The sequence below is a fragment of the Mytilus californianus genome, unplaced genomic scaffold (assembly GCF_021869535.1).
Source record: "Mytilus californianus isolate M0D057914Y unplaced genomic scaffold, xbMytCali1.0.p SCAF_3, whole genome shotgun sequence".
Lineage (NCBI taxonomy): Eukaryota > Metazoa > Mollusca > Bivalvia > Mytilida > Mytilidae > Mytilus > Mytilus californianus.
The window spans coordinates 108,528,540-108,672,718 of NW_026262679.1; the positions used below are offsets into that span (position 1 = coordinate 108,528,540).

At 32.4% G+C, this 144,179-nt stretch overlaps 7 protein-coding genes across 7 annotated transcripts in view; 4 read left to right on the top strand and 3 right to left on the bottom strand.

The window, feature by feature from the left end:
- The window catches only part of LOC127735749 (uncharacterized), a 4,254-nt gene extending 1,880 nt beyond the window's left edge, over positions 1–2,374 (bottom strand). The window contains exons 1-3 of the mRNA XM_052246035.1: positions 2,231–2,374; positions 1,687–1,800; positions 703–778 (exon numbers count right to left, since the gene is read on the bottom strand). Of these exons, the coding sequence (XP_052101995.1) occupies positions 703–778; positions 1,687–1,800; positions 2,231–2,362 (322 nt within the window). The 5' untranslated portion in view covers positions 2,363–2,374. The remainder of the gene's footprint in view (positions 1–702; positions 779–1,686; positions 1,801–2,230) is intronic.
- A 13,131-nt stretch (positions 2,375–15,505) lies between these two features.
- On the top strand, positions 15,506–22,537 carry LOC127735747 (ependymin-related protein 1-like). Its single transcript, XM_052246033.1, has 6 exons — positions 15,506–15,706; positions 18,156–18,266; positions 18,749–18,839; positions 20,517–20,681; positions 21,797–21,879; positions 22,431–22,537. The coding sequence occupies exons 1-6, from the start codon at positions 15,575–15,577 to the stop codon at positions 22,467–22,469; spliced, it is 621 nt and encodes a 206-aa protein (XP_052101993.1). The 5' UTR covers positions 15,506–15,574; the 3' UTR covers positions 22,470–22,537.
- A 16,349-nt stretch (positions 22,538–38,886) lies between these two features.
- Positions 38,887–47,001, top strand: LOC127735742 (uncharacterized). Its single transcript, XM_052246027.1, has 3 exons — positions 38,887–39,034; positions 43,967–44,151; positions 44,484–47,001. The coding sequence occupies exons 2-3, from the start codon at positions 43,974–43,976 to the stop codon at positions 45,443–45,445; spliced, it is 1,140 nt and encodes a 379-aa protein (XP_052101987.1). The 5' UTR covers positions 38,887–39,034; positions 43,967–43,973; the 3' UTR covers positions 45,446–47,001.
- A 5,726-nt stretch (positions 47,002–52,727) lies between these two features.
- On the top strand, positions 52,728–56,503 carry LOC127735740 (uncharacterized). The gene is made up of 3 exons (XM_052246025.1): positions 52,728–52,842; positions 54,659–54,865; positions 55,291–56,503. The coding sequence occupies exons 2-3, from the start codon at positions 54,685–54,687 to the stop codon at positions 56,469–56,471; spliced, it is 1,362 nt and encodes a 453-aa protein (XP_052101985.1). The 5' UTR covers positions 52,728–52,842; positions 54,659–54,684; the 3' UTR covers positions 56,472–56,503.
- A 14,298-nt stretch (positions 56,504–70,801) lies between these two features.
- On the bottom strand, positions 70,802–77,761 carry LOC127735746 (pituitary homeobox 2-like). The gene is made up of 3 exons (XM_052246032.1): positions 77,369–77,761; positions 71,890–72,025; positions 70,802–71,323 (listed from the first exon to the last, which is right to left on the bottom strand). The coding sequence occupies exons 1-3, from the start codon at positions 77,727–77,729 to the stop codon at positions 71,095–71,097; spliced, it is 726 nt and encodes a 241-aa protein (XP_052101992.1). The 5' UTR covers positions 77,730–77,761; the 3' UTR covers positions 70,802–71,094.
- A 10,197-nt stretch (positions 77,762–87,958) lies between these two features.
- On the top strand, positions 87,959–111,283 carry LOC127735745 (uncharacterized). Its single transcript, XM_052246031.1, has 12 exons — positions 87,959–88,020; positions 88,143–88,233; positions 89,378–89,471; positions 90,478–90,537; positions 91,995–92,072; positions 92,564–92,644; positions 96,913–96,952; positions 98,428–98,495; positions 99,713–99,772; positions 103,436–103,490; positions 107,040–107,125; positions 108,073–111,283. Exons 1-11 carry the CDS (start codon positions 87,981–87,983, stop codon positions 107,117–107,119), a joined length of 747 nt encoding a protein of 248 aa, XP_052101991.1. The 5' UTR covers positions 87,959–87,980; the 3' UTR covers positions 107,120–107,125; positions 108,073–111,283.
- A 19,154-nt stretch (positions 111,284–130,437) lies between these two features.
- On the bottom strand, positions 130,438–131,589 carry LOC127733715 (polypeptide N-acetylgalactosaminyltransferase 13-like). The gene has a single exon (XM_052243029.1). The coding sequence runs from the start codon at positions 131,587–131,589 to the stop codon at positions 130,438–130,440; it is 1,152 nt and encodes a 383-aa protein (XP_052098989.1).
- Positions 131,590–144,179: the final 12,590 nt, after the last annotated feature.

The following is a 144,179-nucleotide window of genomic DNA, read 5'->3' on the forward strand; positions in this document are numbered from 1 at the left end:
TGGGCACAAATGAAAAAAGCGTTGATAAAGAATATTATTCTACTATCTCATACAATTCATCTGTAAATGTCTTTCACTTTCAATAAAATTATCACTTTACAAATTTTCTGCCTCCGATGCGCTTTTCTGGATTCATCCTCATCAGGAACGCTCAACCCAAAATTTGAAAGCCAGGAATGCGTAAATGCGCTGCAACTTCATGAGATATAAGATACATAAAAAAGACCTAAACAGAATAGCCAAATTCATCTGAGGTCAACTCGGCCTTAGGAAGTTGAAAGCTTATGCTTTTTTTTTTATTTTGTGATGCAATTTACGGATTAACAGGAAGATACAGTAGGTATGAAGTCTGTTTATTTACATTTTATAAATTCATTAGATTTAAGCATATGATCTAAAGATTATATGCTAATCCAGCGCATCTGAAGAGTCTTATGTAAAGCATTAAGCAACCTAAATTATAAGCCTAGATTCGTTGACGTGTCATTAACCAAGAGAAGGGCGTTGAATCAAAGTACTGCACAGTCGAAACTTCATGTATAGTGTATTTACATAATTTTGATTCATTTTTTGTATTTATTAATTTTTGAATATCGTAGACTGAGTGAATACAAGTATATTGAGATATCACTGATTTGTTATCATTTTGTGTTTGATTGGATAGTGTGAGAGCTGCTAAAATTATCATCCTTGGCAACTTACTTGGTATACACCCTGGTTCCATGGTTGTAATATTCATTGTCGTACACTTGTTATCCCGGACTATGTACTCCATGCCCTGTACATTTAAAAAAAATCTATTTCATAAAGAAAACACAAAAAACACACAAATTTTTCGACACTATTGCCATGCTACACCAATGGAGAAAGGCTAATGATCAGAATTTCGCCATTACAAGTATATCAACTGGAATAATACAAAAGCTACTAGGTCTATGATTTTAAAACATTAAAGAAGATATAATATAAATGTATATATAGACATGCCAGACATTGTTTTCATAATAGTAGAAGAACTTAGTTACAATATCCTCCACGGATGCACATATCTTATCTGTCAATGTGCAATAATTACATTTATTAGATTGTTAAGGGTTCTTTAAGACCCTTTTGATCCCAACTGATTTACATTTCCAAAGGGCATAACTTCCAAAAAAATATTTGACTGTTGTCATCGGATTTTGAGGTGGAAAAACAAAGTGTCGAGGTTAATGTTAAAATGTCCATCTGAATAAAGTGATGTCTGGTTCTCTTTCCACCTTTAAATCTATTGAAAGAAGAGTTAAGGTGGGGACGCTTTATCAGAGGCATTTATTTCTAATGAACATATGACATTATAAACGAGCAAAGCGGAGGGTTTCTGTCCACGTAGAACAGGTTTAATCCTCCCCCATTTCGTATCTGTTCCCAGTCAAGATGTCTGATTCATGTGTTATTTCGTTTTTAATTGTATGTCTTGTTCAAATTTAGTAGATTGTGTGGTATGTTACAATGTCTTATATTGTGTATTATGTATTGTTATGACTTTTTTGAGTAAGATTAAATGATGCATTTGACATAAACAAAATGAAGAAATGATAGTAGGAAATAGCACTTTTTAATTTGCAGTCAAGGGAAAATAGCTACGCATTTAGATTGTTTTCATGTATTAACATTTTATTAATTAGAATTCATTTCAATACTTACCGTATTGTAGTCTAGTAAAGCTACCTGGTAAAATTCAGGTCCCCCGTCTACACTTAATGTTTGATTTGTAACCAACTTCCTTGCTGTTTGATCGTAAATCAGACCTTCCGACATCTTCAATATAAGACTTTAAATTATTGGCAGAATATATATTTGGACATGTATTGCAAAATGTAATATACACATGACATAAACAGTGTTCCGATATGTAATATACACATGACATAAACAGTGTTCCGATATGAAATTGGGATGCATCCATTTTACCTAATATGTAGTTTTTAAATTTTACCATTTTCGCTTAAAAGTAACATTCATGAAAAAGTGGAAAGTTAGTTGAAGTAAATAAAAATAATATACGAATTGTATGACTTGGATTTATGTACATTTCTAAAGTGATCAATTCATGATGTAAACTTCATCCCTGTTTATGCATTGAGATAATTACAAATGTAGATTATTAATTTCAAACGTTATTATAACTAGGCTTACTTCAGTATTTTCATAAATTTTAATATTTGTAAGTGCGGAAACCATTATTTACCTCAGTCCGGTGACCCATTCCATCAGCACCCCGCATTGAGTAATCTACAAACACCATACCTCTCCATTGTTTTGGAGGGCAGCAACCCAATACAAATGCTGGTAATAAAACAAGCGCAATAAATCGATTCATTTTCTGATTTTTGATTTTTACAACTGAGAACAATGATATAGATACACAGGTACTTATGCGGAAATAACACCTGATAATTATGAAGAAATTCCCATTGATATATAACTTTACATCTGGTTCATGTATGATAAGGCATACGTTCCAGTGAATGACCTCTAAAATGTCATTTACACTTCTGTCTCTAAAGTAAGAAAACCGAGTTGTCTTCGGCACATCATTTCTATAAATTGCAATAAAAAAAGAGGCAGGAGAGATCATATAACCAAAACAATGCAAATGCAAAACTAATTAATGTAATTAATTGGACAATTGATAATGCGTTAATTGTTCTTTTTTGACAACCGTCGTGTCTCATTTTTCCCCTTTTTTTTGGAATACCATTAACGATACCAGTTTCTGCCAGAAAAAAAATCTGTGCTATCGAAAACTATATGTATCTGTTGGGCATAATTTATGAAATACGTTTACAACCATCTTTTTTACTATCCATGTTAGACAAAAGGACAAAGACATGAACAGTTAATGGACACCATGGGGACTGCAACAATTGGCAAAACCCATGCCTTTATGTAAGTTTTAACCCCAGCCAACGATGAAAAATGTGAAACAATTCAAAAGAATAAATCAACAGCCTGGTTTATACTAAAACAGTAAACGAAAAACATTTATGGCAAACCGTACATAACGTAAACCAATTGATAATAGGTTCAAGGCTTCTGACAGGCACGTTTAAAAAGTGTAAGTAACTTAGAGGCAACAGTTGTTTATTGGTAAGAGAGTCACTGGTGAGTCTTTTTGTAGACGAACCGTACACAATCGTTGATGAGGTATTTTTTTTCTTGTCGATATTACAATCTCAAAAATTCATTATGAAGATACAAATCAAGCTAAAAACAAAACAGAAAAAAAGAACGATATATAGCCGGATCGTCAAGATGTTTGACTAAAAATATTTCTTAGGTTCCTACCCAAATTCTTTCTCTAGTAAAAGATGGCCTTCGGAAATATTGTGATGAGGTTTATCCAACCAGCAGTGTCAATCAGATGTGCATTCTTAGTGAATCTTAAGATCTACTCCAAAATCTTCAATCACAATCATTACAAATGTATAGTAATATCAAAGCATTTGATATTGCTACGTGTTTCACTACTTTTCCTCATGATACAATTGAAAGATATACTATATCGTCTAATCAAACCAGGGCTCTTATACAAAAATTAGAAATGTAGACACACATTTCTTGTTTAAGGTCATGAGATTTCTTACTCAGTGAAGAACACCTGATTCCAAAAACAAATGCATCGTAGATGATTTCATCAAAATGCTGGACTTTTTTTTTTATCCACAACGTATTTGTTAACTTTGGTGGATTGATACTTTAGCAGTCGGTATTCCAATGGGGTACTAATTTTGCACCACTACTGACCAACTTGTGTTACCGTTTTCACACGAAGCCGAATCAATACAGAGCATTCTCAAAGACAAAAAGAAAAAGTATCTTACAAAGTTCTTTAACTCACTTTATGATCTGTCACTCAATCTCCCAAATTTCAATGCTAACATCTCATATATCCTAGCAAACTTGAGAATAACATTACTACTGAAAGTAAATGGTCTGCTTCATATCTTGATCTTTTCCTTAATATTAACACAGATGGACAACTTCAAAGTAAAATCTAAGTCAAACTTGGTGATTTTAACTTTCCAATTTTCATCTTCCCATTATTTCTCAGCAGCAACAAATCCTCCGCTTTATCGTATGACGTCTACAGATTTATACGTTACGCACTTGCATGTCCACACTATACGGGTCTCAATAACAGGGGTGTGATCCTTACAAAAGAACTGCTCCAACAGAGCTACATGTTTAAGGAAGAACAACTGAAATCGACACTACATAAGTTTTACGGTCAGCACCACGAATTGATTGACCGATACGATGTGTCGGTGTCATAGATTTTCAGTCTGATCTGTAACTTTAACGATTGTGTCCTATTCCCGATTATTCCATTTTGACTGATTGTGCATTCGCATGGCGGGTGATGCACGTAAAGCAGGAGACGCTTACTTTGTGGACTCACACGGACTTGCTCCCTTTGAAAGGCATGCGATTCCCTCAGTTTTTTTTGTAACCTTGATTTGTCTTTTTAACCGATTTAATCGATTTGAAAATAACTAAACTACTTGTGCCTACATTTGAACTAGTTTTCTGTCAAAACGAGTACTCGTAAATCGGAACTGTGGGTGTTTTGCCTGTATGTTATTAGTTTGTTTGTGCTATGTGACGATCTGATTAGTCGAGCGATTTTCAACTGATTATTAGTTTGTTCTTATGTTGTGCTGTTACACCACTGTCCCTTCACCTGTGTTCCCTTAGTGATTTTTGGCAAAACTGTTACTTTTATCGATGGAAGTCTTTTGTTTTTATGTATGACAGTACTGTTGTTATCATCAGCGATAAACTCATATTTTCAGTTCGATCATTTATGGTGTTATTTTTAATACGCGATCTGCGATAACTACAGTGAAAGATCGATTTTATACAATATGTATAAATTTTGATTAATAATATTTAAGGCAATTCCCAAATACTGCCGATTTGTTGTTTTGTTTCAACAAGGATCTGGGATAAACGCTGATAACACGATCAAGACAAAACTATTACGTTATAAGTTTAAGACAAATGGATACTAGTGTTCGACAAGAGATCAACTGTCTTTGTGATACTTATAATGCCGAAGTTTTAATCTTCAGAAATGAAATTCGAAAATAACTGTATGCCCGTTTAGCCTAGTTAGTCAAGTAGTCAGTGCTCCGCCACTGACATGATTTGTAATAAACATTTCTAAAAAGAAATAAGAAATTAAGAAATTATCAGAGACTAAGGTTACAACTGCATCAGACAAAGTTGAAATTATATGGTTCCTGGGTATTCTTTCAGGTGCCAAGTCCAATTTTGTCATATAGCTCGTCAAATATTTAAACATCCCTATCTTTCACTTTTTCTTAATTGGACGTCCCTATTGTAGGTAAACCGGGAAAAGTGCTTCGAACGCAGTTTGTTTTTTTCTTCGTTTTTTTTAATCACAGGTAAAAGAGAGGCGAAAGATACCAAAGCGACATTGAAGCTCATAAGTCAAAAATAAACTGACAACGCCATGGCAAAAAAAATAAAATTACCAAAAGACAAACAGCAGTATACAAAGAACAACATAGAAAATCAACAAGAACCCCACCAAAAACCGGAGCTGATCTCAGGTGCCCCGGAAGGGTAAACAGATCCTGCTCCACATGTGACTTCCGTCGTGTTACTCCTATAAATACATGGATAAGTGATATCAAGTGATTAGAATTCACACAAAAGCAAATTGTTAATTGACTCTCATCTAAATTATTCATTTAGGGATCTTTAATAAATTAACGACAAACAAAATGTATCTTTAATAACTGATTGAATACATATTTTGAAAATGCGATGCGTTAGTTTGAGATCGATCAGGTAGAAACAAGACATATTTGTTTGATTAATTTTTTTTCAACTTTGTCACATAAGGGGAGATAACTCAGATATAATGGGAGATAACTTAGATAATGTTACTTTTATAATAGAATGTGTTGTGAATTTACCTATTTTGTAGCAAGAAAACGAGTGACCCCATGTTTTCTTTTTATTATCCGAAAGCATATTATAAGAGCTATCTACTCATATTTTATCTTAAAATTCTATGGTGCAGTTTTCTTTTTATCACACAAAATTGGGTTTTCCATGCATAATCTATACAAAATCTGACAATCTTGCACAACCTGTAGCGTGAAAAAAGCCCGGTGACCCATAACTTTTATTATATTTTTGAAAAAAGCATGGTATAAACTACATTTTGACAAATTATTAAAAAATTCTATTGATTTTATTTTAGACACCCTATCTACCTTAAGAGGAATCGGTTGTTGGTGGTTGATGTGGTCTGTTGTACTGTCTGATATTTTTGGTAATTCCTGTTATTCTTTTTATCTATTATTGACATGAAAACCAAATAATATTGCATAAACAAAACTAAATTAATATTTTAAATATTCCATTTTATAATTATCGACTTTGCTTCCAATTGTATATTTGTTTACAAAGTGAAACCATTCCTATGCAGGATCCTATGCAGGAATACGTTTATCCCTGCCTAAACAAAGCAAGTGGATAAGCAAAGTGTATTTCGAGGCATCTGACATTGATTTCATACATTGGTGTTAAAAAGGGGATTTTAAAATAGATGATTACACAAAGAAAATTTATAACAGATTATGTACAAAATACACCCTTTCAATAAGCTTTGTATATACTTTTTATCTTGCAGAACGCTTAATATAACCTTGAGCTTTATGAGATTTCGTTTTGGGTAAGTTTTGTTTCTATGTTGTTTGTTGGTTATGTGATCGCAGTCATCTGTGAATAATTTGGTTGTGCTGATATTGTGTTTGTTTTATTGAAAATGTTTACATAATTTCGTTTTCTTTTGTCTTGTCAATCAAATAATGGTTTCTGTTTAAACAAACTTATTTTTAAAACTGCTTTCCTACGATTTCTTTTGACTTTTGGGCAGGTGTAGAAGCAGAAAATTGTTCTGCGAGGCCGACTATCCTGATTCAAGTGATTTTAAAGTCATATGATACTTCAAATTGAAAACAAATGTTTGCTGTGTTTTATATACTTGAATGGCTAATTTTTACCATAAAACAAGTATACGTGGACTTTCTTGTAACAGAAAATCTTAACGAGAACTTTCGTGCGATCTTCGACCACCGCACAGCGCAAATGCGGGGTGAAAGAATGTAAACAAACGTGCACTGGAAGGTAAACAGTAATTATTGATTCTAAAAGAACAAATTAAATACACCAAATCATTAAACAACTGTAATGGAAAAGGTTTAAGAAACAAATTGGAACGCATGGAAAATATAATTTGTTTTAACCTCGCTCTTTCAGTTCACTTATTTTCTATGTGATCCACGTACTTCTGTGTTAATTGTTTATCAATGTCACGATCCGTTAAACTTTGGAACACACTCGAAAGTTAATTACTTTGCGATCAACCATCAGGCGATAACACGTTCTAGATTCATAATAAACGTGAAACATAAGCATAGAGAACTTGGTTTTGTATAAACGCATGCGATGGTTCAATAATTTCCTTGACACTATAATTTAAAAAAAAAAGTTTCATATGACTCAAACCTTTAGTCACTACTTGCAGTGGCAAAACAGATGACGCAAGAACGTTAGAAAAGTAACTTTTATTATTAAAAAGTCGACATAATTAATAGTAAAACAATGTCGGTGACGATACTAACTAAAAAATAATTCTAAACAACAATGTGTATTTTAAAGAAAGTATTTTTTAAACTGTGTAATCAGATATAAACATGCAAAAACATGATGTTTTATTTTCATTATTTATCGAGATAATTGCATTAGAAGCTTATGAATATGAAATTTTAAACATGGTAATATTTGGTGCATATTCATGAATACAAAATCTAAAGCTCTTTCAAGTCGCCAATTTTCGGAATGTTCCACATAGTCCTTAACATGGTACAATTTCTCAAAATATACCTTTTCCACAATTTAAATTTTCAAGTACATTCGGTCTGATATTGTCACGTGAACTTTCAATATAGAAATATTTTCTTTTTGTGAATACAACAATTTAAAATTTGTGTCTGTGCAGGTTAAAAAAGATAAAGATAAATATTTTTACAAAGTAGGTTATCATTTAAAAGGTTATAACTATTGTTTTACGATAAGGTTGTCTCGATTTTTGTTTAAGTATTTGCGATATTATCTATGTTTTCGCATTCAATGCTTACATCGTTTCAAAAGTGTTAATCTCTGCTGCTAATCAGTGGATTCTTTTTGTTATTTTTTTCCTGAACTTCTCTGATCTAGCTGCATACATTTACGGATAATTGGTCTGTTACAGAGAGATAGAGCAGTAGAAAACATAAATTAAAGTTGTTACTCCAGGAATTAATCAGGAAAACAATATTTATAACCAATTTTAAACAAAGTACCTGAAGCCTGCTGTTCTTGTCGTTTGCTATTTTAGGAGGGAAATTTATTCGAAGTGCTTCGAACAGTGTGTTAAGTTCATATACTTTTAAAAGAAAATGTTAAATATCGAATGCTTAATAAACTGTCATACGTTACAGTGCAAAGTTGAAGTGTCCTTACAAACACCGGTATATTGATGGGTCTTCCAAGTGCTCCACCAAACTTTTTTCTGAATTATTAATATCAATTTTATCAGCAATCAAAGCCGGGCTTCAAAATTATTGTGAAACTACATATTCTAGAGGTGGCGTGAATCAGATGTGGATACTAAAAAATCCAAAGATCTTTTAGAGTACACACAATCTAAGAATCTTTCATCTTGCAATAGTATTAAAACATTTGACTTTTCTCCACTTTAAACAAATATTCCCCATTCCAAAATAAAAGACAAATTGAAAGAGTTGGTCCTGCTTTGTTTCATTAAAAAGAATGGCCAACGTAGATACAAGTATCTTGTCTTAGGGCGGGATAAATTCTACTAAGTTAAAAATCACTCTGATTTAAACAAAAAATTCTCTGAAACTGACATTATCAAGATGCTTGATTGCTTGATTGACAACATGTCTGTTACGTTTGGAGGACGTGTTTTTCAACAAACAATCGGCATTCACACGGGAACCAACTGTGCCTCTTCTTTCCGACTTGTTCCTTTATTCATATGAGGCTGACTTCATACAGGAACTTCTTAGGAAGAAAGATAAGAAGTTAGCAGTATCCTTTAACTTTACTTTCCGCTAAAAAGATGATGTTCTCTCACTACATAATTCAAAATTTGGTGACTATGTTGAACGCATATGTCCCATCGAACTTGAGATAAAGGATACAACAGATACAGTTAAGTATGCCTCATATCTTGTCTTACATCTAGAAATTGACAATGAGGGTCGGTTGAAAACAAAACTTTACGACAAAAGAGATGATTTCAGCTTCCCAATTGTGAACTTTTCATTTCTATGTAGTAACATTCCAGCAGCGCCTGCATACGGAGTATATATCTCCCAGTTGATCTTTTATTCCAGGTCTTGAAGTTCCTATCATGATTTCCTTGATAGAGGGTTGCTGCTCTCAAGAAAGCTATTAAACCAAGAGTTCCAAGTGGTGAAGTTGAAATCATCCCTTCGTTAATTTCACGGACGCCATCACGAGTTGGTTGACCGTTATGGAATATCCGTTTCACAAATTATAGCGGATATTTTCCTAATGTCGTAACTACAATCCCGTCCCCTTTTTCCCGAATGTGACTTATTACCGGGTTTGTACTAACATGAGCAACATAACGAGTGTAACATGTGGAGTAGGATCTGCTTACCCTTCCGGAGAACATGAGATCACCCCCAGTTTTTGATGGGGTTCGTGTTGCTCAGTCTTTGGTTTTCTATGTTGTGTTTTGTGTACTATTGATTGACTGTTGGTCTTTTTCTTTTTAGCCATGGCGTTGTCAGTTTATTTTCGACTTATGAGTTTGAATGTTCCTCTGGTATCTTTCGCCTCTCTCCTTAACAATGATGTATTATGCAAAGGCTTACCTGTTAATTATACAACACACAATTAAAAAAAAAAAAATAGTACAAGCATAAATAGTATTTTTTTGAATGAATAAAGGTGAGAAATTCACCCGTTTTTTTCTCTCTTACCAAAACCCAATTCTCCTTTAGCTGTTGTTGTATCAAAGGTAAGGATAACACTGAACATTCTTTAGCACATTGATTAATAAGATAACATAAATCTAACAATAACAGGTATTTGACTCTTTAACAATATCATCTGAATACCTTCTTCTTTGTTCATTCCTGCAATCTCGGGTATGACAGTAACACAACCATCGTCCGTAACACTGAAGTAATGAAGTACCTGATCCACTTTAAACCTGTTCATTGCTGCTCCAGAATCCATGTATGATTTTTAGTTGCATCATCTACAGTTCAGATAAATAAGTAATTCGAAGTTCAAACCAAAATGCAAAATTTTCAGAATATGATTTTGGTGACACTTCATGGGGGTTGAAATTAAAAATAACAAAATCAGAAGTCATATGTGCGATTTGCCTATACAGCATTCGATTTCAAATCACTATTGACTTTTTGTTTTGTTTATACGTACATTATTTAGGATGAATGTTAATCAGAAAGGGCTTTGTACTTCAAAAATTACATTAATTTGTTTTCATTTACTCATTTTATTTATTAGATATCGATGTCTTAATTTCTTCTTTTGTTCGATTGATACCAACTTAATGTTCAATCTTTTGCAACTTACTGGGTAAACACCCTTGTTCTTTTAAAAGTAGTAATATTCGTTTTCATAAACTTGCTTTTCTTGACTATGTATTGTATGCCCTGCAATGGAAACATACATGTAACGAAAGAAAAAAAAATATATACAATACGACACAGCACAAATGCCATCGAACACTTTTAACAATTGCAGTTGAACACATCCGGTACCAAAATGAAAAATGTGTGTATGGCAGATTCGACATAATTTCGCTTTAAGTCAGGATTACTCTTCCCAATTTAGTTTCTAGATAAATTCTGATTATTTTCTTAATCTACCAAAAATACTGATGATGTGACATCAAATGCGTTTAAAATTTTAAATTATCTTCAGAATATTTCAACTAGGGGAAAAACAGCTACGCATTTCGACCATATTGTATTGTTTTAACTTTATATCATAATGTATTACAGTACTTACTGTATTCCAGTCCAAATAAACTAGCTGTTGATATTCAGGCCGCCGTCGTAACTTATTGTTTTGATAGTAAAATTGAGAAAGTAAACGTGGAATGTGTCAAAGAGACAACAACTCGACCAAAGAGCAGAAAACAGCAGAAGGCCAACAATGGGTCATCAACACAGCGAAAAAATCCCGCATTCAGAGGCGGGCTTCGGCTGGCTCCATAAACAAAAATGTGTACTAGTTCAGGGAAAATGGACGTCACATTAAACTCCGAAACATATAAATGAACCAAAAAACCATACAAGACTAACAAGGCGCAAAAATGCGGCGAGGTTAAACATGTTTTGTGAAATCTCAACCCTCCCCTATACCTCAAGCCAATGTAATATAAACAAACACACAGCAATACGCACAGTAAAACTCAGTTTGAAAGAAGTAAGCCTTGCTGTTTGATCAATAACAACACCTATCGACATCTTTAATATAAAAAAACTTTGAATAATAGAGTATATATCACGACGATAATTGCAAAATCATTTCAAATGTAATATATACATTCAGTAAATAGTGTTCGACAAAGGTGTATACACATATGCCTATACTATAGATACAGATTTTTATATTATCATTCTTTCTATTTTGATATATATAAAATGGAGCCTTTCAACACAAGTTAAACTTTCTGTATTGCACTTACAATGGTTGCAATTATGTTGCTGTTTCGACGTTCTTTGTGTTGTTAATACTTTAAAAGATAGGGTTCATTCTTTTTTTCTTCTGTAGATTGGTTACCTATCTCATGTGAATTTGCATTGTATATGATCTGTACATTTGTTGAGATGCATATAACTGTACATTCATTGAGATACATATAAACTGAATGTACACCTATTAAGATGTCTATAATCGTGTACACCTGTAAAGATGCATAATGTACATTTGAAAATATTTATATCAACGGTTTATATACATCTTTATAGATCTACAGTTAACATACATTTTCACAAATTACAGTTTATATATAGCTTTCAGGAACCAGATGTTCAGTGTTTGTCGTTTGTTGATGTGGTTCATAATTGTTTCTCGTTTCTCGTTTTTTATATAGATTATACTGTTGGTTTTCCTGTTTGAATGGTTTTACACTAGTCATTTTTGGGGGCCTTTATAGCTTGCTGTTCGGTGTGAGCCAAGGCTCCGTGTTGAAGGCCGTACTTTTGACCTATAATGGTTTACTTTTACAAATTGTTACTTGGATGGAGAGTTATCTCTTTGGCACTCATACCACATCTTCTTATATCTATTTACAGATGTACAGTTGATATACACCTAAACCGGTATGCATTTTATATACATCTGAAGGGATACCCAACACATTAAATTAGATTTGGCCCGTTTAATTTTCATTACATTTTGACAAAATATTAACTTTGACCTGTTGACAAAAATATAAAAATTGCAAGAAATTAGAAACACACTATAAACAGGAATAATTTCATTGGATATATAGCATTTTAACAAACACTCTAATTTTGATAATTGGGAAGCTTGATTTCTCTTTATTAATATCATGTGATTAAAAAGTTCAGCTGAATTTCAAAGAGTTAGCTCCCTTTAGTGTTCTGTGCCCCCTTAATAAAAATCATTATTCTGTTCATTTATGTGATATACCAAATGCATTCAATTTGACGTCTGTAAAGAATCATGAAATTAACAGGACAGCATTTTTTACATCTTTATCTTTTTTAAGTAAACTTGTGATAGTAAAGACAATTAGACAAAATGATACATAATCTATTTTCTTCAGTTTTTATCGTTTTACAATTATTTTTTATGTCAAAGGGTGAACTTAGAAAAAAATTTTAATTCATTCTTTAGTCATGATAAAAAGTTTTGAATATAGGACACAGCCCTTTACCAACTTATCGTGAAAATTTCAATGAACAACAAATATGAGGACTTAGCTTCCAATATAGTAGAAATGCCTGTACCAAGTCAGGAATATGACAGGTGTTTTCCATTCGTTTGATGTGTTTGAGCTTTTGATTTTGTTATTTTATAAAGCACTTTCCGTTTTGAATTTCCCTTGGAGTTCGGTATTTTTGTTTTTGACTTTTTGCTTGTATTGGATACCTAAACTTCACAATGCTACGTACAAATAACAGTAAATTACTGGGTCATCTTCATGTTCTACAAAGGAATAGTCCGTTAGATTAACTTTTGCCCGCAGTGAAAGAGGGATTACAGAAATACTGTTACACTGTTTACTCGCGTAGTGGCATTAACCATATGTGGATTCTTAAGAATTCAAAAGAACTTCTGCAATGAATTCTAACAAAACCTTCGATTTTTCCTCCTTTCACACCAGCATACCACATGAAAAATAAAAAAAAAAAACAGTCTTAAAGAAATTATCCGCAATGCTTTCCTCCATAAAAATGGTGCCATATCCTACAAATTTATTGTTTTGGGATATAATTCTACATATTTGGTTAAAAATGAGCCCGAAAATAAAAGCATTCTATACCGAAGAATAAGTGGCCAGTATACTGGGGCCTTTATTATACGGTATGGGTTTTTTCTCATTGGTGAAGGCCGTACGGTGGTGGTTAGTTATCTAATTGGCACTCATATCACATCTCCTTATTTTTATATTTCTCATTGACAACATATTTGTTGAATTTGGAGGTAGAATTTTTCAGTAGGTTGTCGACATTCCTATGGGAACCAACTGTGCACCTCTCCTGGTCGATCTTTTCTTATTTTCATATGCGTCAGTGTTCTTTCAGACACTTTAAAAAAAAACAAGATGCTAGATTATTCAATTTCACAAACTGGTATATTGATAATGTTCTTTCCATTAACAATCCAAACTTTTCTGATGGGGTCCCATTAATATATCCTCCTGAACTAGAGATTCACGATACCACAGATACAGCTTCCTTCGCATCATTTCTAGACATTTATCTCGAATTTGGCAACATCAGTCATCTCAGTACCTGAATCTATAACACGAGATGATTTTAATTTTGAATTTATAATTTTCCTCTCATTAGCAGCAATATGCCAACTTCACCCGCATATGGAGTATACATTTCTCCATTCATACGAAGAAATTGCAGTTGCTACTCAGACTTTATAAAACGCCGTCGGCGTCTGATCAAAAAATCAATGAGCCAGGCTTTTGTCAAAAAACGTCTCATCCGTTTTCTCAAAAAGTTCATCGGAAAGTACCAAGATCTAATAGATACTTCACAAATAATACAAGATGGCCTTGAGTTGTAATCTATGTGCTGTATATTTTTATTTACTTTTGTTTCCCCGTTATTTGTCTTCGTGCTATTATGTTTCTTTTGGTAGTAATACTTTTGACGTGACTCGGTATTTATGCATCCCGCTATCGGAGTTTTGACATTTGACGTGACTCGGTATTTATGCATCCCGCCATCAGGTTTTTTTACTTTTTGACTTTGGGCAATCCAGGTGATGGTGGGTCCTGGTGTGCGATTCGGACACAAAGGGGTTTTCAGTGTTATTTCGTTTAACCTTGTATTTATGTTTACTTAATTTTATCGAGAAAGTGTATACCAAATATGGTATATATACAATCAACGACAAAAACTTTTTTGTTGACGTCATTGTCAAATTTACTCTCTTCACCTTTTTTGTTGAGGTCTTTGTCAGATTAATTTGTATATTTCTTTAAATTTTTAGTCAGTTGTGTTGTATGTCTGTGATGGATGTTTACACAGCTTTGGCTGCTGGGTTTCAATTATGGTCACATTAACCTATTATGTTTGTTTGGGTTGCTCATCCAATTTTGTCAATATAACGGAACTATAAACAACTGTCATACAAATGGGAGGTTTAACTAGCTATAAAACTATGTTTTACCCACCATTTTCTTCGGAAAATGCCTGTACCAAATCAGGAATATGTCAGTTGTTTTTCACTTGTTCTGTGTATTAATAGCGTTTGATCAAATCAGTTTTTATTGATTTCCCCTTTTTGAATTTGCCTTGGAGTTCGGTATTTTTGTTATACTTTTTTAGATATATAAATTCATTTTCATTCTAATAAGTTCTGAAAAAATTCATGTTCATGTAGATTCGAAGTTTGTCACTCCGTCGTACATATTACTTTATAAGAGTACAGAAATGCGAGGAAATGTTGATCGACTGGTCAAAAACTCACGATAAAGTTCACATTGTAAATGTGTCTTTTTTTAGGTTAGTTCTGAATATTTCAACATACTAACAATAAATAAATTCTGGTTATTGAACTGATACTGATCTGCTTTATCTTATCGGTTTACTTCCATTACGAAGGCTATGTTCTTACTTTACAAATGGCAAATAAGTGATAAGAACCAGCCGTCTGTTCGTGTATATATAACACTGACAAGTGGAGGAATTTAATTATATCGGACAATATGTTTCGTTACACAGCTTTGATTGTGCTCCCAGCCTTAGTCTGGTCTTGCTGTCCACCAAGTAAATGGGAAGGAACAGAATATATTGCTCTGGGTTCAACAGATGGCAAGGGGCAGGGACATTACACTGAGGTAACTAAACATATGGAAAAACTTTTAAATAAGTGCATGTATTGAAAATTTACTTTTTATTCTTATCTATTACATGTTTGTTTAATTTTATTTCTATTTGTAACCTGTTCATTAACACTTTATTGTTGACCATGAACAGTATCGGTGTAACTAAAACAAAAACTCTCATATAAGATTGAGATTTCTTGCCTGTAAACGTGGAGTATACGACCAATCTTTGAAACAGTTTCAGTACGACATTATCTTTTCGGATCATGTTTGAATGAATGATTATGGTACTTGGAAGCTCAATAATGAATGTATATTTAGCGAAACAATATTAATAACTTGATGATTTATTGTTTTTTGCCATTATTGCCCCGTAGCAATTATTTCATACATATTCAGGGCGAGAACATGTCAACAATTACTCCAATAGGTAGGATCTCCAAAGTGGTTCGACCGGGACGAAGTGTGAGAATTAAGACTGCCCACGCAAAGATTCTTTAGAGCCTTGAAACAGGTCACATACGGACATCCGGAACAGTAGTTTCAAGGATTTTTCAACTTGCGGACCCTTCCTTCATAAGGCATCGTATTGCATCCCCATTCCTAACGGACGTGGCTGTTTATTTATAAATCAGAACAGCCACACGGATGTCTTTTGTTGGAATAAGGTACTAATTGCAAATCGGAGAAGTCCCGGCGACCACATTTCTAAACTCAAATTCTTCCATCATTAACGGAAGAGTTCGCATCTTTCAGTAAAGCCAAGACGGCCCATATTACATTACGCGGTACTGTTTGGAATCATTTGATATTTCATAGGTACACATGTGTTTAAATGTATAATAAAGAAGCTAACTTTGAAAGTCTTTTTACAAATTCTTAAATGGAATAGTTTTAATATAATGAATATACTATATAATATAAATCAGAAAATGTGGTTTGAGTGCCAATGAAACAACTATCCATCAAAGTCACAATATGTAAAAAGTAAACAATGGTAGGTCAAAGTACGGCCTTCAACACAGAGCCTTGGCTCACACCAAACAACAAGCTATAAAGGGCCCCAAAATAACTGGTGTAAAACAATTCAAACAGGAAAACCAACGATCTAATCTATATAAAAACGAAACAGGAAAAACACTTATGAACCACACCAACAAACGACAACCACTGAACAACAGGCTTCTGACTTAGGACAGGTGCATAAAAATGCAGCGGGTTTAAACGTTTTAACGCTGCTATACATTTAATATTTGTGTACCATTCAGTAGAGGAATACGTTTTCATCTGATGTCAAATTCGGTAATAGCAGAAAAAACATAACGAGTCACTACATTTGATACAAGGTTACAATTCACAAACGACCTCGTCAAATATAGATTTGATATTATTTGGTCATTTACTATGAAAATTTCAACCCCAAACAATTTAAGTATATCGTAGCACTGTTTCAAACTTCAAAGGTATCAGAAAAAATAGCTCTGAAATATTAGCTTGCCCTATTAATCATATCTTATGAGACATTATATTGGAAATCAAATATGAGGTATTTACAATTATTATTGAGAGTGAAATCAAAGTTAAAATTCAAATTGTATTAATGACTTTAAGTAAAGGTTTAATAGTTTGGAATATTTCAATGAAATAAGCATAATACACCACTGCCCCAGGTTAAGGGGAGGGTTGGCGCCTTCAAACTAGTTTAACCCCGCCACATTCTGTATGTGCCTGTCCCAAGTCAGGAGCTTGCAGTTCAGTGGTTGTCGTTTGTTGCTGTATATTATATTTGTTTTTCGTCCATTGTTTTGTACATAAATCAGGCCGTTAGTTTTCTCGTTTAAATTGTTTTACATTTGTCATTTCGGGGCCTTTTATAGCTGGCTATGCGGTATGGGTTTTGCTCATTGTTGAAGGCTGTACGGTGACCTAAAGTTGTTAATTTCTATGTCATTTGGTGTCTTGTGGAGAGTTGTATCATTGGCAATCATACCACATCTTCTTAATTTTATATACTAGCATGTATAAAGTTGTGCTCTCTGAATGTTTAAATGCAGCCAAAAACAAGTTCGTACGTGCAGGTAACTCTGATGAGGTTTATTTTTTTCTAAGACAGGATACTTCTTTATTCCATGCAGGTTAAAACTTGGAATTTGAATTTAAGTGGTTGGCAATAATTCAAAACCCTTTTTTTCTTCTAATTTTTTTTGAAATGTTCTATTTCCCGAATTTTTAAGACATATATGAAAATAAGAAAATGTGGTATGATTGCTAATGAGACAATTATTCACCACAGACATAATGACCTAGAAGTTAAGAACTATTTATCTATATATGAGAAATTATCTCAAATGGTATAGAAAAGTGGTATTTCTCCCCCTGACATACAAATATGATTTTAGAGACAACTCTTAATTAACAATCAAATAGATCTAAGAATTATAGCTGATTATTTGATCTGCAGATTGAACAGAATGTTACTGTAGATACAGACATGAGGAGGGTATTTATAACACAACAACTTGCGATGGACGGTCAGGGTATGGAACAGAAAATTTTACAAGATTATGGTTCTGTAAGTGAATAAATATATCGTCATACTATTTCATAAACATTAACTATGCAAACAATCTTTCTATTGCAGTGCATTTTCTTATTAAATCTGTCTTTTGCATTCCTTTCAAAACGTTAGCATATAACTCCAAAGAACAATTTAAAGCATTCACATCTGTTTTGGCAATTACACTGGGTTCTCGCTTGATTGTACAACTACATGTATATTTAATAAAGCAGGGCGCAGATATTCTTGTCCATACACGACTTTTCACTTATAAACATAATGTTGTGAACATTTAAAAATAAGATTATAAATCGTAAAAATAAGTTTGTCATATAGGTGACTATGCAAAAGTCATGTCTTTACTGAAATATGATCAATTTTATCATCTATTCGAACTCCAATAGTCTAAGAGTAAAAAGCGGAGTTGAATAAGCCGTTATTTTCACTAATAAGAGTAAAAATGATTCAATTAAACATTTGATGTTTTTCTTGAACAGGGAGAACAATATGTTACCACAACAAAAGATGGAATGGAAGTTAGTTGTACGAGAATGCCAATTAACTCAATAGAGCCCGGATGTGTTCCAAGTAAGTAAAGTGTTGTGTTTTGTGGACTTTTATTGACTTTTTGACATTTGATATAGTCATTGTGTTGTCTGACGAATTAGTTTTTTTATTGTCCCCTTGGTATTTTCTGCTTTTTTATGTCAGTGTTAAACTTTTGGATACGTTCTTCACGGAATGTATTGCGGTGTAATACAACAAATTTTTTTTTAAATAGACCGCATGTTAGTGTATCAACTCTAGTGTAAATTCGCTGTTTAACGTATTAGCTACAGATATCCGAACAAATTCTATATCAAACCAACAAAGAAACTGTCTGTGCAATACACTTTATCAAATAATCCGAATCGCATCGTATGAAATAAAAATTAGAACTGTACTAGCACAAAAAAAGTCTCCTGTTACTCCGCTTCCATATTGAGCAAACGGTAATGCGAATGTTGTTTTGGGTGACAGTTTATTTTTGGGTCCTCTATCTTCGCGATCCGTCGATTTCTTTGAAAAATCAGAGACAGCTATTTGGATTTAAACAACTACTAGAACACACCCGCGAAATCGCGGTCATTTAGAGCTTGGTTGAAAGTATGTAAACTGTTGTAGGATGAATTTTTGTGAAAGATTACACGCAGAGGCGGATTTAGAGGGTTTTTCAGGGGGTTCGGACCCCTCACCACCCCCCCCCCCCCCTTTGTGGGAAAAATTTGTTGATTATATAGGGAATCAATGATGCATGACTAGAGCGGGACCCCTCTTAAGCAGTCAGTGCCCCCTCTCCCCCTCCCCCGCCAACCCTTATGAAAATTTCTGGATCCACCACTGTTATGTCTGGACAATTTCAGAAAAGGTATCAAAAATCATAGGTACTTGGAGACAGGACAATATTTTTAAACCCTCTCTCTTTTTTCCAAAGTCCGTTATTTTTTTTTTTTTTTTTTCTGTTGAGTTCCATTATTTTTCGCGTTTCTGTATACTATGAACATACGTATATTGTAAATAAAGTGTATGTACTATCAACTATCAATTTCAAGTTTCTTCTCCACGGCGATCACTGCTATTATCTATAGAGATTCTCTATATATATTATAGTAGTATAATCATAGTATACATGCAGATAAACGCGAAAATGATTGTCCTGACAGGCTGTCCCCAAGGACTTATGAAAATTATTTGTAAGTTTAAAACCGGAAGTCTTGTCTATGACTTAAAAGTCGGTCTGATGACGGAAACAATATTCGGACGTCTTTATTTTCATTTTTCTCCCCAAATAACCCAAACTGAATAATCATAAGAATGAATGACAAATGCGACTATGCAAGGTACATATAGGACACAGAGGCATGATGATGCATTTATTGTGGAAGGAAGAGAAGCGACACACAAAATGAAGTCTTCTCGTTTAATAGTATAGAAACCGTAAATTGTCGGGTGTAAATCACAGGATAAAACAATAAATGTGTATTGTCGGAATTTTTTCATTGATTTGTATTCGCTACGAAACATATATATTTTCCCTCAATGTACATGTATGTATATGATTTTTCTTGTTTAATAAATTTTATTTGAAATTTTGCTGTATTTACAAGATCATATGTAATGTAAATATGAGTATATAATGTAATATACTTAATCTAAACATCTTCAAAACAAAATGTTCTTAAATGATAGGATATTCACTATTTTATATTATACCTTTTTTTCTAGAGAATCATACTAAAATAGTCCAATCTTACTTTGGAGCTGGAAGTTCAAAGGTTATGGCTACAATGTACAAATTCTCTATGGGTCAGAATGTTATCTATGCCACTATGTCCGATGATGGATGCATACCTTTGGCATATGAAGCCACAGGTGCAACTGAAGATGGAGGTAATAGTTATGAGCTACTTTGAGTATTTTGATCAAAGTGACAATTTAATTCATGTAAATAATTAACTTGACAAAAACCCTAGGATTCGCCACTAATATTATTTAAAGCGCCATTATAGGACATTATAATAATGTTTAGTTGGGAAAAAGTTTATATTCTAGTTTTTTTTATGTTATACTCAATTTGTGTACACATGTCTTGAGCGGATTTGCTTTGATATGTAAACAGCTGTCGAGATCATTTTTTTTATGTTGATGCCTAGTTCATCGTTATCAAACTACAAGACAAACCCAGCAGATATATGGCATTATCACCATAGACAACCTTACTTTACCTTATAGGTAATCAAACCGAAAAGCATTGTAAACCAACATCCGTCAGTCTTGTATTATTTTTAATTTCAGTTTCTTGTGTACAATTTGGAGTTTAGTATGGCGTTCATTATCACTGAACTAGTATATATATATTTGTTAAGGGGCCAGCTAAAGGACGCCTCCGGGTGCGGGAATTTCTCGCTGCATTGAAGACCTCTTGGTGACCTTCTGCTGTTGTCTGTTCTATGGTCGGGTTGTTGTCTCTTTGACACATTCCCCATTTCCATTCTCAATTTTATCCGTGTACTTGTCTTTCAAAAGTATAAAAAAAATATTTTTTAAATATTATTATTATCATCAAGGAAAGGCACCATTTACTAATGTCCGTTTTATACAAAAACTTAAAATCATATCAACCAAAAAGTAATCTTTTATATTTCAAATTATAATTTATTAAACTAATTGATCGCACATGTGTATACAACTTTATTTGTTTTGATAATTTGACCTTATTTCGAAGACTGTAAAGCATACTTACCCTTTTAGAGCACTTGATTCAACTCCTGGTGTTGTTGGGATTCGTGTACCAAGTCAGGAATATGACAGTTGTTTTACATTCGTTTAATGTGTTTGAGCTTTTAATTTTGCCATTTGTTAAGGGACTTTCCGTTTTGAATTTTCCTTGGAGTTCGGTATTTTTGTTATTTTACTGTTTTCATTGCCCACAGATTAAGTTTTACAGGGAAGTGCTTTTTCGTCGGCATATGTTGTTAATTTACACATATATTTATTTCTTGTAGGTGGATATCAAATGACTGTTGAGTTTTTCGGAATTACCCCAGGTGTTGCATCCACATCTGTATTCGAAACACCAAAAAATTGCGTGAGTTATTTTCATATATGTAGCATTTCACATCATAATTATAAATTTATTCACAAAGGAATAAAGGAAATGGTACATTTTGGTTCTTTGGGGCTTATCAATCAGAAGAAAATAAAAAAATTATAGGGTTCAATTCAAATACATATTTTTCAAAAATCTGAAAAAGGGATTTCAGAAAAACATAAACAGTAACTGCATGACTATAAAAAAATAAGTTGACTGTAACTTCATTAAAATAACGAAATATGGGGATATGTACATGTACCAGATTTTCATCAAAAGTAGGCAATTTTTAGGAACTTTTAGGTTATATTAAAATAGAGAAGAAATTATTTCGTTGTCAACATGTAGATAATTACAAAATACTTTCAGTATAACTATCTGTTTGTGTCAGGGTTGTGTCAAACGTAAATATGTTCAACAATTTTGCCATTTCACAGAAATAATTGTCATTTCGTAAATGCATAACCTGTAAACGGAAATGTTTCATACAAAAATATTCGTCTTGAACTTCATTAGTCAAGTATACTAGTATATTCATTCATTTTTAGCCGATGCCTCGACCAGTCGTATCAGGACTTGGAAAGTAAGAACATTTCTCAATGATACTCACGACTTCAACCTCAGGATTGGATATATTAAAATTATGTACTTTTTACCTAGTTGTCTTGTTCTCACAAATAGTGTGGAAAGGAGGGGTATGAGGTAAATATACACGAGTTAAAAAGCCTTAATTATACCGGGAATTTACCATATAGCTAAGCAAAATTATTGTTGTTTCTCATCGTTATAGTACAGACAGGTTTGCAGCAATGATCGTGTTTAAAGCTCACTGCCTCATAATTACTGATAGTTAAAATACATTGATTACTAGTGGGATGTTATTATTCTAAACTTCCGGACTCATGGTATTTTTTTAACGTACTAACGCTTATCCATTGTATCTCAAACACAAATATGTATTACGCTTTCAGAGCTTCAGTTTTCGTTCTTGGTTTTCGGTGTTGGTCAGTCTTTAGATTTTTGTCTGGTAGTTTCTGTTTGACTTTTTGGCATGGTGTTGTTTGTTTTTATTTTTTTTCCTTTTTACGAAAATGTTAAATGTTTGATTTTCAATGTGGTTTTGATGAAACAATTATCTAAAGAACAAACAATTCGGACAACACATGTATTTGAAGAAAGACTTAACAATAGAAAATATGGTTGATGTGTAAAGCCAATGTACTTTCTTAATAAATAGTCTGTCTGTTGATATATATTTACATTGGTGGTAATTTTTTTCTTTTCTTTTATTAATGTTTCAGTCATTGGGAAAATTGCCGCTACTAGAAAAAACAATTTTACAATTTTTGACCGCTAAACAATCGCATCGTTTATTTAAATACAGTAGGAAACTTGTGAGAACAAAATTATCCCAATTACAAATGGAACTCTTCAATGTTTGGGGTGTTTTCCGTAAAGGACTCCTTTGATTATAAATTTGCAACAAATTATGTTAAAACTGATAAAAGATTCAATGAAAACAAATTACAGAGTTATGGTATAAAACTTTTCTTCTAAATATGGCAAACAATGAGAACAGCAGTTTTTTTTAAATGTTGTTGGGCGAACAAATTCCAAACTATCTGTATTCGCCACATATACTCCAGTTATCTGTATATCTTTGAGACTAAGCAAGATACCTTAATCCTTGAAGATAGGTAGTCCTTTTCATGCTTAGAACTATAAGGAACACTGAAAAATTGGTGTTTGGAATGAGCTTTAAGTTCTGTATGTTTATATGTTTAACTTTTTAACCAATATGCATCAAAGAAATATCTAAAATATCAGTGAAACATGCGTGAAATGCAACTATATCGACAAAGAATGAAAGTAAGACAATTAAATTTCCTTCAATATTCCAGATATTTTAAACAACGATATGCTGTGTCCATTAAACATATCGCTAAATTCTGGTCAAAACCCTCATTTTGCATATATACTGCAAAGGTCAACATCATAATGGACATGTTTAACTATGTTTCAAGTTGATGTGACAACAACTTCATGATAAACTACATTTCTGCTATCTTCCTACAACTGTAACAAACCATCTGATATGATGTAAGTGTCAAAATTCGACGAAAAGTTCTTTTTGATATCGTATGGGCAATGTATAAATGAATGAAGAAACTAGAAAGTAAATTGCAAAATTTTTACTTATTCGTAAAAAATTCTTTCATATCAAAATACACAATATATATACCTCTGTACAACACGATAATAATGAATGAAAATACATAAAAACACTAATAACATATTATATAACATATTACATAATACAATAGCTTGGCCTAGAAAAGGGATCAACTAAGCCAAGCCAAAAATGTGATAGTTAGACAAAACAACAAATTTCTAAGTTAAGAAAAGGAGTTGAAAAAAGGGGATGGAGGGAGGGAAAATTGATAAAATCCCTAATAAAATCTTGTTTACATAAATATCGATCGTGTTGATTATCAAGAATGTGTAAAACTGTGACGTGAAGTGTAAATACTGCAACACAAGATCTAGTGCAGGGGCTCCCCAAAGGGAAAGGCAAAAGTTAAATTAGAATAAAACTAAAGATTTCCGTCATCTGCATAAAATAAGTTATTAAAATAACTTGGCTTTATGCTATCTTCCTACAACCGTAACAAACCATCTGATATGATGTAAGTGTCAGAATTTGACGAAAAGTTCTTTTTGATATCGTATGGGCAATGTATAAATGAATGGAGAAACTAGAAAGTAAATTGCAAAATTTTTACTTATTCGTAAAAAATTCTTTCATATCAAAATACACAATATATATACATCTGTACAACACGATAATAATGAATGAAAATACATAAAAACACTAATAACATATTACATAACATATTACATAATACAATAGCTTGGCCTAGAAAAGGGGTCAACTAAGCCACAAGGAAAGATGCAATAAAATAAGTCCTACCTACCCCACAAAGGCCAAGCACTTGGCAGAAAAAAAAGCTTTGAGCTTAATGCCTGATCATAATTAGTTCCAATTGAACCATACAAGTATAAATACAATACCGCCCCAAGCAAGTACTGTTATGTTAACAGACAAAGTCCTTGTAAGCAAATAATGGCAATAAAAACTTCCACAACAATCTATTGTGCATAACTAAATAGATATTAGAGCAACAAACAAACATCTATATATTAATGTTAATGTATGCATTATAGTTAAATATAGCATGCAATTGGCATTGAAAACTTAACGGCCCAAGCAGTTAAGTATTGTTAAAATAACATAGCTTCATGCGTTGAAACCTTTTATCTTTTATAATTGCTATTGCATAACATGATATGTTTATTATATGATGACACACTAACTGGAGATTTACCAAAAATAAAATTCGTATTGAGTGCCAATTACCAGCCCAAGCAAGTAACGCAGAGGTGCTGAAAAATTTGTATATATTCCTATAAAAATAATTGTACCGGCCCAAGCAGGTACCAAAAATGCCTATCAATTTAAATGGGATCTTATGTATTTTTGAAATGTGTTAGACTTCCAACGTCCCATAGAGCGTATTTGTGAATCGGATAAGCCTCTCTCGGCTACATCAGTTGCTGCTCCTATGCGGAAACTGTGTCCTTTGTATCTCGAACTATCCAGACCACAAGATGCTAGGTATTTATGTAAAATTCTGGCAAAGTCTGGACGATGTAATGGAGTGGCATCAATGGTTCTGTGGGTACGGAATAGGGTCTCACTTTAAGGTACTCAACCATAGCTACGACTGCTGATTCCATGCGGTACCATGTGAAAACGAAATGGTCTTTGGCATTCCACTTACGTTATGCTTAAATTTTCGGAAGCAAACCTGAATTTCTGCAGCTTTGCCCTGTACATAAGACAATGAAACATCGTACAATAGCAGAACATTATCATTTGTTGCATTTTTTTATGTCACCAACTCTCCAACTCTAGAGAAAGTTGAAAAAGCAAATAAGAAAATTGCCTTGAACAAAACTTGATCATATGTACACTTGATAACTAATGTTATACTATGTAACAACTTGTTTAAAATAGGAATTGTAATTTGGAGACGGCTATCAAATGTTTTTGATAATCTATATGTGCCTGTAACTAATTTTTCAACTAAAAACGACCGAGTGTTGTCAGGCATTGACATCATTTTGTGCACATAGGCTATGGCGGATAGCTATGTTGAAATTGTACTAGGAGCATATGATTTTTTAAACATGTAGCAATGAACAATGAAATTGTAGCTACAGATAGTGGTTGCTTAAGACTTTGGTTCATTATTTCTGTACAGAAAGAGTCAAAAATTTTCCATGCGCGGCTGTAAGTAGCTTGAGTTGATGGAGCTAGAGCTGCATTTGCTAAGATTGTTACGTACTCCAAAAGTTATGTGGCTGGAATTGATGTGGAACTAAGCACGGTTTGGGTTGAGCAGCTGGGGCTATTTTCAAAAACTTTTCTACCTGTAAACGAGAAAGGCAATCTGCAAAAATATTCTTCTTTCCGGGTATATGCTTTGCTTTAAATAATATGTTAAATTGCAAACATCTTAAAACCATGTATCTAACCATTTTCATTGCTTGACCATCAGATGTTGACTGTTTATCAATCACAGAAACCAGTGTTTCATTGTCAGTGAATAATAGTATAGAGTGATTTCTCCACAATGGCCCTCATAACTCAATTGCTAAGATGATAGGGTAAAACTCCAAGGTCATTATATTGATGTTTTTCCAGTTTTCTGGGAATGGACCATAAAACCATTTTGACCTGTATATGCCTGCATAGCCTTTGTGCAGCATCAGTGTGAAGTTCCAATGTATTACTTGACATGAAACTTTCATTTAAAAACATTGATTTACCATTAAAAGAATCTAAAAACTGAAGCCATATTCTCATGTCATCTTTTGTCTCCAGATTCAGATAAACGTGAGTTTGAGAATCAGATACAATCATTGTTAAATTAATCATCCTTCTCAAAAATGCACGTCCTGGTTGAATAACAGAACAAGCAAAATTCAAGACTCCAATAAGTGATTGCAGTTCTTTTAATGTACAACATTTCATATGTAAGAACTTTTCCAGAAGATATCGACATTTTGTTATCTTATCCAGTGGCAAACGAGCTTCTTGTTTAATTACGTCCAATGTTATGCCCACAAAATCCATAGTTTGAGAGGGGAGTTCAGTCTTTTCTGCTGATAAGGGTACCACCAAGTCTTCACATAAATTGATGAACGCCTTGAGTTTGGAAATTGCATCCTCTTTCGATTTCTCAATGATCAGAAAATCATCCAAAATATGCACCATTGAAGTGATACCTAATTTCGTCAATGTATCCATTCTAAAGCAGTACTGATCTCTTCAAATATTTTACAACTGGTCCGACATCCCATTGGGAGGCAACAATCATAGTAGAACTTATTATTCCATTTAAAACCTAATAATTCATAATCTGTCGGATTAACTGGAAGGATTCTCAAGGACGATCTAACATCGTTTTTGGATAGGAAAACTTGATATTTGCGGCTACGCAGTTGTTTAATTTCATTAATGGCTTCATTAATGCCTGCATAATGTACTGCAGCAGATTCGTCGGAAATACCAGCATTAACTGAATTAGACTTTTTGTCTGGGTACGACAAGATGTGAATTAATCGCCAAGCTGATTTAGACTTTTTAGGTACAAGACCTAATGGTGAAACCCTCAAATTTAAAGAAAGGTTTTTCTAAAAAGGGGCCCATAACTCTTTGACAATTAACCTCTTTGTTAATTTTTTCTTATACTATTAAAGGATTGCTTTTAGCTGATTTAAGGTTAGAGCAATTATACTGTGATCTAGGCCCATTATGTTCCAATCGAAAACCATATTTAAAACCGTTTAAAAGATAAAGTGATTTTTCTGAGTCATAACCTTGTAAATGAAATTTCAATCTATCTGTCATAATAGGAGTAGGTCATTTACATTTGTTTAGGTTTGGTGGCAGCAGCTGCAGGTCGTTGTATACGAGATGTGGTTTCAAAATTTTTTCTGGATGGCCCATTGTCATTTGACCTGTTTGTTGTTTTATTCCTGTAGCATTGGGACATAGAATGACCTTTGAAACAGATACTGCAGATATGGGAGTATCCACAAGTTCCTTCACAAATTCGCCCCTCATTATATCTGTGGCATGTTTTACGCGGGGCGCTGTTTGGAAAGGGCTTTGCATTGTTGTATGCGCGAGTCCTTTTCATCGGGTTTGGATTATTAACTTTGGGAATAAATCTATTAAGGGACCTCGTATGTAAAATTTGATCAATATAACTCCAAGAAAGTGTGTCATCATTTTGCATCGATTGTCTAAAATTAACATCGTAAAAATACCAATCGCCACCATCCTTTTGAATTTGTCGAATTAAATCCACATATATGGATAAATCCTCTGCTAAAGTAGGGTGAGTGGGGTTAAATTTCCTGAGTACGGAAGAGAAAATGCTAAATGCATCTGTCCAACTTTCAATGCTAACAAATCTCTTTTTTTTCAGATGTCAGGCCCACCCTCTTATTCTGAACTGCTTAATGAAAATCTAGTTCAGCAGGATGGTGGTCAAATAGGATGTCTGACATATCAATAAACTTCTTATTTTTAATTTTTTCTTGAAGTTTAGAATTTATTTTATTATACAAAGGTCTACCTATTGGTTTATAGGTTGCTGTACCATGGTGAACCTGATTAAAACCTGCAACCATGCTTTGTGCAGGAATTTGAACCATGTTTTGAGTATTGTGAGTGCCAAAACTAGACACGTTTTCTCTAGAATAGCTAGAAGTTTGTGTGTGGTGTGACAAACTATGTGTGGGTTCACCTGTACTTAAACTGTTAGGTAATGATGCATCACATTCATGTACGAGGACATCCATCTCAAGAGGTTGGGGTCTCGTCTGACAAGGTTGCGGCAATATGCCATTCTCCTTCAAATTCTCCAGCACTTTGGCAGTCACAGCTGCCGAGATTGCCTCTGTCATTGCATTCTCTGGGGTTTGGGTTTGGTCTTTTTTCTGCCTTTTAGATTGCCTCTCACTAGGCTTCCTTTTAGGAGGCATCCTGTTAATATACAAGATACTATCAATATAAATGAGCTCAATAATTATATAATTTTAATGAAAAATAAAGTGTTTGTCTATATAAAGATTTATTGAAACACATAGTCTTTGATAAATCACATGGTTTTACATTACCATGCAAATACCATACTGACCAAACACCTGGTCTGTAATTAATTTTCAATGACCAAAACTTGTACCATAAATTACATCTTTTGACCAAATCCATGTTTTAATAAACTCATTTGGCCAAAATAGGCAAATACATAATCTATCATTAATTTCACTTGACCAAATTTACATGGTCTTTTGCTATTGACCAAATTTATGGCCTATAATTAAAATCATTTGGCCATATCCATGATCTATATAATCAAGTTGTACTGACCAAATACATGGTTTATAAATTACAGCTATTGACCAAAACCCTGGTCTCGACCAAATATATGGTCTATAATTATTTACATGATCTATAGTCAATTTCTATTGACCAAATACATGGTCTAAAAATAACAGTTATTGACCAAAACCATGGTCACGACCAAATACATGGTCTATAATAATATACATGATCTATAATCAATTTCTATTGACCAAATACATGGTCTAAAAATAACAGTTATTGACCAAAACTATGGCCACGACCAAATACATGGTCTATAATATATATATGATTTATAATCAATTTCTATTGACCAAATACATGGTCTATGAAACACAGTTATTGACCAAAACCATGGTTACGACCAAATACATAGTCTATAAATAATATTTATTGATTGAGTTATGGTCTATAATCAACATCCATACAATAATGACCAAGTATATGGTCCAGGTACAAATTAATATATGATTTTATACATGTATGTCATATTCTGATGACTAAAATACACGCTTAATTGGTGGTCTTAATATAAGTATGTATAAATCAAAGATATACTTATTATACAAGTATTTAAAACGAGTTCATCCAATAAGCATGATTAGTGTTACTTATTAAATGTTCGAGTTCATTCAAGCTTATTATTAAAATGTAATGTTTACCTGATGTGACAAAATTAAAGGTGAGACAGCTTCTTCACAATATTTACAAACAATATACAAACTTGTACTGTAGTATAAAAAAACTCTCAAAAACTGAAAATATAGAAACTAGATAAATATTTATTAACATATTAATATCATGAAACAATACATGTAATAATTATCCATTCTTTAAAAACAGATCTTCTTAATAAACATTTACTAAAAAAAAAATATGCATCTGTTATTAGATTCAACACGTTATATACATGCACAATTTTACGTGGATGTAAAATATTTTAGAAAGTACATTTAAAGTACAATGTATACAGTTTGTATGACAACATTCACAACTTAACATCTTTGTCATTATTCTCTGTTCATGCATATGATTAGTAAACTAACCTCAACAAGCATATTAGATGAAAAGAAACAACTACTCTACACTATGACTCTATAGCATGCAAAATGGCCAGACGTAAACTTCTATAATATTTTTGCATTCCCAATGCAGACAAATGTACTCCGTCGGAAGCAAAGATTTGCAATGGGCTATTCATCAGCCTTAAATGTTCCCAAAACAGCGTCTTGTCATCTACCAGGATGGGTAACATCTGATTAACTATCCTTCTCTTGTTCTCATACTGTTCTGCTGTAATGTACCAAGGTTGAGTCCTCGTAAAAAGTTCACATACAACAATCTTATTTACAAAGCTGTAATGTAGTTGAAAAATCAGACATCAAATCCATAATTTTACGTGCTAATGTCTCTAAAATTATCTAAAATTTATCTTTTATCTAAAATTGATAAAATCCCAAATAAAATCTTGTTTACATAAATATCGATCGTGTTGATTATCAAGAATGTGTAAAACTGTGACGTGAAGTGTAAATACTGCAACACAAGATCTAGTGCAGGGGCTCCCCAAAGGGAAAGGCAAAAGTTAAATTAGAATAAAACTAAAGATTTCCGTCATCTGCATAAAATAAGTTATTAAAATAACTTGGCTTTTATCCATAATGAACCATAACTTTAACCTGATATATACGGGATGCACAAACCGAGAAATAATATGCTCACCCTAACTATCGTAGACGGGGCATAAACATGTACAATTGCGGTTTCAAAATAATTTATAATCAGTTGCATTACCAAAGTAAGCAAACTGGAAATGTCTACCGCTGCTTCTAGAGTTATATTATTCTACTGTTTTCAACTCAACAGTTATATCACTGAATAGGCAAAAAATAACAACATTTTTGAAACACGTCAAAAAAATATATAGATTTTCCATTTATAGTTTTATTTTAATGAAACAACACGTTGACATAAAATTTTAGAAATTATATTGAAATGTAAAAAAAGCCTTATTGACTCAACGTAAGGCTTATGTTAAAATTTAGCAAATTCACGTGTATAAAGATGATAATTAAAGGATGATACTCTGTGAGTGTCCTATGGTTGACATAAAAAAAAATATTCGACGAAAGACAAACTATTCGATTTGTAAACAAACACCACCAAAAAATTGGGGTGAGCTCAGGTGCTTCGGAAGGGTAAGCAGCTCCTGTTCCACTAGAGGAACCCGTTAAGTTGCCCATGGTAAGTACACATCGTTGATGTCACAATCGAAGAAAAAGAGGACGGGTTTGTGGTTATACAATTGGAACATACCCGTTGTCATTTGTGACAAAGATATTCCATAATGGTCAACCAATTCGTGATGGCATCAGTAAAACTTTCGAAGGGTTGATTTCAACTTAAACGCATGGAACCTTTGGTTCGAAAGCTTCCTTGGAAGCAGCAACCCTAGTCCTCTATCAAGGAAATCAGTATAGGAAACGCTACAACGTTGCTACATAGAAATGGAACGTTAACAATTTGGAATCTGAAATCATTCCTTTAGTCGTTACGATTTGTTCTCAACCGACCCGTATTGTCAATTTCTAGATATAAGATATGAGACATACTTAACTATCTTTGGTATCCTTTATTTCAAGTTCGATGGGATAGATGCATTTAACTTAGTCAACGAACTTAATTAGAATGAATTTCATAACAGTGTGGACATGGACACCTGATATTTAAATGATATCGTGTCAGTCACTGGCTGTCGACAACAAAGACTTCGCGCAATTACAGTATGTCAGGGTCCTCTCAATGGGGATATACATAATTACTATTTTACACATGTCCATTCATAAAATTTATTTTTTTGCATGAAAGTTTATAGGAATTTGTTTTGAATATATTTATATACTCACAGCAAAAAGTTTCTTTTGAAAGAATGAGTATATTCAGAGGTGATATCACCAAGTAATCGAGAGAGAAAAAGGAAGAAAAATTCTGACCATTGAAGGTAGCAGTAACAGAAATCAGATCTTGTAAATGAAAAACAAGAAAGCATGTCTCTAATAAATATTCAACGTCAAAAGACTATAAACATTCATGTCTATGCTCGAAAAATCAAAAGGAAGAAAATTCCAAGGTGATCTCTAACCATTGAAGGTAGCAGTAAAAGAAATTCGAACTTGTAAATGAAAAACAAGAAAGCATGTCTCTAATAAATATTCAACGTCAAAAGACTATAAACTTTCATTTCTATGCTCGAAAAATCAAAAGGAAGAAAATTCCAAGGTGATCTCATACCATTGAAGGTAGCAGTAAAAGAAATTCGAACTTGTAAATGAAAAACGAGAAAACATGTCTCCAAATAAATACTCAATTTCAAACGGCTTATAACAAAAATTGCAGAATGATGTGTCTTCAAAACAAAACAGATAAATTGGCAGTTATGAAAGTGTTTTTAAAATTAGTATGATTTTTTAAATTATTAATGTTAGAAACAAATAATTTTAAACTTGATTTCGGACAAGGTTTGTGGAAAAACCTTGATCTTTCTAATCAATCTTGAATTAAAGTTTAAAATAAGCGTGTTCAGTCTGGCTTTAGTAATACATTATTACTTATTATCCATACACAAATAGAAATACATCATGACCATTAGAAATAAGTTATTTCAATTGAAAATGGAGTGTTACTGGTACAATAATAGAAAAAATAGATATTCCAATTCAAATTTAGAAGTATTTTTTTTTATAAAGTATAACGTTCAAAGTCAATGTATAGTTTAAATATTAAAACCAAAATACATTAGAACAATCAAAAGGAACTTGCATCTGTGCAGGATACTGAATCAAACAATAATGAACACCATCTTCGTTGGCTTGTAATAATCTTAACAGTATTTTTTCCACAATCCAAAGTTTCATGAAAAGTCTAATTCTAATTAAAAGAAAATGTTGTCACAAAGACTAGCAATTAAGACATCTAAAAATAATGATGTGACTGAAGGTGTTATTCGCTGCCTAATCTTCCAATCGTAGGAGAGTTGATTTTTGTTCTCAACCTCTGAAATGTTAGAACATATCCGTCGTCATATGTTAAACAGATATCCCAAAACGGTCATCCAATTCATGAAGGCGTCTGTAAAATTTTCGAAGGGATGATTTCGACTTCACCACTAGCAAAAGCTTCCTTGTAAGCAGCAACCCTCTATCAAGGAAATAGTGTTAGGAAATGTAAGGTCTGGAATGTCGTATCAACGGGGAGATATATACACTATATGCAGGCGCTTCTGGAATGTTGCTACATAGAAATGGAAAGTTCACACAACTAATGCTAAAATCATCTCTTTTGTCGTAAAGTTTTGTTCCCAACCGACCGTCATTGTCAATTTCTAGATGCAAATCAAGATATGAGGCAGACTATTGTATTCTTTATTTCAAATTTCGAAGGGATAGACATGTTCAACATAGTCACCAAACTATGAATTATTTAGTGAGAGGACTTCATCTATATAGCGGAACGTGACGTTAAAGGGTAATGCTAGATTCTGTTCATTCTTCCTAATAAGATCCTGTACGAAGTCAACCTCGTATAAATAAAGGAAAAAAATCGACAAGAAGAGCACAGTTAATTCTCATTCGAGTGCCGATTGTTTGTAGAAAACATGTCCTCCAAATGTTGTCAATCAAGAAATCAAGCATCTTGATAATGTAAGTTTCAGAGAATTTTTTGTTTGATTCAGAGTGATTTTTTTTTAAAGTACGATTTATCCCTCCCTATGGCTAGATACTTGCATCTACGTTGGCCATTCTTTTTTATGAAAGAAATTAAAGCAGGACCAATTCTTTCAATTTGTCTTTTAGTTTGGAATAGGGAATACTTGTGTAAAGGGTAGACAAGTCAAATGTTTTAATACTTTTGCAAGGGATACTTAGATTGTATGTACTCTAACAGATCTTTGGAATTTTTAAGTATCCACATTTGATTAACGCCGCCCCTAGAGTAGGTAGTTTCACAATAACATTTAAGCCCGGCTTAAATTGCTGGTAAAATTGATGTTAATAATATAGAAAGAAGTTTCGTGGAGCACTTGGAAGACCCCGAAATATAATGTTGTTTGTAATTACACCTATGAAATTTAGTTATCCAATGAAAATGAGGAACCAGGCGTTAGAAAATATGAAATAATTATAATTTGTTTTCATTCCCGTTGAACTGTCCTTATGTGTAAGTTTAAATGGACAACAAATTAGAAAATGAATTAATTGATTTACACAAAAACTCTCAAGGGATGAAGCAAATGGTTTGAATTTCGCTTTATTTTTATCAGTTTATTGCAAAATTGTATGACATTATGCAGTGACAATTTTTGAGAAACAAATAAACATGTATATATTCTATTTGTCGTAGCAATGATATAGTCCGCCTTTCCTCGAACCCCTAGTTTTGACTTTGGTATGTAACTATGGTCACTATACTTGACCCAACCGCAGGCAGTTAATCCAATATTTGCAAAACCTACCTATTGAAATAGTATTCATTTGTTTTCGTCCTAAATATGAATGAAATATTTGCCATTGGACTTTAAAAAACAACAATCAATCAATCACTTCCTCGTTATATGATTATAAGACCAAAAAACGCTACACAACGAAAATGTATCTAAAACCTTCACGTTTAGACCAACTTTTTTATGTTTATCACTGTAAAATGTACAAATGTGAAGATGATTAAACGAAACCAACTCCTGAACCGTAAGGGTTGAATTGGAAGTACAGATATGGTCCTGACTTCACGCTTCCGTCACTAAACCAATTTGAATGCAGAGGGATTGTCCGTTTTATGTACGGGATGAATAAATACAAGGCTACGTCTGGTGGTATGTGGAAACTATATCCGATGATTAGACACTGCAATGCTTATTGCACGTTGTAAAACACTGGGAGGGGCCATTACAAGGCAAATTATCTACTCCCATCTTTTAACATGGCAGTTTGCTATCCTTCATCCGGACCACCAACTTTGCAAAACCAACCTATTGGACACGTTGTCCATCTAATCTCGTACCGACTATGCATGAAATATTTATCACTGGGCATTAACCAAACAACAGTCGACCAACACTATATTAAGGTCTTTCCCCTACGTTGGGAAAGACCTTATTGTTTTGTAATGTTTTTTTCTTTTTATTCTTCCACATTTTTGACACGGCCTCCCCTCGATTCCATCCCCCCCTTTTCCCCCCATTTTAAAAAGACTAAGTCCATGTGATGTTACGGGAAAGCCCACAAATGGATCCGATGAAGAAGTTAAATAGGAGACGCACAATTCATTTTATCAATACTGTTAAATTATACAAGTTACGTTTCTAGGTACTTTCCGCCATTGTGTTATTGTGCTATGGTCATTTTTTTATTTTTGTCTTTCATTTTTGCTTTTGTGCTTTGCCTACAGAGTGTCTACATGGCATTTTGTTTTTCTTTGTGGACATAGTTGTTTGTTTTTATAGTGATTAAGATTATAACACAATGCTGACTGCTTTACCCCAATTTTTTACATTTTTACCTAGTATGTCTAGATATAGGAAGATGTGGTATGAGTGCCAATGAGACAACTCTCCATCCAAGTAACAATTTATAAAAGTAAACCATTATAGGTCAAGGTACGGCCTTCAACACGGAGCATTGGCTCACATCGAACAGCAAGCTATAAAGGGCCCCAAAAATTACTAGTGTAAAACCATTCAAACGGGAAAACCAACGGTCTAATCTATATAAAAACGAGAAACGAGAAACACATATGAACTACATAAACAGACGACAACTACTGTACATCAGATTCCTGACTTAGGACAGGTGCAGACATTTGCAGCAGGATTAAACGTTTTAATGGTACCAAACCTTCTCCCTTTTTCTGAAACAACAGTATAACATCACAACATAGAAAGACACACTATAAAATATCAATTGGAAGGCTTAACTCAATCAAAAAACGTAAATTAACACACAATGAACGAATAACTTTGATCTGTGATACCTGACTGCAAATACATAGTTAATCAAAATTATAAGGGATAAATGACATGAATAACTAAGGTCAAAAGTAAATAAACAGGTTGAAATAAAGTTAAAGTATAATACCACTGTGAAATGTTAAACAATATTTAGAAAATCATCACTTTTGAAAAAACCTGCGTCATATTATACACAGGTAAATGAAAATAATTTTGTTGTTAAGTATACTTCTTCTTCTGTGTGTATAAAATCTTCCGTTTAGGAATACCAAGAAATTTCTTTAATATCAATGAAACTAATCTAACACTTGGTACATATGGGGTGAATATCAACAATAAAACTATACAATTAGTGCTAGATAAAATTTCCTAAACAGGTGCAAGAACATTATTTAAGGAGAAATGAAATAATTTTGATGTTCATAGTACGAAGTAGTGAAAATTTGTAGTAATTCCAAATAATCAAAGCTGGTATATAGACAAGATCCATGTCAACATTAAATAACAAAAAAGCATTACAACTAGTATCAACAGGTCAAGTTAACAAGAAAGTACGATTTGAGAGTACTCGCAGTAACTGACAGCTAGTTAAAAGCCAAAACAATTAATAATAAAAAATCATGCATCAGAGACTGAAATCAACTAAAATACATCCCAGGGATTTAGTATTTTAACGTCATGAACAGTCAAAGAAGACATGACTTGTGCAATGCCAAAAATAAATGTATCGACAGGTAGTAGGATAGTTAGGAGTGACTTCTTTATAGATAAAAATGAACGTGTGTGTGTCTCTATACATCCCGTTTGAAAAGAAAATACAAATTTAGTTATGTTTTAATTTGCTAATGACAAAATCGATATTAGTGCCAATGTAAACTATATTTCCAAGCTTTAAGTACAATATTACCGTAAAATTTAGGATTTGAAATACCATTTTAATAAGTTTTCTACAGGTACAGCCAAATTTACGAATTAAATTTTTGTATCTATGAAAGAATTTAGTAAAAGTTTTAAGTAATTTATGGTAACGATATCCCTGACTTAATAATTTACCAATGATGCATTGATTACGTTCATTAAAATCTATGACATCACTACACACACGGGCATACCGAATGAGTTGGGATATATAAACACCGTATGATGGAGCCAAAGGCACATCGCCGTCTAAAAAAGGAAAATTAACAATAGGGAATGAAAAATCGTCTCTTTTGTCTTAAATTTTAGTATGGAGTTTCCCTTTAGAAATTGAAATGTCTAAATCTAGAAAAGGACAACTGCTGCTGTTTATGTTAGATTTAGTTAAAGTAAGTTCTTTTGGGTAAATTTCGGTAGTATATTTAGAGAACTCTGGATTATTTAACGAAAAAATATCATCCAGATAACGGTAGGTATTGTTGAATGTATCAACCAAATGTAAAAATGATGTGTCTTTACTGAGTTTGGTCAAAAACTGAGATTCATAGCAACACAGGAATAAATCTGCTATTAAAGGGGCGCAGTTAGTGCCCATAGGAATACCTACTACCTGACGATACACTTTATCGCCGAAACGTACATATATGTTATCTAGGAGAAAATTTAAAGCTTCAATCATATCCTCACATTTCCAGTAAGTGTATCTAGCATATTTTCCTTTTTCGTTACAGAAAAAGGCTTTAAACGAGTTACAGCAAATAAATTTACAATGAGATTTTTCAAAAGACCATTTTATTAAATATGAAAACTTTTTTCTTTATTAGATTATCTGTTTGTTTTGCTCACACATTGTTGTCAATATAATGGAATTTAAAGCGACTGTCATACAAGAGAGGCGAAAGATACCAAAGGGACATTCAAACTCATAAGTCATACAAGTGAGAAGTCTGACTAGCTATAAAACCAGTTTTAATCCACAATTTTGTACATAAGGAAATGCATGTACCAAGGCAGGAATATGACAGTTGTTTTCCATTCGTTTGCTGTGTTTGAGCGTTTGATTTTGACATTTGTTAAGGGACTTTCCGTTTTGAATTTTTCTTGATGTTTGGTATATTTGTTATTTTACTTTTCATTCAATTGTGAAATTAATGATATTTTGTATTGACAAACTTAGGTGTTGACAGGACAAAACATTTTGGATCCGAGTATTGTGCTAGGAGCAGGTTCTTGTTTAAAATCATTCATAGTAGTTGGGGAAACTCTTAAAAATTATCCCTATGATCCAGAAAATAATATCGTTTCACCTCTTAGCACATCCGAGTACAGATAAAATGTCGGCAGTCACGTACACATCGAGATAAACATATTCAATGACTTCCCAATGTCACAGCAACTCTTAGTTATTTGGTTTTTTTTTGTTTGTTTATTAAATCGTGAATGGAAAACGTATCCGATATTGGTTGTTCATATTGTTCATTGTTGGTGCTTATAAACATGATTAAGTCATATTAAGTTTCGAGTTGTATACTAAGTAGAATTGAATAGAAGTGTGTACCATGTGTACGTATTATAAACTTCTACGTAATATCCTTGTTACTTAAATGAATCGATATATATGCATAACGTCGTTGACCTACTTACACGATTTGCTGTTTTGATATGCTAATAATATCTTGTTATTAACAGTACGTGGATAATACAATATGTAAACAATTTCTTACAAGCAGGTAACAATAACTTTTATTGTTTTGAAATCAAATAATTGTAGATTTCTAATATTCTGTTACAGTAAATACCTTATTTTATAAAATGTTGGACTAAAAATAATGTGTTTTACTTTTGGGACAAGTTAAATGTGTTGAGACATATCCGTGTGCATATTTTATGTTTAGATAATAAGCCTATTTTTCATTTTTTAAATGTATTTGTTTATATTTCAGTCATATTATTCCTTTTATTCCTATTCCGTTGCCATTCTGTAAACGCTGGTGAAAACTAACTAGTTCATGAGGGTCTTGATGGGGTTTACAGAATAGAGACTAATGGGCAAAAAGTGCAGAATAACTAGGCCCAACAAATAAAAAAAAGAGAAAAATAGGCAAAATACAGAATAGAGAATAATGGGGTGCTTAAATATAAAGTATAGAGAACAATGGGTAAGAAATATAACTGAAGGATAGAGAAAAATGACATATAAAAAATTGATGAATACAGAAATGAAGGACCCACATCCAACCCCGTACAGGTGTCTGCTCCGACGTCAGGGTATTCTGATTACCGTCTCTACTTTCTGTTTGTTTTCCCCAAACAATTACAATTGAAGTCTTTTTGAAATTTGGTTGAAGCTTAATTAATTCATCTAATTTAGTCAAGCATGATCGTGTGATTCCTCTTTGACGATGACATGATCGTGTGATTCCTTCTTAACGATATGGCATGATCGTGTGATTCCTCTTTGACGATGACATGATCGTGTGATTCCTCTTTGACGATGACATGATCGTGTGATTCCTCTTTGACGATGGCATGATCGTGTGATTCCTCTTTGACGATGACATGATCGTGTGATTCCTTCTGAACGATATGGCATGATCGTGTAATTCCTCTTTGACGATGGCATGATCGTGTGATTCCTCTTTGACGATGACATGATCGTGTGATTCCTTCTTAACGATATGGCATGATCGTGTAATTCCTCTTTTACGATGGCATGATCGTGTAATTCCTCTTTTACGATGGCATGATCGTGTGATTCCTTCTTAACGATATGGCATGATCGTGTAATTCCTCTTTTACGATGGCATGATCGTGTAATTCCTCTTTTACGATGGCATGATCGTGTGATTCCTTCTTAACGATATGGCATGATCGTGTAATTCCTCTTTTACGATGGCATGATCGTGTGATTCCTCTTTTACGATGGCATGATCGTGTGATTCCTTCTGAACGATATGGCATGATCGTGTGATTCCTCTTTTACGATGGCATGATCGTGTGATTCCTTCTGAACGATATGGCATGATCGTGTGATTCCTCTTTTACGATGGCATGATCGTGTGATTCCTTCTGAACGATATGGCATGATCGTGTAATTCCTCTTTTACGATGGCATGATCGTGTAATTCCTCTTTTACGATGGCATGATCGTGTGATTCCTTCTGAACGATATGGCATGATCGTGTGATTCCTCTTTTACGATGGCATGATCGTGTGATTCCTTCTGAACGATATGGCATGATCGTGTAATTCCTCTTTTACGATGGCATGATCGTGTGATTCCTTCTGAACGATATGGCATGATCGTGTAATTCCTCTTTTACGATGGCATGATCGTGTGATTCCTTCTGAACGATATGGCATGATCGTGTAATTCCTCTTTTACGATGGCATGATCGTGTAATTCCTCTTTTACGATGGCATGATCGTGTGATTCCTTCTGAACGATATGGCATGATCGTGTGATTCCTCTTTGACGATTGGATGATCGTGTGATTCCTCTTTGACGATGGCATGATCGTGTGATTCCTCTTTGACGACTAATGTATTTTTACTGCATGTTACATGTATAAATGAACAGGTACACATTAATCTACGAGTGAGAGTCACTGCTTCTTGTTATTTAGTACCAACCTATTTTGTCTACAAATTAGTATGCATTTTCGGATCAGTCTGAAGACATTATTGCTAATTTTTAAACAACATAATTATTGTGCGCAGTACTTCGCATCACTCGGAAACGAAATGTATTAGTTTGTATCTGAAAGGTATAAGTACATAACTTAACTTTCTATGTGTGTTTTGCTTGCTACATCATTCTTGTTCACTTTTATATAAATATTCAAACATTGTATAATTCTATATAACAATTGCAATGTTGAATCATCTTTTAGCAGTTGGTTTTATGTTCAGCAATGCGACATCATGTTGTTTGAATCTGAAAGTAACCTCTCACACTCAAACTATGGATTTAGTTTAAGATTGAAAATACTTTGTTTTCCTCGGTCAAAGTTGGTCCCTTTTGCCTATACAGGTCGCAATTTATTTATCCACCTTTGAGCGTTGCAATTTTTTTACACAAACATGATTGATTGTTCGTTTGGATATTTGTGTGGCATATAATACGCAAATATTCCTTGACGCCTTTCCTTGTTCAGGACATGTGACCGTATACAACATTTCTCCGGATTTCTATATTTTACCCATGTACTTTTATATAAAAAAATAAGATGTTATGATTACAAATTAGAACACTATCTAGCATATAATAAAGAATAACGATGTGAATAACTACGGGCCTTCAGTATTGAGCAACCCCATACCGTACGATCAGCTGCAAAAGGCCCCTGAATATCAAGACATTACTTTAAGCGAAAGTCAACTATGGCAGACGAAAACCCACTGAACTACAGGTTCTTGACTTGAGACAGACACATAAAGAATGTGGAAGGTAAAACATGTTTGCGAATCACGAAAGGTATTGGACAAATCTTCACTTCGACCAGATATTTGAATTGTGCAGCATTTTTAAAGGTTTGGTATATCTATTTGGAAAGTCTTTCGATGGAATCATTCAGATTTAGGAGCTATTTTCATAACCTACGTTACAACTTTTTCAATGTTCAACCCACCATTTTTTCTTTAAAATGTCCTGTACCAAATCAGGAATATGGCAGTTCGTTTCTATGTGTGTTGGCGTTTGTTTTTGTTGCACTTCGGTGTTCCTGTTGTTCCTTTGTTTTCCTCTTATAGTTGATGTGTTTCCCTCGGTTTTGGTTTGTAACCCGGATTTGTTTTCTCTCAATCGACTTATGACTTTTGAACACCGGTATACTAGTACTACTGATGCCTTTATTTATAATACATGCTCGTTCTGATCATATACCATGAATATCCTGTGTATGCATCTTGTCTCGCTCAATGGTTCGATTCCCACCATTTTCAACTCCGAGTTAGTGTATCGACACCTTTATTTTTAAAAGAGATGGAAGGGATTTCCATGTTCAATTACTACACTTGAAGGTTCAAAATGCATATTTCACTTTTATATCCGTTAAATAGTATTTTACACTAATGTGTCTAACTTTCCAAACAATAAATTATTGATAACCTCGAAATAGAGAAAGGTTTCAAACTAATATAAATGAAAATGAAATATCGTATGATAAGAATACATTAATTATAAGATATGAGAGTTAATAAACTATATATTATCATTTAGACAATCTGACTGATTTATTCAAAGGGGGACGCACTGAATTATTAACTAGAATGGTTCAAGGTCTTTAAAATAAATAAAGCACCAAGGGAGGCCATTGCTTGAATTTTAAAATGTTTCAGAAGAAGAGACACGGAGAAACGCTTTTGCTGTACATGCGTTTCGACAACCATTCTGCTAAATGCTAATCGCTTCTTCTCATTTTTATACGACCGCAAAAAATTTTGCGATCGTATATTGGGATCACGTCGTCGTCGTGGTCGTCGTCGTCAGCGTCGTCCGAAGATATTTGGTTTCCGGACAATAACTTTAGTAAATCTGTAAATGTAAATAGAAATCTATGAAATTTAAACACAAGGTTTATAACCACAAAATGAAGGTTGGGATTGATTTTGTGTGTTATAGTCCTAACAGTTTAAGAATTAGGGGCCAAAAAGGGGCCCAAATAAGCATTTTTCTAGTTTCCAGACAATAACTTGTGGAACGGTGTATGGATCTCTCTGAAATTATACCACAAGTTTCCATACCACAAAAGGATGGTTAGGATTGGCTTTGGGGGGTTATGGCTCAAACCGTTTAGGAATTAGGGGCAAAAAAGGGGGAAAACAAGGGTTTCCTGGTTAATGGACAATTAAAAAAGTACAATGTTATGTTTGGATTACCTCCCTTACACTGCTTTTAAATTATGTATAAAGAAATGTTGGATTGTTTGAGGTGATTAGCTGTCAATTTATTTTTAGAAGTTACTATTTAAAAATGCTGATTAAGGAATATTAATTTTAGCCATGATTATGTATGTCATTTCTATTTTAAGACTTTTATAATGTATTTAAATGGGTAATTATGGTTGCAAACTCCATTAGAAATTTGAATTGAGATTATGACCCATATCTTGAGGGAAAGAATTTTTTTGGGGGAAAAAGGGAGGGGGAGAAGTGAAAAAAAAGGGGGGGTAAAAAAAGAAATTGTGAGGGGGGACCATTTTTTTTCTCATTTCAGATTTCAGAAAATAAAAAGAAAATTTCTTCAAATATTTTTTTTTTGCCAAAAAATGGGGGGGGGGGGGGGGGGGGTAATTTTTTTTTGTAGGGGGGGGGGGGTAAATTCGCAACAGAATAGTGTATTGCACAAAAGCAAAAAATTCATAATTAAATTCAAATCAAATAACCAATTCTAAGTTCTTTGACTACAGTTATTCTGTGTCAGAAACCTATTATGGGTCAAATATTTAATTACAATCCAAATTCACACCTGTATCAAGAGCGAATATTGTGTCCATTTTTGACCCAACTGTTCAAGGTTGGACCTCTGCGGTCGTATCCAGCTGCGCTCGCGAAGCAATTTATTAACTATAACTTTAACTGCATGGTTCATGAAGCAAACTGACCAAATTTATATCAAAACACGCTGTTGTTATTTTTAACGAATGTTCTTCTTTTTTCAGCCTTAAGATGGAAAGAAAGTCGGATGAAGCTTTGAATTGCTGTAAAATTCCTATATTCAATGGACAATGTACATCTTGGGAAGACGGACCAAATTATCTGCCATTTTCAAAAAAATATCTTAGATCTTTGGATCTGTTTTCCTCAAATGGAAAGACAGCAGATATAACTCCCAAAGAAAACGAAGGTAGGCACATTATATATATATATATATACTACTTATCTGATATAAAACTAAAGATATGTTGTCTGGTTGCTTATGAAGCATTTTTTCCGACAAAAACCAAATGAAATAAAGTGAATCAATTTAAATGTTTGGTTGACCGCGCGGCCTTCAACAATAGACACAGGCATCTGTTATTTTCGGCATAAACCCTTCTGATACTCTGCTATCATATTTTGTTTTGAAAAAAGTCTTTGCTATAACAAGGAAATTTTCATGGAAAATACAATTTGTTGAAAGTAAGGTCGTGTGCACACGTATAGTAATTTCGTCTTCAAAGTTCTCCTCTATTGTAGATACTACCAATTTAACCTTCAGGTCAAGGACAAATTCGTTTCCGCAGACTGCCAAAACAAGAAATAATAAACAACATGCAATTTCTGAAGAAATTGATAGGCTAGGATTAACTGCTGAATCGGTATATGGTGATAAAAAATCTGAAATTGACGAAAATGAAAGTAATTTGAACGAAAATAACGACAGTCGTTTTTCGACAGGATATACAGGAAGTAAATTGTTAAAAGATGTCCAAAATGTAACAAAGTATTCAAGTTCGAGGGAAGACAATTCTTCCAAAGAGAAAAATGCAGGGGAAATTAGAAGCGTCAATATAGAAAAAAAGCTTAGCGAATATGGACATTTCGATATATTAGATATTAATAACATTGCCGCTATTCCACGCAAATCATCTACTAGCACAGCTTTGCAGAAAGCGAAAGGTTGTAATAGATATCAAGATACCTTGGGATTATTCTGGATGAATGAAGATACTTTACCATTAAGCTCACCAATGATGGATAGAAAGGTTAATGCATGTAGTGCAGACTCAGGATGGTCAAGTGACCCAGGTGATCCACAGAAAATAAGACATAACAAAAGGCTATCAAAGAAAAGTGCGCAAAATCAGATCGCAGGTGAACGTTCAAACGTTGAAGATACCAAATCTATTCAAGTTCAACCTGAAAATGAACAGAGTACAATTGACATTAAAAAAGGACACATAACGAAAATAAAACATTCTTCAAACACAATTGAGACTAACAATTCCTCTAAAGACCAGAACTTATCAAATATTAAAACTTTTAAAAATAAAACAAATATAGGATCGAAACACGTGACAGCCGAACATCACGATAGTGGGGAGGAGGATATTCATGAACACACTTCTTTCCAGAAACAAACTTTACAATGGGTCTCGACTAGCAAGGTTCGACAAAGTAGACGTGAACACAACATGCTTTCTCCTCCAACCTTTTGATGTATTAACCATAATGTTCCGTGTATGTTTATCCTCTGATATGAATTTTCAATGTTAAGAGTGATTTATTCTTACTTCCATAACTTGGAGAAGTAAAGAAGTTGTGTTTGGTACAGTTTCGTGGGGAGAACACTTTCAATATGTCATGGCTTTACTGTATTTGCTGTTATGTATTGGTAATCATGAATAGCAATTTTAACTTTTTTATGTACCAATATGAAATTTTTGTATCATCCTGATTGTCCTAATAAGTTAAAGAATTGCAATTTTTCCCATAGAGTGTTGTGAATGTTCCACATTATTGTTGAGTTTTTATTAATTATTAAATATCACATAATCAGGTTATTTGATCATACACAAACCCAAATTAACCTTCAACAAGCGCAACATTTATCATTCTGGAGTTCTATTCCACGATTATTTGAAGTCCGCCAAAACTGCTGGTGGTAAATTAAAGTTCCTATAGCAAATAACTTTCTTATTTTGAAATATTTCTGTAATTTCAAAGCATTGAGTCAAGCAGTTCGTCTAATCACAAATAAAATGAAATAATTATATAAGTACCAATAAAATAAATTGTCATGTATGTAGATCATTTGACACTCGGGAGCTTCCCATAAGTAAGTCAACGTTTTACTTGTATAAAAATGTTAATTAGAGGCGGACAAGTTATATACATAATATATGTTTTCATGATATTGTTTTTGTTTATTGTTTATCATTGAAGGTCTTTGATCTGGTACTATCTGTACCCTTCAATATAAAAAAATAGATAAGCATTGTTAATCAGTCCATGAGTTGATGTAGCCGGGTAATCTATAATACTAAGAGAACGAATTTTCAGGATTTTAATGAAAACTTAGCTCTAACTGAACAATTATATACAGTTTAGATTGTGCATTTTGTGTTCGCATAAGCATACATACTCTTCAAGGCAAAAGCTTTCATCGAGTTTATTTGCAAATGCTTTTTGTAGGCACTTTTGCAAATTAAATTCTCCCATCTAGAAATTTCTAGTATTCACAAATATTCGCACTCGAATGAAACATAATTAATATAGATTGTGCTATCTTAATATTTTCATTGGTTTCATAAAGTCATTTACAATGTTTGTGTGAGTATGTTCGTTATAAAACAGATCCTCAAACAGTATATGCAAGACATATCCTGGACTAAGAATCCAATTAAGATCGCTAATTAAGCGTTGATTGAGAATTGAGTAGATTAATTGGTCTATTACGCTACGACAGAGGCTAATGATGTCTATTTCGTATCCCAGTAGTATCGTTGCCGCATGAAACTAGCATGAAATGAGTATAGGAACTATTCAAGCGACCATACGTTATTTGAACAATAAACTATCTTCAGTCTATTGAGGGAGACATCCTTATCACGTCTCTTTTCCAAATGATTCGGATGAAGTAATGAAGCTTAGTGTATTTTATTAGGCATAATATGTTATAATCAAACAATTTATACGAATACTCTAAAGCATTTCTTTATTAAAATTAACCGGGATTTACTGAAATGGGGAATAAAAGTATTTTATTTTTCTACGTCGGATTATTTTACGCCTTGTATTATGGCAAAAGATATATGCTGTTATGGATCTCGGCCCACACCTCCACACCTATCTCATAGGACAAGCCTGGATGAGCTATCCCTTGGGTTGTCGTCGTCCGTCAGTTAACTGCAGATTTAAAATTCCGAATCACCTCTAAAACTACTCTTAGATTGGCAGGAACATTGCAAAAATAGGTACAATAAAATTTCCTCATTTTGTTCTAATCGGAAGAAAAACATGGCCACAAAATGCAATCATTATTGATTCTGTTTGGTCTATTTTGAAAGTTCTCCCCTGATAAACAGAACTAAATCTATTGAATCTTTAGTCGAATGATGTTTGGGAGACCTTTTACAAAGATGTCATAATTATTCCGATATGACGTATGATATGGCAATTACCTTTCGGCCGGCAGAAGTTCTCCACATACAACAACAAGGCATTGTATGTAGGTACTTTGACCCTTCAGAAAGAATCATCCTTTCGAGATGCCCATGATTGTGTGCAACTGACCCAATGGGAAGTAAAATTCTCATCTTTCCTAATATAAATAATAGATGATATGTACCAAACTTGCCAAAAAATCTAATTTAAAATTTCTTATATTTCGGAATGTTTGGCCCTTAAAAGAGGGGCGAAAGATACCAGAGAGACATTCAAACTCATAAATCGAAAATAATCTGACAAAGCCATGGCTAAAAAAAAAAAGACAAATTCGTGCTTTATTTGGCCTTTTATCTTTTGTGATTCGAGCGTCACTAGTCTAACGAGTCTTATGTAAACGAAACGCGCGTCTGAGTGCAAAATTATAAGCCTTGTATCTGTTTGATTTTGTATCAATTTTTGAACAAATATATTCTTCAAAGTTGTTAAATTGATAAAAACTTGGCCACCATGCAGAGGCAGTTCTTGATTTTGATATGTCAATTCTTTAACGTCTTCTTCTCTGAAACTTTAAAAAATGTGTATGAATGACGATTGGGACGATTTATTCCCGATTGTCCCACTTTTTAAAATTTTAGAGTTTTGATTGCCTGATTTTATTACGTTAAATGTTCTTAAATAGAAACTATAATTATAGTTTTTCTTTTACAGTATCAAATTTAAGTAGATTAATATATGAGCATATACTTTAGTAGTTGATATCAATTTTATAAATGTAAACACGAATTGTTGAATAAATCATCAATTAAAATGCACTTTTGATTAAACAATATAACATATTTGTTATAAAAAATATTTCATGATGTTTATTTATAAATCAAATATCAATATATGTTTAAAATTTAAAGCGATTTAAATTTTAAACACATGCACGCACTTTTTTCTTCTTTTCGTTTTTATAAGCGCTCAGACTGGAAGGTTTGGATGTAGATATAAAAAGATGTGGTATGATTGCCAATGAGACAACTCTCCATCTAAGTCACAACTTGTAAGGAGACTATTAAAAAAACATTTACAATAACAATATTACAAAAGCATTAGCTATTTTGTAACCTAATCATTAGAATTTACATCATCAATTTAAAAATAGAGGGCAAGATCTCAACCTACAATATCTTTTTGGGAGAAGAGGTAAATGTGACTCAGTAATGACATTAGTGTCCTCTGAACATATACAATTTCATTAAAAAGATGAACTTATTTCGGTGTAATGTCCAGTGGCAAGTTATATGCATAAGCAGGACGAGATGATGTTGATGTTAGATGAATATGAAACCTTCTTTGAATAGAAGTATATCGACATATCAAGCCTGATCTTTAATGTGCTAGTAGTCAAGGTAACAGTCCGCAGGAAGACATGTCACCCTACACAGACAAATTTTCTGACTCATGGCCGACCAGTCTTTGCTCTTACTTCAAAATGCAGCATGCTTTGCGGAGAAGAAGCAAATTCCAACTTTCCATTCTTTGGTTTGACCCGGTCAGGGTTAATTCCTTTTTACTGTGTTTAAATGTTAGACCAGATGTCGATAAAATTGACATAGCTGCACATTATTTCGAATTTATGTTTATGATCTTCTAATTCAAGGATTTTCTTATAAATGTTCTTAAAAAAAAACTCTCCCTATTTTTGTTCGCTTGATTTGAGCGTTTACTGGAATATGTATTATCGCTATTTTACGAATTGTTCCTTTGAGCTTGCTGACTGATAATTTCCGTTCTCAGCGGAGTCGAGTGATATGAAAACGGAGTCGAGTGATATGAAAATTATCGCTAGAAACTAAGGGAACACGTGCCGTTGTCAAGGAAATTAACAACGTCTTCATTGGTAAAATAGCGATAAACAGATTATCATTGGTCATCTTAACTCGATTGCTTTTCTCGCTTTCGCCGTGCCGGCTCAAGCGAGAAAATCAATCTCGTTGAGATAACCAAAGATAATCTATAATTATTTTTTATTGTTTTATGAATAAATTTGTTATCAGCCTAAAATCTATCAATTTGAGAACAAATCCCTGAAATTTTGTAACATGTAAAATTATTCGTTTATCTTTGTATTTCTCTTAAAAAATCTTTTTTTTTTATTTTATCCTTGATACTTTTTTTAATTACAATTTTTTTTCAATTATATATATGATTAATTTACAATTTATGTTATTGGAATCTATTTAATCTTTTATGTAGTCAAAATATATTTTTAATACGCCCGTCTTTTAAGACGGGACGCATTATGCTATATCGTTGTCCGTCCGTCCGTCGTCAACACTTCTGACTATAACTCAAAAATTCTTTAAGCAATGTTCATGAAACTTGGTGAATTGTTTATTCATATTGACATAAGATCCCTTTCGATTTCTAAAAAATTCTGATTTTAGGTTTTGGAGTTTTGGGACTTAATTCATAAAAAAGGGGGAAACGCTTTGAGCAGTTTTCATGAAACTTTGGTGACTTGTTTATGTCTATTGAAAATAAGCTCCCTTTTATTATTATTTTTTTATAAATTTCTGAAATGATATGGCGGATTTATTACTACTATTTTATTTTATTTTATTTTTTGTTGTTGTTTTTTGTTGTTTTTTTTTTTTTTTTTGGGGGGGGGGGGGTCTATTTGAGCATTGCTCACAGTATTTTTAGTTAATCATACAGATTCATTTAAAGCATAAATACGAGCTTAAATGGCGACGGGCGTATCATACGCTCATAGCGCAGCTCTTTATTGTATTAAATTGATCTTTATTTTGACACCAGTTTAACAAAATATCACAAAACAAAATAAAAATCGCTATCAAAACAATTCCCTTTTGTCCCATATTTAAATTTCCCTATTGTCCCCAAAACATCTTCTAGATTGTCCTACAAAATTTCATTACTTTCTTACCTGTAATTTTAAAATGTGGGACAATCGGGAAGACATCATTGGGACACCCTAAACTTGTAATGTCAATAAATACTACAACTCCATTGACTTGAACAGTATCCAAATTTCTATCATAATACATATAGGTTTCCAATGCAACATTGCTGTAACTTTATTTCATAGACATAAGACTTTAACAGTTTCTCAAAATATAATGAAGTCTGATTAAAAAGAGAAACCAAGATTTCGTTAAATGGAATTGGATATCCTGCATTTATCATGATTTTCAATAACATATGATCAAATAGCTGAAAGACCCCCTCCTAAATTATTGAAAGCTATCATTCTGCATTGACAATAATATCTTTGTGTAATTCGGGCTAACGCCTTCATGCGGTATCTAATACTTGCTAAACGTAAATAGTCTATAGGTTAGTAAACATTTGTATGACAATAATGTGATAAGGTCACCACTGGACAATGTCGATGGCCTTCAGGCTTTTTCCGTCGTCCAAAATAAACTAACCTTGAACTGCTATATAACAAGTTAAAGTGTTTATCCAAGGAATATTACCAAACTTACTTCTCAACGGCTGGTATCAATGTAAGTACATTTAGTATATTTTTGCATACAAATGCATGGGTACTAACTCAAATGTAATTTTACTATTGAGTTGGTGGTATTAATGATAATATAGCCCTTTTGTGATTAAGTGTCGCATGCGAAGTAGAGTCAATCAGTGATGAATAACCCCTTCCTTCCGCGAAGTCATCACATTCAACTCAAAATCGATTTGTAATATTCAAATGTGGCATTAAAATGGTATTACAAATCATTTAAACCAGATATCTAAAGTATTTGTTATTCACTGTACGTTTTTTGCAGAGAGTATTTTCTACATTTTCAATGTTCAGCGCCACATATCTTATTCAATTGTTAGGATAGACAAATCTACTACAAATCTAAATGAAAGGTTCTGTAAAGTGGTTCGAACGGATCAACGGCGGCAAAATGTTTACTGCCACTGAAAAGGAGCAAACATTTTGCCTTGCAACAAATCATCTCTAGAAGTTGTTGCAAGAGCTCTTTATCTTCGATAAAATTGAGAATGGAAATGGGGAATGTGTCAAAGAGACAACAACCCGACCAAAAAGCAGAAAACAGCCCAATGTCCATTTTGACTAGACGTGGCTGCGTATCAATACATCCCTCGCAGCCAAATTGCCGGGTTAGTTTACTGCTGGATATATGATTAACTGGTCATCATGTCTTTATTACAGCCAACTCTTGGGGTTCCGTCATCTGTGACAATAAATCAGTTATTTTTTTGATGGTGGTTTATATGTCATATTTGTCGATTAAAACAATACCTTTCAGAAGATAAGCATCTGATCATTAGTTGTAATTTTGGAATTTTATTGTTTTAAAAAAAAAAATTTTTGTGTATCATCGCATTTCTCCATAGACTATCACGTGATATTTGTGTAAACATGTTTTATAGAAAGAATTATTTATACAGGGAATACTAAATTAAGTTTTAATGTGTATATGCATTCGTCTATACAAGTGTCATCAAATTTTATTTAACAATGTATTTCATTTTTTTTTCAAACAGTTATGGATCTTAAAAAAAGCTTAACTCGCCAACAATTTCAGATAGATATTCTCTGAAAATTGGTTTATAGCAAAAGCTTTATGCCCATACTTTTCAAAATTTATTTATCAATATGCACCAAAGATTAATATCAGTGAGACAAGCTTCTAATGCAGTTATCTCGATAATTGATGAAACCAAGGTCATAAATATGCAGGTGCATATATATTTCAAATAACATAATTTTACAGTTTTTTTTAAATGTAAGATTGTGGTTTCTAAATAACCTTTAATTAGTATGCTTGTATATACCGATATAAATAAAAGCTTAAACGTAAGAAGAATTACTATTTGTTGTTCCCACTTTCACATTGCAACTTTACATGTTGGAAGTTTATTCAGCAAAATATTCCAAAAACAATTCCAAACATCGACCAGAATTGTTTATAAAATTATTCGATGTTTGGAATCATTTTTGGAAGATTTTTTTAAATAAACAATCAACATGTAAAGTTGCAAATGTGAAAATGGGAACAATAAAAAAGTGATTCCACACATTGTTGTAGAACAAAAAAAAACATGCGCAATTGAAGATTTTGAATGTATTGAATTTGGAATACTAAACAAAACACACAGGACATTTCATAAATTCCTCTCTAACCAATTTCTGGTGTACATGTTGTGTAGAAATGACAACATTTATCCATTTGTTTTTACAGAATATAATTTGATCGTAAAAACATGTCATGTTTAGTAAACAAATCTAAAGGCCATACAAGGCTAAATGCGATCGTGCTACAAATGTAACAATATTTACAATATAAGTACTATATTTGTGTCGTATCGAAACTTTATGGGATATTCATCTTTTGAGGAAACTTCGCAGACACCGGTTGTTATAAATAGAACATGAACATGATTGTTATTCATAAATTTGGTAAGTAAAATGAATTTTAGTGATCAGAAAGAGAAAATAGATTTACTACGTTTTTAAAGGACCTGTATGTATGAATATGTACACAATTTCAAGTTAGTTTTGAGGATCTGCCTGAAAACAAGAATCATTTTTACATCGCGATGACCGTGAGGGCATTCCGATGTATTGTTGCCGACGAGATTTCTACTTACGTAACTTTCGTGTTTGACTGGTAACCGATCTATAAATACGCGGACATTATCGAGTGCAAAATAACATTCCTTATCGCTTGTTATAAATTCATTTCTTAAATGAATACTCATAAAATATTTTTGTTTAGAACATAAATTAATAATATGAAAATGTTTTGTCGTTAGAAATATATATATAAGTAAAAAATCATTGATATTACTCTATGCACACGTACAGAAAAATTGTGTTAACGCATGCGGAAGAATATCTCAAGAACGTTTTGCGGGAAAATATAAATGCCTGCTCAAATCCAATCTATTAGAAAAAAACATATTATTACAGAAGAGTGTCCACAATGCACTTGCACTGCACTATTATTAGAATAGTAAAATAGAATGATATACAAATGAATGAAAATTATATTTTATACATGTAACTGTTATATGCAAACATTAATATAATATATAACAACAAACCAGAGTATACTGATTTGTATCACTACAATATAATAGTTATTACGGTGACGTTGAATTTCCTGTCATTTATTCATTATCCACGCACGAACTTGTCTCAGAAAAAAATTATATCTCTGTACATTAACCTCACTTTCAGGTATACAGATGTGATTTTTTTTCTGAGACAAGTGCTTGTGACCATCCACAAGAACTTGCGGTCATCCGATGTTCAGTACTTTGATTAAAATTGACATGTTCGGTTCCGTTTTGACAATAATGCCTTATATAACTAGTGTATGATTGGTAACTTATTTAATGGTGGTTTAAGTTTAAACCTAGTCGTGTATCACTACTTGTTATATGTATTACCTTGTACATGTAACACATTGTCTTTTTGATATGGAAGAAAAATTCGTAAGTTAGAGATACATTACCATGAAATCGATTATTCAGTTGTTGTTTGCTTGGCGTCCTGTGGCAAACAGTTCATGCATATTCAGGACGAAAACAAGTTATCATAAAAACATGACTGTTGTAGGGTCTGAAGTATACGTGAACTTGAGGACAGGGCGGAGGATTTTACTGTGACTGGAAAACAATGCTTGTATGTATATGTATATATATATATATATATATATATATATATATATATATATCGTGTAAGAGACTTAGCCACACAACATGTCAATGTCCTCTAGGAAGTTGCTATGGTTCTCAACTTGTAAACACCACTACAGCACTTTTCAATACTGACACGTGTCTTGGATTATGAAATTGATCATTTAGGTTATTTCTACCTCAATGGATGGACAGCAATTCTTTCTAGATATATTGTCCGTCCGCATGCAGTCAGTGGTTTATTTAGTCATTTAGTCATGTTGAGTAGGGTCTGCTTATCCTTCTGGAGCAACTGGGATCAGTCTTTCGGTTTTGTAGGCTGGTGTTTGTTGTTTTCTTGTTTTTCGTGTTCTGCCATGGATTTGTCGGTTTCTGGTTGTCCCTTTGTTATATTCTGCCTCTTTATTATTAGTATATAGTAGAAGCTAATGTAGTATCATTACTACTACTGTGTGACTGTCCAACTTATTTGACCAACTCAGAAGCCAGTCTTCAGTACAAGATTAAGAATTTACAGGAACAAGTTCAACCTTCTTCATTTTGTGTATTCGTATGAAAATTTATATTTGCAGACACATTTTGAACCAGTTTGTTAACGATGTTTTCAAATAAGAGAAATGCAATTCCAGGAACCATCACACGTTCTAGTGGAAACAGTTTCTTTGATGACGAAGATGATGATGGTGTCGTAATATCAGAACTTCAAAATTCCTCTCGACCATTCAACTTGTATTCAGCTCTTGAAAGCTTCGGGGATACAATTACTGAAGAAAATGAAGGTATATAGCTAATTGTGATATTGCTGGTAGATTGTTGATTTTGGATTTACTTACTTATGTTGGGACTGGGTTAACTATCTGGATCTTTTCTTGAGTAACTGATTTTTGTCATTTTATTTTTTTTAACATTTGTCAGACTATGAAAATAAAATAAATTACGAACATAAGCATACAATTTACTTGAACTGCAGAAGAACGATTGTATCGTCAAAAGCATCTCTGGAGTTGCAATCTATTATATAACGACACTCAAAGAAATTGAATAGAAAAAAGTGTCCATACGGGATCAACTATTTTATTCTTAGTTTTACAACATTACGGTTCGAATGCAAAAACATTTATGTATTGATACATTTTAGATACTTAGTACTTACTCTTAAAAAAGTCTAATACGTACGTCCACTTACAAGTATATCTTATTTCAGATTCTTTTGATGATCCGTGCAGTCCGCAAATACACACTCCAATCAACAACGACAAAGACAAAAGTACTTTAGAAAATTCAATTACAAAGAAAATTGAAAACCTCAGATTAACTGCTAAATCTGATAATGCTAATGTGAAATCAGTCAAACGATTTTCTTACAAAGAAAATTCAGAAATAAGAAAAGGCCGAAAGAATAATCATACGAGGATGCATAACTCAGATAAAAGTATAATACATCAAGATTTGTCCTGTGTTAAACGAAGGTCTAGTTTAAAGGATGTAACACAAATGTTTCCTTGTGGATGCGATGAACATTCGACAAACACGGAAACAAAGAGTAATATGGATTTTAAAGAATTTAACAGATGCGTGCAATTTGATAATTCGGTGCTAAAAGACTCGCAATATATGAAAAGAAGGTCTAGTTTCAGCGAGATATCACAAATGATTGCCTCTAATAAGAATGACAATATAAAAGACATTAGAGTGAAAAGCAGTCATGTAGATAAATCCTGGATTGATCGTGACGGTCGATTTTCTGAATTGAATAAACAATCGATGGGTAAAGATGTAAAACAAACGAAAAGACGGTCAAGTTTAGATGATTTAAATAAAGTTTCATCTACATTTCCATCCGAAAAATACACAAGTGATAACAAAAAATTAGAAATAAAAGACAATGTGATTTTCCAATTTTATCAATCGGATGGTATCGATTCAAACGATATAATATCGATACCACAAAAATCAGCGACTAAAGCAGCATTACGAAGTACAAAAAGTGCTATAAACATGCGCGAGTTCTTGATTAGCTCAAAAATACATATTGTTTCATCAGAAAAAAGGATGCTAAATTGTTCGGAAGGCCAAACAATAATAGACAAAGTTGCAATGACCGCTGCCGCACACGATTCAGGAGGGGCGATAAAAGATGACAACGCTTTGCAAAGAAAAAAGAATGAGAATAAAGTCGACAAATCAGTTCATTTAATTTCAGACAGTTCTGTTATTAAGAATGCCGAATTTAAAACTGGAACGGGTAATAGTGATATTCAAAACAATGATCTGAATTCATTTGAAAATAATTCCGTCCAAACTAAACCATGGGAGTGGTTAGCTAAAAGCAAAATTCGACAAAGTAAAAGAGAACATCATATGATTTCTCCTGCCTGTTTTTGAATTTTTCAATGTTGAATTAAATTAAAATGACTCTGTTACAACTTATTCTTATATTTTATGTAACATGATTAATAGACTAAAGTCTCTTTATAATCCGGATATATATAGGTCTATAGATATGTAAACTATACAGAAATCCAACGACAAATATACCAAAGAAATTTATATAGTACATGTATCCTTTTATATTCTTTATTCAAAACAAATCTAAGACTGCTACAGTGGAGACAGCAAATCTTTAGGACTATTTTCTTTTATCCTTACTTTTACATATTAAATTCGATAACATTCTGTACTGTTAGATCTATTCAATGATAATAATAATACTAAGTTCAAGGTTTAACGTGTTATAGATAGAATAATACTTTCAGTTCGATAAGACTACGACAAGGACTTTTATTGTCGAATTGGGACCCTGTTGTTGTATATGTATTAGATGTAATCTTTTATTTCTGATGCATTATCCCCTCAGATAGCCCCTCAGATATGAGACGATTACATCTGATTTACATTTCTCTGTCATCAAATTGATACCGTATCACTGTATTTGTATGGCAATAAGAATCGTTGGATTAACTTGTCTTTTTCTGGTTTAATTGCCAAAATCTGAATTTTTTGCTGATAAATGATAACACTTCTATGTATATCATAATAAAACCGATCTCTGTATCTACTAATAAAATAACAAGGTTCAATTTGTTAGCCGGCATGACGTAAAAACGACGAATCAAAGAATTCAACTTTATATATAATTAATATAGGAAAATGTTATTGTTTAAAAAATTCACCATTCCAGGCCCTTTTGTTTCCCACATAATTAATATTAGCAATAATTAACAAGTTTCGGGTCGAATCTAATACAGATACCAATAGTATATGTCACATGTAGTTTCAAATTGTAGTAACTGTTACCTTCTGTAAATCCCTCCTTTATCAGGAGAACCTGGAATTTTTCCAAAAGTTTTTTTTTTATATCTATGTTACACTATAGTACACTATTTAACAAGTCTGTTTTGTTCCACCTCAATGCCACTATTAATTTTGGCCAATTAGTTAAGGAATTAAATTTAGTTTATAGTAAGTTTATTGTAGTAAGAAAAACAAGACGGGTTCAAACAGAAAGATTTTGAAAACAGAGAAAACTCTGCGCATTACAATCAGCATCACTTCAGATGACAATACGAATACTAAAAATCCAGGCTAAAAATAAGGCATAGGTACTTTAATTCAGTCGTGGACCCGTCGCGGGTGTCACGTTCTAGTAACCATAATTATTATATCTATACTATTAAACGAGAAGACCTCATTTTGTGTGTCGCTTCTCTTCCTTCCACAATAAATTAATCATCATGCCTCTGTGTCCTATAGGTACCATACATAGTCGCATTTGTCATCCTCGCTTATGATTATTCAGTTTGGGTTATCAAATTATTTTGGGAGGAAAACGAAAATAAAGGCGTCCGGATATTGTTTCCGTCATCGGACGGACTTTTAAGTCATAGAAAAGACTTCCGTTTAGGACTGTTTTAAAATTACACATAATTTTCATAAGTACTTGGGGACAGGACAATTATTTTCGCGTTTTTCTGTATACTGTAAATAAAGTGTATTTGATATTTACTATCAATTCCAAGTTTACTTTCCACTGCGGTCACTGATATATTATATAGAGATAAAACTGAGAATGGAAATGGGGAATGTGTCAAAGAGACAACAACCCGACCATAGAGCAGACAACAGCCGAAGGCCACCAATGGGTCTTCAATGCAGCGAGAAACTCCTGCACCCGGAGGCGTCTTTCATCTGGCCCCTAAACAAATATGTATACTAGTTCAGTGATAATGGACTGTCATACTAAACTCCAAATTATACACAAGAAACTAAAATTTAAAATGATACAAGACTAACAAAGGCCAGAGGCTACTGACTTGGGACAGGTGCAAATATGCGGCGGGGTTAAACATGTTTTTGAGATTTCAACCCTCCCCCTATACCTAGAGTCTCTATATATAATATATCGGTGACCGCCGTGGATAGTCTCTTAGTCTATATAATATATCAGTTACCGCCGTGGATAGTAAATAGCAAATACACTTTATTTAAAATATATGTATGGATACAGAAAAAACAGAAAACAAAAAATAACGGATTTTGGAAAAAAGGGGGAGGGCAAAAAAAAAATTGTCCTGTCCCCAAGTACCGATGACTTTTGATACCTTTCCTGAAATTCTCCAGTCATAAATCTTTTACAAAAATTCATCCTACGACAGTTTACATACTTTCAATTACGCTCTAATGCCCGTGGTGTTTTCTAGTTATATTTTTTAATGCTGAATTAATCATCGTCCAATCTATGTACATATAACATAAATCTAATATCTTTGAAGAGAAATGCAAAGTGGTAAGTAATTTATTCACAATGATGTTAAAGTGTAAGCCAGTCAATATATTATCATTTTATATACCCTTCTTAGATGGGACGTATTTAATATTTTATACCGGAGTCCGTCCATTCGTACGTATGTCAACACTTCGTACACTCACTCAAATTTGCTTTAATCAATTCTCATGAAATTTTAACACAACATTTAGGATTGACGTACGAAAGCTCTCTTTCGATTTTAAAAACATATTTTGGTTTTTCGTTCGAGCTAGAGTAACGAGATTTTAACCGTTGATGACAGTTTTTTTTCACATGTCGCTCAATAACTCGAGTTTGGCTAGATCAATTGACTTATTACTTTATGCTGCTGTTTGTATGGGGTTGTTAAAAGAAATATCCACTTCGATTTTGAATAAGATTTTAGTTTGTCGTTCAAAAGTTTCAGGACTTTAACCATCAGATTTAAGGCAATTTTCATATATTGCACACTTACTAGAGTTCTATAAAATTGATTTACTTAAAAACTCTTACCACTCTTATTCAATTGTGACGTTATAATTTACTCTTTTCCCGGAAAATTACGTAATATCAAAATCTGCTATAGATTTATGATTTGTTTGGCGTTTGTGACGTCATATTTACCACAGATTAGACATTTGCTATAAATCTTGAACCAACCACTAATTTGAGTCCTACATATATATTTCAATATGCAATAGAAAGGCGTATTATGGGCTCCTGGTGTAGCTGTTAATAGTGATCAAATACAGCTTTCTCTTTTGACATGCCTTTGAACTTATTTTTTAAGTAGATAAGTAGTATAAATTAACGAGAGAGAAAAAATTAAAACTCAAACGATTTCAAGACATGCTAAACAAAAATGACTTACATAGCACCATGCGTTCAATATATTACTTCCTTGATTCGACTTGAGTCGAGAAAGTTTAAAGAATAGGGAAACTTGTTTTGCAAAGCCTTACTTTCAATTTGGAGCTATGTTGTTAAAGGTCACCTAAGTCTGATTTCTGGACACTCATTTGGTTCCAGTTGATATTGGAACTTCACAAGAATGAATGAATTTATACTTTCAAATCGGTGCAAATACATAATTCTTACAAAAGCGTTCTTTCTTTTCTTTTCTTTTTTTCTTTTGATCGGATGGTCGCATAAGAATAAGACATTTTGTATTAGCCCTGAATAAAAATATCGAATATGTCTTTAATAAACGTCACTGTCTAATTTGGCGCTAGAGATGACAAAAGCGAATTTTTTTTATGGGCATGATGTGATGTTATATTCATCGCTAACTTTTCTTGCATATTTAAAATAAATGTCACAGCCTAAGCCCAAAACCGTACTCAACAGTCTTTTCACAAAAGTGTTTCATATAAGAAAATTTAATGCAATATATCTCTGTTATTTACATACCAATAATGGTTTATACATAATAATGTGAAGAAGGAAACAATGAAAGAAAAATATCCAAATAATGAAAACTACATTTGTGGGGAACGAAAATCAAAGGTCATAATCAGGGTTTTGATTCCAGTTGATCTTGGAATTAATGTCCATGTTTTATGTTCATGCTATAATTTCTATTAACATGCATGTACATAAATTATTGACGTCTTCATTTGACCAAAAACTCCTCAAACAAATTCTAAGAGAAAACCAGCATAGGACCATTTTATAATAATATTTTATTAGACGTAATATTTTGCTAATGATATTTATAATTTACAAAAGATACCAAATGGATAATCAAACTCAAAGTGGAAAACGAACTAACAATGCCATGGCAAAACACGAAAATCGAACAAGAGATAAACAACAGTATACAAAACACAACATAGATTACTAATGACTGGGCAACAAGAACCCCACCAATACCGGGGGTGTTTTCAGGTGCTCCGGAAAAGTAAGAAGATCAAGCTCCACATGTGGCATCAGTCGTTTTGCCTATATGTAAGTAAAAATCCGGTGACAAATATTTATTCATGTTTCTATGTTTATTAAGTCACGTTTGGTTTTGATTTTGTCAGTTTTTATGGACTTCACATTTTTGAATATGCCTTGGAGTTCGGTATTTTTGTTATACTTTTTTGCTATGTTGGCTGCGGTATGGTTAATTGGACACACGTTAAAGTTGTTCTGTTTTAAGTGGACTAAAGCTTTAAGTGATTTTTTTAAATATACTATTATAGAGAACAACTTGCGATGTCAATAGTTTCTTGTTCAGGTTGGCTAAAACTTACAGCGGAAAAAATGATTATGATTGCTCACAAGGTTCTGGGACAAGGCTACTATCAGTATATCATGAAATTAAGACATCGTGCTTCTTTCATCCAAGTATTATTAAACGCAAAAAAATACTCATCATAGATAACGCCTTATAATTTTGTAAGCCAGACGCACTCATCAGTGACGTTCGAATCAAAAAGTTAAAAGGCTAAATAAAGTACGAAACTGAAGAACATTGAGGATTAAAAATTTCGAAAGGGTTTGCCAAATGCAGCTAAGGTAATCTATTCCTGGGGAAGAAAATCCTGCTTTGACGTTACTATTTGCATCAAAGGAATTGTCCATTAGATTGACAGAAATTCTGTACTCCTTTCCGAAAAGATAGAGAAAATTCTGGATAAGGGAACTAGATACTGCAATGCCATATGGTTGCAATGAAAACATCAAAAGAGTAGGAAATTTGTCAAGTCCAGCCTGCAGTGATGTAAATGTAATGAGCTTATTTAATACTAGTACTACTTTAAGACACCAGCGTAGTCATGAGCAAAAACATTACCATCGGCCCAATGTAAAAAAAAATCTTCCAAATCTAGATCGCTCTCTGTGAGCTTTGATGACCTTCTTTCACATCTTCATCATCCGCTAGGGTAACATTACATTAGAACTATTTTTTTTCACTGCCTATTAATTTTCTAAAATGCACTTGACAAGGGATGCATAAATACATTTTTCTCAAATATACAGACTGGTCAGTATAATTTGTAGTGTAGCTCTTTTCCGTCTTTTTAAACCAGTAAGATCGGAACCTTTACATGAGGAAAAGAGGAAATTCCTTCCAGTTCAGTTTTATAATAAAGAAATTGATGCAATCAACATCAGCAACGTTCTTCACCACAAGGAGGTAACATCTAAAATTCCACTTTATTTTCAAAATCAGTCTGTTCATATTGTATCCTACAGTTACACCAAAACCATTGCACCTAAAGTATTTAACTATAAGCAAGCATTGCAGGCCTTGATTTAGAAGAATACCTAAAAAAGTACCTGTGACATGTGACTGTTCCTACTTGCCTTATATTTACAGCCCCTCTGGCCTTGTTGTTACTGGGGATCTCTACATGGACATCTCCAAAAGGTGATATCTCATGGTCCTAAGTTAAGAGAACCCCAACACATCAATTGGAACCATAACTTCAAAATAATTATGGATTCCATTGAGGACTACGCCAGAGCATGGGTTAAACGAGAAGAAGTTGAACTGGACACTTTATCAGAATGGGTCAAAACAATCAGGTCACTGATAATACGTCGAATTCATAAGTTGAAAAACTGTGTGAATGATCGACCAACGTTCGTTTTCAGAGACAAAGAAGCTGTGAAATGTCTATCATCTCTTCACGATAAATATGATGTTGTTCCTGCGGACAAAGCTTCAATAATATTGTCTTTGTATGTAAATCGTACTACTACGAGTCTCTTGTAAAAGAATAAGGAATACATGAGCACTCAGCTAATCCCACATACAAAAACATATAATTTGACAAGGATGAGATTTTGCCGAATCATAAGTCTTTCATGGCTTCAATGAACATTACATTGAACAGCAAATCTGAGGACTTACCTTGTTTGAATTGGATACATAAGCTTCACAAAATTACGTACAAACAACGGTACATTGTCGGCTCATCTGCATGTTCTTCAAAGGAATTGTCCATTAGATTGACAAAAATTCTGTCCGCAGTGAAAGAGGGTCTTCAAAAATACTGTGAAACTGTTTACTCGCGTAGTGGATTCTAAAAAACTCTAAAGAAATTCTGAATAAGTTTAAATCTCGATCTTTCTCTGAAATTAATTCTATCAAAACATTTGATTTTTCAACCCTGTATACTATCATTCCTCTTGTGAAATTGAAAAATCGTCTAAAAGAAATAATCCATAATGCTTTTCAATATAAAAATGGCAGCATATAAATCTATTACTTTGGGATACCATACGGCATATTTTGTTAATAGTGAACAAAAAGGTAAAACATGCTATAGAGAGGAACAAGTGATCAGTATAATGGAGTATCTTATTGACAACATATTTGTTGAATTTGGAGGGAGACTTTTTCAACAAATTGTCGGCATTCCTATAAGAACGAACTGTGCGCCTCTCCTTGCCGACCTCTTCTTATTTTCATATTAGTCGGAGTTCCTTCAGCCACTTCAAAAACAAGAAGATCAAAGAAGCCAGATCATTTAATTTCACATTCAGATATATTGATGATGTTCTTTCCATTATCAATCCAAACCTTTCTGATTGGGTAACATTAATATATCCTCAAGAACTAGAAATGAAAGAAAAAACAGACACGGCTTCATCCGCCTCATTTTAGACTTATACCTCGAATTTGACATAAGCGGTCATCTCAGTACCAGAATCTATGACAAACGAGACGATTTTAATTTTGAAATTATCAATTTCCCCTACCTAAGTAGCAATACACCAAACTCATTCGATATTCAAGAGCTTGCAGCTGCTACTCAGACTTCACAAAACGTCACCAGTGTCCGAGCAGAAAGTTGATGAACCAGGGTTATGTCAAAGAACGTCTTGTCCTTTTCTAAAAAAATGTTCATCGGAAGATACCAAGACCTTGTTGATAAATATTTCGTATCAACTTCACAAATAATACATGATGGTCTTGAAGTATAGATTCTAGGCACTGACGTTGTTTATCATCTTAATTACGTGTTATAGTGTACTTTTATTTGTGTTTTTAAATTATTAACCTTTACCGTTAAGTCCATTCTGGTAATATCCTTTTGACGTGGCTTGGTCCTTACGCATCCCGTCATTGTGTTATTGTGCTATGGTCATTTTTAGTATTCTTGTCTTTCATTTTTGCTTTTGTGCTTTGTCTATATGCCATTTTGTTTTTCTTTGTTTACATATTTGTTTGTTTTATAGTGATTAAGATTATAACATAATGTTGACTGCTGTACCCACCATTTTTTTCTTTAAAAGTCCTGTACCAAGTCAGGAATATGGCAGTTGTTATCAAATAGTTCGTTTCTATGTATGTTGGCGTTTGTTTTTGTTGTTCCGTTGTTTTTTTCCTCTTATAGTTGATGTGTTTCCCTCGGTTTTAGTTTGTAACCCGGATTTGTTTTCTCTCAATCGATTTATGACTTTTGAACAGTGGTATACTACTGTTACCTTTATTTTTGACATTTTTGCCTATTATGTTTGTTTGTTTTGTTCACACATTGTTGTCAATATAATGGAATTTTAAGCTACTGTCATACAAGTGAAAGGTTTAGCTAGCTATAAAACCAGGTTTACTGCACCATTTCTACATAAGGAAAAGCCTGTACCAAGTCAGGAATATGACAGTTGTTTTTCATTCGTTTGATGTTTTTGATCTTGGTTTTGCCATTTGATAAGGGACTTTCCGTTTTGAATTTTCCTTGGAGTTAGACATTTTTGTTATTTTACTTTTTATTGACAAACTTGCTTCGAGAAGTTACTGTTCCTCCTGTGGGCTATATTTATTATGCTGTTTTGCATCGAGGTGACTGGAGGAGGTGATACTAAGTGGACAATCAAACCCATATCTCGTTTATATCAACCAAGTCCATAAAATACGTATATATGGGTGTGCGCATCAGCCTTTAGATCTGCCACTGCAAGCTTCACCTGAATGACAAAGGATAAAGCCTTATTATAATAATAGATAATAATAAATAGTGCGAAAGTGTAAACAAGTGTAAACATATCAAAACGATAATGCTAACCTAAATGTTTAAAACTGAACCAGAAATGAAACAAATGAAATATAGATGTTATAAAAGACGGACAAAAGATACCAGAGGGACAGTCAAACTCATAGATCGAATTATATAAATTACAGGCAAAAAAAGTTATAGGTAAGAGAACTGTCTATATAGTTTGATGGGTAATAAATGTTAAGAAGAAATATAATGCATTTCTTTCTGCTTAGTAGCCCCTAATGTATCAATGCATCTTTGCTTTCCAAACTTTCGGTTATGAGGATTACTGCTAACTCATCAAAGATACCAGGATTATGATGTAATTCGCCAGACGACCCTTCCGTCTACATAACACTCACCAATGGTACTCGTATCAAAACAATTTGAAGGTCGAATAAAATAAAAATTGATGAGCATATATGAAACCAAACATTCCAAACTGTGATGCCAAGTACTTCTTAGACTTTATTTGCCTCGGGTAGAACACTTTTTTTTTTACCTAAATGTTTCGAATAATTCATTCAACATTATTTAAAAAAAGAGTTTCTTAGATAGCAAATGAAATTTTAGTGTCAGTTCAGTTATTTTGATACTTCATTATTATAAATTACATTGCCTAATAGTAGTTTCATGATTTAAAAGCTGCCTTCAAATTTGTTAAAAGCTGTCTTTAATTTGGCTAAACATGTCTTCAATTTGGGTACACCCCAAGGGTTGACTGGGGTACTGAAACCAATGCCTAGTGTTTGAAAGTGCCATTTCTTTGTACATTTAAGAACCATCTGCAACAAATCTGAAGGGTCCATAGGTGGCCTGTTGTAAGACAAAAATGTTTGCTCCTGTCCAGCATGCCTTCATTTTTTCATTATAGTCCAAGCCGTCTTGCAAATCTTAAATTCGAGTGATCTTTCTGACAATTATCTTCATGAAACATATATATTTATTGGGGAGGAAAAAATATATGTTTACAATTCAAAATGTTTGTATTTATTTTTTCTGTTCAAGAGTCGCTATTCAAACTGAAGCTTTCTTCAGTATTTTTATTCAAATTTTGCAACATGAAAAAAATAACAACAGCAACAACAACAAACAACAAACAACAAATTGACATAAAAGTCTAAGATAAGATATTAGTAATCTGATATCAATGTTCGCTCATGTAAATTGTATATCCCACAAATCCTGATTATAACGAAATATGCGGACTTGAGGAAATACATTCTGATAGCATGGATTTTAAAAGAGGGACGAAAGATACCAGAGGGACAGTCAAACTCATAGATCGAAAACAAACTGAAAACGCCATGGCCAAAAATAAAAAGAAAAACAGACAAATAATAGTACAGATGACACAACATAGAAAACTAAAGACTAGGCAACACGAACCCCACCAAAAACTGGGGGTGATCTCAGGTGTTCCGGAAGGGTAAGCAGATCCTGCTCCACATGTGGCACCCGTCGTGTTGCTTATGTTATTACAAATCCGGTAAATAGTCTAAATTTGGTAGGTCACATTCGTGAAAAGGGAAGGGTATTGTAGTCACGACATAAGAAACATATCCGATATCATCTGTGAAACGGTTAATCCATAACGGTCAACCAACTCGTGATGGCGTAAAATTTACGAAGGGATGATTTCAACTTCACCATTTGGAACTCTAGGTTTAATAACTTCCTTGTGAGCAGCAATCCTCTATCAAGGAAATCATGATAGGAAATACAAGCCCGGGAATATCGTATCAATTGGGAGATGTATACTCCGTATGCAGGCGCTGCTGGAATGTTGCTACATAGAAATGGAAAGTTCTAAATTGGGAAGCTGAAATCATCTCTTTTGTCGTAAAGTTTTGTTTTCAACCGACCCTCATTGTCAATTTCTAGATGTAAGTCAAGATGTGAGGCAGACTTAACTGTATCTGTAGTATCCTTTATCTCTAGTTCGATGGGATAGATTCGTTCAACATAGTCACCAAATTTTGTATTATTTAGTGAGAGAACATCATCTATATAGCGGAACATAAAGTTAAAGGATATTGCTAACTTCTTATCTTTCTTCCTAAGAAGTTCCTGTATGAAGTCAGCCTCATAATAATAAAGAAACAAGTCGGCAAGAAGAGGGGCACAATTGGTTCCCATTGGAATTCCGACAGTCTGTTGAAAAACACGTCCTCCAAACGTAACAAATATGTTGTCAATCAAGAAATCAAGCATCTTGATAATGTCAGTTTCAGAGAATTTTTTGTTTGAATCAGAGTGATTCTTTACAAAGTAGGATTTATCCCTCCCCAAGACAAGATACTTATATCTACGTTCGCCATTCTTTTTAAGGAAACAAAGTAATACCTACTCTTTCAATTTGTCTTTTAGTTAATAAAAGCTGATTTGTTTTTTTTAGGTCATGTTAAAAACCTCCTCAAAGATACCAGGCTAATAATTATATATTTGAAAGCCAATGATTATATACAAGTATATTAGAACCGAAACAGTTGAAGAGCTATATGACCAAAAAGGACCTAAAATACTAGCCAAATCAATCTAAGATCAACTTTACCTGAGAGAGTTGAAACATTTGTTTCTTATTAATTTATGACTTTTAAGCTAATTATACCCTTAGTGACTTATAGTTCACCAGCAGCGGTATTGACCTAGTTCTGTGAAAAATGAAAACAACTCTGTATAAATTTCAAAAAAATTGTATAAAACTATTTTCAGCTGTGAAAGATACATGTATATTGGAACAAATACTTACTCTCTTTAAATCCAAGTCAGCATTGTAGATAAAACACTGTTTTCAAATTGTGATGTAGACATGAGGACAATATTATTCTCAGAACAGAACAGATATGGAATGCAATGATTATGGATGATATAGAAAAATGCCATAGAGACTTAAAAATGAAAAAATTTCAACTAAAAGGGGATGAGATATTCAACTCAATATCTTCAGGCATAAAACACAATTTTCAAACATTCTTTTTGCCAACTCGGGTGGTTTTAAAGAGTGATGTTCGTCGGACAAAGAGACATAACTCAGACCTGACTGGTTATAATTTTACCTGCGTTGCCAACGCCGCTCAACTCCGTCTGTCTGTCCGTCCGTCCAAAAGACCTTAGTTAGAAAATTTATCAAATTTCTATGAAAGGGAATAATTTTATATTTGATCTGCAGCTTGATTGTGTTGTAGCATGTTAACAATTTTAGATCTGTCGTGTACCTGTTTGCCAGTAGTTTGAAATTTTACAACATTCATTGTACACTATTTGTCAATCTGTTTATGGCTTCTATGGAAGTGAATAAGTTATATTTGATCTAGAGCTTGATAATGTTGAGTTGTAGTGTGTAAAAAGTTTTTAAATCTGCCGAGCAGCTGCTACCTGTTTGCCAATAGTATGAAAATTTACAACATTCATTGTACGCGGAAATTTTTATCAATCTTTTCTAGGCTTCTTGGCTTCTTGGCTGGGATAATGTTTAGTTGTAGCGTGTAAGCAATTTTTAAATCGGCCGTGCATCCGCTTCCTGTTTGTCGATAATTTGAAATTTTACAAACCTCATTGTATAAGGAATTTTAAAAGATTGTATTCAAAAATTTTCATCCCTGAATATTACATAATTGAAAGTACTTTATTCAAATCCAATTGAACATAGTTTTGGAAATCAGGTTCATCAGGTATGATTCTGTACACATGTTACCTCAATCAGTTGTATACTACTATGCAGGTCCAGACCCGGTTTTGGTTTGTTGTGGTTATTGTAGTCTCTGTTACTGGTAACCATTAGAATATTATTTAAATTGACAAAGTGGATGCCTTTATGATATTCCGAATCATCGGACGAGAAGAAAATAATGCGATTGAAATAGTCGTTTGGTATACAGATAGACATTTAGTATGTATTGAACACCACACATTTTTCTATTCCTTTTAAAGTTTTGAAAACTGGGTTAGTTGGAATGCTTACAAGACTGTGCCAATAAAAGTATCAACCTCATAAAAGATGAACGAAAGAACATAGTTTGGCCTCGAGTATCACTGAAGAGACATCGATTATCGAAATGAGCATCTGGTGCAATATAAATTTGGTGCCGTTAATGTTATTATATTTTTATTTAGAAACAAACAATGGTATTTTGTAAAGGCAAACAGGAGCGGATGTCCCGCCGACCAAGTTTGAAAAAAACAGAAGGTGTCGGCATTAAAAGAAATATCTTCTTTTTTTCAATTTGAAAATCATATCAGTATCTAATGAAACAGAGCTTTTAATATTTGATTGTACTCCGTATCACTATGTATTGATACATTGGTAAAATGTCTTGATCGAGCTCGATGTAGATTCTTAGAGCTCGATGTAGATTCTTACCCGGCGTCACCGCATGGTGATAAAATATAGGTGACAATTTATTCACAGTATATAATAAAGCAGTTAGCTACTTTTATGAAAGATATGATGGTAAGATTTATATTTCGACAAGAAACTCATCAATTCAATTGTAAATAACTTAGCTTATTATTCGAGCGAGCGATAACTTTAATTTCATATTTTTTTTTCAAATGTAATAGTTAAAATGTTTCACGAAAGGTTGTCTTTAAATAAACCCTTCGTCTGTCTTAAATTTTTGGGAACAAATTCTCAATTACTAAACAATTTCTTATTTTTAATTTAAAAGCGTGCAAATTTGTCCTTGTTTACATTTGACATTTATCAATATTATCTACTTGAGCCTTGCTACTGTCTCTTTCTCTGTAATGTCTCTAGACTTCAAAATAATGGAAAGTTAAGTCGTCTAGCATGTAAATGAATTAACAGGAGTGTGCGGCCTCATTGTCATTAATCGTCTTTATTAAAAACGTCAAATGAAATGGCTGACATGGCGGCCATATTTAAAGCGGGAAATTAGCTGATCCGTCAAAGACCCTGATCATTAGTTCTACGTTATTGAGTGATGTTTTAATTATGTCCACAGTACCAGACACTTCATTTTCATTATTTCTCGTTAAATGAAGACATTATTGTTTTTTGTTGCCGTGGAACCACATTAGAAGCAAACTTAAGTGTACAATCATTCAATAATGTTAAAGACTGGTATCCATGTTGGTCATTATCCAAATAAAAGACCAATAAACAAATTAATGTCAATACCATCTTACTGTTTATTTATGGAAATGAGATTCTTTGGAAAATTCATGAAAAAGAAATGTAGATGTTTTAAGAACTTATTAGATACTTCAAATTGATCTACGGGTAAACAAGTTTAACTTGGTCAGTAAAATACAATCGTTCATGTATGTTAATAAATGTTTTAAATCAAAAACATTCTAGTGTAGATTGTAAGGGAAAAGTGTTGAACTAGACAGTCTAATTTTACCATAGCATTTTCTGATGTTCTAGTTTAAAATAAAAAGAAGCGTGTTACAATTGTGTTATCCTTTACTTCCAGACTAGCCATGATGTTTTTCATGTTATCCTTTACTTCCAGACTCGCCATGATGTTTTTCATGTTGTCCTTTACTTCCAGACTAGCCATGATGTTTATCATGTTGTTTTCATCACCATATGTGAATATATCGAGAAAGTAGGATTCTGTAGAAACTAAAAACGTCGGGAGAAAAGCAACAATACTTAATTCTGATAAAATATAAAATAATATAAGAAATGTGTCTTGGTTTCGTAGTACATGTTAACCCTTCATTATAGGGACGTTCGAACTATATCCGACTTCCTTCATATAACTTGATAAAACAGACGATTGCCTTAATGTGAAATTGTAAAGAACTTGCAATAGGTCGCTCATTGTTCAGATTATTACTACTAACCCTAACCACATATTTTTTTATGTTTTCCGGAATACAGATTATTGAAGAAAGGGTGTTACACGTACAACTTCCAAATTCTAACTTACAGCACGTGTTTTTTTTTTCACAAGACAGTTATTGAAAAAAATTTGCAATGTTCAATATCATTTTAATTTATTATTTCAACAACAATTATAAATATTTTTCAGTCTCGTTCATTCTGTCATTCCATTTTTTATAGCACTATTTAGAATGTTGAATTTACAGTAAAGAAATTTACACAGTAAACAAGTCTTAAATAACTATCACAGTTAATGTCAGGTTACCAAACACGATCAGCTGATATTCTCGGCCGGTTCTGGTCTCATAATATCATGTTTACAGTATACAAGGCAGTAATACTACTTCCATTTCTGAAGATGAAGATATGCATTTTATACCACTTTCTTCATTAGTACGGTGATACAGATCGCGGTGTCATGTCCGATGTCAAATTATGGAATGACTGTCCGTTTTCGCTATGTCCACTTTCTGAATCGTCGTCATCTTTGTACATTGTCAGTTGGGAAAGTTTAGCCTGTTGTTGCTCGTAATTTTGTTTCCTCCATTTTATACGTCTATTTTGAAACCAAACTTTTACCTGAGCTTCTGTTAGGTTTAAAGAACAGGCTAGATAGTATCTGAAATAAAATAGAATAACGTATTTCATCATATTTGCATTTTTATTACCACAAGTCCATTACTAGTCCTTATCTAAGACTTCTGTTGTTTCTTTAGCTGATTTGATTGTGCATAGTATTATACATGTTCAGGAAACTTGTTCCATGATATAATCTTGAACGGAATAAAAATTTTAATAATGTGTCCGAACTTTTGTTTATATATTTTATCAAATTTGTTATCAAAAATATTTTCCTTGTCTGTTTAGGTGTAAACGAAAATTAAATATTTGAAGACCCATATTTGAAGAGTTTTGAGAGTTCTCATTAAATTTGAGCAATCAATGCAACACTATATATATATATGTATAATGAATGCAATATGTTAATAAAGAAAAGTAATTGTGGGTTATACTTAAGAATTGAATGTTTTGTTTAAGTTTTATTTAAATGTAAAAGCGTTGACCGAAGCAAATTTTATATGAAGCGCGGAAACACTTCATCGTGACTAAAAAGATGCGCCAGATTAACGCTTTAACAACCCTATAATATTACAAAAAAGAAGTATTCTATCATCATTGACTCACCTTTCAGTGCCAACCATATACTGTTGCTTCTCAAATTCCGCCTCCAGTTTTTCGAGTTGTTCTGGAGTAAAGATAGTTCGTACTCGTTTACCTTTCCCTTGTTTCCAGTCACCTTTCAGTTCTTTCTCAGGTCGGTCTAGAAGCAAATAAAAATAACAACTTAAAATGATATTGTCAAAACAAAATAACGAGATATTTGTTAATTGATAAAGAAAAATAAAGGAAAACGAGAAAGAGACGAAGTCGTCTTTTAATTTATTCCAAAAATGATATGCAGGCGGTCGCCGTACATCTAAATGTACAGATTTTCTATGTGAAATCATAAGCAATCGAATGGAAAGAGGGGAGTCAATTTGTTACTATGTACTGGCCAATGATATCCGGAAATACAGTGATTTTTGCCTTTTAAGTACTGCAAATGATTGAAATACAAACGTGAGAAAACGGACCTGAAATTTTGAGAAAAACTCTGAAATATTTTTGCGTATTTATAAAGATATTTCAACATTGCTTTTGTTTTCCGCTCTTTCATATCAAGATAAAATATCTAAAGACACATAGAAATTTATGTTGAATGAAAATCGATCAAAATATTTGAAATAATTTTATATACAAGGGAATCATTTATCAACTAGACTGTATTTTTTTTTTAGATAAAATATAGATATTTAAAAAAAAAGTGTTTACGACCAAATATAAATATATGGGCTGAACTTCTATTTTCAGAAATTATTCAATTACCAACCATACGAGTTATAGAAATTATTCCTTGGTCAATAAGACCATCTGCAGATATTGAAATAATTCACTTTTCAATCCAGTAATTAAAGTAATATTTAATTTTAATAATCATCTTCGTATCTTTGAGGGGTATATTTAAATGCTAAATTATTCAACGTATTGATATTCCAAATTGACAAAAAGGCAATGCATTGTATTTTAGTAAAGGGGCGTCGTTGGCTTAATTATAACATTTTAGTGAAGGGGCGTGGTCGGCTTAATTATAACACGTCACCTGCGTTCTCATTGGTAAATACCGGCAATATTTGATTATCTCAGATATAATGACAGGGAACAATTTACTCATATTAAATGAAAATCTAAAAAAAATTATTGATAAAATATTCCGGGTCAAATATACTCTAGTTTTTCTTTCCCAAACTGTGAAAATATAATCAATGGGTATGAAGAAAAAAGAACATAGGTCTGTGTGTATTTAATAAGAGTAGCGTGTAATTAACTTATAGAACAGGGTAATGTCATTTTAGAGAGATCGAAAATACAATATTCTAAAAACACCTGATGTTTGCTCAGAACTTTGTAAAACGTTCTAAATGGTGTTTGCAAACCTTTTAAAACTTTCAAAATTAATTGTCGCAGAAAAGAATGAACAAAACGGGGAAGTAACCAAAAATCTAAGTGACAAACTTTAAATAACTATTAATCTCTAAAGGTATTCACATTTCTATTAAAACTATATAATTATCGCAGCAATATTAAAAATCGTTTATTTACTAGATAGAGTATATTAAAAGAAGTTCTGTTGATCTCTCCTTTATATTTATACAGTTCTCTTTTGCTTTATTTTGCATCATTACTAAACGAAAATTCCCACGTGAAAGTTATGTAACGTACAAAGACCGTTTAGATGCATTCATTAAGAAACAGTTTCGATAAATGTGATTCCCAACCAGAAGAACATATTTGGTAAACGCAATACCAAATCCTGCAGCAGGAAAAAACGGTAACGACACTCGGCAAAGAGGTTACACACGCGAAACCAACACCAAAACACGTTTTTACTCCGGTTTTTCCATTTCAGCCACAATGAAACTTCGGACTAACCTATCCCTTCACGAAAGAAAAAGCAAACTTACTGAATTATTTACATAAAATCGCTTCCAGGTATACCAAGATACAATCACGTTCGATCCTGTTAGGACAAATTTTCCGCGCACTTTTAAGAAAGCCTTTTCTATAATCCTTAACCACCGATGAATTGTTTCCGTTTGCAACTTAGTAGAGTCCAATACTGTCGTTGATGCCATTTTGCAAACAAATTTACATTCTTATTTACGAGAATTTAAGAAGAAAAGTTGTTGGAACTACCACTTCAAATAGATACCGACATTACTCATTAAATCATTCTCTGCATTATATTTTAGCCACTTTTATTTTTACTTTATACTTTACTATTCATATAAATTCATGTGCGATTTTTTTTATACATATATATTATATTGGTTCGCATGTAGAAAAACGCTTCAGACGCACCAAATGTATAAGTGCTATTTGTAGTTAATCACAGAGTATATATACATGTATACATGAAAACTTCAAGTACTATCAGATTATATAATGTGTGTGTAATGTTTTAGTAGACAAGATTAAAATAAAAAAAGAAGGCAACTGCTTGTTTCTGATCCTTTTTTTATATACATAATAATTCTACTTTTCACATCAGAGCTACGTCATAAAAAAACTTATTACTAAAATAAAAACAACAAAAACCAATTACGCCCTCCCCCCTCCAATAAAACACAACAAAAACAAACAACAACAAAAAACAAACAACAACAACAAAAACGAACAAGTGAGTAAGTAATGTACACAAGTACACAAATAACCTTGACACATTTTTTTTTTAATTTTTCTTAAGAGTTGTATATACCTACTGTATATCAAATTTGTTTTTCGTTTATTGTTTTGTACATAAATCTAGTCGTTAGTTTTCTCGTTTAAATTATTTTACATCTGTCATTTCGGGGTCTGTTAAAGCTTGCTATGCGGTATGGGTTTTGCTCATTGTTGAAGGCCGTACAGTGACCCATAGTTATTAACTTCTATGTCATTTGGTCTCTCGAGGAGAGTTGTCTCATTGGCAATCATACCACATCTTTTAACTGTTCACTGGCAAAGATTAGAGTTTAATCAATATCTATTAGTTATAGATAGTTTTACCCTGCCTAGTGTTCCTGTGTAGTCCGAAGTCACGAACTTCGTCACTGGGTGTCTTTTCACATACATGTATATTCTAAATGCTCTTGCCATCTTGAACAATTTCGAGCTGAATATTAAGACAGAAATTCAATAGTCTCTGATAAATTTTCATTCACAACTTTTTTTAAACTTAGAGCTTTAGACTGTTTTAAGACTATTTGACCCTCTGTTGACCTAATGTCTTATAATTTTTTGTTTAGTTTATGCGTGTCGTTGAGTTGCTATCTCATTGACGTATACCCCTCTTCTCCTTTTATTTAAGTTGTGTCATTAGCGTTTAAATAACTGACATGAATATAATTGATATGGTCATTTTTTTTTAATTTACAGTTAATAAAATAACATTTGTTTTCAAGGCACTAAGGATTTGTTACCCCCAGGAAAAGATAACCATAACCGCATACGGCACAGCTTTTATGAAATTTTGGTTTTCAATGATCTTCAACTTCGTACATGATTTAGCTTTCCAACTGTTTTGATTGTAGCGAGCGCCACAAATGAGTCTTATGTATATGTTACGCAAGTCTGGCCTACACAATTCTAAGCCTGGTATCTTTGATGAGTTTTTATTGGCCTTTCTTTTTACTCATATAAAAAAGGTTACTATATTTCATATTTTCTTGATTGTAGTTTTTTTCGTCAAACAATTTTTATGGGAAAGTCTCAATTATAATGCAGATAACCAATTTTTATAATTGTAATCGATTTACGAATTTTACTTAGAAATGAAACATTCAATGATGAATATGCTATTTATGAATAGCAAGAGTGGTCTGACGATTGACGGACTTTATTTGAAAAAAAATGTCGTCGAACTAATAAATGATAATTTTTTGGAAGTATTTGTGTTTTAGTTTCTTTTTAACTTTGGTTTTATTTATAATTTTTTATCTACATCTTCCTGTTTAATTTCACTTAATATTCGAATATATTTATTCATTATTTTCTTTTAATTCCATACATTTAGCTATTTAATATATAAAGTTTTAATACGACCAAATATTAGATTTTTTTCTTTCTGAATAAGATAATCTTTCTACTCTGTCTGTTACAACCGTTAATGAAATGCAAATTTGCAAACATGCATTTCAAACTTATCGGCAATTTGCAAAAAAAAAACATTTGCGTATGTGTGTGTGTGGTTCGAATATCTTTACTATGCATAATTTGAACTGAAACGGAGGTAAATAATTCTCCCATGCATGGAACTTAAAAACTAAATTATCACATTTCATAGAATATTTATTGTCTCTGCATACGGGCTATTTAATTAGAAGAGAACATAATTGAATCCAAACACCGTTTGCCACATATTATGTAAGAAAAATTTGGAAGCTTTGTAAAGTCGATTATACATTTCAATCTTGATTTAACAATATATACAATATTCCCACACTTTTTAATTTATACAAATTCAAACAAATTGAAAATCAGCATGACATTTATTAAATCAGAAACTTATATACTATTTCTATTTTCACACTATATATAGCTGTTACAGCTTGAGGGAACCGGCGCTTTCTTTCTACTATCAAGTTAGTAGTTATATGATACCAGTTAATTTGTTTCTTATCAACACCTCATTAACTTGCGAAACTTTGATATCTAAAATATTCACTCATTACAATAAAGTTTATTCTTTATTTTGAGAATTTTGTAAAATAAAACTATAGTGGGGGAACCTTTCCTTAAAAGAAATTGTTTAACAGAACTTCTATGCGCTTAAAATGTTCATGTATTTTGGTGCAAGAGGGTTTTGGATCGGACATGAAACACAGTTATAAAATATAAACTAGGAAATCGCATACCAAAAAATATAATTTTTTTTTAATCGACTGTATGGTACTGTGTGATCGTCAACAATGAGCTTAACAACTCAAGCGTTGTGTTACTGCCAGATAAGGACGACTCGGATATAATTCTATTTTTACGAATTTTCCAAACATACAGATTGGTGATTTTGGTATGAAAAATGTTAAATATTTCTGTTTATATATCACTTCATCTTCCTTTATTATCTGATGCTTATGTCTTAATATTACATGTAACCATCTATATTAGCGTTATAATTATAGTTTTGACTGAAAAATAAAGATTTTCTACGAAAAAAATCTACCAACGTAAACCATTCAAAAGCCTGCTGTTACCGACGATTGTAAAGTCAAAATAGCCAGATTTATTCTAAGCAAGCAATTGACAATTGTATGCTTTTTGATTGCATTTCCTAAAAATGTAAAAGATCCATGGCTCCTCCGTTAATTTTTTCATGCATATTTTTGCATATTTCTCAGGAATTCTACTTTTTTTCATTTAATAAAAGAGGAACGAAACATTAAAATTCCGTCGTATTTCTTGGGCATGTAGCAAAGTTGTAAAAAAATGTAATTAATGCTGAAGCTCGAACTTAATTTCGTTTTGGTTTCTTCATGTGAATAATATCGATGATAATAATAATGATAAGATAATAATGAATTCTTACCGTAAAAATCTGTGACTTTCTTTATAGGAGAGACTTTATCTTTGGGTGAGAGATAAGGATGAGAAGTTTCAAAAAGGCGCTGTTGTCTTCTCTGAACTTCTTCTGAATCTTTAAATTTTCCATGACTAGATGTGTAAACTTCTGATGATTTTGAAGACGGAATTTGTTTTTCTTCAACGTGGTCTCTATTCAATATAGCGTCAATGGTAAAAGCACTAGATTTGCTGGCGAAACTCCCAGTATGGTGTGCGTGAAGATTTGAATACTGAGTTTGAAGAAAAGCTGGATGCACGCCACATCCGGGAAATGACCAAAATCCTTGATGGAAAGCTAACGGGTGATGCGCTCCTATATTCATCATTGAAATACAAGCTGAACAACTTTTTTTGCTGGAAATTAACAGTGTCTATAGAGTTAAAAGTGTTGGAATGATGTCATTTAGCGACATCTCTGTATTTATTTTATTGATGTACAATAGATTGATATGGGTGATTAAATGCGGTAATTTCAATTATAATTTCTAAATCATGCGGGCTTGCTTTGATTGGATTAAATTATCCAAACTCCGCCCTTCACGTCACTATTCCCTGTTATCCTAAAGGCAATCTGTCAGTATAGCAATTTCAAAAGCAGCTCAATACAATTTGTAATAATTATTAATATTGTTGTGTTTTTAACGTTTAAAATATATTTTTGATATGACAGAAAGAGAAAACTTATTTTGGATGACAAAACATAAAAGTTATACAATAAAGATACATTATGAAATATAAAAAAAGGAATTATAAGCAGTTGGAGGATTATCTGACGTTCCAGTAAATTCTGAATATATTTAAATTTATTAGTTTCGCAAATAATCGATGTTTATTGGGGGGAAATGTTCTTATTAATAGGTTGTTAATTTGAACAAAACAGTCGTATATATATTTCAAATGTTAAAATCAAATTGGCATAACTTGTAATATGTAATATGTGTTAATGCATTGATAAGGTTTACTTATTAAACTATCCAGATTTTTGCTTTATTCCATATAATAAAAATATAATCTGATATCATTTCTGGAGATGTGTTTTACTTGAATGAACAATATACCTGCTTCAAGAAACAAACAAAAAATACCCGGAAAATAAATAATGATAACAATTATTATATGTAAATGATTGCATACATATATGTAAATTTATAAATTGATACTTATACGTATAAATAATCATTGCATTGTTAAAGACAAAAAAATAAGTACAAAAGAGGGACCCCTAACATCGAACATTTTTTTCATTTTTTATTTGAAATTGTACTAATTGATACGTATTTGAGTTGTTAATATGTATTTTTTATCAAACATTCTTCTTTTAAGAAGCACAACAGACTTCAACCATATTTTGAAAGGCTATATTTTGGTTGTGAACAAGATTAATTACCGTTTCTGGATCTAAATTGAAAAAAGAACATATTTAAAAGAATTTTAAATCCATGTAAATAAAGTGAAATAAACAGTTGATAAAGATAATCCCCCTTAAGATATTATCAAAATTATCCGATTGAGAAAACAAAAACCCAGCAAAATAATGTTAACACTTCATTTATTAGTTATATAATTATCTAATTTTCACACGAACGGTCACCAATTACATTATAATTGTACATGGAAACTACATGTTTTAACCATTTTTTTTTTAACTTATAACAATGTAAAACTGATGATATCTTCCTGTCTTTAGGCTTAGTAGGACAGTAGTTACAGAGTAATTATAATCAATTTCATCAATTAAGTTAAGAGCAACAGTAGTTCGTAATGCAAATCCACACTCAGTCAAAATGTCCAAAGGAAAAGGAAAAATTATAGATCAGACTTTACTTTAGCTGAAATAGAAGAAAACAGTTCAGATTATACCGTTAACCCTTTAATACAACATGCTTGATATTATTTAAATGTATGACCTCTTTTAGTGTCTTTAGACAAATAACCTAACGTTTTAAGCTTCAATTTGCATTTTTGTATAACCCCATTTCAACATAAAGACGACAAAGGTCCCTAATATTTATAATATGACAAATAGACTTCTTTTCGTTGAGTGAATTTTTCAATTCCTGGAAGAAAAAACATTGCCGGAACCCTGTAGAAAGCAACAAATAAACGACTAGATACGTTATGTCTACAGTTTATTTATTATAGTGGTATACACTCCGTCGCTTATCGGTAAATAATGTTTGCTATCAATCAAGTCATTGAATCTGAATTATCCTGGATTTGATCAACCCTGGACACAGCTAGCTAGATTATGGTTGGCTTCCAGCAGAAGACTTACTTATTTTTCAAATTATACGAGCTCGAGATCAGACCATTTCGTTACAGAAGTTACAACAATAATATACCTCTCTATAGATCTTTGCAATGTATTGTAAAAATATGTTCTCGTAATAAATTTATTCTCGTTGAATGTTGTTGACACTTCTGAATCATAATCAGTCACTACCTCTTCAACAACATTTTAAGGGGCGCTTTTTTTGCAGCCACATGAAACACTTCCGAAGCAGCGTGGCATAAACAAGTTTTGGGATGTGCAATGTCAAAGCTATTTATACTACGTAGTTCGGACAATAATATTGACGTTAGTTGGTTTAAATTATACTTTGAAGAATAATTATGACCAATCTAGTGACATTTTTACTGCCTTTTATTGTAAAAGTAATTTTATATTTAAATTGAATTTATGTTCGCATATACTGCACAAGTATGTCTTTAATAGAATAAGTATTATCAACATACGGGGGCTCATTTATTGTTAATTTCAACAAGTAAATAAAGTTGATCGGATCATATTAAATAGCCCATCAGTCTTAAGTTCCTAATTCTTCAACAATAGAAACCACGAGTTTAAATATTTATACAAGGAAATCTCTTTAAATCGTTGTTTTTTCTTGTTACGCGTATTTTCTTTAAATCGAAATATTTTATAATGAGATAAATGGTCAATCCGAGTACTCATTTAAATCAAATTAAAGAGTTCAATTTTATGTATAGTTTATCTAATGTTGTAATAATTTCTAATTTACAGGCTTTTGATGCTTTGATATATGGGTACATTGGATTTAAACAGTTCAATAACAATAAATATTCTAAGAATATTTTTTTTTCTTTGTTTGAAGTTTATAAAGATTTATAATTTGGTATGATGAATGTTTGTCTATATATAGTGTCGGCCGATCACCGTATCTTGTTCTTTCCATCCATCGCCATTTCCAGTCAATAAGCCATTATGTTTTCCTGTTTATGTTTTTGCCAGATCTTCATACCTGTTTTCTTTTAAACTATTTCTCGAGTGTTAGGCAGGGTGTTGTCTGAATCTTGGTTGTTTAACCTTTTTCGTCATTTATATATGTGTTACTGTCAAAATATTACACATCTTCACTGTTTCGACATTGGAAGAATACATGTAGCATTAATAAATTTGTCCATAAGCAACCAACAATCAATCAATAAATTTGTCATTTATATATGACCGTTATAGGAGGCGTGGGATATACGTCAATGAGACAGCAACCCAAACACACAAAAAACCTAAAAGAAAGGTAGAAGTCAACATGTAATCTTCAACAACAGACAAGTGTCTGTACTAAGCTTTAAATTGTTCCGGTACCGTGTGAATATATTTTACAGAGTCTATGAAAGATCTTTCATCAACAAAACAATCCCTGAAAGAAAAAGATCCAAAATAAATGAATAAAATGGCATATAACGATACAGCCTCTGACAATGTTCCTTACTTGGGACAGGTAAATGAACTGTGATGTGGTGAGGTTTAACTAGTTTTTGAACACTCAACCCTCTCACTTTTTACCACGATCAGTGAAATACGAAAGAATGTATGTTTTCGTATTATTTACGATATATATCTACATCTTACACCTTACACCTTACACCTTACACCTTACACCTTACACCTTACACCTTACATCTTACACCTTACACCTTACACCTTACATCTTACACCTTACACCTTACACCTTACACCTTACACCTTACACCTTACACCTTACGAAATGAAATAATAATTCGTCGTATAAAGCATAAGACTTACTTCAAATTTTAATATATTGAAATAACACAAACAATTTTAATTACAGCTATGAATACGGTATTTGTGCATCCTACCTATAGAAAACGTACAGCGACAAGCTAGGTTTTCAACTGTAAAAAAGATCGAGCTAGAATACATATAGGTGGTATTGTGCATGGCATCACGTCGGATTATTTTTATTGAAGCTACGACAATAATTCTTGGATAAATAAGTTACAACTATTATGATTACAGTGACAATAAATCGCATCAATTATGTCAAGAAATAATGCATTTTTAAAATAAATGTTGAGAATTATCATTCATCAAAGCAAAAGTCTTCCGTTTGAACATATTTTCTTACTGTGGCAAATATTAGCACCTAAATGCTATTATATCAACATTTGTGCAAAACAATAAAATATATTATTCAACAGTTGGTGTTCTCTATACCTTCGTTAAGTTTATATTCCTTATTTCGCTTTCTATTGGTAAACGCAAATTTGCATTTTAAAGCTTTGTAATAGACTGTGTTTTTATGAATGAACTCGAGTGAGCTAATTCTCTAGCTTAAAATCACCCTTAAATATCGAGTACAATTACCCCTCCGATGTGGTGACTAAATCACTGTACCATATTTTTATATTACTTTCATCAAACGATTAAAAAAAAAACCAAAGAACTTGCGGAAATATAAATTTGTAAATATCTTAAGTCTTAAAATTTTGTTATACTTTTTTTTTATCAGCAAGCTGAAATAAGAATTAAGACAGGTGCTTGATGGAAAGCATCATTAAAACTTAATTTTAATCCTAAAATTCATTAAATCATAGATATAATTACTTATTTTAGGTTCTGGCTATTATTGAGATAAACATTTTATATTTACTTTATAAACAGTTACCATAAGATAAAACGAAACGAATTACATTATATATATGGTATTTAAAACTGGGGTTAACCGAGACAGGTGAAGTCCGAAACGACTTAATCATTTATTTTTAATTCATTAAATAAGTTTTGAATAACACCTATTGAAATTTTTATTTCATGTTCTTGGCTGTAGGAAAAAGATTTCGTTTCAATAATAGAGAAAATTGGTATATACTGGTATTCTAATTGATGTACTATGTCAATTAACATTGACATACATTATATTTGGCTTCGTGATCACATTTGCAAGGTGTCGTGTCTGTTATGAGCCTGGTGTCAGGAGGGACACGAATTTCAGACCCCTTCATTTTTACATCAAATCTCTCTGGAAATAGTGCAGCCCTTGTCCCTTGAAATATTGACGGTTTCTGGTACCCACAAAATGTAAACACCCTGTATACCCAAAAATAAAATATATAAATGTTTCATGTTTTCGTAAAAAAGTGAAAAATGTTTCTTACCACCACCATGCATTCTTCAAAATATGCAGATTAGGCTATGTGTTATATTAAATTATTCTTTCCTCTAAATCTATATTTTTGTATACAGCTGGTGATGTGATTACATCTAGGTGACGATCATATTATATTCGGGTTTGGAGCGGGGGGCAGGATGATATTTTGCGGTTTTGCAGTTCATCAACAACTGTTGCTATATGCATGCCTCGCGCTAAAATGATAATATACTAGTAATCAAATGATGTTCAACAGTTATTTTTAATATACACCATGTTTTAAATATATATTTATGTGAATGTTCTATGTTATACAAGTGGTTAGACTGATAAAATATTAAATCTTGAATCTGAATATCATCTGGGAACTATTATCATATAGTCTTTGTCTACTCATTAATAAGTAAAGAAGTCATGTTCTTTCAGGCGTATGTACTGCACATATATCAGTGTATATAATCTGGTCGCTTTTTCTTACATTACTTTTCACTAACAAGAAATTTGATCAAATATTTAAATTAGAAAAAAATCTTGGTCTTTCCCACGAACCCCCAATGAAAGAACACCCCTTCTAGTTGTCAACACGAACAGCGTTTCTATATCACACGAAACAAATATATAATAGACACCAGAGGCGCATCATTATCGCTCATCTTTTACCTATATTTACACCAATTTTAACTATACTTACCTGTTCACACCTTTGTTTACCTGTTCACACCTTTGTCTACCTGTTCACACCTTTGTCTACCTGTTATCACTTACAAATTGATATCATTAAAGAAGCCGACAGCATGAGATTTGAAGATAATGGACAAAACAGAACTGTATTCTTGCTCAATTTGTTTTTTCTTTTGTATGCAAAGATTAAATTAGGGGCATAAAACCGAATTATCACCCGGACGGGAATTGTCTAACTTGTAACAAGTCCATATTGATCTTTGACACATTTTCCTATAAAACTTGAAAGTTTAAGTATTGATTTTAGCACCTCAAATTGACCACCGGAGAGAAGCACTCTTAGGCTTATTAATTTGAAATAAAATTGAAATTAAATTTGTTTACTTCTGTTGAAGAGAGAGAAATAAGTTAAATAGTGAAATAAGGTCCCTAATAACTAAAATCAGGCTTAAATGACATGGCGTAATAACTTAACAATTCATTTTATTCTTGCTATTCATTTAAATTCATTTCAGCTCTTGTAACAGCAGGGTTGTTAATTGTAACGCAAATCATTTTGATTTTGCCGGAAGTATGGAAACTTATGATTGGTCGGTCCTGCTTACTATGTTTATCACAGCAACAGTTAATTTACCAGCACCGAAGGTATGAGTCATATATATGAATAAATGTAATGCCAGAAATACAAGAAATTAATGTTACATCCCACTAAAAATCACAAAAACAAATACTAATAAAAAATCAAACTTGCACTTAAACACTGACCAAACCTTATGTTTGTGAGAAAGGTTGTGGTAGGGATATAAACGACAAGACCGAATTCATGCAGCCGGGAAAATTAATTTTATTTTATAATTCAAGACTTACCACTAAGTACTCAACTGACCATCAAAACTGCAGACAAGGTACTTGTAGCATTTAACGCAAATGCCTCCTTCCTTTCTCAGTTTGTCTTGATCCCCCACACCCAACCCAATATGATATTTTCCGTTGATAATAAATCTTAAATTTTGATTGATGTTTCAATTAAAGTGGCTGCATGGAAGTAGATAATTCATAAAGGGAGAAGGAATTAGCAAAAATATTGGAGACTACAACAGACAACATCAACCACTAAAACTCGACAAACAAACAACAACGAATAACGCATAGTTCAAAGGTCGGACTATAACATCAGATATTTTTTGTTTCCAAAAAACGGACCTATTATGGGAAGAACCATTTCAATTATTAAAACATTAGGTATTTATCATGATATAGACAATACAAAAGAAAACAGCTCAAAATTTGGAGTAGAACATGAGTAAGTAATATAACCATTAAACCATTGTGTTCAGTGTTTGTTGACCAAGCACCAGAAGCAGCATCATGATTTCCATTATTACGTCATCGGGGTTCCGTGTGGCTTATGCAAATGGACAAATATTCTAGTTATACAAATGCAGGAGTCAATAAGGGCAGGTGCATGTTTATGTCACAAGCCTATAGTTCAGTGGTTGTTCTTGGTTCATGTCTGTCAAATTTGTTTTTTGTAAATTGTTTTGGTATAATTAGGCCGTTAGTTTTCTCAATTGAATTGTTTCATATTTTTCATGTCGGGGCATTTTATAGCCGACTATACGGTAAGGGTTTTTTTCACGCATTGTTGAAGGCCGTACAGTTGCCTATAATTGCTTACATTCACTTCAATTGGACATTGGTGGATAGCTTCTCATTGGCAATCATACCACATCTCCTTATTATTTAAGCATTTAGTCTGAAAATGAAACCCAACAGTGTTAGAATTAGATTTTTATGGTGACACATTTTTGTTCCTCAACGGGATTTGAACTCACACCTTTGATACACTACAGCAACAATCGTTTAGCCTCATGTCCAGCGCTCTAGACCACTCGACCACATCCGCTATATTAGAATATAACTTCAATTGTCGTAGTGTTACCTTGTCACGTAAGGCGAATCTATATATACACATATGTTAAAATGTTTTAAAAAATATCTAGTCCTCCTAGTGGCTGATGAACGTGGACAAGTGTAATTAAACAGTCTAAATAGTCATCCAGATGCAAGTGTCACCAAGGGCAGGACTGGTGCTGAAATGAAATTCTTACGTGTATGGTTTAGATTTGGTGTAAAATATATTTGGGTTTAATATGAAACTCTCTGACAAACAATTCTAAAAATACAAGACAATTGGGATAAATTATGAGAATTTTTTATTATTATTCATGAAAGAACCTATATATATAGTTCAAACAAGCTATGGTTATTTACGAATAAACCTTAGCAGTCAGCATAAAAATATCAAAGCTAGCACTATATTCCCTAGCACGCAGTAATACCGGTATGTTGCTGCTTTAATTCATTATTGAAGTGCAATTCGTCTTTAAAATTAGAACTGGAGCATCTTGGATAAGCTTTATCTTGTGGAGTAATATACTGATATCTTCCCTTTTCAATCTGAATCGAGTGTACTGACACACGCAATCTTGTCAATTTTTTAACAATAATATCAGGGCCGTCAATTATGTGGAGGCATGTAGGCAGTGCCTCCTATTACTGGCCGACCAAAATAATAACATAATAATATATACAAACAAGAATGTGTCCATAGTATACGGATGCCCCACTCGCACTATCATTTTCTATGTTCAGTGGACCGTGAAATTGGGGTCAAGACTCTAATTTGGCATTAAAATTAGAAAGATCATATCATAGGAAACGTGTTTACTAAGTTTCAAGATGATTGGACTTCAACTACATCAAAAACTGCCTTGACCAAAAACTTTAACCAGAAAGACCAAAAACTTTAACCCGAAGCGGGACAGACGGACGGACGGACGGACGGACGGACGGACGAACGAACGGACGGACGAACGAACGAACGGACGCACAGACCGAAAAACATAATTCCCCTAGGTGAGGCATAAAAAACAAGAGAGAAATAGAAGCTCATCTCCAAGCTAGAACTCGATCCACATATATTTACTTGAGATACAAGAAAATGCCGAGGAGGCATTAAATGATTCTATTTTTTGTATGTACAAGCACTTTTGCCAATAAAAATGAAATTACGATCAACAAACTGGTACCATTTACGTCAACGATAAATGGCAAACGCAGCAGCTGAACCCGTGTAAAAGCATTTTAATCCCACTTGTTGCCTTGGATCATACCACCAAACATATAAACGAATGATTTGTATTGAAACCAATGCTTTAATTTTTTTTATCCCATGGTATTTACAAAACTTGATTGACGACATTGTAGACTTCATCGGTTGGTAAATATCAAAATCACATCCCATACCATGAGGACTTAACCAAATGAAATTCACAGGTCGACAAGTATGAATAGTATAGAAGACATGGGGAAATCAAAGTACTGAAGTACTGAACATCGGATGACCGCAAGTTCTGGTGGATGGTCACAAGCTCTGACTTGTCTCAGAAAAAAAAAAATCATATCTCTATACCTGAAAGTTAGGTTAAGGACACTCTTCTGTAATAATTCGTTTTTTCTAATAGATTGGATTTGAGTAGGCATTCATATTTTCCCGCTTTTGTTGCAAAACGTTCTCGAGATATTCTTCCGCATGCGTTAACACCCATTTTTGGTATTCATGATTTGTTATTGATATATATATTTCTCACGACAAAACATATCTATGTTCTTAAAAATTATTTTCATTAATATTTATTGTTGAAATTTATATATAACAAGCGATAAGGAATATTATTTTGCACGCTATAATATCCACGTAATAATACGAAATACGTTCGGTTATCAGTCAAAAGCGCAAGAAAATTTCTGCGGCAATACAACACCGGTATGACCTCTCACGGTCACATGAGATGTAAAACTGTACCATATAACATATATGTAGTTTGTGTAGACCATCGCACTTCAGCGTTACCACCATCGCACTTCGGCGTAACTATCAACAAGATAGCGTCACAGTGCCACCATCGCACCTCAGCGTGACCATCGCGGTTCATATATTTTGACCTGGGCTACTGAAATGTTGTAAATTTTGCCATTAAGATATCAGATATCAGATAGTTTGCTACTGAAAAAAAGGAAATGACTCAACATCAAAATGTTTTTAAGTTCTGTTTCTTAAACTACAAGCACTGTCGAAATAAATTTTAAAGTGTACATGGTACTTACATTTCCTTTTCTTGGAGTTTCTCATTGGGAGAAGGAGAACTAAGGATTTGTATAGTAAGAAGGATTGGAATCTCGTGGACTTTTGCATAGACTGTAATTATAATGGGTTGCTATACATATCCTTGCATAAACCTAAAGGGTCGGATTCTTAAGTGCCATTGGGCTAAAAATATATTATTTCGCTTTGATTTCGTATTATCATTCGTTATTTTTCGTTTCGTTCTCACTTTATACTTTATAAGTACCCCGTCTGAAGCTGTAAATTTTTGAAAACACATTAGAGTGACCTCCCCTTGTATTTACCGGAACACAATGGCACTCACACAAGATGAACTTCGAAAAGCAATAAAAGGTTTGTTTTACGTACATAGAGCTTAATACATTTAACAAAGGACACATGAATATCGCACAAGCCCGTTTATTTCAAATAGTTTTATATCACAAACATTTCACGCTTTTATTTAAATCTTACAGACATACTGAAGGATGCCGATCTTGATAGCTTGTCGGCAAAGAAAGTTAGACTACAGTTGCAGGACCAGTATGACACAGACCTCTCAGATAAGTATGTTTTCAAGTACACTTATCATTTTAATTTTCTGTTATTAACCATTATTATAAGTTTTAAAGGTATAGTGGTGTGCGACACTTTTGTGTACAGTGTGTTGTGTGCACGTGGATAGTAACTCGTGAAGGTAGATAACTCTACATCAACAATGATCAGCTGATTGACAATACTGTTTAATGCATGTTAGTTTTTTTGTCTTCCTTAGAAAATGTTTATTTCCAACAGAGGTAGAACTCATGGTTGTATGAGGTTTACCTTCACCAACATTATATTGTGTATGCTCTAAATGCAGAGCTTGTATTTCAAATGGATAGATAGATAGATCTTTATTCTCATTAACTAAATTACATAGTTACAGAGATCTCATTAACTAAATTACATAGTTACAGAGATGATAATATACACAATAAAACATATTTTGCATGTGTGAAAATTACGTAAATAAATGTTTTTTAACCAGGAGGACAGACTTTCACCGATATATATTTAATAATAGATCTACACAACTTTTCTAGGAAAACAATATTGACTGAAGTGAATACATCATTAAATTTAAGAATATTTTAAAACATTTGTGCAACAATAGTGTGGTAAATATTTATGTCGTTCTTTTTTTGAAAAAAGGGCAAGACATTACATAATGGAACTCATCGCCGATGTCAGCAGATTCACAAAGGTGACATAATCTCTGGTGATAGTTTGTTTTAAGTTTCAACTCACAAGACCAACCCAGACACACTGACACAAAAAAAGGCATACTCAAAGAAAACAACTGAAATTTGTTTCACTTATTACAAAAAATTTTACATTTGCCTTGTGTTGAAAATCATTATGGTGAATTTTTTCATAGTGATGCTCAGATTGTCAGTTATTGAAAATGTTGATTATAGATTATAATTTTGTTTCAACAAACCAAAATGTTCAACTGGTCAGAAGTTTTACCAATCTTCTGCAGAAGAACCTGTTAACTGCAAAGTGAAGTATATAGTTTATTGAACTGTGTCTTCAGATACATCATTGAAAATTGATGAATGTCCTGGAAAAGTTGGTTCCCTATTCAATAAACTAGCAAAAACATTACAAGCAATTTTCAACATGTTTCAAAACCTTAACGGTAACGAACAATCATGTTTTTTTAAAGAAAAAAAGAAATAGATCAGTTAGTGATGGAACTTATAGAAGAGAGTCAAGATAGTCAAGAAAATGAAGATGATGCAAGTTCTGAAGAGGAGGAGGTAACAAAAATTTTCTTCGTATTTGAATTTAAAAGATACTATAGTTAACATGTATATAAAGAAATGTGTTGTATACATCAATGAGACAGCAACCTTCATGCAAATAAATAAAAACAATCTAAAGGTCAATATAAAGTCTTCAACAATAGACTGTTGGACACAGTTGTTCATCTCTTAGTTAAATATAACCCTTTGTTAAATCTTTTTAACAGATGGTTACTAACCAAGGGTTAAAATTCTGTTGTTCAACTTCTTTTTAATCCTTGGTTACTAAATGTAACTCATGATGGTTAAATTCTCAATGCATGTTAATTTTTATCAAAAGACTTATCAGCACTTTTCCAAGGTCCTAGAAAAACTGTTTGGTCAATAAATATGATTTCCTGTTAAAACAATACGCCTTTCGTTGTCTAATAAAATAGTACAACAACATGGACATGACAGAGAGTACCTTTTGTGTGAAAAGAAGCCTTGTTCATCGGATTGAGTCTACTTGGTTATAGATTACTTAATAATATTTAATTTTGCTGCATGAATTTGTTTATTGAAAAAAAGGATACATGTAACTGGGTAAAACTGATGTTGATTTGATTATTTCTATATATATATTAGGTACAAGTAACAAATATGATCATGAACGTAAACCTCGATGCAAAAAGGGGGATGGACTGTAGATTTTTAAACTAAATAATACATTTTTTAATACAAATGGTCATTGTTATCAATTTTCCTGGATGAAGAAAGATAAACTGTAACCTCACTGTTTTTCCCTTGGTATTATCTTGAGACAATAATTCTAAATGGCCCTGGGGAGAACACTGAGTCTGTTTGGATGTTACTTGATTTTAGGGTTTCATCATTTACTCCTACTGTAGTAATTAAGACTGTGTATTTCTACTTCTATTTTGTGGTTCCCCCGTATATAAATAGATGTACTTTATCTACCTGAATGTTCAATGCTCAATGTACATTATATTATGGAAGAATATTTGTTTTCATTATTTAGTTGGAGGATGAACCACCTAAAAAGAAACCAAAACCAACAAAGAAAGCCACAGCCACAAAGGTATGTAATCTTGTTTGTTTTAGATTTTAATTGTAAACAAGTCGTGAAAAACAAAGCAGCATTTCATCATGCCAGACATGTCTGTCTGCATATGTAATTTTTGTGCAGGGACTTAGTAATTGAAAAAAAGTTTTTTAATACATTGTATTTCAATGACCAATAAGTATTTACTACTCAAGGCTGTTGTAAGCTATTGTCATCACTTTGCATTGTGGTTAGTTGTAAACTGTATATTAAAATCTAAGATTAGGAATACCTCTCAACCAACTGGGCCAATTCAATCAAACTTGGCCTGCATCATCCTTAAGAGATCTACTTTAAAAGTTATATAAGATGCTACCATTGTCAAACCCGTATGACTGCAATTGATTAGAATAAAACAAAGTGGTAAAGTAATAAAAAGTCAATGAAAAAATTTCCTGTTAATGACCAATTACTATCAAACTTTTAAGAATTATGGGTATTCAAAAAGGGAAATCACCATAATAAGAAATAGGAACTCTCACAAGAGTGAAGAATTTGAAGGATTCACGCAATCAAATATTGACGAAAGCAAAGCCAGAAGTATAGGCAGGGATATTTTAGTTTGTCGGAACTGGATTGCAAGTCATCCGTACCGGCTCAAGCAATAAAAAAAAATCTCGTTGAGATGATCAGCTATAATCTATAAATTAATTAAACATTTAATTAGAGTACTCATTGTACAGCTTTTATAATTCTTTCACCACAAATTATCCCTGGTAGTTAACATACAAATCAGCTGCAGTAGCTATCTAATCAGCAGTGTGTAGTAGTGAACTATATAAGTGCCTATGCATATGGAAGATAAGAAGTTAAGAACGCACCACTTCAAACATTGTCACCATTTTACTAAAATAAAAAATTAAACAAAAGAATATACTGTATATATGAACCATGTAAAAATTCTGATAAAATATATGAAATATAAATTGCTTTCAAAGTTTGGTTCAATTTTTTACGTTTATGATCCTAATTTTATCCCAGTCAGCTAAAAGAAATGTATAAATCCCTCCAAAGCCAGATGTATTTTTCAATTCTGATCTATTTTTAAATGCAATAAAAAATATCTGAAATCCTGTGTAGGGTTGGTTTAATATGGCAAGGAAGTGTCCATTGTTGACATTAGGCATATGTACAGGTGGGGGATATAAACTACTTAGAACCTTTACTTTCTGTCTTTGTATGATTTCACAATCATTCATATTACTCTCAATTTTGAATTATTGTGTGCATTTATTATTGCTGTTATAGGAAAAGCTGCATACAAAGATATGGATCAGATATCATAATGAGAGTTCTTATTATTGCAATACTCACCCAGTTGCATTATTCACATCAATAAAAACCTCATTATAATTTCTACAGTACCCAGTAATCGTGTACATCATTTTTGTTTTAGTTTAATATCATGGTCAGTTACTTTTATCTATTTTCAGCCGAAACCACAACCAAAGAAAACTCCAGAAAAAGTGGTAGCAGTAACAACTAACATGAGTGATTCATCAGATGGTGATGTTAGTTTTACCATTATCTATACCCCACATATATTGGGGTTTTGATCCCCTGACATGCTTTTTCTAACTAGTTAGGTGCATGTCACAAGAACAAATAGTTTTCATTGTTATTTTAAGGGAAACAAATTGATTACATTAAAAAAATGAAATAGAAAAGATATGCTGACCTAATGTTCAAATTTTTATACGTGTAAAGATGATTTTATGAAAAACATATAGAACATACAAGAATAAAACAAATTGCTTCCAGAATTTAGGTTTATCTACAAAATATTTTGGGGGAACCTACAATGCTTCAAACAAGTTGTTTGTTAGAACGTTAGAATGATAAACATGGTGCAGTTTAGATACCACATTATTGACAATTTCAATGACATTTTTAACCAATAAACATGTATTTGAACATCCTAATGAAAGAATTTAATGGAAACTTTCAGAAAAGAAATATCTGCTTATTGTAAAAATGATTTTAGTATGGTTAATTTTTGTAGGATGATGATGAAGCAATGGCTCAGAAATTACAAGAAGAATTAAACAGTGGTGGTAGAAGAACAAGATCAAGAAATACAAAGGTTGGTACTCCACACACTCTTATTAGTGTACATCATCATTTAAACAGATAAATATTTATTTTATTTTATACTTTAAGCATGATTTATTGTTCAAAAGGACAAATGGATCAGACACAAGTTTTTATACGACCGCAAAAAAAATTGGTATGACGTTGGCGTCGTTGTCCGAAGACACATTGGTTTTCGCACTCTAACCTTAGTTTAAGTGTATGGATCTCTATGAAATTTTACCATAAGGTTCAATACCACAAAAGGAAGGTTGGGATTGATTTTTGGGGTTATGGTACTAACAGTTCAGGAATTAGGGGCCAAAAATAAGCATTTTTGTAACTTCCAGACATAACTTGTGTGTTAGTGTATGGATCTCTCTGACATTGTACCACAATGTTCCATATCACAAAGGGAATGCTTGGATTGATTTTGGGGGTAAATGCCTCAAAATTTTAGGAATCGGGGGCCAAAAAAGGGGCAAAAAACAAGCATTTTTCTAGTTTCAGGACAATAACTTGTGTGTAAGTGTATGGATCTTTATGAAATTGTACTACAAAGTACCATATCACAAAGGGAAAGCTGGGTATGAGTTAGGGGGTAATTGCCCTAAATGTTTAGGAATTTGGGGCCAAAAAGGGGCCAAGAAACAAGCATTTTTCTAGCTTCCAGACAATAACTTGTGTTCAAGTGTATGGATCTCTCTGAAATTGTACTGCCAGGTACCATACCACAAAGGGAAGGCTGGGATTGAGTTTGGGGGTGATGAATCATAAGGGGGTTCAAAACATTTGGGGGGGGGGATTTTTTTTTTCTTTTTTTTTCTTTAAAATTTTCCATTTTAAATTGGTTATTTCTGATTTATATATAAGAGCAAATAATAATGATATGGTTTGAATAGGTAAATTAAAAAATTTTAAGTTCTTAGACCACATTCATTCTGTGTCAGAAACCTTTGCTGTGTCAAATATTTAATCACAATCCAAATTCAGTGCTGTATGAAGCTTGAATGTTGTGTCCATACTTGCCCCAACTGTTCAGGGTTCGACCTCTGCGGTCGTATCAAGCTGTGCCCAGCTTTTATTACAACTTAGGAACGTCTTTTTTGTCGAGCCTTCGACTTTAGTCGAAAAAGCGAGACATAGCGATCCTACATTCCGTCGGCGTCCACAAATATTCACTCTGTGGTTAAAGTTTTTGAAATGTTAATAACTTTCTTAAACTATACTGGATTTGTACCAAACTTGGACATAAGCTTGTTTATGATCAAATAGTAGTATCTAGAAGGAAGTTTTGTTTTCTTCCAGTTAACATTACATTCAGTCTGCAGTTAAAGTTTTTAAACATTTATTAGATTCATAAACTATCCTGGATTTTTACCAAACTTGGACAGAAGCTTCTTACAATCAAAAGATGGTATCAAGAGAAATATTTTTATTGATTTACTTCCTCATTTTTGTTGTGCCTGCGATTAACAGAAAAAGTAGGCGAGACACTGGGTTCTGTGGAACCCTTACGAATTTTTTATGATTCTGACTCAAATATACAAATTTCGCTGTACATAATATGCTTTCTTAATCCATCTGTTTCATGAAAAATCAGACACTAAAGTCTTAAAGCAAAATACAATGTGTATATTATCATATCTTGATAACCTGAATAAAGTGTCAAAATATCCAAGGTCAACTTGCCTGATGGAGTTTAGATCTCACTTTCTGTAAAAATTAAGAACTTGATTGATGCTTCTCAATTTTTTAACAGGCTTAAATTAAACCAATAAAACTCGTACAACCAACCCTTTTATAAATGCCACTTCTCCATTGCTTAGTACAGTTCTGAAATAGACTTCTTATCTGTTCAAGTGAGGTTAAAATTTATACGGTAATTTTTAAAGTCTTATATATGAGCTGCAACTTCAAAACATAAGGCCAAATAAAAATATAATGGTGGTTCCCATTTCCCAACGTACCCTAGCACTTTTCCAATTACTAATAAAGATAAGTTTAAAATAGCGACCGACACGCTCAAAATTAATGTTTGACACATGTATAGCAGTATTAACTCTATTTCCTTCCTAGTTGTGTCAAAGATTATTATCCGTGTGCTCAGGAAATTTTCTAGATATAAGAAGATGTGGTATGAGTGCCAATGAGACAACTCTCCATCCAAGTCTTAAAATTGAGAATGGAAATGGGGAATGTGTCAAAGAGACAACAACCCGACCATAGAACAGACAACAGCAGAAGGTCACCAACAGGTCTTCAATGCAGCGAGAAATTCCCGCACCCGGAGGCGTCCTTCAGCTGGCCCCTAAACAAATATATATACTAGTTCAGTGATAATGAACGCCATACTAAACTCCAAATTGTACACAAGAAACTAAAATTAAAAATAATACAAGACTGACAAAGGCTAGAGGCTCCTGACTTGGGACAGGCGCAAAAATGCGGCGGGGTTAAACATGTTTATGAGATCTCAACCCTCCCCCTATACCTCTAGCCAATGTAGAAAAGTAAACGCATAACAATACGCACATTAAAATTCAGTTCAAGAGAAGTCCGAGTCTGATGTCAGAAGATGTAACCAAAGAAAATAAACAAAATGACAATAATACATAAATAACAACAGACTACTAGCAGTTAACTGACATGCCAGCTCCAGACTTCAATTAAACTGATTGAAAGATTATGTCTTCATCATATGAATATCAGGCACAATCCTTCCCGTTAGGGGTTTAGTATCATACCATCATAACATATATGAGAAGAACATAACCCGTTACATGCCAACAACTGGTTTTTAAATAAATGTGTTTAGTGCCGATGCAAAGACCCTATAAGTGAATCAATATTAACGCCAAAATATGCAATCTTTAATGACCTGACAACAGTATCGTAACTATATCCCTTCTTAATAAGTCTATTTAAAGGTTTTGTTAGCTTCAGAGGTGAATACTGACATTTTTGTGCTTTATAAAGAATATTTCCATAAAAAATTGGATGTGAAATACCTGAACGTATAATAAGTCTGCATGTTGAGCTATATTTACGAATGATGTAGACTGTTTCACTGGACCATCATGACCTAGTTTCTGAGTTTAATATTCAGTCATGTAATTGCAGTCTTTCTATAAATACTATATAAATGCTTAACTGTTAACTCCACCACATTCTGTATGTGCTTGACCCAAGTCAGGAACCTGTAATTCAGTGGTTGTCCTTTGTTGTTGTAAATCACATTTTCTTTTCGTTTATTGTTTTGTACATTAATCAGGTTGTAAGTTTCGTGTTTGAATTGTTTTACATTCATCTTGTCTGGGCCTTTTATAACATGCTATGCGGTAGTGGTTTTTCTCATTGTTGAAGGCAGTACGGTGACCTATAGTTGCTCATAATCTGACACATTGTCATATTTTAATATTGACTGTAACTTAAATTGAAAACCTATTTCCAAATTTAATTAATAAAAGTAGTAATCTTGCAAACACATCAATGATCATATGTTAAAATATGTATATTTTCTTTTGTTGACAACCATGGGTTTATGCCAGATTAAATTGGGAAAACCCGTAATACAGTCAAACATATGTAAACAGTAAATTGATGGATTGATAGTTGGTCGCTAAACATTCAGTGGCAAATATTTCATGCATGTTCAGGATGAGAACAAAATAACAATAAATACAATTGGTAGGTCCTGTAATAGAGGCCAACTGGGATGAAGGTTGGGGAAATTTGGACTGCTGCTGGAAAATGAGTGTATATTGGATAGGGACAGAAATTTTGCCTTGTAACAGGCCACCTATGGACCCCTCAAAGAGTTTTAGCAAGGTTCTTTACATGCAAAGAGCCTGGCACTCTCTTTACATGAGACATCACATTTAACATCCCCATTCTAACCGGACGTCGTTGCTTATTTGTGCTTCGCGCACAGCTGAACGGATGCCCTATGTTACACTTTACAAAGGACTAGTAAAATAAGTGAGGGCAAGCATATTTAATTAAAATTACTTTGTTAAAAATCCAATTAAATTCTTGGTTGAAAATACATAAATTTTATATGACAGGACTTTGAAAATTTGAATATGAGGTTTTAAGTTGTTTTGATCAGTTGTTTAAATTTATATAAAAATAAGGAAATGTGGTATGATTGTCAATGTGACAACTATCCATTAAAGTTTAAATGAAGTGGATGTAAGTAATTATAGGCAAGTATAGTGCAGTACACTGTGCTAAATGTAACAAACTGTAGCAGAAACTAACTTATCTTTCTATTTGCAGAAAAAAGAAAGAAAAACTCCTGTTAAAAGAGAAAAGAAGGGTAAGAATAGATTCACTATAAACATTTCATATATTTATAAAAGTGAATTATCTAGTTTACAAATAAATTATAAAAACAATTACACAGCACAATTTTACAGAACTGTCCATCAATATTTAGAGGGATCTGAAACAAACATCAATGAAACATTCACCCAACAATAAAGGGTAGAATATTGTCAAAGATTGATAGTCTTCACCTGATTGATGCTACACTCCATGTTTAGGTGTTGGTTATCTCTCATTATCATACCACATGGGTAAACGTAATGCATTTTTTTAGGTGCATGTCATTTTTTTTTAATCTTTGGTAGCCATTGTCACCCATAAAGTACAGTAGGTGATATTACCTAAAGACTTTCGGTCAATTATAAACTCAGTCTAAGCATAACCTATTTGTTTGAAATGGATATTTGGCAAAAGGATTCATGAAAATAATCTGAAGTTCTATTTGTAAAATGTTTACACAGTCTTTAAAAATCATAATTTTTTGATTGGTCAGTTTTGCTTTTATTTTGGATTTGGATCAATTTACATTGAAATTTTTTATGTTATCACAATTTCTGTGTAATATAAGACTTTCCAAAGCAAATGCGGATTTGGTTTTAAAAATAAGTTTAAAACAGAAATAAAGTTTGATGGAAAATATTAAGACAGACAAGTATTTAAGAGTAGGTCATTTTAAATGAATATTTGAAGGTAGAAACGAAAGATTAATTTTTGAACATAAGTCTTTGGTTAATTATGCTTGTATTTTCATTTGATATTTGCAGATGCTAAAAGGGTGTAAATTGGTTGAGGGGGCATTATGCAGTCACATTCTTCCCTCCCATATACATTTGAATTGAAAAAAAACCCTTGATTTCAGCTGTTATGCATTGCTTCAAACTTTCAAATCAAAATAATAAAATTACAAAAGAGAGGCGAAAGATACCTGAAGGATATTCAAAATCATAAGTCGAAAACAAACTAAAAATGCCATTGCAAAATACGAAAAACAATGAAAAGACAAACAACAGTACACAAAACTGAGCAACACAAACCCCACCTAAAACTGTGGGTGATCTCGGGTGCTACAGAAGGGTAAGCAGATCCTGCTCCATATATGGCATCCCTCGTGTTACTCATGAAAGTACAAATTCAGTGATAAGTCTAATTCATTAGGTCATATTTCAAGAAAACAGGACAGGATTATAGTTACGACAATTGAAACATATCTGTTGTCATCTGTGACACAGATATTCCAAAACGGTCTACCAACCTCGTGATGGTGTCTGGAAAATATTTGAAGGGATGATTTCAACCTCACCACTAGGATCTCTCTGTGTAAACAGCAACCCTCTATCAAGGAAATCAAAATATCTTGTTATTCGGATGTACACTGCCAAAGGAATTGAATCTTTTTTAGTATTGTGACTTTAACTGACTTAGCAATTTATCTCTTTTATTTAATGTTTGCTATATATATATTTTTAGGCACATCAACATATAGTCGGCCATGTTTGTTGTCTCAAGAATTAGCAGATGTTATGGGTGCTGATAAGGTATTGCCATATATTTGTAATTTTGAAATAAAGGTTGCTGTGAACAAGTAATAGAATGTTACTTGTCAATAATTATTATGCGCACATTCAGGGGACGTATTATGGTATACTGTTGTCTGTCTGTTTGTCTGTCTGTCCTTCTGTCTGTCCATCCATCGTCAACATGTCCTACACTAACTCAAAAAAGCTGTAACCAATTTGCATGAAACTTTGGTGAATTGTTTATATCTATTGACATAAGCTCCCTTTTGAATTTTATAAGTTTTAGGTTTTACATTTACGAGTTGTAGGATTTTATTCATAAAAAAGGGGGGATTTTCCATTCTGTGAACAATTACTCAAAAGTGCTTTGAACAGTTTTCATTATACTTTGATGACTGTATTATGTTTATAAAAATAACCTCCCTTTAGTTTTTTTTAATAAATTTCTGATATAACATTGAGGAGTTATGGAACTCTATTTTTTGAAAAAGCGACGGGCGTATCATGCGCTCATCGCGCAGCTCTTTATTTATATAGGTCAGCTCAGAATAACTTTTTGTAATAGGTTCATCAGAAATGCATCATTTGTCAAACAATATTTCTGAAACCAGATTTCAAACTGTTTAATGTTCTGGTTTGAGTGTAGTGTGAAAATTGGGAATTTAAGATGTTTTAAACATTTCAATGTGGGTAGTTTTTGATTTAAAAAAAAGGACAATTTAAAAATGGACATTTATTTATTTAGATATTGTAAATGACCATGATAACCACAATATCAGAATGTTTATTAACCCATGTCTCTGAGGTAGGTTATTTGGGGACATGAGGGTCTGAGCCTCTGACTTTAATATTGAAACTTCAATCTGAATCTTGATGTCATAGTATTTTTTGTAGAACCCCTCCTCCTTACAGCTGTTTCCAATACTGAATTTAATGACTGCCATGAAAAGTGTTTTGTTAATGTATAAAATGTAGACAGTGGTATTCTAATTTGAAGCATGAATGTGTAAGAGGCTGATAATCTTCAAATTTTTACAAAAGTCTTTAAGAAAATATGTTAAGATATACATTTCTGTTTCATGTGATATTTGTTTACTATATGATTAACTGCATTCTTCTATCAATGTTGAAAGAGCAAGTTATGTAATAGAATGTGATACTTGAGAAATTAAACCATAAATTACTAATTTTCTTAATCTATTCTGAAATTCTCTTTTTGGCTTTTTATGTTGTAGTTGGCAAGAAATGAGGTTGTGAAGAAAATGTGGCAGATAATTAAAGAAAGAAATCTACAAGTGAGTAATAGATCTTTTTTATGATTAGCAGGTGTGTATTATAAATTACCTATGCATTGTAGAATTTTGTATTGCATTCCATATAAAACATTCCAATGAGTTGATTGTTCTGATATGTTACTGTAACCATTTAGTTTAAAAAAAAAAGGAGCAAGAGCTCTACAGGGCAGGGGTAAAAAAATCTACAAGCCTGATGCCCTGGACTAGAATATTTATGCCTCTGGCAATCAAAATTTGTAATCCAATATGCCCAACAGACTAGTAATAAAAATCTTGTTATTACCATATAATAGAAAGTGCAAATCCTTTCCTCATTCTTTTATCTAAGCCAATCAGATTCAATTGCTTCATACTGGATTCCTTGAATTTGAACTGATTTTGTACATGTTTTAAAAATAGAACAAATAACAGGATTGATCAGTATCATGTATTTATCACAATTCTGGTACTTTCAATACCGATTTCTTATGCATGTGAAAACGCGTGACGTAGATGCGGACTTTTTAATATGAACAATGTTCATAATTTCACATTATATGCAAATTTGTTTATATAAAAAACAATATTCAACTGTAATCTTTTATTGTATTCAACATTGGTCTGTTTTGCTGCTTTTAAAGCAACACCACTAGGCACATAGTCAAAACACCTGCTGGTTTGGTTACATTTACTTGATAACAAGGCACACAATATATCATTGTCGAGTTCTGATCAGAATTCAGTGGTAATTTCTTTATAATTGATAATGATCTCTCACAGTCAGAATTGATATTTGGCTGAACTAAAATAGCTTCATGAAGCTTTGAAAGAGTGTCATAATGTTTTTTTGCCATCTAAAATGTCATCTATGATCTCTGCCATTGCTCCCAACAAACTTTGCCTGGTCAAAACTGGGTAGTTCATAAGAAGACAGCTAATACTATGAGAACTGATCCAACAGTTCCGTGATATTTCCATCCCCTATGGCCTGTGAAAATCTGTTGGCTACATTTGAAACTGAAAAAGAAAAATATTTTATAATTGTTAAATGCATTAATCAAATAGCTATGTATTTTAGTTCTCCTCTCATATGTATTGTTATGATTGCAACATAGAGTGCACAATGCGTTACTCATCCCTCGATGATTTAAACTCGAACTCCCAAATATAATTTATAAATCTTGAATCTTGGTACGTACACATCGTTTTCGCTTAGAAATCGGCTCTTTAGACGACAGTACAGGTCCTGAAAGCTACCTCTTTCTGTGGACATTTCCCCTAAGTAAATTTGAAAGAAAGAAAGTCCCAAAATCGTAAAAACTAATCACAAACTACTTACCTTAAGAGCTTTTGCTGTTCGTCCATATAGAAAAATAAACAATGGCCACCAAACAATTCTTTGAAATTTCGGTATTTATCGTGTTATAATGAAAAAACCAGAGAATCGCGATATCACTAACAACCAAAAAATCAAAACAACGAAAAAGCGTGTAATTGCGTGTAAAGTGGTGAAAAGCGTGTACGTGCTATGTGATAAAATCCTCGCATGTAAACCGTTGAAAAAGCGTGTATTACACGCGAATATCATGTCAGTTGGCAACTATGGTCCTAAGATGAAACTATTTGTCCTAAACGAGTAATTGGGATTTAGGACAAATTTTATTTTCTTAAAGAAGTAATTTCGGTCGTTTCATTGACTCAATGTTTGAAATCGGATTTCTTAATCGCCATTTTGCACTGTCTTGTGTAAGTTGTGATCACTTGTTTTTGTTTATAATCCCTTTCCTGTAATAAAACTGCCACTCCAGTAGTTTGATAATCCTGAGGGTCCTCCTAATATCTATATCAATGCCTACTGGAAACATTGGCTCATGATCGCTAATCACTTTTTACCTGTGGTTTTAATTCACACCTGACAGTCATCACAAGCTCAAAATAATATCTTAACAAAAATTGAAATTCCCTGACAAGTGTATACTTTTCAGCAAAGACAATCATCAAATCTGATTTAAAAATTAAACCTAAATTTACGGAGAAAAAAGTATTTTTTCATGTGCTATGTTTACTATATAATACGCATGCATGAAATTTAATATTTAATCGTAAAATGCAGATTGATTTCATGCTAAATTAAACGAGTGCAACTATTGTCTGTTACATTCAAACACTTTTAAAGGTAATAAAATATAAAAAGCCGGTGATTTCCTGTCAATTTGATAAACAAAACAAATCCCGGAAATAAATCCGGAATTATTCGTACTTTAACTTTATCGAAAACTTCCAGTTTTAACTTTTGTCACAACTTTATCGAAAACTTCCAGTTTTAACTTTTGTTACCAGATCGAAAGAAACGTAAGCAATGTCTTAGTCCAAATAATTATGACGTCTTGCAAGCATCACAGAAAAAAATTAAATAGCCTTGCAAGACGTCATAATTATTTGGACTAGCAATGTCTGAGATATACCATTTTGAGTCATTAAAATCATTTCAATTTTAAAGTATTGCCTTCCCTAAACTGTTCTTCATGGTAATGGTAAGACATTTACTTAGTAAATGCGATGAAACAGCAATACAAGTTCGTTGATGCTATGAATCTAGTCAAGTTGACATCGACAATTTGGAAAGGGGCATCAACTTTTCAATCATCTCAAAATGACCGAAATTGTGTGGAAAAATTTCCGGATCCTTGCTCAGGCTATCAGGACTAGTAAATTCTGAATGTGTAAGCATACTCAGGCTATCAGGACTAGTAAATTCTGAATGTGTAAGCATACTCAGGCTATCAGAACTAGTAAATTCTGAATGTGTAAGCATACTCAGGCTATCAGGACTAGTAAATTCTGAATGTGTAAGCATACTCAGGCTATCAGAACTAGTAAATTCGGAACGTGTAAAGCATACTCAGGCTAAGAGGACTAGTAAATTCTCAATGTGTAAGCATACTCAGGCTATCAGGACTAGTAAATTCTGCTGCCAATAAGTCCTGGGCTAGTGATCTGAAATAAAATATCTTAACCCCTAAAGGGAGAGAGAAACTGCCATGAAAATTTTTATAAATTTTGTTTCATAAGGATTACATTGTCATTATTGAAAACATTTCATGAGTTTCCTGTGAGATCTCTTATAAATACAGTTTTCCAATAATAGTTTTTGCTGTATATTATTTGTTATGTACACAAATATTGATGTAAATTTCACATAATCAAAATTAGTATCCTGTGCTGACAAGAAATATCATTGATATGGTCTTTTTCTGTAAATTTAATGTTCATAAAATGTTTGGCACATCTTTTTGATTTGATTGTTTTTGATCTCTTCATCTTCATAATTGATTTAGCATTCCAACTGTTTCAATTCAAACACCACTGTTGAGTCTTATGTGGACGAAACTTGCACCTGGCATACTAGATTTAAAGCCTGGTATCATTTATAAAAATTTACAGGGGCACCTGCTTTTTTCATTTAAAAATATTTGAAGATAAAAGGCAAAGTATACGAAAAAACTTAATGAAAATTGAGTTGTCTTTCTTAGAATGCTTGAAAGTTCACCTAAAACAAAAATGACAAACTTGTTCATATATTTGAATGTCTTTGACATGGCTTCTGACATTCAGAATAATTAATCTGTAATGAACAAATATACATAATTTATATTAACAAACACTTATATTATTTCATTTCAGGATCCCTCCAATAGGCAGTTTATGATTTGTGATGAACAATTATTACCTATATTTGGTAAGTATCCTTTTAAATACTGTTACTTGTTGTACCATTACATTTGATCATTGGTCTCTTTAGAGTTTGGTTACAATTATGAAATATGATATAGGTGTTTTGGAGTTGTGACTGTTTTAATTAAGTTATAAGATAGTCATTGAATATGCAAGTACTTGTTAAATTTTCATTTTTAGCCATGGCGTTGTCAGTTTATTTTTCGACTTATGAGTTTGAATGTCCCTTTTTGTATCTTTCGCCTCTCTTTTATAAAAGATACGTACTTCTGGTACAAAAAAAATAACAAAACAAAGAAAGCATAAAGATTATGACACAGACAAACGTAATCCTGATGAAAATAATAATGACAGTGCTAATGCTCTCAAAGTAACTAAAGATCATTCAGCCTGCATTGGCTGAAAGAAAAGGTGAGGAAGAGGACAACAAATTATATTTATCCCTGAATATTTTTAACTGTTTTTAATTACAGTCACTATAATGTAACGTGTGGATCTTTCCTTTCTTTAATATATATATATATCAGCAGGGTTTAAGAACATCAGTTGTTCAACCTGTTAGTCAAATGCGATTTGTTAAAATATACTTTTCACCTTTTTGGGCTTTTGGAAAATGTTGTTTGTGCTGTATTTAGACCCCTCTACCTAGAAATTTGTTTAACATGCACACGTATAAAAATTACGGTTCTTATCTAACGCAATCATAGGTTTGAACGTTGTTTTCAATTTAGACTTGTTTATATATATATATATATATATGTATTTATGTTGAAGTAACTGATATATATATAAATTATCCTTAATGGAAATTTTATTTTTGATACTGACTTTATCAGCAAGAGTATCAAGTGAGCCTTGTAGGTCCAGCTGATGAAGTAAGTATTAAGAATAAAATGCCATATTTTTTTATAATCAGCAATTTGTCTTACCTGTATGGTTTTCACACGTCTGTTTACGAGACGTATTAAGGTATACCGTTGACTGTCCGTCCGTCCGTCGTCAACATGTCAGACATTAACTCAAAAACGCTGTAACCAATATGCATGAAACTTTGGTGAATTGTTTATATCTATTGACGTGAGCTCCCTTTCGTTTTTTATAATTTTGGAATTACCGTTTCCAAATTTCGGAGTTTTATTCAAGGGGGATTTTCCAGTTATCGGACAATAACTCAAAAACAATTTCACCAATTTGCAAGAAACTTTGGTGAATTGTTTAATTCTATCTACATGAGCTCCCTTTTGATTTTTATAAATTTTAGACTCTAAGTTTCCAATTTATGGGGTTTTATTCATTACAAAAAGGGGGATTTTCCAGTTTTCGGACAATAACTCAAAAATGCTTTCAGCATTTTGAATGAAACTTTGGTAAATTGTTTATATCTATAGTTGTAAGCTCCCTTTTGATTTTTATAAATTTTTGATTTTACATTTCCAAGTTATAACATTTTATTCATAAAAAAAGGTGTGATTTTCAAGTTGAAAGTTCAAGTGCTTAGAGCAGTTTTCATTAAACTTTGATGACTGATTTATATCTATTAAGATAACCTCCCTTTAGTTTTTTTTATAAATTTCTGATATAACATTGAGAAGTTATTGAACTTTATTTGTTTATAGTCTGACAACAGATTTACTAAGTATTGCGCAACAGCACAGTATATTGCACAACAGCAAGAAATCTTTAATTGAATATAAATTCAATTCTTATAACCAATTTCAAGTTCTTTGACTTCATATATTCAGAAACCTATAATATGTCAAATATTTAATCACAATCCAAATTCAGACCTGTATCAAGCTTGAATATTGTGTCCATTTTTGCCCCAACTGTTCAGGGTTGGACCTCTGCGGGCGTATCCAGCGCGCTCAGCGAAGCAGTTTATTTTTTAAGCCCCCCCCCCCCCCCCCGTAGCGGAGGGGGCATTAAGTTTTACCCTTGTCTGTCTGTACGTCCCAAAGTTGGTTTCCGTTCTCTAACTTTATATTGCCTCAACCAAATGTTATGAAACTTATACATAATGCTTATTACCACAAAATACAGATCAAGTTTGAATTTTGGTGGTGTCACTTTAACCGTTCTAGAGTTATGCCCCTTTACAAATGGAAAAATTGCTGAATTTTTTGTTTCCGTTCTCTAACTTAAGTTAGCCTCAACCAAATGTTATTAAACTTATACACAATGCTTATTACCACAAAATACAGATCAAGTTTGAAATTTGGGGGTGTCACTTTTATTGTTCTAGAGTTATGCCCCTTTACAAATGGAAAATACAGCTTTTCGTTTCTGTTCTCTAAAGTTTGCCTCAACAAAATGCTATGAAACTTATACACAATGCTTATTACCACAAAATACAGATCAAGTTTGAATTTTGGTGGTGTCACTTTAACCGTTCTAGGGTTATGCCCCTTTACAAATGGAAAAATTGCTGAATTTTTTGTTTTCGTTCTCTAACTTAAGTTAGCCGCAACCAAATGTTATGAAACTTATACACAATGCTTATTACTACAGAATACAGATCCAGTTTGTTTTCTTTGGAGTGTCACTCTTATTGTTCTAGTTTTTCATTTAGAATATTATGAAATTACTTAGAGTAGTAAGTAAATCTATTTTTATGCGTATAAACGGTTGTGATAGTTGTTCGGTTGTATTAATTGTATGCATGTCATTGCCTAATATTTTCAAATATATTTGTGTTTATGCATAAGGCAATCAAAGGGCTATTTTGTAAATATGTAAAGTGTATATACATAAAGTAAACAAAGGGCTATTTTGTAAATGAGTAAAGTGTATATGCATAAGGTAATCAATTGAAATATGTAAAGTGTATATGCATAAGGTAAACAAATGGCTATTTTGTAAATATGTAAAGTGTATATGCATAAAGTAAACAAAGGGCTATTTTGTAAATATGTAAAGTATATATGCATAAAGTAAACAAAGGGCTATTTTGTAAATATTTAAAGTGAATATGCATGAAGTAAACAAAGGGCTATTTTGTAAATATGTAAATTGTATATACATAAAGTAATCAAGGGCAATTTGTAAATATGTGAAAAAAAGTTCTTGGAAATAATCTGTAACCAGTAGTAATTATACCCCCGCTTTAAAAAAGTGGGGGTATACTGTTTTACCTCTGTCTGTCCTTCCGTCAGTCCATCCGTCCATCCCATGAATATTTTCGTCGCATTTTTCTCAGGAACTACTTGACAAGGATTTCTGAAATTTGGTTTCAGGGTTTATATAAGTAAGTTACACCGTGTGATGTGTTTTCAGATTCATCACTCAACAACTTCCTGTTTACCGAACACTTGTATTATTTTACACATGATAGCCAAGTTGAAAATTTTCGTCACATTTTTCTCAGGAACTACTTGACAAGGATTTCTGAAATTTGCTTTTTTGGGTTTATATAAGTCAGCTATACCGTGTGATGCCTTTTCAGATTCATCACTCAACAACTTCCTGTTTACCGAAATATTTCGGTGGAGGTATCATCAGTGAGCAGTAGCTCACAGTTTTACTTGTTGTCAATGATTTACAATTTTTTTTTTAGGCAAAAAGAAAGTCAAGACATTTGGAATGATGAAATACCTGAAAAATCACATAAAAGATGCAAAAGATGTAACAAGTTGATAAAAGGCAGGTTTTGTATGAAAATGAAGAATAAGTGTCAGAATGAAAAAAACAGTTGGTATCTCAGGCCAATCCACAGCATCATAATTGTTGTGAATCACCAATCTGAAAAAATATCTTATCGTATATTTTGTCGATCATTAAACATCTCTCATGCCATGACTATATTACTAGCAAAGAAAAAAGACAACAACCTGACCAAAGAGCAGAAAACAGCCCAAGGCCACCAATGGGTTTTCAACACAGCAAGAAAATCCAGAGGCGGGCTTCAGCTGGCCCCTTAACAACAATGTATACTAGTTCATCAAAAATGGACGTCACAATAAACTCCAAAACATATAAATGAACCAAAATTGAAAAAAAACCATATAAGACTAACAAAGGCCTTATGGACAATTAAAAATTTTATATTTCCATGATATGCTTATTTTAGATTCTCATTAGAGTAAACAAGATTTTACTGCTTCTGTTAGAATCAGGCATTTCAAAATTCAACATAGTCATTAAACTTTGGATTAGATTGAAAATAGTAATCAAGATAACATTGTAAAATAGTAATCAACTTAACATTGTAACTTTAAAAACTGTACTGATAATGCTAGATGCAATATTGAATGTGATTATATGTCAGCCTAATGTCCAATCAACTATATGTATAGCCACTATCACAAAAGAAAAAGAGCATGTGTTCTTTTTGTTTTTTATTCACAGAAAACTCAGGAAAAAAAACCTAAAAAAACCTGGGGTTTCTAAATACCAAATATTACAATATACACCGGGGCAGATACAGCCATTTTTAAAAGAGAGGATACCAACCATATGTCCCCATTCAAAAGCATTGATCGTCAAAAAAAAAAGGGGAGGTTCCAACCCCCGAAACCCCCCCTGGATCCACAACTGATACATAACATGTTTGTGTATACATTTAATTGGTTCTGTGTTGTTTTTTCCAGATCTAAAGAAGTATGTCATACATTTTATCATTACCATGGAAACCATTAGTCACAGCATTTCAAATATTGTGTTCATAGTTAAACTGTTGGTCCTCAGAACACTCTAGATATTGAACTTATTTTTGTCACAATAGAATGTGGATAAGTCACATGTGCTTTATGTGATCATTGGTATAAAACATATTTGTATAGGTGAAGCTGTAAATATGGTTTTTAAAAGGTCATAGTTCACAAAGGTATTTACAAATGTATGGTATTTATAAACTTTGTAAAAATGTTTATATATTTACATGTTTGTCTACTAAATGATGTCATGTATGAAGTCATTCAACCATAACAAAAACTCTAGTTGCTCATGTTTTAGGTACAAATTAATATGCAAGCAAACAAAATCAAAAAGTGAGGTAGACATTCACAAAGAATACAATTTTTACATTGTTTCACCTTAGTTTCAATTAGAACAAACTATAAATTATGTGATTAAAATATCTATTTACCTGTTTGTCTGTTCAATATCTCAAATTAGTTAAAAGATATTATAGGGAATAAGAAACATTAGCAGGGGAAATAATGATGTCATTGTGAGTTCTCTGTTGTTACATTCTTGGAAAGACCTCATATCACTTAGCACAGATCCTTCACATGTTTGAAAACTTTTTTGCAATGTGACATAATTAGTCTGTTGTATGAGGTTTGATATATATGCCATAGTTTAATGATTATCATGAACATTTTTTTCATCTTATGGTTTCATATTTACAAAGTGCCATTTGTTGATACCAAGTTACTCTTAGCATATCCGGCTCAAATCTCACTTATAAGCAAGTCTCATATACATGTACATTGAAACCTATCTGTACCAAAACCTTTTTTGTTTGTCTATGTTAGGTGTTTGGATTCATGGGGCATTCTTAGTGCTACTCAGTACTTAGAATGACATATAAAAGGATGTGTATGGTAAGAATAGAGGTTGACTGAGACCCCAGACCCATCTTATACAATGCAAAAAGAGTATATTCATGAAGAAATTTGTCTATAGCAGAACAATAAAGGCTATCCAGTAATCTGTTTATATGAAATTCTTAAGTTTGATGCAGTGAAATAGGCTTCATATTAAAATTCCCCACTGAAACCACATTATTGATTTTTTTTTTTATATTGTGCACATGATTAGAATTTAGTTTTTAAATTAGTGAAGTTATCATTTATGTGTCATATTTTCTAAATCATTCTCATGTGGCATTAGACTCAAATATGAGTATAAATCAGCTATAAAAAGTGTAGATTTTTTTTTTAAACGAAATATGTTGTAAAAAATTTAGAAAGATTAAATATTTGACTATAAACTGTGGTAAATTGAGATACCAATCACAGTGCATTCATTATTAGTGTTAATGAATCTAAATAATTTATTGACCTAAAATTAACTGTTTGGACACAACTTCCTGATGGAAGTTATAGTGAAAGACTACAGTTTGATATATTAACACTTTTCACCTGATCTGATGATTATTGTTCAATCAAACAGGAAAGAAGAGTCTAGCAGTATTATTGTTATACTGACAGCATCCAGATTTAGCAACACTTTGTGATCACTTCAGTCTGGTGTTTGCCATCAGTGTCAATTTTTTTTAATCTGCAGCTTCTCAAAATTCAATAACCTTTCAAAAAAAAATTTACAGGACATAAAGTTGTGCACCTGTTGTTTTATTTTTAGCAGTTAAAATGATTTTTGGGGTTTACTATACCAAAACATGGACTTTAACCATTCTGCTTATAAGTTTGTTAATCGGCAACTCTTTGGAAATGATTTGACAGAGTTCAACCAAACAAGCACAAATTATTCTATAGAACATGAAATAGCATACCTGCTATTTTATTTTTGATCTTTAGGTTTCCCATTACAAGATATGGATAGTATAATAGTCCCAGTATGGACTAAGCAATCTCTGCTAATATCAATTTGTTAGTCAACATCTCTTTGAAAAAGGCTTACTAACCTTATTCAGATTCATCTGCAGGATTATTTCAAGACAGCAGGCTGCACATGTCTTCTTTGGAAGACTTACACTTTTTTTAATTTTACATATCATTTTAAGATGACGAAAAAATATTTCTGAAATGTACACGACACTTCAATGTGATAACATATATTGTCTTTACACGATATGAAAATTAACTTTAAACAGTATGTATGTAGAATAGATATTTTTTTTACAATTTTTATAGATCACATGCTTGCATTCCAGTATGTATGTTGAACAAATGCAGAACATATCTGTGATTTTATAAATAGTTTGATGTACAAGAGTGATAATTGTATTTATAATAAAAAAATTAGCATTGATTTGGTATATCATATGCATGCCTACCTGCCAACCTTCTTGAGCTACAAAGTTGGAGTTCTCCCTCTTTTAAGCTCCATTTTGGGGGATATGGATGACAACATTCAAAATTTTGTAATGAAATACAAAGTATTTTTTAATACTTCAGCACAAATGGATAAATTTAATTATCTAAACATTGATTTAATTAGTTAAAAGATAAAATAGGAAAAATACCCAACTCCAAGGAAAATTCAAAACTGAAAGTCCTTTATTACATGGCAAAATCAAAAGCACAAGCACATCAAACAAATGAAAAACAATTGTCATATTCCTGACTTGGTACAGGCATTTCCTAAAAGAACATCCTTCATGACATCTTTTTATTATGTTTTTGCAATACAGTAAAATCAATCACAGAAAAGACTATCGAAACAACTGAAATGATGAAAGCATGATTTTTATTTTGTCAAAGAGGGAGATTTCGACCTTGCAGGTGACAGGTCCAATTTTTAAAGGAAAAGCAGGAGTTTCCCACTAGTTAGAACTGAGGTATTGGCAGGATGAGCATGATTAATTTCAGCAGTCCGCTGCTAAAGTAATGCAAAATATTAAGGGTAAATGCCGTTGGAAAAAAAGATATGTTCTTTTTAATCAATTTTATTTACATGCATTTTAATTAATATGAAAAATAGACCTGTTGTCACTGTCATCTATATATTATGCAGATTTGTTTAGAAATATGAATATTTTACATGTATTTTTTGGTTGATAATTGTTGTCCTGGAATTGTTTTGATCATTTGAAACTATGTTGTTTTATTTCAGTTCACTACACAGTCTTTTTTAACATGAAAATATTAAACTGAATAAAGCATTTAAATGAAAGTTTTGTTTGTTCCTCAGTTGCACAAGGGATAAGTGTTGATGAGGCTTGAGTTGGTATTTTAATACAGTCAATGTTATCTGACAAGTAATACATATACAAAGTATGGAACCATGTATTCAGGCCTGATAAGAAAAAGCATACAAGAAAGTAGTATATATTTCAAGCAAAATAGTTAATATACATAGCTGTATCTTTCAAAATACATTGTAGGTTATCCATTTGGGTAATGTTGGTATGAAATTAAAGGTTAAGTACCTTGGATCACTTTTGAACCCTTGTTGAATGTTTGTTATTAAAGATAAAAAATCTATGAAATTAAGATAGAAGGGCATATGTTGCCTGTTCTCAGACCAGAAGTATTAAACTGTTTTCACGCTAACAAACTTCCAGGAACCAGTGCACTCTTCTCTGCAAACTATGTTGAACTTTTCAGCACAATGCAGGCCATTGTTTTACATAAAATGACTGTCACTTCATTTGAATTTAAGACAGCTGGAAATTGCAATATTTAACATAGTAGAAAGCAACATGGCCATGAATTATTGGTTTTATTCCATAAATGAAATCTGAATAGAGCTTTCTTTTCTCATTTGTAAAATTGACTAACATATTGATTAGTGAAATAGTGTCAACAAAAGAAATCAGATTTATGATGGTTATTAGTATATACTGGCCTTTGACCACTTTACGAGCTTTTGCTATCAGTTGGTGATCATCTTCAAGAAAAGTTCAAAGATGAAATAAGATCCTTAAAGTGTTTAGGTTATAGATTGTTTATTATATTTTAGCAACCAAAATGGACACCACTGCTAAACATTAGAGTAATTGTCTAATATATTGAATATTCATAATAGATGGAGAATATAAAGAGAGGTAAAAATAGTCTGTGTCAAGATCAACCTACACTAAATTTCTACTGAAATTATCAGATGACTTCTATAAGAGTTCTTGTCCTTAAATGATGATTTTCTACCAAGTTTAGAATTTAAATTCGTTCCTAAAACTTGAAAACCATAATAAATATACAGAAACAGTATACAGCAATAAAGATCAACAATAATACAAGATCTATAACATTGTCATTATGAATGAAACCACCAATTTACTGTTTAGGAGCCATGTAAACATTTAAGCAATATGTCAACTATTTGGTGTATGGAATGATTGTATGGTTTACATGACTATCTGGCAGGGCTCATCTAATTTGACCTTATTTTCGTGTTCATTGGTCAACATTAAGTTGTCGTGGTTAGGTCTGTTTCTTGGATACTAAAGATAAAAAGTTACTAGTAACTATATTTGACGTATGGAAAGATTTTAAAGTGAACATGTCCGTTTTGCAGGGTTCATCTGACTTTACCTCATATACATGGGTCATTCAAAATGTTAAGTGTATGTGATACCAGTTATCTTAAAGAATTTCAACATAAATCCAATCATAACCAGTAAATCAGCTGAGACATTTTAGTGAGAACACTCTTGTTGACACATTGTGATATTTTAGTGAGAACAATCTTATTGACACATTGTGACATTTTGTATTCGTTTGATGTGTTTGAGCTTTTGATTTTGGCATCTGATAAAGAACTTTCCGTTTTAAATTTTCCTTGGAGTTCGGTATTTTTGTTATTTTACTTTTTCGCTAGATGTTTCCTGCTTTGTATCGATCTGATGAGTTAAACCCTTTTCAACTGATTTTTATAGTTTGTTCTTATGTTGTACTGTTACACCACTGTCCCAGGTTAGTCGAGGGTTTGGCGCCAGCAAACTAGTTTAACCCCACCACATTCTACATGTGTCTATCCCAATTCAGGAGCATGTAGTTTAGTGGTTGTCGTTGGTTCATGTCTTTCATATAATTGTTTTTCGTAAATTGTTTTGGTATCAAATAGGCCGTTAGTTTTCTCAATCTGAATTGTTCCATATTTTTCATGTCGGAGCCTTTTATAGCCGAATATACGTTATGGGTTTTTATACGACCGCAAAATTTTACGGTCGTATATTGGTATGACGTTGGCGTCGTCGTCGTCGTTGTTGTCGTCGTCGTCGTCGTCGTCGTCGTCGTCCGAAGACATTTGGTTTTCGCACTATAACTGTAGTATAAGTTAATAGAAATCTATGAAATTTTAACACAAGGTTTATGACCATTAAAGGAAGGTTGGGATTGATTTTGGGAGTTTTGGTCCCAACAGTTTAGGAATTAGGGGCTAAAAAAGGGCCCAAATAAGCATTTTTCTTGGTTTTTGCACAATAACTTTAGTATAAGTAAATAGAAATCTATGAAATTTAAACACAAGGTTTATGACCTCAAAAGGAAGGTTGGGATTGATTTTGGGAGTTTTGGTCCCAACAGTTCAGGAATTAGGGGCCAAAAGGGTCCAAAATTAAACTTTGTTTGATTTCATCAAAAATTGAACTATTGTGGTTCTTTGATATGCCGAATCTAACCGTGTATTTAGATTCGTAATTTTTGGTCCCGTTTTTAAATTGGTCTAAATCAAGGTCCAAAGGGTCCAAAATTAAACTTAGTTTGATTTTAACAAAAATTGAATTCTTGGGGTTCTTTGATATGCTGAATCTAAACATGTACTTAGAATTTTTATTATGGGCCCAGTTTTCAAGTTGGTTCAAATTGGGGTCCAAAATTAAACTTATTTTTCAACAAAAATTGAATATATGGGGTTCTTCGATATGCTGAATCTAACCATGTATTTAGATTTTTGATATTTGGGCCCGGTTATCAAATTGGTCCACATTGAGGTTTAAAGGGTCCAAAATTGAACTTTATTTGATTTCATCAAAAATTGAATTCTTGGGTGTTCTTTGATATGCTGAATCTAACCATGTATTTAGATTTTGGATATTGGAATACCACAAAGGGATGGTAAGAATTGTCTTTGGGAGTTATGGCTCAAACCGTTAAGGAATAAGGTGCAAAAAAGGGGGGAAAAGGGTTTCCAGGTTAATGGACAATTACTTAAGTACAAAACATAATTTAAAAGGCAGTGTAAGGTTGGTAATTGAAACTCATTTGAATATCTCACCTAAACTGCTTTTAAATTATATATATTGGAAATTTGCCAAAAACTTTATTATTAAATTTCTGATTTATATATAAAAGCAAATAATAATGATAAGGCCAGAGATACACACCAAACAGGATGTGTAAATTATTATATTAGGTATTGTGCAATAGCAAGAAATTTTCAATTGCACAGTATTGCGCATTAGCAAGAAATCTTCAATTGCACAGTATTGCGCAATAGCAAGAAATATCCAATAGCACAATATTGCACAATAGCAAGAAATCTTCAATTGCACAGTATTGCGCAATAGCAAGAAATATCCAATAGCACAATATTGCACAATAGCAAGAAATCTTCAATTTCACAGTATTGCGCAATAGCAAGAAATATTGAATTGCACAGTATTGCGCAATTGCAAGAAATCTTCTTTTTGCACAGTATTGCGCAATAGCAAGAAATCTTCAATTGAAATTTAATACAAATTTTTTAACCCATTTAACATTTTTAGATAATTCACCACATTTATTTTGTGTCAGAAACCTATATTATGTCAAAAATTTGATCACAATCCAAATTCAGACAGTATCAAGCTTGAATATTGTGTCCAAAATTGCACCAACTGTTCAGGGTTCGACCTCTGCGGTCGTATCAGGCTGCGCTCAGCGAAGCATTTTATTCTCATTGCTGAAGGCCGTACGGTTGCTTATAATTGCTCACATCCGCTTCATTTGAACTTTATATACTGGATAATTTTCGCATTGGCAATCATACAATATCTCCTTATTTTTATATGGCTGCCATGAATGTAATTAGGTCATAAGGTTAAAATTCAAATATAATAGTTGTCAAATATCTTAATGTTTTTCTGGGTTTTTTTTTGTCGGGTTGTTGTTTCTTTGACACATTCCCCGTTTCCATTCTCTAATTTACATTGATTCTTTTACGTAAATATCTAAATGGCATTTTTTTGCAGAAAGCGCCTCAAATTTTATGTGATCCGAATAGGATCTAAAGCTTTTCAAAAATCATACTCGTTCCATATTTTGTTTTTTATAATGATTTCTTGTCTCGGCTGAATAAAAGCGAAAGATAAGTGTTACTTTCTGGTGGCCTCATAGTCAAAACTTTTCTGATAGAGCCAATTTAAGGATATGTACTTATGATAGAGCATTGATAATTTTCCTTATCTTTTCATGTCTGTAACATGCAATATAATTAAATCAAATCCAATCCGATATTGATCAAATTTGTATCTTCTTTTTTTAAGTAAATAGATAAACAAAATTTTTTTACAACTTTTTCATTTATATTGTATATGCTTTTGCAATTACATCCATGCAAGTGGATTATAAAACGCTTCTGGCTTTGGTCACTTTGAAATCTCTGCACTGCTCCCTTTAAGGTAGTTTAATGAAGAGATCTTACAAATATACCTTCTTTATTTGGCATGCTTTTCATATTACTTTACGGCGGAATTTGAAGATTTGCGTAGTATTGGAAGTTTAAGAAAACTATTGTTCGAATGTAAGTTATTTTTGTCATCAGACAAATTATAGTAGATATTTACATTTAATATTTGGTATGCTGTTTTGTAAGCATATATCAGTCTAAGTTCCACGCAGTTTGATAGTTCCGTTGGTTTACAATCAGTATATTATACCCAACCTTTCACCAACTTAAATTTCTTTAAATCTTAAAGGTTTCTTATTTATAAATATTCACATGAAGCATAGCTCCTGATAGGGTCATTGCTGTATAAAAAAAAATCTCATTTTTAGAAAGATTATTGTAAATTTCTCTTTAGACATGATTGAATGAATCAAATAAATACATTTAAGACATTATAAAAGAAACTAATGTTCCTACTCCCAAAGTTGGCCTTAGGGAACAACCATTTAACTCTGAAAGGGGGGTATGTTTTTCTTTTAAAAAAAATATTCTGAATCCCAAATTTGAAAATATTTTAATCAATTCTGATTGAGAATATTTACCATTAAATTTTATTGTAAGTTCATAAAATCAATTTTGCGCTTCCGCAACAAAAAATAAATAATTTGTGGTTTGAAAAAAATATTTCAGAATGAAAAAAAAACACCCCGTCAAAGTTAAATGGGTCGTTCACTGAGATGTATTTGGTTATTCATTTTATCTCCTTTTTTAGCTCACCTGGCCCAAAAGGGCCAAGTGAGCTTTTCTCATCACTCGGCGTCCGTTGTCGGCGTCGTCGTCCGTTAACTTATACAAAAATCTTCTCCTCTGAAATTACTGGGCCAAATGAAACCAAACTTGGCCTAAATCATCCTTAGGGTATCTAGTTTTAAAAAGGTATCCGATGACCCCGCCCATCAACTAAGATGGCCGCCATGGCTAAAAATAGAACACGGGGGTAACATGCAGTTTTTGGCTTATATCTCTGAAACTAAAGCATTAAGAGCAAATTTGACAAGGATATAAATGTTCATCAGGTCAAGATCTATCTGCCCTGAAATTTTCAGACGTATCAGACAACCCGTTGTTGGGTTGCTGCCCCTGAATTGGTAATTTAAGGAAATTTTGCAGTTTTTAGTTATTATCTTGAATATTATAATAGATAGAGATAAACTGTAAACAGCAAAATTGTTCAGCAAAGTAAGATCTACAAATAAGTCAGCATGACTAAAACTGTCAATTGACCCCATAAGTAGTTATTGCCCTTAAAATCAATTTTTCACAATTTTTCGTAAATTTTTGTAATCTTTTACAAAAGTCTTCCCCACTTATTCTACAGGGCCAAATAGAATTAAACTAAGCCACATTTTCAATAGGGTATCTTGATTGAAAAATGTATCCGATGACCCTGTCATCCAACCAACATGACCGCCATGGCTATAAATAGAACATAGGGGTTTACTATAGAAGTCTATGGGAAGATTGTAAAAAAACAATTTCAAATGTTCACAACTTGAAAACTAATTTAAATAATGATAAGGGGTCTTCAGTTACTATTGTAAAACTACAATGGGATGACCTGCTTTAAATTTAACTACTGGGCCGAATAAAACCAAACTTGGCCTCAATCATTATTAGGGTATCTTATACTATTTATTATGATTTAAACCTTATTTTACATGATTTCCAAAACCACAGTAAATAAAGGTGAGCGACACAGGCTCTTGAGAGCCTCTAGTTGTCATACAGATCCTAACGTTTCTACGTATTTTTACTTCTCTAACTTCTCAATATTTCGATTTGAGCGATCTTTATGATGGTAAATCCAGCTGTTTTGGTCGCACGTTTATAAAATTTAATATTCATTTACTGCTTTCCACATTTTTGTCATTTCCACTAAAAATTACCTTAATACTTTCGATTCACCCAAACTCAACAGGAAATTTGTATGAAATACTTTCTTACTATTTTTTTATCAGGCGAAATAAGTGGCGAGTAAACATAACATGCTTCAACGACTGAATTTTTTATGTGGCTTGGAACATTGTGAAAAACAAGCTTAAAATATTAAGCATTTAAGGAAGCAAGTCCCATCCCCATGTGACTGCATAATTAACACTCTGGATACCAGTATTATATCCAATAGTCTTTTTTCTAACTTTAGTCGATGAATGTCATATACAGATTTTTTCCCCTTTTCTTTAACTATAGGAAGTAATCATTCCTTTTTAAACAATCATTTTGGCTGATTTTCATTTCAATATATGTTGTTACTTTTAATCATGATCTAGCGTGCTCTATATCATTATTAAGGAAATAGTACATTGTAAATCCCATTGTTCGAGAATCTATCAACAATAACTTCTTTGGCAAAATTGTATACCCCCGGCCCCCCCTCCCCCCCCCCCCCGAAAAAAAAACACAAAACAAAAACAAAAAACAAAAACAAAAACAAAAAAACAAAAACAAAAAAAAACTGTATAGAGCTAATTACAAACTATTTGGGAAATAATTTTGTGATAACCTTTTAGAAAAATGTTTTTTACACCAGTCATTTACTTCATTTCGGTCAAAATTTAGGTTAAGAAAACTTGGGTTTTAAACTTACGGTTGCTTTAAATGTACTAACGATCTAGACAGGTGAATAAACCTTTTTTTATTTGTCCCCATGCGCCTTTCAATCTTGAATTATGTCGAAATTAACGATCATTTTACTTAAAATAGTAAGCTACAACATATTTATTGCAATCCTCAATTATTTCACAGACCATGTTTGATGTCATATAATCACACATTATTGGTCCATCACTAAAACTTAATTAGTTCTAAATAAAGTCGTACTGCAGTGACAATTAGAATACAGTGATAATTGACAAGGAGGTTTAAGATAATGTGATCCCGTAGTCTATAATTTAATAGTATTGTATACAAAGTTGTAACGATCGGGATGTGTGATAGTATAGGACTATTTTCGTAGGAAAAGTCTCATTAAATAGCCTGACTATTACAATATTTAATGAAGATTTCCTACTTCTTTGTAAAAATCAATTGAGCTTCCCATGAAACTGCAGTTAGATGTAAATCAGTTTTTTTTCTAGTCATGTAGTATATGGGGGAAATAAAATGGCTGACGGTAATTTTTTTAATCCTTTTTTTTTCAAATTAAATTAAGATCTGTGATCGGTATGCATGCGATTAAATGAAATGATTAATTCGGAGAAAATAGCTATAAGATTAATTTCTGAAATCCTTGTGCGACATAAATAATTCCGTTTTACTAATTTTTTTGTCAATTAAAAACCATTTTATGACATGTATAAAGCGTAATGCATGCATACAGATATAATCAAGCATGTCAAAACATGTCTGCTTCCAGGCAAACTCAATTAAAATCTAACAACTTGTGCAACCATTGATTCAAGTGCAGTAAAACTTATTAACTACATGTACAGAGTATACAAAGTGCAAATTCTGAAATACCATTTTAACCATATCTGTCATGTATTTCTGATGAAGAATGTTAATTAAACAGATGAATATATCATTTGTATTGTTTTAATAAATTCATGATACATGTAAGAGATACAGACGGGTTTGTATAGCGCCAGTGGCGGATCCAGAACTTTTTGAAAAGGGGGGGGGGGGGGGGGGGCCGCTCCAGTCACACTTCAGTGATTCCCTATATAATCAACCACATTTTTCCCACGAAAGGGGGGCCCGGGCCCCCATAGCCCCCCCCCTGGATCCGCCTATGAGCGCATACAGCAACCCAGGTGTGAAATCGATACACAAATGCCAGTAATTGTATTAATCCGTTAATAGTTTTTTAGCACGTAGGTTTGAATTTACCGCGCTTTCTCTCATGCATTTTGCAAATCCCATTTTTTCAAGCCTCGTTTGAGTGGACCATGCTTTCAAACAGTACTTTGCTCATGGCTGCACGCTAAAAAAAAAATTGCTACCTTTCCCACCCACCCTCCCAGCAGCATTACTAAGGGTGTTGTGTTTGCGTGATAACTGCTGCTATTTTTAGCCATATTATAGACTTTTGTTACACACATATTACTAGCATTTGGACTTTTTTGTTACATGTACTTGCTTGTTATATGAATGGGGATATATATGTTATTGGGGGATTTATTTGCTTGGGGGTACCAAGCTCAAATAAATATTGCCATACGTAGCTTTGTTTATTATACCAAGTAAGGTAAATATAAATATTAAGAATATCCCGGAGCGCACAGGAGATTTATCTGCAGCAGTAAGGTTTTATTTTCAGAATCATATACCTTTTACCATAATCATTAGTTCTATATAATTTAAAACAACAGGTTTTTAACCGCGCCGCATTTTTGTGCCTGTCCCAGTCAGGGACCTCTAGCCTTTGTTAGTCTTGTGTGTTTTGTTAATGTTGGTTCATTTGTATGTTTCGGAGTTAAGTGTGGCGTGCATTTTGCTTAAAACACATTATATTTTCAACTTGCATTATGCTTTCAACTTGCAGTGGCAGAATTAAATGTTGAAATAGCGTTTTGAGTTATAGAAAATTGCAATGTAGATATGGATTCGCATTGTTTCTATATTTCTAGCAGATACTTCCATAACGTTATGAGTTTGCATACACTTGCAATCCATGCAGACATGTATTCATATAACGTAATAAATTGACATACATTTGCAATTCTCACATATACTCATATAACGTTATGAGTAGGCATGTATTCATATAACATTATAAGGAGACATATATTCATATAACGTTATGAGTTTACATACATTTTTCATTTATATATGTATTCACATAAAGTTAGGAGTTACTGTAGACATGTATTCATATAACATTATAAGTAGACATGTATTCATATAACGTTATAAGCTGACATTCATTTCCAATTGAGATATGTATTCGTATAAGTTATAACTTTATGAGTTGACAAACATTTCCAATTGAGATATGTATTCACATAACGTTTTGAATTTATAATATATATGTATTCACATAACGTTACGAGTTGACATACATTTCCAATTTGGATATGTATTCACACAATGTTATAAGTTGACATACATTTACAATTAAGCCATGTATTCATATATAACGTTATGAGTTGACATACATTTGCAATTTATATGTGTATTCAAATAGCGTTATGAGTTGCCAAATACTTGCAATTTCATATATGTATTCACTAAACGTTAAGAGCTGACATACTGTTTGATAAAAGATACGAATTGTCTTACCGTTACGAGTTCTATGCTTTTACAGCATCATTCGTCCTGGATCATACCACAGCTTACATTATATTCATATAACATTATGCGATAACATAATGATGTGTTGTACACACAATATAACCAATTACGCGAAGAGAATCATTATTAACCTTATACGAAAACATATCTCCATTGCAAATATATGTCATCTCATAACGTTATAGGAATACATGTCTACTTATAATGCTATATGAATACATGGCTTAATTGTTAATGTATGTCAACTTATAACGCTACATGAATACGTGTCTACTCATAACGTTATATGAATACATGTCTACTCATAACGTTATATTAAACCATTGTGGTGACGTCAGCCTATTCATTTACCGTGGATTCTTTTTCTAGAATCAACGCTTCCTAAATCTGCCACTGAAATGGACTCACCAAATTATATTTAATTGTTTCCTTTGTGCGTCTAATTTCATTAAGTTTGAATTGGCTAATTTACTGATTTCTGTTCACTAATGGAATTAATTTAAAAACTTACCTTTAATTTTTGTAATTTGTATATGTCTTCACTGGGAATCGAACCCTTCATTGAAATCTGTTATGAATGACTGACATCAACACATCGACGAAACCTCTCGGCTACCAATGGGTTACAACTTAGATGTCTATTATATATATATATAAATGAACATCGATCACACAGGGTTGTACCTTTATATATACACAATGGGCAGTCGTATAGTATAAGTTGGTAGCCGCGAGGTTAACATGCTTAAAATCAACGAGTTAAAAGATAGGGATTTGTCGGTTTAGGTTCGAATCCCTGTATTATCTCTGTTGTCCCAATTCTGTTTTTTTTTCTAATTTTGCATGTTATAGTGGACATTTTGTTTTAATAATAGCGAGTTTTACCGTTAATTTTTGGATTATTATTGGCTATTTCACATGTTTGAAACAAAAATGATTACATTCTATTTGTCAAGAAAAAAACGTGATGTGCCTAGAGTGCTAGAAATTTCGGTAACATACTTATTATATATACTTTATATATGCTCTTTGGTCGGGTTGTTGTCTTTTTGACACATTCCCCATTTCCATTCTCAATTTTAATAGAAATAAGTTCGAATATGTCTTATTTTGTAAAAACAGATAATATTCAGATGCCTGATAATATAAAGGTCTTTAAAGGTAGAAGTGTTATATTTGTATTTTGTTAACCAATTAATTGTGATCTGAGATTTATCAATGCATCGTTAGACACGATAACATGGTTATTTAAACTCACTTACAATACCTCCTAATTAAGAAAAGGCTTTAATTTTGAAAAGAAATTAACACAATAGTTTAAGTCATAGATACAATGGATAAGCGTAGATTCATGAAAAACAAACCATTCGCCCTCCGGGCTCATGGTTTCTTTTTCAAGAATCCACGCTTATCCATTGTATCTATATAACTGAATACATGTCTACTCATAACGTTAATTGAATACATGTCTTCTCATAAAGTTATATGAATACATGTCTACTCATAATGTTATAGGAATACATGTCTACTCATAACGTTATATGAATATATGTCTGAATTGCAAATGTATGTCAACTCATAACGTTATATGAATACATGTCTGCATGAATTGCAAGTGTATTGTCAACACATAACGGTATGGAAGTATAGGTTTGAAAAAATCTAAAAACCATACGAATTCATATCAACATTGCAATAGTCCACAACCCATAACGCCTACTCAACAACAAATTATGCTACTGCAAGTTGAAAGCATAATGCAAGTTGAAAATATAATGTGTTTTAACTAGTATACATTATTGTTTAGGGGCCAGCTGAAGCCCGCCTCTGGGTGCGAACATTTCTCGCTGTGTTGAAGACCAGTTGGTGGCATTGGGCTGTTTTCTGCTCTTTGGTCGGGTTGTTGTCTCATTGACACATTCCCCGTTTCCATTCTCTACTATATTGGTCATTCAATTTGCTGATATGGAGTTAAATTCCAGTATGTTGCTTTCTTTTTTCGATTCATGTTCGCTGTTGAATAATGAAACAATCGTTTCATTTTTACTGTAGGGGAGATTCATTTTCACAGTAGGAATCTTCAAATAGTCTTAATTTAGCTGACTGGCTCACAAACTAAATGAAGTCAGTAGGATTTTATAATGCTGATATCACACATACTCACTATCTGCACATACATCAGTTGTTATTTAAAGTTATTTATATATTTGCATTTTTGAAGCATTTCCAAGGGAGTTTTTGTGACCAAAGTTTGTCACAAACATAAATGCGTTTATCATTCAGTAAGTACAGTTCGAGTTAAAAGTGGAATCCTTTCATTTACATAATGACTTAACATGCATACAATAATATAAACGGTACGAAATTTTCTGCATCAGATGAGCGTTTCGACAACTAATGCATGTCTCGTCAGTGATGCTAGAGGCCAAAATATTTGAAAATCTAAATCTTATTAAAAAATATTAAGAGCTTATACACCGAAAAGGACAAACAGTATAGCCAAAGCCGGGCAACGTGTAGTACCAGTACAATATATTTTTGTATACAAGTTATATATATAACTAAGCTTATTTTTGGTATCATATATTGGATTCTCTCAACTTGTTGTTTATCGCACAAGAACGCACAACGTCCGGAATCAGCTGTACGACAGTTATACACCGTGTTTATTTATGTAAGCATGTACAATATGTTACGATTTTCAAATTGTAGATACCATTAATAGTAAAGTCATCAAATGAATATTGCAAGTCCAATTATGACATAAAACCACAATGCAAATTCAACCAACCCCCAAAAATTTCACATCAGAAATGATCGAACTTACAGTTATAATGCATCGCACTTATAGTTAAAATGAATCGCTTTCAATAATCGACATCTAGATTTTCTTGCTTTAATAGCACATTTTTGGACTTAGTTAGTGTACATTGAAAAGTCATAGTCTAATGAAATGTGTTAAACCATACATTCAAATCAATTATTTTGTATTTCTAAATAGTAGCAAACACAGTTTTCCCCATCATCCTTTAGTTCTGCAATAGTTATACTCGCGTATGACAGTGAGAATGATCTGTCTACATTGCAATTTGTATACACTGATGTTTATATATACATTGTATAAAATCAAATTTATTCCAAAGTCACGAGTTTAGTTAACTCGCATGAGTGCTGACAATCCTACAATTAACATTTACATTCAAGTCTGACCATTTTCCAAGTTAATAATGGCCACTGACATTTTTACTTACAAGACTTTTAACATGTGGCTAGATAAAAGTAATTTTTGAGTACTTAACCGTTCCCTTTTTATCTTGATCTAACCATTCCCTTTTTTACTTGATCAACGAAATAGCAAAACGTACAGTTCTAAAGAAGAACATGCAGTCAAAATCAGTTTAGAAATAAAACCAGGACAAGGACATTATGTGTGATTATTTTTCTGTTTTTCGATTAAATACAGTTATGTGATCGGTATGCATGCGATTAATTGAAATGATAAATTATAAGAAAGTAGCTATAAAATCTATTTTTGAGATTCGTTTGCGATATTTATATTTCCGTTTTATTGGAGATTTTTTCAATTAAAACCATTTTATGACATGTAACCTTAATGCATGTATATAGATCCAATTACACATGTCAAAGACAAGTCTGCTTTCCGATTTAAATATAACAACTTGTGTAACCATTTATTAAAGTGCAGTGAGGTTTGTTGAGAACCACTTCAGTTCCAAATTCACGAGTTTCTTTAAAGCATGCGAATGCTGTACATCCTGTAAATGCTGTACATCCTGTAGATAAAATAGCCAGTGCAAGTTTAACCATTATTCAAGTTAAATCATGGCCATTGACGAGTATACTTAAATTTGTTTATAAAGTACTTATAAAAAGACTAGTCTCAATTTTTAATTAACTACTACAGCGTTTTGTTAACTGTAAGTTGCTCTTTTTGTTATTTGAACTATCCTTTTAAAAAAAGTATATTCAAATATACCTTTTGAATTTAACAAAAGGAGATGGTCGATGGGGAGTATAAGCCCACGAGACACAACCCCAAAATGCCCAATACCAGAAGAAAAAAAACATTAAGTTAACGACATTGACCTTCAACAAAACACCTGGTCTATAAGTCAGACGTCAAACTCGAAATGGTGTCGATTTTATTGCAATGTTTTATATTTGTTTTTCGTTTGTTGTTTTAACATAAACCAGGCAGTTGGTTGTCTTCAGTGAATCCTTTCAATTTTATTTTCCATGCTGTGGCCTTTCAAAACTTACTTCATGGCATGTGTTTTGCTCATTGTTGAAGGCCATGCGGTGATCTGTATTTGTTAGCATACTTCTTACTTTGGTCTATGGTAGATGGTAGTCTCATAGGCATTCACACCACATCTCCGTATTCAACCGTTCCCTTTATATGTTGATTAGCGAAATAACAAAAGACACAGATCCAGAGAAGATCATACATTAAACAAACAGTTAGTTATCATAAAATACGGATTGTAAACGAAAAGAAATTAAGAATACCTGTACCCGTTATTGTGACCATTGATTCACCTACTGAATGCAAAATAACACCGAATGTTGTATCAATATCAAAATTCGTTATAGCATCGAAAAATGGATAGAAGTGTTTTGAGAAAACGAATAAAAAGGTAAACTCTGCTTTGTAAGGAAAATATTCCTGACTATCAAATAAACATGAACAATGTTTGGATGACCATACGAAGTGTAGCAGACTGAGCATTTATTTTACATTACTTGTGCAGACACAAAAGCAACACTTACTTGCTTTGAAGGAACACCCTTACAATTACCGACAGTGAACAAAACATATATTTAAAAGAAAACCACTATGAACCTAATGCGCTTGCACTGTCAATGAAAATGTAATAGATATATCATGTTAAACAGTTGAAAAATAACGTGTGCAAATAAAGGTTTATTCTTTTTCTCTCTCTTGAAGACCACCTTTTGTTCTTAAAATCTGTAAATCATTAATGAGATATCAAGTGATTAGAAATACTTTAGGTTTCTTTTAATTTGAAATAAAGATCATACTTGGTATTTAATCAAATTGCTTCCCTATCGTTTTAATTAAATATTATAACATAAGGTTTACAAAGACATTACCGGCTTTAAAATGAAGCTTTACTACACGAACCACGATTTACAAATCGGCTGTTGAAGCAACCATATCAAATACAATTTATACCAATAGGTCAATGACTCTATACAATGTGTAGACCGTTCTGGTGCCACATTCTAAGAATTGTGACTTCCTCAGTTAACAGTCATTATTATGTTTGGTCTTGATTGCAGATTATTTTACAGAGTTCTGTAAATCTAGGTTCGAGAATAGAGCTTGGCATATGGTAAAAAAATTTTACTAAGGTTGAAGACAGTATGGTGAACTCTGTTGTGTGGCTGGGTTTTATTGACGTTTACTGCAAATCTAACTTTACCCATTAATGTAAATCATTCATTATATAAAAATAATGCACTACTTTTCGTGCAAATAAAATTTCCCACACTGTAACCTATTCTTTATAATATCAAAAATACTCGTCAAGTCTTGCGCTTAAAACTGTTAATTCGATAAAATAGAGTTATTGTAAGGAAATACAAATTCTTAAACATTTTAAATTAGGGATCAAAACCAATGAAACATTGAAAACTGTATTTTCTAGACACTGTGTAGACTGGGGTAAGACGAACGACTGTGAACATTCAAGAAATAACTAGATTAGCATTTCAATTCGAAAAGTTTAACAAATTTCTGTTATAAATAAATGTTCAAATTTGCTATTGTTTCATAGTATATATGTCTAGTTGCCTTTTTACGAACAGTACAGCCTTAAATATTTGTTCATATCCGTAAATAGATAGATGCATATCGATTTTAACTTCAGTATTGTCCATTTCGTGAAGACAAACCGGTAGCTATTAACCATCATTACAAAAAAAGACAAAAATATCACGTTAATTTGATAGTAAATGCTTTATTGAGAGAAAATAAGTGGTATCTTTTATACATGTAGGAAGATCAGTCCAACAATAGTTCTAGAACTGGATTCTACCTACATGTCTCACTCTGTAGGATTTCCTGGTAATTAAGATGTATTTTGTCAAAACATCAATAAAACAATCAAACACACCTACAAATAAAATGAAAGACATAACCCTACGTCCATTACTTTCGCGAAAATACTATTCCATTTATAAATAATAACTTTTTTTCAGAAAGATTGTTTATTCGAATCATTTTATAGGTAAAGAATTTGGGAAAAAGAAGCTTCATTCCTTAAAAAAAGGGTATAGAATATATATCTAGTTTAAGTAAATTGCCAACTTTGCCAAGCAGCTGAATTAATATTCAACAAACAGTAGCATAGATATTATTAGAAATATCAATTATTCATCTCAACTTTGGTGAAAACAAAAACAAAAAAGTCTGAAAGTTAACTCATTAATTTAGTTAGGTCATCCTAAAAGGAAACTCAATCATTGGTATAGATAAAAGCATTCGGGAAATAAAGAGGTCTATAATTCTTTATTTTTTGTTTGCCTAATTTTTTTAATGGAAAATTACTTATAAATTATTTGAGTAAAAATGTCACAATACAACGTTTGTAGACAAAACGACTACAAATTGACACCCACAAATCGTCTAATATGTTGTTTTTAATGCATCCGAAGCACTTTAGCTTTACATACTATCCGGAAAGCTCACAACCAAATATTTGCAGAGCCAAAAGACGCATATAAAGGAGCAAATAGTGAAAAAAAAAACATTTCAAATTTATCAGGGCTTAAGCATGTTTGCCGTTTTAATCTCGGAGTCATCTTGTTTTCATCATTTTGACCTCCGATTTAGATTTAATAGCATTGAAAAATTTTGCCAACACAAATTTCCTTTCATATATCCAGAAAATGACGCATTTAACTGCAGCCCTGCAAAATAACAGTTGAATCTTTTTTATGCACATGTTTTGCCAGTTAAAATAATATTCAAAAATCAAGAGAATTCCTGTTTCCCGTCAATTTTTCCTATGCTTTTTTTTTAATTTAAAAGACGGATTATTGTTTTACTGGTTAATCATGCCTTTTTTTAGCAATTGTCTTACAGTATTTAGCAGCTTTTTTAAAATCGTAAACACATCAGCAAACTTCCTTGGGCATGAAAGACTAGTTATACCGGATAGAAATTGTCTTCACCAAAACAATAAAAAATCCGTTGAAACAACTCTTTGTAAATGATTTGTATGTATTTTAATGTAAGATTATACTATATATTCAAATTTTGTTAATGTTCATCCATAAAATAAACTAATTGTATAATACAATTTTTCTCGAGAACTAAAGGAACAAGCGCCAATCGAAATGCAATATAAGCTGCTTTTTTGTATATATAAGTATTATTTGTGTCATATTCACTAAGTATTGTGTCGGACAATTTTTAATGGCAGTTGAATAAGGTGTCATGATATACTTCAAAATCATTTTTCATCACACATTTAGCCTTGAATTTTCGACAAAATAGACATCGCCAGAGCGCAGATTTCGAAGAGAAAGAAAAAAAGAAATGAGAAATCACATACAATATGTATTTTCAAGACGAATATCATTACATAATGATTTGATATAGTTAGCTCATGGTATAATGTGATTGATTGATTGTTGTTTGTTTAACATCCAGTCACTTTGGTATTTTATGTGAAGTTTCACAGCAAGTGAATTGCGATGTAATAAGTACATTATGCATATGATCGTGGAAACACTTCTACGGATGAAACTGAATCAGAACCTAGGAAACTAGAAAGTATTTCCACTACAGTTATATTTTTAGAAAGATAATAACAAAAATATATACTAGTCAACAAAAGTAACGATACACAAGTTTGAACTCTAATTTATCATAAGATATTACAAATAGGAAAAACTGTTAAATTATCCTATGAAAAACATTCATTTGCAAAGCAAATGCATATGATTAAAAGAATCTGACCAAATTGGAAAGGTGAGAAAATACCGTGTTAACACTCTGTAAATATTTGACCAATTGGGCAATGATTTACCTTGGTACAGTCTATCCAAATTCATTATATATGGAAAATACATTGTATCGTGTCTTTTGTTGACTAGTACATGTCAAACAATTATTATATTTATCTATTGAAAGCAACTAAAGTTATTCCATTCAATGGACTATTTTTTCTTGACAAAATACAACTGATCCGTACATGTAAGCAATTGCATACATTTTGAAAACATGAAGTTGATGCATTCAATTATATTTTTATCTTAAAATACTTTCAGACAATGTTGACCTTTGCATTCTTGGTTGTCCGTTTAGGCCCATGATTTTTTTTCTTTTAAATAATGTCATCTGAACCTCGCTTTCGGGCGCTTCAAACACATTGAATTTAAACTGAAAAAAACACACGGTGAATAAAAGATATTAGTTTATTTTAGCTATGGTGTTTGATATTGTCATTCTTGTATAATATCGATTGAAGTGGCGAATATGTTGCGCTGCTTCCCTTACCTATTAAATTCATGATGAGCTACCAAGGAGTAATCTTCTAGCGCAGCTAATGGATAACTCCTCCAGTTCAGTTTTTAGAGCGACAACTTAATGTGAAAGAGCAACTGGTTTGTGTTCCACGGTGTATTGGTTTGTAGTATAAAGTTTTGAGAAAAAATCATATTTTGCTATTACATTAAAAAAAGTAAAACAACATTTTATAAATTTTATCCGTCCAAACCGCTTTTTTTGGATTTATTTTCATCAGGAACTCTCAAAGTTGAATATTTGAAAGCCAAGGATATATAAGAACCGAAACAGATGAAAAGCTATATGACCAAAAAGGACATATAAATAATAGTCATATTCATCTAAGGTCAACTTTGCTTTGATCAATAATGATGGCAGTTTATTTGATACCCAGATGACGCTATAGCCATCTGCATCTAAAGGTGGGTGCGATGTATTTTTTGTCGTTAAAACACGTGGTGATGTTTCCTAATACGAATACGAAAGTTTTATTTTGATTCGGCCTACATGTTCATTCTCAAAAGCCGTATGGTACCTAGTAAATGAAAAACTATTCTTTGATACAATAACAATCTGTGTTTAAAAAAAAAGCCCCCTCTTACTGGAGATGAACAATCACCTGCATGTGGTAAGTATAAAAAATATTTTTAGAAATAATTTTAGAATTTAAAAACAAACAGAATATTAGTACCGGTATCTATAAAAAATATATGATCTAAAACCCCGAGTTTCTAAGTAAGAAACATAATTCAATCCGTATCTGATCCCGGGGTTGTAAAAGTGCGTTTGCTTAGTTTGTTAAGTCATAGATTTTAATCATGTATGCACATGTAAATACACGTTGTTTGCATTTTGATTAGTCAAGACTAAGCATTATAAACAATCATCATATGTTATAATGCGTGAATGTCCAGTTCTGTGATTCTCTTTGTATGGAACATTTACGCATAATAAGGCCATATTCGTCCTGATCAAGACACAGCCCACTCTTTTCATGCTTAATGTAGCGATTCTTTTTATGATCCCATGTATGTTTGGGGCCGATCATACAGCAAACTAATTTTGGTCTAGTGTTTTCTGCCAACTTTGTCAAAGCTACACAATGAAGTGTGGTTCTTAATAACTTATCCCTTGTCCAGGAAAACCCTTGTTTACTTAGCTGTCCAGTACATCTCTTTGAATAAACGTCTTCTTCATATGTTAACAGGTAGCCATTATTATCAAGACATGTGTCATGTAGCATATTTTTAGCAGATCCCCAGGCAAACACATTTTTATCATAAACCAACAATTCTGGTCGTACATTTTCCAAATACCATGTAAATTTTTTACACTTTAATTTTTCTTTAATTGTCAATCGTTCAGATATATCACCTGCATCCATGTTCTTCATTTCTGGGAAGAAGTCATAAACAAACTTTTTATATGCTGGGTCCATCCAAACGTCAACAGCCCGTTTGTAGTTATATAGTTCAGTTTTTCGCCTGCCTAATGGAAAAGAGTATGGCTGTGGTCGAGCTATGTGTCCTACATGGGAACAAGGCATATGCACCATTTTCCCTCCGCACATCCATACCCTCCAGGGTAATTCTAAGTTTTCTCCTCCCCATATTTTCATGCCTTCGTCATAAGCTCCGATTTCACGAAAATACTTACTGTCAACTGCCATGGCTGGACCGACCATTACCGCCCCTGGGCGCATATCTTCTGCTTTGGGTCCATATTGATCCGGTCTAAACCTCGACTCCCAGAAATACAGACTCCAGTCAAATACATAACGGACTATATGATCTCGTCGGTAGAACTGATATTCAAATGTATCGGCTTGGATGTAGTCCAAGTTTCCCATTGCTATAGTTCGTCTGTCCTGTTTAATCACTGACAATAGTGGCTGCAACCAGTCTATATTTACTTCCATGTGACTATCGAAAAATACAATAACCTCACCCGTAGAATTCCTCCATCCGTTCATACGAGATTTGATTAACCCTTGACGTGTCGGATTGCGAATGATTTTAACTAATCCTGTTGGAAACATTCCTTTTACATATCGGCCAAGTGGAACATTTAGTGCCTCGTATGTACTTTTATCATCCACAAGGATTATCTCATGAAGCAGATGTCTTGGGGTCCTGTTCACTATGCTATAAATAGTTCGTTTAAGAATTGATGGCCATTCGTCATGAAATGGTATGATAATACTTGCGGTGGGCAAATCATGCTCATATTTTATATTTTGGCAACTTTTCATTCTGGAATCTGGTACAATACGGTTCAGAGGTGTAATATCACTTGCTAATATATTGACCCGGTATTCATTCATAATTTTAGCAACAGTATGTTTTTCTTGTTCACTAAATATGACTGGTGTTCCGTTTTCACCCGGTCTTGTCAAATCATTTTGACCGAATTGATCAATAAGTGGATTACTCGTATATTGGTTCTTTCCCTTATTTGGTAACTGCTGTAAACGTACTTCTATTGATTTTTACATCGCGATGACCTTGGGGTCATTCAGATGTATTGCTATCGCGTAGATTTCCATTATGTAAATTAGTTTTGGGTTTGTAACCGATCTATAAACATGATAAATATGCGCACATAAACGAATGCAAAATAACATCCCTTATCGTTTGATATAAATACATCTCTTCAATGAATACTGATAAAAATATTTTTGTTTACAACATAAATTAATAATATGAAAATGTTTTGTAGTTCGATATATATATATAAGTAAAAAATCATTGATAATATCAATGCAGACGTACCGAAAAATTGTGTTAAAGCATGCGGAAGAATATCTCAGAGAACTTTTTGCGAGGACCGGTAACTCTGTAATTGTTTTTGCGGGAAAATATGAATGCCTACTCGTATCCGATCTTAGAAAAATCGAATTTTTACAGAAAAGTGTCCACCATGTATACTGATTTGTATCACTACAATATAATAGTTATTATGGTGAAGTTGAATTTCCTGTCATTTATTCATCATCCACGCACGAACTTGTCTCAGAAAAAAATATATCTCTGTACATTAACCTCAGTTTCAGGTAAAGAGATATGTTGTTTTTTTCTGAGACAAGTGCTTTTGACCATCCTCAAGAACTTGTGGTCATCCGATGTTCAGTACTTCAGTACTTTGATTGAATTTGGTATTTTGGAACACCTGAAGCAGATATATGTCCTTTGGTTTGGTATCCATTATATCTATCTAACGGATTTAAAATAAATGCTGAATTGATAAGACAAATAACGAAAGCACACCCGGCCACGATTAAAATATATCTAAATTTCACTCTCATTTTTCCTTCAAATTATGTTTGCTATAATTTAACAGCTTTTAATGTATAATATCAATAAATAAGTATTATTTCATATTTAGAAGCAGCTGTCTTTTCCTTTTAACAACCTGTTCAATAATCTGTTGTGCTAAATTTGTTTCAACGATTACTTATCTTTTATAATTATCTTATAAAAGAAATCAAATTTAAAAAAAATAGTTCATACATAAAGAAGGATATCCAGAAAAATCCGAACGTTTAATTCTCTGTTAAAACAAAAGTCATCACGCATTGATACTCTTACATTTTGGACGACAAGGCAAACCGGTTCGTTTAAAGGGACATTAGCTGTCAAATTCATGTTCACGGCCGGGATTCGAATCAAATTCTCATATTTGATTTATAAAATACTAAAACGTATGTCAAAATTACAAAAAGTCTAAAATAAACAATGCATGGACTCGATAATATGTGTCAGAATTTCGTCCTTTAAATTGAAGCACAAATGTCCATTAAAAAAAGCGCATATGTCCTATGAAAAAGCGCAAACGTCCCGCGCCGATTTTATATAAAAAGAAGATGGGGTATGATTGCCAATGAGACAGCTCTCAACAGTAGACCAAATGACACAGAAATTAACAACTATAGGTCACCGTACGTAGTCTAGTAAGACGCCTTCTAAATAACCATCGAAATGACCTCCGTAGAATGCCGAATGTAGAAAATATATGTATATCTATAAATAGACAGATAAGCACAGATAAGCACGTGCTAGTGTATACATACTGATTATTGTTCTTGGTCTGTTTGATTTCATGTCATAGATATGAAAATCATCGTTTTTAGCTATAAAAGAATGATTTTTTTTGTGTGGATCGAATCAGTGAACGAAATGTTTCACCATTGTTTCACTTTTAATGTTGACATTTTTTTCTTTTTAATAGCCTAACAGACCTAGTACATGCGTACAGCAATGTAACTCATCTCCAGCTAAGGGTTAAATTGAAGGTCACATGCATACGGATTTAACTGAGGTTGAATTATTGACTTGCAAGTCAATAATCAATCAGCGATGTTTTTGAGCTTATTTTGACAAATTTGGACCATACTGACTGCTTGAAATATTATTTCAAAATTTCGTTTTTTTTTCTTCTTTATTACTGCACATATAGCGATAAAACTTTATGGATATGTATTTTATGTTATAATGAACATATCTAAACAATAAGTAAAAAATCGCGAATTTTCCCTTTAATTCTTGAAATTAAAAAAATCTTATTTTTTTCTCTAAAACGTAGCTAATGCCTCTTTAAAGAGAAACAAGGTTTAAACTTGTGCATCCATACTTTGATAATATTGAATAATCTTTTCAACCTGGCAGAAAAATAATTTAACCTAGATATATTTTTTACTTCCCACGATTGAAAACTGAATCTTTATCTAGGTAACATTATTGTGTTTTTACCAGCTGACAAAACAGCAAAATATACTGTCATTTTCGACGTAACTTCTGAACTGTAATATTCAAAACTGATTGAACAAATCTGAGCAAGTTCATAATACTATTTCTTTTGACAAAAAAAAAAAGCGTAGATAGACACTTTCAATCAAAGATTGAACTGAAAGCTATTCTGAACTCCAAACAGTTTTTGATGAGTATAACACATACATTCGTTTAACTTTCATTTTACATCTGGATTCAGTAATTAACACTGTTCGGGACAAGTTTGCCATCCCATTGCGTGCAAAATTTGGCATCTTATTTTTTGTAGATACAGACAAATAAAGTTATAGACTAACTTGGTATTGCTTCCCTGGTCTTAAATTCTTTTGTTGTAGGAGTTATGTTCCCTTCAACAAATTTCCTCTAAAGAATGAGCAAAAACTTATTTCCTCGAGGGAAATCAAATTTCCCCGACGCAAAACTACCTTTCCTTGGAGGAAATTTTCCTCAAAGGGAAAAAAATGTCATAAGAAATTTCCTGCAATTACTTTTTCCACAGAGGAAATTAGTTGCTTCAAAATTTCATTCAAAGAAATCGGATACATTCCCTTGAGGAAATTTTAAACAAACTATTTCCTCGAAGGAAATGTCTTGTTCATCCCGTTTCCTCTAAGGAAACTTTATAGTTTCAAATTTCCCTTACAGAAATTTAAAGAAATTAATTTTCCTTTTTAATAAATTTACAGAGCTCAAATGGCTAAATTTCCTTTTGGGTTATATACCGAATCAGATTTGAACAGATCTTCATGAACGTAATTTTACAAACTTTTGTTTCTTCTGAATGATATAATAACATTAAAGTTGATATTATGTGCTAAATTTCTCAATACAATTTAACAGACTAGTTAACACTATACTGTTTGTTCTTATTAAAATGATAAACTGCAATTGATGTAGCCCATCTATTAAAAATTCCATTAAAACTAATTGTACAATTGTTCCTTAAAGAAAATCATTTTATCCATTTCCTATAAAAATAAGGAGATGTGGTATGATTGCCAATCAGACAACTATCCACCGAAGTTCAAATGAAGTGGATGTAAGCAATTATATGCAAACGTACAGCCTTCAACAATGAGGAAAACCATTACTGTATAGTCGGCTATAAAAGGCTCCGACATGAAAAATATGAAACAATTCAATTGATTAAACTAACGGCCTAATTAATAACAAAACAATTTACGAAAAACAAATATGACAGACATGAACCAACGACTAGCCAATATCTGTAAGCCTATAGAACTTTTCGTTATTATGGTTAAATGGAACATTTAAAGGACCCATTCTCTTTAATTTATTGTCAAATTTACACTCTTTGTTGGCGTCTTTGTTAGATTAATTTGTGTTTGTTTGATTTTTGTAGTCAGTTGAGTTGTATGTCTGTGATGTATGTTAATGTTTTTTTAATTTTAGGTCATCCATATGTTTTGGAGTTTAGTGTGATGTCCATTTTCATTGAACTAGTACACATTTTGTTTAGGGGCCAGCTGAAGCCCGCATCCGGCTGCTGGATTTTCTCGCTGTGTTGAAGACCCATTGGTGGCCGTCGGCTGTTTTCTGCTGTTTGGTCGGGTTGTTTTCTCTTTGACACATTCCCCATTTCCATTCTCAATTTTATTACACAGTTTTGGCTGCTGGATAATCATTTTCACATTAGCCTATTACGAAAAAAAATATGACAGACATGAGCCAACGACAACAACTGAACTACAGGCTCCTGGCTTGGGATAGGCACATATATAATGCGGCGGAGTTAAACTAGTTTGCTAGCACCAATCCCTCTCCTTCACCTGGGACCGTGGTGTAACAGTACAACATAAGAACAAACTATATTCAAAGTACTGAAGTACTGAACATCGGATGACCGCAAGTTCTGGAAGATAGTCACAGTCACTTGTCTCAGAAAAAATAGAATATCTCTATACCTGAAAGTTAGGTTAAGGTACATAGATTTTTTTTTCTGTGTGGAGGATGAATAAATGACAGAGAATTCAACCTCACCGTAATAATTATTATATTGTAGTGATATAATCATGGGACAATCATTTGTTATCAGTATAATCTGGTTTGTTGTTATATATTATATTAATATTTGTACAACAGTTATCTATATAGCAGATCATCTTAATAACTCTACCGACAAATTTTCATCCATTTAAACCATCAAATATTTTCATGAGTATTCATTGAAGAAATGAATTTATAACAAGCGATAAGGAATGTTATTTTGCACGATGATATCCGCGTATTTATACGAAATACGTTTGGTTATCAGTCAAAAACGCAAGTCACGTTGGTAGAAATGTCTGCGACATCATAACACCGGAATGCCCTCAAGGTCATCCGCTGTAAAAATCAGTTGAAAGGGGCTTAGTAAAGGTTTTAAGTAAAATGTGGTAACGAAATCCCCGACTTATTAATTTATCAGTAATACACAGATTACGCTCATTGAAATCGAAAACGTCACCACAAACACGGGCATAGCAAACGAGTTGTGATATACAAACACCATAAGACTTGCCAAAGGAATATCACCATCCAAAAAAGGAAAAATAACAATAGGGAATAAAAAATCGTCCCTTTTGTCGTAAATTTTATTGTAGAGTTTCTCATGTAACACTGAAATATCTAAATCTAGAAAAGAACAGTTATTGATTTATTTAAAGTAAGTTCCTTTGGGTAAATTTCGGCAGTATATTTAGAGAATTCTTCATTATACAATGTATTTACAGAAAAAATATCATCAAGATAACGGAAAGAGTTGTTGAATTTATCAATTAAATCAAATTTAGACGAGTTTCTACTGAGATTGACCATAAACTGTGATTCAAAACCGTACAGGAACAAGTATTATTAAAGTGGCATAATTGGTGCACATAAGAATACCTACAACCTGTTGATACACTTTATTGCAGAAACGTACATGAATGTTGTCGAGGAGAAAATTTACAGCGTTAATCATTTCATCACATCTCCAATAAGTATATCTAGCATATTTATCTTTCTCATTAGAAGAAATGCTTTAAGGTAGATTATAGGTATAAATTTCCTCAGATAGAATTTTTTTATACTTTGCCAAAATAAAGATTTTTCTATGCTTTTTCCAAAAATGTCATAAAAAGTATGGGTCACCGTGCTATTTTTCAAGCTACGGGTCGTACGAATTTGCACAAATTTGCTAAGATTGTTCATGAAAAAACACATTTTGTGCATAAAAAGAAATCTATGAGATAGAATTTTGAAATAAAATATGAGAAGATAGGTTTTATAATATGCTTTAAGAAAACAAAAAGAAAAAATGGTGTCACCGAACTTGTTTTCTTGCTACAAGTAAAAAATTAAAATTTCCCTATCAGTCCAGTTTAAATTTTTTACTTAAAGAGTTATCCCCCCTTAAATGGCCAAGTTGAAAAAATGATTCTAAAAACACAATTATTTGGTATTTATTTAAACATTTTGAATAATGCAATAAATCACCAAGTTTTCTTTAATTAAATAAATAGTCTAACCTATAAATTGCCTATCTGTCTCCAAATTTGCAGATTTGGGCAAAGATCTAGACCGATTGTGTACTGCGATTGTACAATCCAAGATGGCAGTATACTATGAATCTACCTTAAATGAGTTGCAGCAAATCAATTTGCAATCAGAATTATCGAACGACCATTTAATCAAATAGGAAAACTTTTGTTTGCTAAGATTGTTTGGATTGATTGAGTGTAGTATACAGAGGGGAAAGTCAAAACTGTCAACCGAATCAAAAGGACCATCAAAACCAGTTACAGTTTCTCTACTCTCTATTTACAACATTGCAATTAAGTAATCTTATCAAACAGTGATTTTTGACACTGCAATATTAAAATCACAAAACTAAATTTTGGACATTCTCTTCAATTAAACCATTGTGGTGACGTCAGCCTATTCATTTACCGTGGGTTCTTTTTGTTTTATAAATATAGTTTGATTTCATCTGTTTTACTACATAATTTTACAAAAGTTTGTTCGCAAATTCCTATGCGAGAAAATCGTGATGTGCCTAGAGTGCTAGAAAAATTTCGATAACATACTTATTATATATACTTTATATATGCTTTTTGGTCGGGTTGTTGTCTCTTTGACACGTTCCCCATTTCCATTTTCAATTTTATTTAGAAATAATTTCGAATATGTCTTATTTTGTATACACAGATAATATTCATATGCCTGGTAATATAAAGATCTGTAAAGGTAGAAGTGTTATATTTATATTTTGTTAACCAATAATTAATTGTGATCTGAGATTTATCAATGCATCGTTGGACACGATAACATGGTTATTTAAACTCACTTACAATACCTTCTAATTAAGAAAAGGCTTTAATTTTAAATAGAAATTAACACAATAGTTTAAGTTATAGATACAATGGATAAGCGAAGATTCATGAAAAACAAACCATTCGCCCTCCGGGCTCATGGTTTCTTTTTCAAGAATCCACGCTTATTCATTGTATCTATATTACATAATTCATTTAGCTTAATAGCAATATATTGGTAAGTATTAATGTGCTAGTACTGAGATCTATATAAACTATGTTGCGCGAGGCTATGGCACGTCAAACGTTTCAATATAAAAAAAAAATAATGATTAAAAAAAATTATGTTCAAAACTTACAAATATATATGCAATATTTTTTCTATTTATATTTAAAACTTACAAATATATATGCAATATTTTTCTATTTATGTTCAATACTTACAAATATATATGCAATATTTTTCTATATATATTAAAAAAAATAAAAATTTATGTTCAAAACTTTCAAATATACATGCAATATTTTTATATATATATTTAAAAAATAAAAAAATATGTGCAATATTTTATATATAGATGTGGTAAAATATATATATTCAATAATACTGCATTCTGGGTAGTTTTTGTAATTACGGATTTCATTGGCTGTTGCAATTTAACGAGTGCGGCACAACTCGGCCCGGAGAAAACTCGGACCGACTAATTAGTCAACTCGGATCGTCTATAAAGTCAACTCGTACCGTCTATAATGACAATTCAGACAAAGTAGTAAAAGAGGATTTGAATAGACTATATAAATGATAATACATCATTAAATGTTATGTTTTACATGACAATATCATTTGCATGTTTCTGAATTTGCAAAACATAATAAAAATAAATGGAGAATCTGTCTATAGGCCACAGATGCCCCCGCTTGTAAATATGCATGAGTCAACTTCCTCATACAGTTAAGACCGTTTTGTGGTAATAAGCATTGTGTATAAGTTTCATAACACTTGGTTGAGGTAAACTAAAGTTAGAGAACGGAAACGAAAAATTCAGAAATTTTTCCATTTATAAAGGGCCATAACTCATGAACGGTAAATGTGACAACACCCAATTTCAAACTTGATCTGTGTTTTGTAGTAATAAGCATTGTGTATAAGTTTTATAACATTTGGTTGAGGCAAACTAAAGTTAGAGAACGGAAACCAATTGTAGGGTCGTACGGACGGGACGGACAGACGGACGGGACGGACAAGGGTAACACTTAATGCCCCCTCTGCTACGGCGGGGGCATAAAAATATTGTATATTGTTCTTTGGAAAGCTGTATGAGTAAATAACGTTTATAATGTTTTGGTAGTTTCTTTTGTTTGTTTGTTTGTTTGTTTGATATATATTATATCATCGATTATTTTAAAGTACTACTAGAACACACACGCGACATGTCGCGGATCCGTGACTGAATTAAAGTACCTATGCCTTATTTTTTGCCTGGATTTTTAGTATTCGTATTGTCATCTAATAAAGTCATGCTGATTGTAAGATGCACAGTTTTCTCTGCTTTCAAAATCTTTCTGTTTGAACCCGTTCTGGTTTTCTTACTACAATAAACTTACTATAAACTAAATTTAATTTTTTAACTTATTAATGAGGTGGAAGAAAACAGGCTTGTTAAATAGTGTACTATAGTGTAACATAGATACAAGACAACAACTGGAAGAATTCCAGGTTACCCTGATAGAGGAGGGATTTACAGAAGCTAACAGGTAAGAAGCTACATGTGACATATACTATTGGCATCAGTATCGGATTCGACCCGGAACTTGTTAATTATTGGTAATATTAATTATGTGGAAACAAAAGGGCATGGAATGGTGCAATTTTTAAACAACATCATTGTCCTATATTAGTTATATATAAAGTTGAATACTTTGATTCGTCGTTTTTACGTCATGCCGCCTAACAAATTGGACCTCGTTATTTTAGTAGTATAGATGTTATTAGTCCAAACATACTGGCTTCAATTTTAAAATAAAACTATAACTATAATATAAATACATACATACATATCTTTATTTCATCAAAGAATTAAAAAATGTCAAGCAAGTATGTCATTTATATAAGAAACGTATAATTTAAGCACTAAGTAAAATTATCTAAGACGTACACTAAATCAAAGAAATAATTTCAAATCAAGTAAACATAAGTAACTAGTATGTCATTCACAAAAGATGCATATGATTTGAGCACTAAGTATAACACGTGGGGTATAACTTAAGACATATAATAAAGAAACGTGATCTCATAAAGTTCATATTTCAAAAGCACTATAAAGTTTAACAGTTAATGGCAGTACGAATCATCTCATAATCTAGAAATTAATAATTCATATAGCCAAGCACTAAAGTTCTTTCTAAGAACAACGTAAATTTTAAGTTACAATAATCTCAGAACACTGACAAAATGTATTCAAACGGACGGTCCATAAATACAGGCACACTTCTTCAGGAGGTGACTGACTGTCATGTCTTTGGTTGCATACTTACTCCATGTGGTAAACAGCATCCCTTAGGACTGATAAATTTGTAAAGATAATTAAATGTTTGATTTCACATTATACAATATTTTTTTATTATATTTTGCAAATTCAGAAACATGCAAATGATATTTTCATGTACAAAATGATGTAAAATATAACTTTTAATGATTTATATAGTTCGAATCCTCTTTTAATACTTTGTCTGAGTTGTCATTATAGACGGTCCGAGTTGACTTTATAGACGGTCCGAGTTGACTTATTAGTCGGTCCGAGTTTTCTCCGGGCCGTTGTTCCGCACTCGTTAAATTGCAACAGCCAATGAAATCCGTAATTACAAATATTACCCAGAATGCAATATTATTGAATATATATTTTTTACTACATCTATAAATAAAATATTGCAAATAAATTTTTATTTTTTTTTGAATATATATAGAAAAATATTGCATATACATTTGTAAGTATTGAACATAAATAGAAAAATATTGCATATATATTTGTAAGTTTTGAATATAAATAGAAAAATATTGCATATATATTTGTAAGTATTGAACATAAATAGAAAAATATTGCATATATATTTGTAAGTTTTGAATATAAATAGAAAAATATTGCATATATATGTGTAAGTTTTGAACATATATATTTTTTTTTAATCAATATTTTTTTTTTGAATATTGAAACGTTTGACGTGCCATACGAGGCTAAACTTTTAACTTTTGAAAGCATATTTTTTTATATAGGAGTAATATGCTTATGTACAACAATCTTGTCTGTCAGTTTTTGTATCTTTATTTTTGATATCTTCAAATGCCATAAAGAATTTCTAATAAAACAACTATTCATGTTTTTATTTGTTTATATAGAACTATTTCTGTATACGTTATTCCATATTCTTTGTTGCAATAAAAATCAAACGTATAAGAAAACAACCAAATTGTTCAATAATTATGTATTATACTCCACTATCTCATAAATACTACATTAAAATAAACAAATAAAGTGTGGCTTTTGTGGTTAATTTAACATAATTTTAGATTAGACTTAATAAATTGTGTCCAGACCACATGTTGCTGAAAAAGTCTAACAATACTAAAACACTGATTATTTACTCACACATAAAATTATACATGTGTAATGTTTAAATACAAGAAATTCCATCTGTCGCAGATTATTAATAAATTTAATATTTATTGTAAGTATAAAGAAATTGCTCAGATAACTGACGCTTAGGTCTACCTATTTCTCGAATTATTAAAAAGATTTTGCCATGCCGACGAAAGTTGAATAGATTATTTATTTACCCCTTTTAAGGCCTTTTGATAATTTCCAAGGAATCAATTGTTACATGGACTTTCACTGACATTTATGTTTTAAATACTTTTACATTTACGATGCAAGCAAATTAAATAACTTCATTGAAACAGAAGACATCTGTGACGATGCTTGACAGTCAAAGGTTGTTAAATTAGGTGATGTGAAATTCCTCACAAATAATGACTTTACTGAGGTAAGTACAATATTGTAATCAGTTAAATGAAATGTATGAAAAAATTGTCAAATTATAAAATGTATAACTGTTTTTGAAAGCATATTGCCTGGGGTCTAGTTCGGATCTATGCTTCTTGTCGGTTCTGCTAAGCTTGTAAGCCACAACTTAGAAAGCATTATCTTCGTTTTCCCCAGAATTAAATTTGATCTTTAGAAAATTTTGGTTTATAGAGTAGAGAATATAAACAGGGAATGTTTCAAAGAGACAACAACCCGACCAACGAGCAGAAAACAGCCAATGGGCACCAATGGGTCTTTAACGCAGCGAGAAAATCCCGCACCCGGAGGCGGGCTTCAGCTGTCCCCTAAACAATAATGTATACTAGTTCGGCGAAATGGACTCTATTAATATATATATTTTTCTTCAATTTTGTAATCTGAGGCGTAGAAAAGGTGTATACATGCTGTGATACTTACTTTCGTAATGCATATTTAATTACGGGAAATATTTCTCAGTTATGTCTAGGTTTTTTTTTTTTTTTAATTTGACGTAACTTGATTTGGAGAATAGGATGGTTCGAGTAAAGAAAATTGCAAACTCGGCTAATTATAAGAGTACAAAAGTAGCTAGTTTTCTGTAACCATAAATCCAATATCAATAGAAAGCTTAGGTACTGGTTGTCTTTTTACTGAAATGATTGCATTACTTTGTTATGATAATAACAATTATTGGTATCTTGTAATCATTATCGTTGTTGTTGTCATGAACATAAATACTTATAAAACCTGATTGACAGTAAAATGGCGAATACGGATGTCTTTCTATCTTACAACACCAGGTATGTGTACCGTAATGTGATTAAAAAAGCAAACGTATGTAAGAATTGGACACACAAAAGTCAAAATAAAATGTAACATCTTCTGAATCCAATTAGACAAATTCAGTTTTTATTCACATGTTTATCTTTATGTTATATTACACAACTGAACCAAGAAGGGGAGGTAGAACGTCCGTCACAGTTTGATTGCATAAGAATGAATGCACGGTCGTGTCGGGTCATATTTAAAATATGTGTTGGCAAAACTGGAGCAACAACTCTTGGAAAGCAATTATACTTTTATAAGGCTAGATTGTTTCACTTTTCCCTTGTTTTCTAGAGTATGTCAAAAAATTAACTGCCATTTAACATTGCTATCATCTTTCATGTTGCATGTTTTGGGTGGTACTAGAAATCAGCAATCACGCCTTTTTATTTTCTAAAACAAACTACAAATATTGTAGATCGCGGGCACATTAAATATCAGCATAATTTCTATTCATAAAATTAAGTTCGTGTCCGTTCATGAATATTCATGACATGTTACCATTTGTGTGCACTTAAAACCCATGTGGCCATCTTTCTGACCATCGACTTTCGCTATAGCCTAAAGAAAAGACACGTTTATTCACGGATAACTAAATGTGCATTTGTACTTGTAATTATGAAGATCATTGTTATAATGTGTTGTATTTGGAATTAAAATAATAGC

Bases quoted from the DNA above. Each gene is read 5' to 3' on its own strand.
- LOC127735740 (XM_052246025.1), top strand. From the start codon at position 54,685: ATGTTTTCAAATAAGAGAAATGCAATTCCAGGAACCATCACACGTTCT. The intron at 54,866-55,290 runs GTATATAGCTAA...ATCTTATTTCAG, and splicing joins AATTACTGAAGAAAATGAAG to ATTCTTTTGATGATCCGTGC.
- LOC127733715 (XM_052243029.1), bottom strand. From the start codon at position 131,589: ATGTTTCCAACAGGATTAGTTAAAATCATTCGCAATCCGACACGTCAA.
- LOC127735742 (XM_052246027.1), top strand. From the start codon at position 43,974: ATGGAAAGAAAGTCGGATGAAGCTTTGAATTGCTGTAAAATTCCTATA. The intron at 44,152-44,483 runs GTAGGCACATTA...CCTCTATTGTAG, and splicing joins AACTCCCAAAGAAAACGAAG to ATACTACCAATTTAACCTTC.
- LOC127735746 (XM_052246032.1), bottom strand. From the start codon at position 77,729: ATGATGAATATAGGAGCGCATCACCCGTTAGCTTTCCATCAAGGATTT. The intron at 72,026-77,368 runs GTAAGAATTCAT...ATTTGCTTCTAG, and splicing joins GAAAGTCACAGATTTTTACG to ACCGACCTGAGAAAGAACTG. The intron at 71,324-71,889 runs GTGAGTCAATGA...ATTTTATTTCAG, and splicing joins TATATGGTTGGCACTGAAAG to ATACTATCTAGCCTGTTCTT.
- LOC127735747 (XM_052246033.1), top strand. From the start codon at position 15,575: ATGTTTCGTTACACAGCTTTGATTGTGCTCCCAGCCTTAGTCTGGTCT. The intron at 18,840-20,516 runs GTAAGTAAAGTG...CTTTTTTTCTAG, and splicing joins AGAGCCCGGATGTGTTCCAA to AGAATCATACTAAAATAGTC. The intron at 21,880-22,430 runs GTGAGTTATTTT...ATTCATTTTTAG, and splicing joins TCGAAACACCAAAAAATTGC to CCGATGCCTCGACCAGTCGT.
- LOC127735745 (XM_052246031.1), top strand. From the start codon at position 87,981: ATGGCACTCACACAAGATGAACTTCGAAAAGCAATAAAAG. The intron at 88,021-88,142 runs GTTTGTTTTACG...TAAATCTTACAG, and splicing joins ACTTCGAAAAGCAATAAAAG to ACATACTGAAGGATGCCGAT. The intron at 98,496-99,712 runs GTATTGCCATAT...TTTATGTTGTAG, and splicing joins ATGTTATGGGTGCTGATAAG to TTGGCAAGAAATGAGGTTGT.